Source organism: Schistocerca americana, chromosome 9 (genome assembly GCF_021461395.2).
Source record: "Schistocerca americana isolate TAMUIC-IGC-003095 chromosome 9, iqSchAmer2.1, whole genome shotgun sequence".
In the NCBI taxonomy this organism is placed as follows: Eukaryota; Metazoa; Arthropoda; class Insecta; order Orthoptera; family Acrididae; genus Schistocerca; species Schistocerca americana.
Genome location: NC_060127.1, coordinates 59019521 through 59155149, shown reverse-complemented (window position 1 = coordinate 59155149; position 135629 = coordinate 59019521). Strand labels below are relative to the sequence as shown.

Sequence of the window (135629 nt, the reverse complement as noted above, 5' to 3'; positions counted from 1 at the left end):
TCTCTATAAGTGTGCCGCTTATGCCAACATTCCTGCCCACTTTTATTACTTTTTTGTTGCTATGTTTTAATGGGCAGTAGGTAGAATCGCAAAATAGACATCTCGAACTATGCGGCAGATGGTTAAATAGCATGGAGAACAGCCGGGCGGGCAAGAGCCGTATAGTATTGAAACAGAGAGAGAGAGAGAGAGAGACTACGGGGATTCACCCATCACGCTAGGTGCCAAGAAGCCAACCTTTTACCATTTATATTTACTGTTTGAATATTAATATACAGCTCCAAACGTGATGGTGACGATACTTGCACTGAGAACTTATTAATAATAATTTCAATATCACTGAACTCATCAGGAAATGATAACTACAAATTTTAATAATTGTCGGTGTTTATTGATGGAAAGGATGGACCAGCCACAAGTGTGCATTGACAGAGCAGGCGCCAAACTGATAAGATAGCTCACTAGTAGTCTACGATCGGTTTCCGAGGAGGTAATACATGAATCCGTGTATAAAGTCTGCCTTCATGTAAATACCGAACAGTTTTCTGAAAAATTGCCTCGGATAACGTGCTCATGCGATGTTGTGGCGAGACGGCAACACGCGAACTAGTGCGTGAAGTACAACTCCGCGTAAAGACGGAATTAATTGTTAAAGTTGACTCGGAAAACACATTTGTGCGATCTCATGTGGATTTTACGATCGTGTGAAGCATTTTGTGACTTCTGCGGTGCTACGTAACTAACGGTAAATGACCGGGAACCTTGTTATGAATATTAACGACAGACTGGCTCCTGAAATTTTTTCTATTAGTGAAATAAAACAAAATTAGTTGGCATCGTAACATTGTATGACTCTTACTATGCTTAGCACTTAAACCTAACCACATGGCACGTTATTATGAGCTGTTTATTGCACAAGTGAATATAAGACATAGAATAAAATTTCGACCTTTGATCAGATAGCAGTTGGCTAGGTTACCAAACTTTACGCAGTGATTCTCTTACGTAACTAATCCATTAGCATCTCAGGTGTTATGGATAATGGTTTGCAACAGTTGTCAACTTCCATAGCCGAATGGCCAGTCTGACTTTACAAGCCAAGCATTGTTGGCACCTGCTGTTTTTCCACCTGCGATGCACACAGCTTGCCTTGTTTACTTTGGAGACTTACACTCCACCTGATTGTGAGCAGGAACATTGCCAAGCGCTTTAAGAGAGCAACGCTTCGATTCACCTTTAACAATAAATATGCATGACCAACAGCGCTGGAAGTAGTAGAGGCAAAGATACCACCATCAGACATACTGGGAATTAACCTTTGCATTCTTAGTAGTGTCATATATTCACGGCTGGCGACCGACGGAGAAGAAACCAATTTGGGCACCGTCTACGATATGCGAGATAAACAAGTTTACTACAAGTTAGTTACGGGTTGCCTTGTCTGCTGTGATAATGTTACCTCTGACGACTAAAGGGGGAAAAATACGCTTAAACAGCGGTTAATCGCAATAGAAAGCATTAAACGCTAATAATAGTGTTATCTTTTCATCCCTGTGCTGCCAACATAAACAACTTAGAGGTAGATATCCTCGGGGTAGTGAAGGAACTTAAATCACTTAATGTAAAACAAGTCTTCCGGTACAGACTGTTTACCAGTTAGGTCCTTTTCTGAGTATGCTGATGCAATAGCTCCAGACTCAACAATCATATCCAACAGCTCGATCCACGAAAGATCCTTACCCAAGGACTACAAAGTTGCAGAAGTCACACTAATGTTCAACGAAGGTAGCAGGAGTAAAACACTAAATTACACGCCCATTAATTAACGTCTATATGCAGCAGGATTTTGGAACATATGTTGTTTTCGAACATTATAAATTACCTCGAAGAGAACGGTCTTTTGGCACCTAGTCAACACCCATTTAGAAAACAGCACAACTAGCTCTTTACTTACAGGGAGTGTTGAGTGTTATTCAGAAGGGATTTCAAATTTTGAAATTGATTCCGTATTTGTAGGTGTTCAGAAGGCTTTTGACGTTGTACCACGCAAGTGGTTTGTAGTGAAATTTCGTGCTTGTGGAATATCATCTCAGTTATGTGACTGGATTCGTGATTTCCTGTCAGAGAGATCACAGTTCGTAGTAATTGACGGAGAGTCATCGAGTAAGACAAAAGTGATTTCTTGCGTTCCCCAAGGTAGTGTTATAGCCCCTTTGCTGTCCCTTATCTGTATAAACGATTTGGGAGACCATCTGAGCAGCCGTCTTAGATTATTTGCAGATGATACTTTCGTTTATCGACTACTTACGTCATCAGAAGATCAAAACAAATTTCAAAACGGTTTATAAAAGATATCTGTGTATATGGAGATGGTATCTGTTCTTTCGGACATGTCCGAAAGAACAGATACCATCTTCATGTATAGTTAAGGCTAACCGGTCATTGACCTTTTTCTTCTGTGCGGATGCACACGCGTTGCGTGCGGGACTCGGTCAGATTGTCTGCCGAGAGTAATGAGTGTAATGGGCAGGGGCTCTACGAATGTAGTGCGTGGACATTAAGTTGGGAATATGGGTCCCACGGGGAGCTTGCAGTCGCACTGTCCTCTGTGCCCTCGGTGCCTCAGATGGATAGAGCGTCTGCCATGTAAGCAGGGGATCCCGGGTTCGAGTCCCATCCGGGGCACACATTTTCAACTGTCTCCGTTGATGTATATCGAAGCCTGTCGACAGCGTAGGGTCTCGATTTAATTATCATTTCTAGTTAACTCTATCGTGCGAAAATTGGCAATTGACCCTACATAATGAAAAGTGTGAGATCATCCACATGAATGCTAAAAGGAACCCGTTAAACTTCGGTTACCGCGATAAATCAGTCAAATCTGTAGGCCGTAAATTCAACTAAATAGCTAGGAATAACAATTAGGTACATCTTAAATTGGAAAGAACACATAGAAAATCTTGTGGGGAACGCGAACCAAAGACTTATATTTATTGGCAGTACACTTAGAAAATGCAACAGGTCTACTAAAGAGACTGCCTACACTAAGCTTGTCCGTCCTCTTTCGGAGTATTACCGGGCTGTCTTGGATCCTTACCGGATGGGATTAATGGAGTACATCGAGAAAGTTCAGAGAATGTCAGCGATTTTTGTATTATCGCGAAATAAGGGAGACAGTGTCACTCACATGATACAAGATTTCGGGTGGACATCATTGAAAGAAAGGCTTTTTTCGTTACCGCGGAATCTTCTCAGGGAATTTCAATCACCAACTTTCTCCTCAGTATGCGAAAATATTTTGTTGACCCCGACCTACAAAGGGAGAAAGGATCATTGTAATAAAATCAGGGCAACCAGAGCTGGTACGGAAAGATATATGTGTTTGTTTTTTCAGCGCGCTGTTCGAGAGTAGAATAACGGTAAGTTCTTCTGAAGGCGGTTCGATGAACCGTCTGCCAGGCATTTAAGTGTGATTTACGGAGCATCCATGTAGATGCAGCTGTGGATGGATATGTGAAGTGGTAGACTACATTTCGAACAAGTGGTTTTATAACCCTCATATGGTAGTGTTACTTAAATCTCAAAATAAAAATGAATAGCCATAAGCAACTGAAGAATTATTATGAGATGTAGTTAACGATTTTCGATTTACAGGCGCGCTGCAGCGTAGCGCATATCCTATCAGGGTCGGTTTAAGGCACAAACGACATAAGCCCCCACTTGGGATGCCAAAACGAGAGCCGACAAACGGTAAATCGCATGTGTGGAAAAATGTTCTCGATCCAGCCCTGTCTCCTGCAAACGTACAGCATGTGGCGACACGGATCCGAGTAGCACTGGGAGCTGTAAGGTGCTAGGCCACAGTAACAATAAATGTTCAGTTTAATCAACCACACTTTATTTATTAACACAATTCAAGGATGAACAGCGCCAGTAAAGTTCGGCCAGCAATGAACTTAAATGTTTAAGGTCAAATTCCGAGGGCGCACCACTGAGCAGAAAGCACTATACAGTTAAAAAAATTAATCTCAGTTCCAAGGAATCGGGAATCGCCAACGGCTCAATTTGCAAATCCGGTGATGTGAGCTGTGTGCTCGATTGTAGATAGATCAGGTGATCCAGCAGGCCAAGACAACGTGTCGGCACTCTGTATAGCACGTTGGGTTACAACAGCGGCGTGTGGGCGAGCGTTATCCCATTGGAAAACACTCCCTGGAAAGCTGTTCGTGAATGGCAGCACAACAGGACGACTCACCAGATTGATGTACAATTCAGCAGACATTGTGCATGGGATAAGCACGACCGCAAGTTGAACAGACATCATCTTTCAGATGTACAGGGTGTTTCAAAAATGACCGGTATATTTGAAACGGCAATAAAAACTAAACGAGCAGCGATAGAAATACACCTTTTGTTGCAATATGCTTGGGACAGCAGTACATTTTCAGGCACACAAACTTTCGAAATTACAGTAGTTACAATTTTCAACAACAGATGGCGCTGCGGTCTGGGAAACTCTATAGTACGATATTTTCCACATATCCACCATGCGTAGCAATAATATGGCGTAGTCTCTGAATGAAATTACCCGAAACCTTTGACAACGTGTCTGGCGGAATGGCTTCACATGCAGATGAGATGTACTGCTTCAGCTGTTCTATTGTTTCTGGATTCTGGCGGTACACCTGGTCTTTCAAGTGTCCCCACAGAAAGAAGTCACAAGGGTTCATGTCTGGCGAATAGGGAGGCCAATCCACGCCGCCTCCTGTATGTTTCGGATAGCCTAAAGCAATCACACGATCATCGAAATATTCATTCAGGAAATTAAAGACGTCGGCCGTGCGATGTGGCCGGGCACCATCTTGCATAAACCACGAGGTGTTCGCAGTGTCGTCTAAGGCAGTTTGTACCGCCACAAATTCACGAAGAATGTCCAGATAGCGTGATGCAGTAATCGTTTCGGATCTGAAAAATGGGCCAATGATTCCTTTGGAAGAAATGGCGGCCCACACCAGTACTTTTTGAGGATGCAGGGACGATGGGACTGCAACATGGGGCTTTTCGGTTCCCCATACGCGCCAGTTCTGTTTGTTGACGAAGCCGTCCAGGTAAAAATAAGCTTCGTCAGTAAACCAAATGCTGCCCACATGCATATCGCCGTCATCAATCCTGTGCACTATATCGTTAGCGAATGTCTCTCGTGCAGCAATGGTAGCGGCGCTGAGGGGTTGCCGCGTTTGAATTTTGTATGGATAGAGGTGTAAACTCTGGCGCATGAGACGATACGTGGACGTTGGCGTCATTTGGACCGCAGCTGCAACACGGCGAACGGAAACCCGAGGCCGCTGTTGGATCACCTGCTGCACTAGCTGCGCGTTGCCCTCTGTGGTTGCCGTACGCGGTCGCCCTACCTTTCCAGCACGTTCATCCGTCACGTTCCCAGTCCGTTGAAATTTTTCAAACAGATCCTTTATTGTATCGCTTTTCGGTCCTTTGGTTACATTAAACCTCCGTTGAAAACTTCGTCTTGTTGCAACAACACTGTGTTCTAGGTGGTGGAATTCCAACACCAGAAAAATCCTCTGTCCTAAGGAATAAACCATGTTGTCTACAGCACACTTGCACATTGTGAACAGCACACGCTTACAGCAGAAAGACGACGTACAGAATGGCGCACCCACAGACTGCGTTGTCTTCTATATCTTTCACATCACTTGCGGCGCCATCTGTTGTTCAAAATTGTAACTACTGTAATTTCGAAAGTTTGTCCGCCTGAAAATGTACTGTTGTCCCTAGCATATTGCAACAAACGGTGTATTTCTATCGCTGCTCGTTTAGTTTTTATTGCCGTTTCAAATATACCGGTCATTTTTGAAACACCCTGTACCTAAAAACAAGCCTATCAGTTTCCGTTTATGTCGCATAACTCGTTTATGGTATTGTGATTTTTTTCCGTCATTGTATTTTAGACCATCAAAGATAAGAGTCTATGTACAGAGTAAAAGGAAGCATTAGAAAAGAAAGAAGAAAAATTTATCTGTCCTAATTAGCAGCCGATCGGTGTGGCCGAGCGGTTCTAGGAGCTTCAGTCTGGAAACGCACGACCGCTACGGTCCCAGGTTCGAATCCTGCCTCGGGCATGGATGTGTGTGATGTCCTTAAGTTTGTTAGGTTTAAGTAGTTCTAAGTTCTAGAGAACTGATGGCGTCATATGTTAAGCCCCATAGTTCTCAGAGCCATTTGAATCCAATTAGCAATATTTTCATGATTGTGTTGGAGGGTAGGTGGCCGGTGATGCTGTGTGATTAACACGTCAGGCCGTGGACGATAGGAAGACCAGTTGGACTACCATATAGTGCTATTATTCTAGCTAACAATGGGGCTCAATATGTCCAGTGAATTACTGGTTTCTCATGGAAGTCACCCACCGCATTCTCGTTCATCTCGATGGTGGTTCAATTACTGTTGTGTTCTATAATTCTGCAGGTGCTTGTGCCTGGGGAATGTTGGATAAATTTTGGGCCTTGCACTTCTGATGTTTACGCTGTCGCCTCTTGCATAGGGCTGTGACACTTTGAATACATTTTAGTGTGGCCAATATACGGGATGTGATCTTTTATGTTCTGTGTAAACTGATGATCTGGGTCGGCTGCCATTTATTGTGTACTGATGCACCGCGTTTCACTTAGGGGTCTAAATTCTGATACATTAACACATATTCTGTATGGCCAGTGTATGGGCCGTGAAATTAGAAAAACAGCTGTTCTGAACAAATTACTGATTCAGCCAGTTGCTATTTATTATTTTATGTTGTGTACTAAGTCCCACTATTCTAGGAAGTGACATACACTACTGGCCACTAAAATTGCTACACTACGAATACGACGTGATACAGACGCGAAATTTGACCGACCGGAAGAAGATGCTGTGATATGCAAATCATTAGCTTTTCGGAGCATTCACACAAGGTTGGCGCCGGTGGCGACACCTACAACGTGCTGTCATGAGTAACGTTACCAACAGATTTCTCATACACAAACTGCAGTTGACCGGCGTTGCCTGGTGAAACGTTGTGGTGATGCAACGTGTAAGGAGGAGAAATGCGTACCATCACGTTTCTGACTTTGATAAAGGTCAGATTGTAGCCAATCGCGATTGCGGTTTATCGTATCGCGAGGGTAACACGGAACGCCGTGTTGGATCCCAAAGGCCTCGTATCACTAGCAGTCGAGATGACAGGCAACTTATCCGCATGGCTGTAACGGATCGTGCAGTCACGTCTTGATCCCTGAGTCAACTGATGGGGACGTTTGCAAGACAACAACCATTTGCACGAACAGTTCGACGACGTTTGTTGCAGCATGGACTATCAGCTCGGACACCATGGCTGCGGTTACCCTTGACGCTGCATCACAGACAGGAGCACCAGCGATGGTGTACTCAACGACGAACCTGGGTGCACGAATGGCAAAACGTCGTTTTTTCGGATGAATTCAGGTTCTGTTTACAGCATCATGATGACCGCATCCGTGTTTGGCGACATCGCGGTGAACGCACATTGGAAGCGTGTATTCGTCATCGCCATACTGGCGTATAACCCGGCGTGATGGTATAGGGTGCCATTGGTTACACGTCTCGGTCACCTCTTGTTCGCATTGACCGCATTTTGAACAGTGGACGTTACATTTCAGATGTGTTACGACCCGTGGCTCTACTCATCATTCGATCCCTACGAAACCCTACATTTCAGCGGGATAATGCACGACCGCATATTGCAGGTCCTGTACGGGTCTTTCTGGATACAAAAAATGTTCGACTGCTGTTCTGGCCAGCACTTTCTCCAGATCTCTTACCAATTGAAAACGTCTGGTGAATGGTGGCCGAGCAACTGGCTTGTCACAAGACGCCAGTGACTACTGTTGATGAACTGTGGTATCGTGTTGAAGCTGCATGGGCAGCTGTACCTGTACACGCCATCAAAACTGTGTTTGACAATGCCCAGACGTATCAAGGCCGTTATTACGGCCAGAGGTGGTTGTTCTGGGTACTGATTTCTCAGGATCTATGCACCCAAATTGCGTGAAAATGTAATCACATGTCAGTTCTAGTATAATATATTTGTCGAGTGAATACCCGTTGATCATCTGCATTTCTTCTTGGTGTAGCAGTTTCAATGGCCTGTAGTGTAAGTTCTAGTATGAATGTGCTATGCTAATGTTACATATATATACGTGTGTTGCAGTCTTAAATCCGTTGTTACGGCCAAGATAGTTTCTTGTTCTAAAAACGAATCTGGCTAAGTTGAAAACAGTACAATTCTGTGTAACGCTGACCACATATCTGTCACTGGTTCTGCGTTTCAAACATAGTCAACGTACCAGGGTTTGTTACCTTTCCTCTAGCAATATTCGCTGACCAGCCCACTTTAGTTTAGTGAGACGTGTAGTGAACTTGATGTTTTGTTTGTGTAACCATCCGGAGCAGTGTTAACTTAATGTTGTTTGAAACGTTTGGAACGCTGTTGAATGCTGGACGCGACTGTGCTCGTGTTTGAAAAGGAAAACAAAACCTTTGTTAAGTAGATTTATTTGTAACAATTATTTGATTGACTCAATTTCCTCCTTTCTTGTAAATACCAGTGGCGCAGAAAAGGAATTAGTTCATGTCAGATAACGTAAGTAACGTTCCTTTTGGCAAAATGATGCATATGTATTGTGATTAATTTATTTACGGAGACACGTCAAATGGGATAAGCTTATATAGCGCCTCTTCACTTGCTAGACTGGTTCACTCAGAATAACGTGCAAAGATAATTCCAGTTTGTCCTAGACGGGATACAGCTCTGAGCGTTCTTTGACTGAATGTTTCGTTATGTCCTGGAACACGAGTAGAGGCATTTTGTGTTTAATCCCTTTAAGGAGTAGTGACGTCGTGTTTGTACGTAATCCGTTCGGTAGATGTTCAAAAATGTTCAAATGTGTGTGAAATCTTATGGGACTTAACTGCTAAGGTCATCAGTCCCTAAGCTTACACACTACTTAACCTAAATTATCCTAAGGACAAACACACACACCCATGCCCGAGGGAGGACTCGAAACTCCGCAGGGATCAGCCGCGTTCGGTAGAGGGTGCTAAATGAGAGAATTACTCACTAATTGTTCTACCAAAGACGTATTCAAGAATGTGTGTGAAATCTTAAGGGACTTAACTGCTAAGGTCTTCAGTACTAAGCATACACACACCCCATTCCCGAGGGAGGACTCGAACCTCCGCCGGGACCAGCTGCACAGTCCATGACTGCAGCGCCTAAGACCGCTCGGCTAACCCCGCGCGGCAAAGACGATTTATTTTGATGTATGTTCCCTGCTTCAGTGTGAATTTCAGAGGTAGGATGCCTTATCACTTTTGTTCAATCATTTTGGAGGACTGTTGGTGAGGGTGTACATTTAAAGTACCCCGAGCCCTATGTGAACTGACTTTGTTCGTGTGTCTGACTCACCAAGTGGAACGGACGTGGAACTACATCCCAAAAACTGACGTCATCTGTACGACACAATACATGCACGTTTGCATTCTTGCATTCAACATTTTGGCTGTTACACCAGTTATTAATGCACCAGCATTTAACATATGCAATGAGTTACCTCGCGCTTACATTAATCTGTGATATTGCACTGTTAATCAGTTAAGTATGTTTCCTAGACAAACCTATTCCCTACATTTCATTGCTCTACATCAATTATTTCCTAGTGTTGGGACTTCTTTTCCGTGAGTGTATGTCACAAATTGAGAAACGCTTAACTATTCACGTGTTCGTACAAGACTCTCGCCAGAGGAAGGAAGGAAAGACCAAATTTACGTCACTCAAATATTTCCCAAATAATTACTTTTATAAACAGTACAAAATAAAATTTGCATTCTATGTCGTTAACACACTGCTATTCAGATGAATAGTTCCTTTATAGAAAGAAAATTATAAAACGAAAACAACAAAATAATATATCACTCGAGAGTTGCGATCCAGTATCAACAAGGCTTGTGTCTGATAGTGTCTTTGCATAACAGACGTGAGATGAAAGACTAGAGGTTTCGCTCTTTGGCACAGGCGCGACTAATTGAGTATAAAAATTCAAACGAGATTCTTGGCCTTCAGTCGTAACTAAAATAGGAATGTTATCAATAATTGCTGCCTTTTAGGGTGTAGAAATATAAACGGCTTCGATCATTATGTGCCACTGTGGCCGAGCGGTTCTAGGGGCTTGAGTCCGGAACCTCGTGACCGCTGCGGTCGCAGGTTCGAAACCTGCCTCGGGCATGGATGTGTGTGATGTCCTTAGGTTACTTAGGTTTAAGTAGTTCTAAGCTCTAGGGGACTGGTGACCTCAGATGTTAAGTCCCATAGTGCTCACAGACATTTGAACCAATTTTTGATCATTATGTAACACTTCACAAACAAACTATTATCTTCACAACAAAAGTAAACCTCAAGCTGCATTAGAATGGACAATATCATCCCAACCAGCTCTTCGCACTTACGTCCACTCACCTTAGTGAACACGTAACCAAACTGTCACTTTCCAGCCTGACCTACGCTTTGGGCTATGTTATACAGGATGTTTCCCTAACAGCATGCAAAAATTTAACAGATCACAGAGGATGCGCCACCGAACAATTTGAGGCAGGGAATCTGGGGTCGGAGAAGCCAGAGGAAATAGAAATAAAACCGTGTCACTGTGTACTTTTTTATTTACATTGTAGTTAATTGAAAATACCACCACTGGCACAATGAACATATCATTTGTACTGTATCTTATAAAACATGCTGAAACTGGCGGCCATCAACCTCAATGCAACCATTACATTTGCGAACAAGATTCTGACGCACCCTAACAAATATCCCTGGTGTGTTTTGGTTCAAGATGGTTCAAATGGCTCTAAGCACTATGGGACTTAACATCTGAGGTCATCAGTCCCCTAGACTTAGAACTACTTAAACCTAACTAAGGACAGCACACATATCCATGCTCGAAGCAGGATTAGAACTTGAGACCGTAGCAGTAGCATGAGTCCGGACTGAAGCGCCTAGAACCTCTCGGCCAAACTGGCCGGCGGTGTGTTTTGAATCACATCACAGGTAGCTACTACAATTCTGGCAACTAATTCTGTCCCTATATCCACTGGAGCCTCACACACAAGTGACTTAAGATATCGCCATATGAAATAATCAAGGGAATCCAAGGCAAGTGATCTTGCAAGCCACGGAATAGGACCTGCCCTTACAACCCAGCTACCAGAAAATGCAGCATAGAGGTGGTTGCGAACATCCACACTGAAGTGAGGCGGTGCACCGTCATGTTGTATCCATGTCCTCTCACGAGCAGCCAGGGCTACGTTCTCCAACAACTCAGGTAGAACTCTTTACACGTTCGTGGTACAGGTGGCCATTCAGACGGACAGGCGGAAGATGTGACCCAATAATATTGTCGCCTACAGTGTTGGCCCAGATTCTTTCTTTCACTTGTGCCATTTCCCGCAGTTAGGCAGGGTCGGCATGCGCAATCGGATTTGGCAATGTTAGTTTAAGGCGTGGGCGGATGCTGTTCCTGCCGCCACCCCGTACCCCCTGGATCAGAATTAGTGTACCCAAACTGTCTGCGACTAGTGTAATCCACGGAATAGTGCGAAAGTGTTCAAATGTTACGAGCCGGGTAGCTGAGGCGGGATGTGGGGACCAGCCCCGTATTCACCTAGGGGGATGTGGAAAACCGCCTAAAAACCACATCCAGGCAGGCCGGCACACCGGCCGTCGTCGTTAATCCGCCGAGCGGATTACGTCCGGGGCCGGCGCGCCTACCCGAGTCCAGCAAGATCGCGTTAGCGCTCTCGGCTAAGCTGGCGGCTCAGTCCCGGCCCAGATATCCACAGCAAAACGTACTAGGTGGTGTGACTACTACAGCGTGAGGGTTTTTCTCATTCCACGCACGGCTGTTCCTGCTCTTCGAAATACCATCACGATCAAATTGGGCCTCGTCAGTTAACAGCACGATTTGGAGGCAATCTGGTCGATCAATCCATCGTTAGAGCAACTACTGACACAGCGCGACCCTCGATGAAAATTCAGTCACAAGTATTGCATTGACTCGTTGTGGGTGATACGGATGTCATTGTTGTTCGTGGAGCACTTGCCACACGTTAATATTTGCAGTTGCCATTTCACGTGCAATACGACGACTACCTGTAGGCCCGTTTCACACTGAGACACTGGTGACGGTCGCCAGTGATGGTCACCGCTGACTGTGGTGAACACTCCTGAATCACTGGTGCCTGACACCGAAGGTATTGCCACCTGATTAGTTAGTGAAATGGACTCGTACAGGGGGGTAGCAACTAAATTTCGCTGGCCTTTTATTGTCCGAAAAATAAGGTATTAAATTTGAAAAAAGAACGTACAACTTACCAATTTTGTTTTTCATATCCAAACTCTTCTCATTGAAATCAGGCACAAACTTCGTTATAATTTGAAGTTAAAATCTTCTTGGTTATTAGGCCGCGTCATGTTTCTTCTAAAATGTTCGACGTTTCGACCCCTCTGGTCGGATCATCATCAGGATCTTTTGGTGTCCACTACTGCTAGAACAACAAAAGATCCTGAGGAAGGTCCCAGCAGAGGGGTCGAAACGTCGAACATTTTAGAAGAAACATGACGCGGCCTAATAACCCAGAAGATTTTAACTTCAGTGACAACGGCCACCACGAAAGCCTGCAGACTTACATTCGTTATAATTTCTTGCCACGCATTCGTTTTCATCACTTCGTTGCTATAATCATCGCTTTTCACATCCCAAATAACATGACGGCTTTCTACTTCACTTACAAAATCTTCCGCGTTAATCAAATCTAAACCCATGCTTACAGTGTGTACAGTATAATGCACAATGAATATTTCACGTCACTGTCTCAGAAATGACAGCCTCTCGGTTGGAAAATCTGCGGCGCTGTGTCTGTGATCAGTGTTCCAGTGTGAACACTCCAGTTCAAACTAATGCATGTCTGGCGGTGACTGCTGTAAACACAGTGACCTTGTCTGTCACATGTGGAGAGGGTGACTCACTGCTGGCTCACAGTGGCTCGGTGAGGCAGTGTAGTGTCCCGGTGTGAACGCTCCAGTTCAAACGAATGTATCTCCGTCGGTGACCGTCACTGGTGACCGTCACCAGTGCCCCAGTGTGAAACGGGCCTTAGTGGGTTCTGCTGCATCAAGTTCCAGCACTTCCTCTTCAAAATCGGGTGTGCGAGTGGTCCTCACATTGCCAGATCCCTCGTTTCTTCTTTCCCGTGAACTGTCTCCCGCATTCGTCGATCGAGAGAAATAAACAGTCGTCGTGACGGATGATGCCTGGTAGGAAACCATTAGCTGTACAGCCTTTCAGCAGTTAGAGTATTGTAACGTACTTTCCCATACACAAGGTGAAGGTGAGTGAGTTTTGCGAAACTGTACGGGTACTGCTCCATCGTATTGTACTGTACGTCTCTAAATAGTACTGAGTAATTAATGGACTTGTAGTTAGTTCATAGCACGTTCTGTCATGGGACAATGTGAATACGATGCAAAAGGGCTACATTATGGACAAATGGAACAAAAAAAACTTGTATCATGACTTCCTAGAAATCAGGCTCGTTGTTTCCTTGTAGGAAATAACGAATTTACACGCAAATAAACAGCACAATACGTGTGAAGTGCTACGCATGTTAGTTGTAAATAAACTGGAAAACAGTAATGCGGTAGACAAGTTTACTTACATACCTCCTTAAGCTGGCGTGTCCGACCCCATATTCCGTACCTCAAATTGTTCAGTGGAGCATCCTCTATGTGCTGTTACATTTTTGCACGGTCTTACGGAAAGACCCTATAGATCAGGCTCTCACCACAAAAGGTCTTTCCCATTGATGCCAGTACTGACAGTTTCACGCTATTTTACCCAAGTCTGAACTACCCAAAAATGCGGAAATAGTGAAATTTCTGAAAGTATTCTCTACGACGATGATACTGTTTTGACCTATCTTCTCAAGTCTCGCACTGAGTACCACCTTCTAAATTCCAGCACACAAACATTAGCCCACGAAAAAAAGTGAAAACTTATTACCGTAATAATTATTTTAGCTAATCTACCATGTATAGAGCTAGCTACCACTGTGAAATACTGAAATATACTGAAGAGACTATTATCAAAATGTATGAAGAGTAAATGGCAAGGACACTGTGCATATGGGACCATATATAAATTTAAGGAACTAGAGGTTGTGGATAGTTTCGGAGGGAGCATTGGGCAATGCCGGACTGTAACTGCATAAGGGAATATAACAGAAGATGAATGGCTATCTTCGATAGATGAAACGAGGAAAGTAACAGATGATCACATACGCAAAAAGGCAAATCCTAGTAGAAATCTACGGATAACGTAGAAGGTATGCATAAAAATACAGGAAATGAAAAAGGCGAAAGGGAATACAAATGTGTAAAAAATGGGACTGACAGAAAGCACAAAAGGCTAAACTGGTTTGGCTAGAGGATAATTCGAGACCGTAGAAGTATGTGTAACTAAGGAAAATATAGATGTCGCCAATAGAAAGAGGCTTTTGGAGAAAAAAGGTATACGATTGTTAAGAGCTCAGATGGCAAGCCAGTACCAGGCAACGAAAGGAAAACTGAAAGGAGCAAGGAGAAGACACAACATCTGTGTAAGGGAAACGGACTTGAGGACAACAACTTAAAAAGAGAAGAGGAAGTATACGAAGATCAGATGGGAAATATGATACTGCAGGAAGCATTTGACACAGCACTGAAAGACCTAATTAGAAACAAGGTCACTGGAATAGGCAAGACTCACACGGAACTATTGAGCGCCATGCGAAGGCCATTCGTATCAAAACTATTCCAGCAGGGCTGCAATATGTATCAGACAGGCGAAATGCTCTCAGAGGAGAATGTAACAATTCCAGTTTCACATCGAGCCGCTGCTGACAGGTGTGAGTATTCTCAAACTATCAGTTTAATAATTCATATTTGCAAAATATTTACGTTAATAATTTACAGGATAATGGGAAAACTGGTAATAGCCGACATTGGGGAAGATAATTTTGGGTTCTGGAGACGATATATCCTAGAACACAGTTTCAGGAAAAGCAAGTCAATGTTTATAGCATTTGTAGATTTAGAAAACGCTTCTGACAATATTGACTGGACTGTAGTCTTTGATGTTCTGAAGGTAACAGGGATAAAATCCAGCGAGCCCAATGTTATATATCACTTGCACAAAAGCCACACAGCAGTTATAACAGTGGAAGGCCAAGAAAGGGAAGAAGTGGTTTAGAAGGGAAGGACACAGGGTTGTAGCCTATCCCCGATGTTATTCAATCTGGACGTTTAGCAAGGAGTAAAGTAAACCAAAGAAAAATTTGGAGAAGGTATTGAAGTTCAGGGAGAAGAAATTAGACGTTAGCCGATGACATTGTAATTCTGTCAGAGACAGCAATGTACTTGCTAGAGCTTTAGATTGAAATGGACATGCCTTGAAAGTAAGACATAACAAGAACATCAACAAGAGCAAACATGATTAATGGAGTGTGATCGAATTAAACCAGACGTTGCTGAGAGAGTCAGAATAGGAAATGAGACACTAAAAGTAGTAGATGAGTTTTGCTATTTGCGCATTAAAATAACTGATGATGGATGAAAAGAGCAGGATATAAAATGCACACTCGCAGTAGGAAGAGTAGCTTTTCCTAGAAAGACGAATTTAACATGAAACATCAATTTAAAAGTTAAAAAGACTTGTGTAGCTTTGTATGGAAGGGAAACACGGAAGGTAAGCATTTTAGACAAGAAGGAAATATAAGTTTATGAAATGTGGTGCTATAGAAGGATGCTGAATATTACATTGATAGATCGAATAATAAATGAGAAGGTACTGAATCGAATTAGAGAAAAAATAAATGTATGCCGCAACTCAACTAAAAGAAGGGGTCAGTTGATAGGACACGTCCTGTGGTATCAAAAATTAGTCCATTTGGTAATGGAAGGAGGTGTATGTGTGTGTGGGGGGGGGGGAGGGGGGGGGAAGGTGACACTGTAAAGGGAGACTAATACTTACAACAAGAAGGTTTAAACGGATGTAGGTTAGAGTAGTTATACAGAGATGAACATGCTATCCACAGGATAGAGCAGCATGCAGAGCTGGACAGATTAGTCTTCAGACTTTTTCTTCCTCTTCTTCTTCTTCTTCTCCTCAGCGATCACAGACCCTGTAGACCACGCGCTGCATTGACTATCTGCCTCAACCTTCTGTCTCTGGCAGTCACTCTCCACCCTACGGAAATTTCTAATGCTGCGATGACCTTCTCTATGTCATCTTTCCACCTTGTACGAGGTCGGCCCAATGATCTTGTTGCCTGGAGAGTTCCTTCAAATGCGTTTTTGGTGATTCTATCTTCTGTCTTCAGACGCAAGACCATAATGACAACAACTACAACAACAATAATGAAGTGTTTTCAATATTTGTAAATTCCTGAGAGTACAAAATCTCTGCTTGTTGAAAAATAGCTGTCCATAAGGAAGCCGACCTTCTCGCTAACTTCAGATTTAGTCTGATGGACGTACTCGGTGAACCTGTTGTAGCGTAAATTTCGTTCTGTCTTCACAACAGGTCCTATGACCATTTATTTGACAGAGAGCTTCTTAAGATGATATTTAATACGATAGAGGAGCTACGTAGATTTATCTTCCCCTAAGTTTGCCTTTTCATCCATCAGAGGTGTCGGAAACGTAAAATAGTCTTTCATTGGTAAGTCCCGACAAATAAGGTAATCGCCACCAAGAAATACATGTGCTGGGACTCATGTTGCGAACATACATCCGTATTTTAGACGATATCATTTATAACTATTTAAGCATAACACGTAAATGGAGGAATACCGTACAATTGAGATAAGAAAGAGTGAAAATTAATATCACAACCAATTCCATGCTAATCGCTCAAGAAAATATTATTTGACATGTGGTCCATTGTCATACCTATGCAGATTGTCCGTCAGTACTTGCCCATATCACGATAATAATATCAACAAGGAAAAGGCTTTCCTGATGATACGCAGCTTTTTTATAGACCACGAACCAGTTTTCAACATCTCAGACCAACGTCAGGTGACAAATAAATATCACAGCTACAAATAAAATGAGATCCACAGTGCTGTGGACAACGGCACTCAGGTTTATGCCGTGTTCCTTGGTTTCAGTAAGGCAGTTGACATGGTCCCGCATTGCCGTTTAACCAAAAAAAAAAAAAAAAAAAATACGAGCTTACGGACTCTCGGAGCAGACCTGCGATTGGATTCAAGACTTTCTTGCAGATAGAACTCAACACGTCGCTCTTAACGGAATTAAATCGACAGATGTAAAGGTAATATCCGGGGTATCACAGGGAAGTGGGATAGGACCGTTGCTGTTTTCAATATAAATGAATGATATAGTATAAAGTGTCGGATGATCTTTAAGACTATTCGCAGATGATGCAGTTGTCTATATCAAAGTAGCAACGCCAGAAGATAGTAAGAATTTGCAAAACGACCTGCCGAGAATTGATGAGTGGTGCAGACTCTGGCAGTTGCCCCCGAACGAAAATAAATGTAACATATTGCACACACATAGGAAAAGAAATCCACTTCTGTACAGCTACACTGTTGATGACAAACACCTGGAGACAGCGTCTTCTGTAAAATACCTAGGCGTAACTATCCAGAGCTACCTTTAGTGGAGTGCCCACATAAAACAGATAGTGGGAAAAGCAGACACCAGACTCAGATTCATCGGAAGAATCTTAAGGAAGTGTAGCTCATCCACGAAAGAAGGCTTCTTGAGTATTGGTCATCTGTCTGGGATCCCTATCGGGTAAGACTGATAGAGGAGAGAGAGAAGATCCAACGAAGAGCGGCGCGTTTCGTCACGGGATCGTTTAGCTGGCGAGAGAGCGTTACGGAGACGCTAAACAAACTCCACTGGCAGACGTTACAAGAGAGGCGTTGTGCATCACGGGCAGATTTACTATTGAAATGTTAGGACAGCACTTTTCAGGAGGAGTCCTAGTCCGACAACGTATTACTCCCCCCACCTCCCCACACACATCACGCGTATTGACCACGAGGAGAAAATTTGAGAAATTAAAGCTAGTATAGAGGCTTACCGACAATCATTCTTCCCCCGCACTATTCGCGAGTGGAACAAGGTTGGAGGGATCAGATAGTGGTACCGAAAGTACCCTCCGCCACACACCATTAGGTGGCTTGCGTATTATGATGTAGATGTAGACGTGCGACGCTAGTGATACATGTAAACCTCCAAGGGCCGCCTTGTGATCCAATAAATGGCTGAATACCAGGGAGGTTTTTTCCCATTTGATATTACCTTCCTGTTCTCCCAAGCACCGATGGACAACTTGGTTTATGTGCAGTAATGACCTTTCATATTCCCCTCCCCATTTGCTGAATATGTATGTTCTTCCTGTAATTATGTTTAAATAGTTGTTAATGATATCTGAATTGCAGATTGTTTGTTGGCACAGAATGTCAAGTCAAACAACTTTCAGCCTTCTAAATTTCTAAATTGTTATTTGATTGGGCTACCAGTTTCGGCGATATATAACGACATCTTCAGGTCCCCTGACCGACGTTGTAGGAACATTCCAACCTCTGTTCCGGTCAAAATAGGCGCCAGCGTTTAGACATCAAACATGATATGCTGAAGTTTGAAGTGATCGTTGTATCGAGTAGAAATCTTCAGATACCAGTCTTAGAATTCTGGCGTCTATTTTGACCGGAAAGGAGACTGGAATCTTCCTACACGTCGGTCATGTGGCCTGTAGATGGCGTAACATATCACCGAAACTGGTAACCCAATAAAATAACAATCTGGAAATTTAGACGGCTGAAAGATGTTTGACTTGACATTCTGTACTGAACAGCCGAGGTCTCGCAACCGTCTCTGAAAAGATGGACAGACAGAGATTGTTTGTTGGAAAGTTGTGCCTAAGCACACGTATTTTGAGGCAGCTATACCTTGTTGGTTGACATTATGTTCTACGTTTTCTGCACCCGTAGTGTGACGAGTAGCAAGCTCATGTTTCTGAGAGCCAGATCCCACCCCTTTGAGTCGAAGTGTATGAACCAATTATAGAGGCAAAATAAAATTACAATGAGCTGTGCAACAAGACCTTAATCCCATGTGCTATGTTGGAGAATATATGCTTCACCGTGGCTTGTTAAACGTTCAGTCCTCAATATCTCCACTTTCCTGATAGACTGAACTGCCAAGATAAAAACTAAATGGTCCATATAGCTTCCTCAGTCCAGAATTGAGTCATTTTTAGTGAAAAGTTTACATTTGTAGTAAAATGCAACAAAGTAAAACTAAAATACTACGTTTGAAATAGATCTGTGATTCCCTTAAATTTTAGGACACGTTCGAACTGAATACCATTTATGTTAGAAAATAAGTGACATACTGGATTGCTGCCTAAGTTGTAAGTTGTTTTTCCTTAAGTTTAATAAACATAACAGATACACATAAGAATAATATATTCTTCTTCATTATTTATAACAGTGCGCCAACACTGGGTTAACGTTTCGATTTTGTGGCTGTAGAAATCGGGTGGTTTTGAGACGAAAAGCTCATCGAGTCGTGTTCGGAGCGCATTTTCATCCGCAAAGGAAGTTCCTTGAACGTTAATCGATAGAGAGCGTAAAAGCTGAAAATCTGAAGACGCAAGACTAAGGGAGTAAGGTGGGTGCAGAATGATTTCCCAATCAATCTCCCGTGTAGCGTCTTTTGTAACGCAGTCTTCTGGTCGTTGTTCTTGGATTGCGCCTGTAAGACGTCTCAGTTGTTGACAACAAATGTGCAATGATGGTTACACCTCGGGGAAGGAAATTGTAGCATACCACATGCCGTGGTTCCACCAATTGCTTAACATTATTTTTTGTGGATGATCGCAGATCTTTGGACGGGGTGTTGCTTATTTGTTTGGGCTCAACCATACCCTTCTTTTCCTTATGTTACGATAAAGGCACAATTTCTCGTCTCTAGTAACGATGCAGGATAGCAATGGTAGAAGCTGATCACGAGCCAGTTGACAACGAGCAAGCAAGATGCACATAAGGCCACCGGATGATTTTTGTTACCCACTGTCTCCAAAATGGGTAACGGCCTTGCCGCAGTGGATACACCGGTTCCCGTAAGATCACCGAAGTTAAGCGCTGTCGTGTGTGGCCGGCACTGGGATGGGTGACCATCCGGGCCACCATGCACTGTTGCCATTTTTCGGGGTGCACTCAGCCTCGTGATGCCAATTGAGAAGCTACTCAACCGAATAGTAGTGGCTCCGGTCAAAGAAAACCATCATAATGACTGGGAGAGCGGTGTGCTGACCACACGCCCCTCCTATTCGCATCCTCAACTGAGGATGACACGGCGGTCGGATGGTCCCGATGGGCCACTTGTGACCTGATGATGGAGTGCTGCTACTGTCTCGAAATTGCAAAATGACAAAATTTCAACTCAAATAACAACAGCGAACTACAAATAAAAAATCACAATCGATAAACAAGCGTGTACCAACCATGATGCGTTACCTACGCACCCGAATTTTGAACATCCATCACTGCATGCAAATGTCGCGTGGTAGTGGAATGATCACATTTCATCACATCTGCCACTTCTCGAGTACACTGACGTGCATCATTTTGGATTACTGCTTTTAAACGATCTTCATAAAATCCCGAAGGTCTTTCTGAGCGCGGAGGGTTACTAATGTCACACCGGTCCTCCTTAAAACGAGGTTCTTGCCGTGCTCTTTCCAAAGACGTCATCCCCATATATGGGGTAGACGTTTCTGGCTGTCACCCCTCTATCTAACTCATACAGAAGAATAGGTAGGAAATGTTCCGGTTTGTCCACTTGGCACTCCATTTTCCAGCGTCCACAGCTCCACCCACTGTCTCCAAATTACAAAATGACAAAATTTCAACTCATATAACAACAACGAACTACAAATAAAAAAGACCGCTACGGTCGCAGGTTCGAATCCTGCCTCGGGCATGGATGTTTGTGATGTCCTTAGGTTAGTTAGGTTTAACTAGTTCTAAGTTCTAGGGGACTAATGACCTCAGCAGTTGAGTCCCATAGTGCTCAGAGCCATTTGAACCATTTTTTTACAAATAAAAAATCACAATCGATAAACAAGCGTATACCAACCATAATACCAACATGCAAAACAATAGCGCTAGGATATTTTTGCACCAACCTAATATGTTCAATATCCAGGATACTCATTGTTAAAACAGCTAAAAACTGGAAAAGATGCCACTGTAATGTGAAAGTATAGGCAGTTGCCAAACGTAGAGCCAGTGTTTACAACTGCTCTTTTAATTGAGAACAATATTATCAGATTTATTCTCATGTAGGGGAGAGGTGATCGAAAATATCGGAAATAATTAATAGCATTGAAAAGGTTTTAATTAAAATTTTCGATACACATAAACTCTCGTCAGAATAACTCCCGCAGCAAAGCAACGTTTCAGGGAAATCAAAGAGTTTTAACGCGGTTGTTTTTGTTTATAAATTCCACTATATAACCCACGTGCGGGACTGTCAGTGTCTTGTTTTGTTTTCTGCGTCCTGAATAACTCTACGTAGCTACGGCGTGTGATATATGCTACGGAAGGGATCAGGGCACGTTTGTTAAATTGCAAGAAAATCTTTTATAGTTAATTTATACGGGACAGACTTTTGCCTTAAGGTCATGGACTAAGAATATCTGAGGAATTGCGTGCGCGAGAAAAAGTAGCGCTCAGTATTGAATTCTATAACATACCGAATAACCGATAATAGTATCTGTGGACTACACGAAGGGACGTTAAATTGAATATATGAACGGAATTGGACAATAAGCTTTGTGCAAGTAAAAGCGTACGGAGTTTGAATGTCTGTAACGAAGAATAGTAATGGACCATAGTCCTTGCTCTAATATCTTTGAGTGACGAACTAAAAAAATCACGGACATTTTAGTTGCCGTAATTGCTGAGAGTAATTTTAGAATCAACCCTCTTTTTCTCTCTATACAAACGCAGTCATTCATAGTCATTTACTTATTATTTAATGTTGTTAATAAAAAACTAAAGTGATTTCCATAATAGCGTGTGCATTAGTCAACGATAATCATATACAAGCTGCAAACTGTATCTCTGGATGCCGGAAGATTCAATTATGAAATATTACTAAGCGTAAATTGTGACTTAAAACCTATTTAACATTTCATTTCCAATCGGACAGGAATAATAAAAAATCAGAAACAGCGTGGATAAGTAGTAACGCCGGAAATAGGAAGTTGAAGTAATAACTAACATCAAAAATGGTTCAAATGGCTCTGAGCACTATGGGACTTAACATCTGAGGTCATCAGTCCCCTAGAACTTAGAACTACTTAAACCTAACGGACTGAAGCGCCTAGAACCGCTCGGCCACCGCGGCCGATAACTACACTGCTGGCCATTAAAATTGCTACACCAAGAAGAAATGCAGATGATAAACGGGTATTCATTAGACAAATATATTATACTAAAACTGACATGTGATTACGTTTTCACGGCCGGCCGGGATAGCTGAGCGGTTCTAGGTGCTAAAGTCTGGAACCGCGCGACTGCTACGGTCGCAGGTTCGAATCCTGACTCGGGCATGGGTGTGTGTGATGTCCTTAGGTTAGTGCTCTGAAAAGCTAATCATTTGCATATCTCAGCATCTTCTTCCTCTCTGTTAAATTTCGCGTCTGTAGCACGTCAACTTCGTGCTTTAGCAATTTTAATGGCCAGTAGTGTAGCATGCAAAGACGTTATTAACTATCTTGTCTTCGGTGACGTAGCAAAAAATGAAGGGTGATCGACTGTGCAAAAATTCAACATTAATTATTGTTATGAAATTCCGAAATTTAGTCGCCGTTACAGTGAAGATGTTTGTGGCTGCTCCATCTGATGTGTAGATATAACGAAAAGTCGGGCATATACAGCAGATGCCGGCCGGAGTAGCCGAGCGGTTCTAGGCGCTACAGTCTGGAACCACGCGACCACTGCGGTCGCAGGTTCGAATCCTGCCTCGGGCATGGATGTGTGTGATGTCCTTAGGTTAGTTGGGTTTAAGTAGTTCTAAGTTCTAGGGGACTGTTGACCTCAGCAGTTAAGTCCCATAGTGCTCAGAGCCATTTGAACCATTGATACAGTAGATAACAACATCAACATCTTACGTCAGAGAAGGCGACGACAGCAGATCATCGGAAGGCGGCTACATGCTACATCGGAAAATAATACATCACTTTTTTAAAGATGAAGTCACTATATTGTTGTGAAGAGACGATCACTTATACAACAGAGTAGTGTATGTTAGCGTATTACGACATATTCTAAACAAAAGAGATGGTGGCACAGTGGAGCTGCGTCGCAGGCAGCAGCAGCTGCTCATTTAGCACTGATGCCAGCGGTCGTGGTGATCCAGTCGAGCACGGAGGTGACCCTGGTGTAGGCTGCCGGCGCCCCGGCTGTGCCGCAACCCCCGTCCGGAACAAAGCTGGTCACGCCGATCGCCTTGTAACCTTCTCCGCTCTTGATAACCAGAGCGCTGCCGTAGTCACCCTGCAATGTAGACACTTATTATACTACAGACATCTAATACACTTATGCTGCACATACTGAGCAAGATGAACATGAAATGGGAGATATGATACTGCGTGAAGAGTTTGACAGAGCACTGCAAGACCTAAGTCGAAACAAGGCCCCGGGAGTAGACAACATTCCATTAGAACTACTGACAGCCTTGGGAGAGCCAGTCCTGACAAAACTCTACCATCTGGTGAGCAAAATATATGAGACAGGCGAAATTCCCTCAGACTTCAAGAAGAATATAATAATTCCAATCCCAAAGAAAGCAGGTGTTGACAGATGTGAATATTACCGAACTATCAGTTTAATAAGTTACGGCTGCAAAATACTAACGCGGATTCTTTACAGACGAATGGAAAAACTGGTAGAAGCCGACCTCGGAGAAGATCAGTTTGGATTCCGTAGAAATGTTGGAACACGTGAGGCAATACTGACCCTAGAAGAAAGAATAAGGAAAGGCAAACCTGCGTTTCTAGCATTTGTAGACTTAGAGACAGCTTTTGACAATGTTGACTGGAATACTCTCTTTCAAATTCTGAAAGTGGCAGGGGTAAAATATAGGGAGAGAAAGGCTATTCACAATTTGTACAGAAAGCAGTTGGCAGTCGAGGGGCATGAAAGGGAAGCAGTGGTTGGGAAGGGAGTGAGACAGAGTTGTAGCCTCTCCCCGATGCTATTCAATTTGTATATTGAGCAAGCAGTAAAGAAAACAAAAGAAAAGTTCGGAGTAGGCCTTAAAATCTATGGAGAAGAAATAAAAACTTTGAGGTTCGCCGATGACATTGTAATTCTGTCAGAGACAGCAAAGGACTTGGAAGAGCAGTTGAACGGAATGGACAGTGTCTTGAAAGGAGAGTATAAGATGAACATCAACAAAAGCAAACCGAGGATAATGGAATGTAGTCGAATTAAGTCGGGTGATGCTGAGGGAATTAGATTAGGAAATGAGATACTTAAAGTAGTAAAGGAGTCTTGCTATTTGGGGGGCAAAATAACTGATGACGGTCGAAGCAGAAAGGATATAAATTGTAGACTTGCAATGGCAAGGAAAGCGTTTCTGAAGAAGAGAAATTTGTTAACATCGAGTATAGATTTAAGTCTCAGGAAGCCCTTTCTGAAAGTATTTGTATGGAGTGTAGCCATGTATGGAAGTCAAACGTGGACGATGAATACTTTAGACAAGAAGAGAATACAAGCTTTCGAAATGTGGTGCTACAGAATAATGCTGAAGATTAGATTGGTAGATCACATAACTAATGAGGAAGTATTGAATAGAGTTGGAGAGAAGAGGAGTTTGTGGCACAACTTGACTAGAAGAAGGGGTCGGTTGGTAGGGCATATTCTGAGGCATCAAGGGATCACCAATTTAGTATTGGAGGGCATCGTGGAGGGTAAAAATCGTAGAGGGAGACCAAGAGATGAATACACTAAGCAGATTCAGAAGGATATTGGCTGCAGTAGGTACTGGGAGATGAAGAAGCTTGCACAGGATAGAGTAGCATGGAGAGCTGCATCAAACCAGTCTCAGGACTGAAGACAACAACAACAACAACAGCTGAGAAAGGTTACGAACTACACTCATGCTCATAAATTAAGGATAATTGCAGAATGTGGTGCTACACAACGTGGCACTACACACAACTGTCGCTAATAGCATAGGCACATAGGTAATACACACGACACAGATCTGTAAGTCCACAGTATTAGTGATAAATTGAGAAAACGGTCCCGAAACACATGTGCTACAAAACGCCACTGTTTCCTGCGCATGTACCCCGACATCAGTACGGGATATGATCACCATTCCCATGTACACAGGCCGCACAACGGGTTGGCATACTCGGGATCAGGTGATCGAGCAGCTGCTAGGGTATAGCCTCCCACCATTGCACCAGTGCCTGTCGGAGCTCCTGAAGCGTCCTAGGGATTTGAAGACGTGCAGCGATACGTCGACCGAGAGCATCCCAGACGTGCTCGATGGACTTTAGGTCTGGAGAACAGGCAGGCCACTCCATTCGCCTGATATCTTTTGTTTCAATGTACTCTTTCACGACAGCAACTCGGAGGGGCCGTACAAATCAAAAATGTTCAAATGTGAGTGACATCTTATGGGACTTAACTGCTAAGGTCATCAGTCCCTGAGCTTACACACTATTTAACCTAAATTATCCTAAGGCAAACACACACACACATGCCCGAGGGAGGACTCGAACCTCCGCCGGGACTAGCCGCACAGTCCATGACTGCAGCGCCTTACACCGCTCGGCTAATCCCGCGCGGCGGAGGGGCCGTACGTTATCATCCATCAGGAGGAAGGTGGGACTCACTGCACCCCTGAAAAGGCGGACATACTGGTGCAAAATGACGTCCCGATACACATGACCTGTTACAGTTCCTCTGTCAAAGACATGCAGGGGTGTAAGTGCACCAAACATAATCCCACCCCACACCACCAAACCACGACGTCTATACAGGTCTCTTTCAAGGACATTAAGGGGTTGATATCTGGATCCTGGTTCACGCCAATTGAAAACCCAGCAAGAATCTCTGTTCAGACTATACCTGAGCTCGTCCGTGAACATAACCTGGGACCACTGTTCCAATGACCATGTACTTTGTTCTTGACAGCAAGCTTTACGTGCTCTCCTGTGACTGGGGGTCAGTGGAATGCACCTTGCACGTCTCTGGGCGAATAAACCATGTCTGTTCAGTCGTCTGTAGACTGTGTGTCTGGAGATGACTGTTCCAGTGGCTGCGGTGAGGTCCCGAGCAAGGCTACCTGCAGTACTCCGTGGCCGTCTGCTGGCACTGATGGTGAGATATCGTTCTTCTTGTGATGTTGTACAGTGTGGACGTCCCGTACTGTAGCGCCTGGACACGTTTCCTGTCTGCTGGAATCGTTGCCATAATCTTGATACCACACTTTGTGGCACACTTACGGCATCTTTGTCAATGAGTGCACCTCTTAAGATTTCCCTACATTTCTGTTACACTATTTAGTCAGTCAAATAAGCCTGCGACCATTCACACTGTCTATTATTCTGTGCTCTTGATGATTCATATTATTGAACCATAATATGAATCCCGTACGAGCGGTATTCAAATATGGGACGTATAAGTGATGTGTAAGCAATATATTTTGTGGACAATCTGACGTTTGCTAGTATTGTAGCAATGAATCATAGCTTCCCGTTAACTTTGCCTACAACTTACAGACACATTGCAACACAAATTTCTACGTCTATACTCTCCAAACCACTGTCAAAGGCGTGGCAGTGAATACGTTCCGCTGTAGCAATGTTTGGGCTTTCCCTTTTTCATTGACGAATGGCGTGCGAGAAGAAGGAATGAATAATAAATGCCTGTGTGCGCCCTGCAGTTACTCTAATCTTGTCATTGCGATTCCTGTGGGAGTGGACGGTTGTAGTATAGTCCTGGAGTCGCCACATAAGTTGGTTTTGCAAACTTTCTAAGTAGGCAGTCACTGTATAGTTTGCGTCTATCTTCAAGAGTATAACAGTTAAGTTCCTTCAGCATCTCTGCGACACTCTCCCGCGGGTCAAACAAACCTGTGACCATTCGTGCTGCCCTTCCATGTCTATTTGTTATGGGTCCCACATATTTGAGCAATATTCTAGAATCTCCATCGTAGACAGATTGCATCTCCACAGTACTTTACCAATGAACTGCAGTCTACCACCTACCTAAGCTACGACTTAGCCTGCATGGTCGTTCAGTTTCATATTCCTACGATTTGTTACACCCAAGGATTAGTATGAGTTGACAGACTTCAACTCTGACTCATTGATATTGTAGTTACGTGATATTACTTTTTTGTTCAGTCCCGTGCACAGTTTCACATTTCTGAAGTGAGTTTACAATCTTTTCACAACTTTGAAATCTTATCGAGGTATGACTGATTACTTGAGCACCTTTGTTCACAGCATGCTTCGTTATAGATCACAGCACCATCTGGTAAAAGTCATTAACGTCGTTAATATTCAACACGAACAGCCAGGGTCCCAACACTATTCCGTGGGGCACATCCGAAGTTACTTCTATATCTGCAGACGACTCTCTATCCAAGATAACATGCTGTGTTTTGCCCACCAAGGTATCATCAATCCAGTCACAAACCTTGCTTGGTAACCCGGATGATGGTACTTTTGATAATAATTGCAGATGTGAAACTGGCTCATATAGTTTTCGGAAGTCAAGTTTACTGCATCTACCCGACTGTATTATCTATGGTTTACAATACGTCATGTGACAAAACTGCGCCCTGGGATTCACATGATCTGTGTTTTCAGTATCCGTGCTGGATGGCATGGAGGAAGTCACTCTTTTCGAGATATCCCCCTTCATTTGAGCTCAGAACATGTTCTAAGATGCTACAAAAAGTCGAGTTCAGCGATATCAGATGATGGTTATGAATCGCTTCTACTACCCTTTTTGTAGACAGGTGTGACCTGTGCTTTCTTCCAACTACTGGACTCAGTTCTTTATTCGAGTGATCTGCTGTAGATTATGGGTATCAGAGCGGCTAACTCTGCCACATATTCGCTAAAGAATCTGATAGGGATTTCACCAGGCTCTGGAGCTTTGTTCAGTTTTAACGAATTCATCTGTTCCTCAACACCACTGATACGATTATCTATCTCACTTATGTGTTCAATGGTACGAGAATTAAGTTAGGGCAATACTCCTGGGCTTTCCTCTGTAAAGGAACATTTGAAAACAGAGCTAAGCAATTCTGCTTTCGCTTTGGTATTCTGAATTTCAGTTCCAGTATCTTCCAAGAGCAACTGGACACTAGCTTTGGTGCCAGCAACAACCTTAACGTACGACCAGAATTTCTTTGGGTTTTGTGAAAGATAATTTGACAATATTCTGCTACGGTAGTCATTTAAGGCTTGACGCATTGTTCTCTTGGCTGCCAAATGTGTTTCGTTCTGCCTCTCCCTCCACCTTTGGCCACTTTGTTTTACACCTATTAAGCAGTAGCCTCTGTTTCTTTAGAAGTTTGTTTACAGTGGCAGGGTACCATTAAGGTTTCCTCCCTTTCACAAACTGTTTCACTAGGTACATATCCATCCAGTGCATGGTCAACTATTCTTTAAAACTTAAGCCATAGTTCATCTATGTCCTTCTGTCCTGTGCTGAGAGTTTAACCCCACTACTGCCTTTAATTTAGTTTATCGAACATAAAAATCTTCCTACATGTATTATTTGCCCTTTGTACTTTGCTAATCATTGTTGCTACATCTCCCTGATGGTCACTGATACCAGTTTCAATCCTCAAAAAGATCAGGTCTATTTATTGACGTAAGACACATTATATTTCCACCGGGAATGGGATGCCGAACTACCTGTTCTAGGTAGTTTTCAGAAAAGACCGCCCGCATCTCGTGGTCGTGCGGTAGCGTTCTCGCTTCCCACGCCCGGATTCCCGGGTTCGATTCCCGGCGGGGTCAGTGATTTTCTCTGCCTCGTGATGACTGTGTGTTGTGTGCTGTCCTTAGGTTAGTTAGGTTTAAGTAGTTCTAAGTTCTAGGGGACTGATGACCATAGATGTTAAGTCCAATAGTGCTCAGAGCCAGCCAGAAAAGACATTCAAAACGTTTCGCCGGATGTATTGTCATGCCCACCACTGTCAGTATCATCGTTGATTGTTGGATGATTAAAGCCTCCTCCGATGATTACAGTGTGGTTGGGGAACTTACATACTACCGATGTGAGGTTTTCCCTAAAGTTTTCGGTTGCATGAGGAAGTGAGCTGGGGGCCGGCAGAAGAATCGAATTACAATTTTATGCCCCCACCTGATACTGACTCTTGCTCAATCAATATCGCATGTAACTTCAATTCCTATCTCGATGGATTTCATTTCCTTGGCTACTTGTATGGGGCTCCCAAGCACGCCACTTATGCAGTGGCTCAATTTGTGTAGGGGTTGGAAGGATGTCTTATAGATGACGTCGCCAGCTATATCTGCATGTAGCGAGTGGCAAATGCTGCAAGCAGCAGTAGATATCAGAAGAAGCTTACGGTTGCCAATCGCACGTCATCACAGCCAACAGTAATGAGATTTCTTTAATTTTGTAAACCGACAAGGCCAGTTAATTTACTTTCTCCAGTAGCTGACATTACTCAGTAGCTGACATTAGCCATTAGCATTACAGGGACATAGAAGGAGACGGAGAGGGGTGGGGAGGCTATTCAGCAGTATCATGCTTCTGTATTTCCGCACATACACACTGAAATCGACCATATGCGTAGCAGAAAGGTGTCACTACTTTCAGTGCAGAATGACCTGGACTTTATTCCAGTAACCTTGCAAATTTTTCTGAGGTGGGAAGGTCTATAACAGGGTTTGTTATTCACTCTCACAAGCGAAATGGTTTCAAATTACAATTCGTGCAGTACCAAGACCTATCCACTGAGTCGTTCATGCTGCAGCTTGGCTTTCGTTATAAATGATAATGCTTTGTTATCTGTTATCTGTTGGTTAAATAATAACAGAAATTATTAAATACATACTGTACTGTACTGTATTGCGCAGGTCGCACCAGTGTTTAAGAAGGGTAGTAGGAGTATTCCATCTAACTACAGACCTATATCATTGACGTCGGTTTGCAGTAGGGTTTTGGAGCATATACTGTATTCAAACATTATGAATCACCTCGAAGGGAACGATCTGTTGATACGTAATCAGCATGGTTTCAGAAAACATCGTTCTTGTGCAACGCAGCTAGCTCTTTATTCGCACGAAGTAATGGCCGTTATCGACAGGGGATCTCAAGTTGATTCCGTATTTCTAGATTTCCGGAAAGCTTTTGACACCGTTCCTCACAAGGGACTTCTAATCAAGCTGCGGGCCTATGGGGTATCGTCTCAGTTGTGCGACTGGATTCGTGATTTCCTGTCAGGAAGGTCGCAGTTCGTAGTAATAGACGGCAAATCATCGAGTAAAACTGAAGTGATATCAGGTGTTCCCCAGGGAAACGTCCTGCGACCTCTGCTGATTCTGATCTATATAAATGACCTGGGTGACAATCTGAGCAGTTCTCTTAGGTTGTTCGCAGATGATGCTGTAATTTACCGTCTAGTAAGGTCATCCGAAGACCAGTATCAGTTGCAAAGAGATTTAGAAAAGATTGCTGTATGGTGTGGCAGGTGTCAGTTGACGCTAAATAACGAAAAGTGTGAGGTGATCCACATGAGTTTCAAAAGAAATCCGTTGGAATTCGATTACTCGATAAATAGTACAATTCTCAAGGCTGTCAATTCAACTAAGTACTTGGGTGTTAAAATTACGAACAACTTCAGTTGGAAAGACCACATAGATAATATTGTGGGGAAGGCGAGCCAAAGGTTGCGTTTCATTGGCAGGACACTTAGAAGATGCAACAAGTCCACTAAAGAGACAGCTTACGCTACACTCGTTCGTCCTCTGTTAGAATATTGCTGCGCGGTGTGGGATCCTTACCAGGTGGGATTGACGGAGGACATCGAAAGGATGCAAAAAAGGGCAGCTCGTTTTGTATTATCACGTAGTAGGGGAGAGAGTGTGGCAGATATGATACGCGAATTGGGATGGAAGTCATTAAAGCAAAGAAGTTTTTCGTCGCGGCGAGATCTACTTACGAAATTTCAGTCACCAACTTTCTCTTCCGAATGCGAAAATATTTTGTTGAGCCCAACCTACACAGGTAGGAATGATCATAAAAATAAAATAAGAGAAATCAGAACTCGCACAGAAATGTTTAGGTGTTCGTTTTTCCCGCGCGCTGTTCGGGAGTGGAATGGTAGAGAGATAGTATGATTGTGGTTCGACGAATCCTCTGCCAAGAACTTAAATGTGAATTGCAGAGTAGTCATGTAGATGCAGATGTACTGCTAGCACCTCCTTCCGTGTGACATAGTACTTTTCCTTCCACTATGTCAAGATGCTGCTGGCGAATATTATTGTCCTTTCCACTATCTTTCTCTGTTCTTCATCTACTTGGTACGGCTTGCACCAACACCATATTTTGATATGTGACACACCATGTTAAATACCTTGTCGGCTTTGGGTGGGCTATGATCTCCAAATTGTTCAACCTTCTCTTCCTCTTTCGAAACCTGTATTTGTATTCTTTGCCGGCCGCGGTGGCCGAGCGGTTCTAGGCGCTCAGTCCGGAACCGCGCAACTGCTACGGTCGCAGGTTCGAATCCTGCCTCGGGCATGGATGTGTGTGATGTCCTTAGGTTAGTTAGGTTTAAGTAGTTGTAGGGGACTGACGACCTCAGATGTTAAGTCCCATAGTGCTGAGAGCCATTTGTATTCTTTACCTCAATGTCAAATTTTTTTTCCTTCAGTAATCATTTAGTATTTCATAGTTCAGGGTTTGTCAATTTTCAAAATGGTGGTAGCAATAGTTAATACCCGAGAAACTCTTCAATTGCTTTTGGTATGTAGATATGGGTGAGTTATTAACTGGTTGTAGCTTCTCTGGGTTGAGCCTAATCTCTTCTCACATAAAGACATGTCCTCAAAATTTGATTTACCGTCGCCGATAATCATATTTGCTTAAATATATATTACCCCCAGCTTATCAGAATATTTCTTATTATCCGTTCTTGGCTCAAATGGCTCTGAGCACTATGGGACTTAACTTTTAAGGTCATTAGTCCCCTATGACTTAGAACTACTTAAACCTAACTAACCTAAGGACATCACACACATCCATGCCCGAGGCAGGATTCGAACCTGCGACCGCAGCGGTCGCGCGGCTCCAGACTGTAGCGCCTAGAACCACTCGGCCACCCAGGCTGGCTTATCCTTTCTTCCACTGCCTCACTCACCATAATGAGATCTTACATAATCTGTATTCGCCTTAGCAAATCTTCATATAATTCGCTGTCTAACACCCCTGTAAAAGAGGGGATCACTTCTGGTGACACCTGATGTATAAAAATGTGGTATACTATACACATTCTTTATCCAACGCGACTTTGCTGGTCTGTCAGGTCGAAACTACTAACTATCTGGCACTTTTGAATATTTGTAATGGTTCATTGAGAGTGGCTGGTCTGCGACTTTGACACTCAAACCTCAGCTAGGCTTTTCATGCATCTGATACAAGGTGTACGTCACCATTCTTTTTGTCTACAGAAAACAGAGGACTATTGCACTGGTGTCATTCTCTTTCCCTCCCAATTCTTAGTTTCCATTTGCGAAATGTAGTTCCACCTTCTAGCTTTCCATCCCATCTGCACCAGTTATTATTGGCACCTTATAACCTTGATACTGTGAACGACCGATCCACTAATTTTGAAACCACAGACTGACAAATATGATTCATAGGACCCTTTTTTTCAGTAGGCTCTCACACAATGTCTCGGATACTGAGTATGCTTCATCCCATGAAGCCTACATGTCAATATCTATTTCTACAGCTTCTACACTCCTGGAAATTGAAATAAGAACACCGTGAATTCAATGTCCCAGGAAGGGGAAACTTTATTGACACATTCCTGGGGTCAGATACATCACATGATCACACTGACAGAACCACAGGCACATAGCACAGGCAACAGAGCATGCACAATGTCGGCACTAGTACAGTGTATATCCACCTTTCGCAGCAATGCAGGCTGCTATTCTCCCATGGAGACGATCGTAGAGATGCTGGATGTAGTCCTGTGGAACGGCTTGCCATGCCATTTCCACCTGGCGCCTCAGTTGGACCAGCGTTCGTGCTGGACGTGCAGACCGCGTGAGACGACGCTTCATCCAGTCCCAAACATGCTCAATGGGGGACAGATCCGGAGATCTTGCTGGCCAGGGTAGTTGACTTACACCTTCTAGAGCACGTTGGGTGGCACGGGATATATGCGGACGTGCATTGTCCTGTTGAAACAGCAAGTTCCCTTGCCGGTCTAGGAATGGTAGAACGATGGGTTCGATGACGGTTTGGATGTACCGTGCACTATTCAGTGTCCCCTCGACGATCACCAGTGGTGTATGGCCAGTGTAGGAGATCGCTCCCCACACCATGATGCCGGGTGTTGGCCCTGTGTGCCTCGGTCGTATGCAGTCCTGATTGTGGCGCTCACCTGCACGGCGCCAAACACGCATACGACCATCATTGGCACCAAGGCAGAAGCGACTCTCATCGCTGAAGACGACACGTCTCCATTCGTCCCTCCATTCACGCCTGTCGCGACACCACTGGAGGCGGGCTGCACGATGATGGGGCGTGAGCGGAAGACGGCGTAACGGTGTGCGGGACCGTAGCCCAGCTTCATGGAGACGGTTGCGAATGGTCCTCGTCGATACCCCAGGAGCAACAGTGTCCCTAATTTGCTGGGAAGTGGCGGTGCGGTCCCCTACGGCACTGCGTAGGATCCTACGGTCTTGGCGTGCATCCGTGCGTCGCTGCGGTCCGGTCCCAGGTCGACGGGCACGTGCACCTTCCGCCGACCACTGGCGACAACATCGATGTACTGTGGAGACCTCACGCCCCACGTGTTGAGCAATTCCGCGGTACGTCCACCCGGCCTCCCGCATGCCCACTATACGCCCTCGCTCAAAGTCTGTCAACTGCACATACGGTTCACGTCCACGCTGTCGCGGCATGCTACCAGTGTTAAAGACTGCGATGGAGCTCCGTATGCCACGGCAAACTGGCTGACACTGACGGTTGCGGTGCACAAATGCTGCGCAGCTAGCGCCATTTGACAGCCAACACCGCGGTTCCTGGTGTGTCCGCTGTGCCGTGCGTGTGATCATTGCTTGTACAGCCCTCTCGCAGTGTCCGGGGCAAGTATGGTGGGTCTGACACACCGGTGACAATGTGTTCTTTTTTCCATTTCCAGGAGTGTATATGAGACGCTTGATCTTGTTCCACTAAGTTTCTTTCTTCTGTTAGATTCTCTAGTTCGTCCTTCAGGCTTTCAGTTACGATCCGTGCTTTTGGAGGAGCCTTAAAGTACTTCCATGGCGTGGCTTGCCTAGAACCATTTCCTGTTTCCCTGCTTATCATCTCTCCCTTTTGCTTTCTCCTTCAGTTGCCGCTCTCCTATTCATACCCAGGAAAGATTGCTACAGAGCTGCTGTACCTGCTGCGGCCTTTGTGACCTCAGAAACTTCCCCTCACACAGCTGCCAGTGCCTTCTTTGCATCCTCTATGCGATGCTTAGTGCTGCATGTCGTCGATCATCTAGCTAGCACTCCAGCCAGTCACCTCAGCACGCGTAACCTCACTAGTTCAGGACCACATTATTTCTGTTACAGTCGTATCTTTCCAAGGTTCCTCTTTACTCTACTCGTTTTCAAATCACCCTTGTGTTCTCTCTCTTTTCGACTATCGTGCTGTCTGACATATCTCCATAACGTGCTGGTACTCTGCTCATTACACATCTTATGAAGGTTTTGTCTGCTTTGCTGATTACTCATCTTATTAAGGTTTTGTTTGCTACTGGTGTGGCCAAATATCTGCTTAATTCTAGTGACTTTCCTACTATGCCTACCATCGATCCATTGACCTTCCTAAAATATTCTCACAGTCTCAACTCATCCCTGACCAATATTTATCCAAAGAAGTGGTTTCATACTCGTCGTGTGTCATCCTTGTAAATTCAGGGAATATTCCTAGTTGACCGCTCAATTGTTCGGCCTCATCACAGCGAAATCTGTGTCTTTTATATTGGCTCATTTGTTGCATATCTCTACTTTAATCCTGTATAAAAATACTTCTGGATGCAGTCTTCGTCTCAGTATGAAACTTTTACAACCCCTGTCGAAAGCATTGCACTCTTCTAACCGATTTGTTACTATGTAGTACACTCCTTTATACTGACGTTTGTAGTTTGTCTCTGGAAAATTTTCCATTCCGTTATACCTAAGTTATTGTTCGCAGTGGCTACAGTATCATATGCATCAATTTTGCCAACTTCGTCATGACCTTTGTGAGCTTTGTCTCGCTAATTTCGCTAACTTCGCCTATTTTTTTCTGTGATGGTTTTTGCCTCACTTTCTACAGATGCTAGTTGGTGGCCGATCTTGCTCCCGACGCGTTGCTTTGCCTGTTGTTGATTGTCGTTCGAATTTTCTGATTCGCTCATTCCATTTAATGAGGATCTCTGCTTATTGGGCCTTTACTTCTCTTATTTAGGCACCTTTCCCTTTCTGTCTTTCCCTTCCTATCATCTGTGTTTATATCTATCCTTTTCTCTGTTACAGTGGTGTTTTCGTTTATCTTTTCAGGGCTGAGGTTATCGTACCCGTTAGTGCATTTGCAGCTACTAAGAGTATCTGCCTCTGATACTTGCCTGGGCTTCTTCCTGTTCCGTCTTCCGTTTACTTTGTAAGTTTTGTTGATTAGTGTACTGCTGTCTTGCACATCCACTATCTCCTCCATTAAATCAGACTCCGTTGTCCTTGTTCCTGACATTTCTAATATTCTTGAATCGTTCCCTTCCATCTTCCTTCAAATGGTTCAAATGTCTCTGAGCACTATGCGACTTAACATCTGAGGTCATCACTCCCCTAGACTTAGAACTACTTAAACCTAACTAACCTAAGGACATCACACACATCTATGCCCGAAGCAGGATTCGAACCTGCGACCGTAGCAGTCGCGCGCTTCCGGACTGAAGTGCCAGGTTCCAATCCTGCCTCGGGCATGGGTGTGTGTGATGTCCTTTGTCTAGTTAGGTTTAAGTAGTTCTAAGTCTAGGGGAGTGATGACCTCAGATTTTAAGTCCCATAGTGCTCAGAGGCATTTGAACCATTCTGAACCGTCCTGACATGTCTTTTCTTGACTTCGGCCATCTTTGACTCGATACACTGCATTTCCCTTCCTGACATTGTACACTAATTTATTCACAGCACTCTTGCAAAATACATTTCTACTCCTACTGAACATTGCCTACAGAAGCAATGTTACATCCACTATAATGCTTTGGCTATACTTAGAAGTTTATTTGTCTCAGAATAAAGTTCGATTCACTGCTGTGGCTGATGTGATGTTGATCGTCTCGTACCACTGCAGACTGAGTTATTGTGTGTGGTCACGGTGTTTGTGCTTTCACTTGTTCGTCAGACCTTCTGCACATGTCAGAAACTATTGTCATTCTTGCTTGCAGTACATACTCTACTGTTACCATGCATAGTTCAACACAGTTCCTTTCCGTGATAGTCGGAGCTGAAGATTGTGTTGTGTCACAGTACGCCAATAGTATGCTCTCCGTTTGTAATTTGAGCTACTACCTGGCGCCTGGATAACAGGTTACGTCTGACATATAGAATGGCTGTTTACCTATTTGTTCGTGAGGTATACGTAATTAATAGGCACCAACTCGGTAATTACACATCATCACTATCTGTTATAAAACGTAACACGATGTATGTAAACTTGGCATAGTGGTTCTCAGCAATGAAAGTTCCTAACTATGCCCCATATCTACATATTTGCAGACTCACACTGAGGAATTGTCACTCTGGAGAAGTCACTATTTTATCAGTCATAATTCTTTCATGGGCACCAGCTTCGACTTGTAGTACACTCTCCTATACGTCATTAATTGACGAGAATTCTTGGAAGTAACTTCAGTTCTATTCTCACTTCATAGAAAACAACCTTTCCTTCTGCTTAACCTTGATATATGTAATTATTAATGAAGAACCACTCAATGTCTTACGACATATCTGGCTCTCGACCGTACCTTTAACTTTTACTGCGACCGATCCCCAACAATACAGTCTAATGAACACTTCTACCTAACACTTCTAGCTCCCGTCACTGACCTACTCACATATCCACTCAGAACATACTGAAATGATTCCGTAATGACTCGGCAATGCTGTAGCTACCATCTCATTGGCCAGAAGTAATTAAGCCAAAGTGAACGAATGTAGAAGACACAGTACGCCTACATAGTGTGGAATGCCTGTGGTGAAGGTTTCAGTGTGAACATTTGATGCCAGGTGGGAGACACAAGAATTTGCTTGCTTGCGTGTGTGTGTGTGTGTGTGTGTGTGTGTGTGTGTGTGTGTGTGTGTGTAGAGACAAAGAGGCAAACCGTCGCCTTCACACCTGTTGCCAAGAACTTCTCCTGCCTCGGGCGCTGTATGTCGCGAATGTCACCATCACTTCAGAGAGCGTAATGAAGTGCACCAAAGAAGTCTAATGAATAGTCTGTGATGACTAACAGCCAGGAAAGTGGTCCTGAGATGATGATGAATGCAGTGGACATTTTATTTTTTCTTTCTAAATTGAACTCCTTGACGGATTAATACTGATTGCATAAGAATAGGCTTTCTAAGTGCTCACTGCAATAAGTTTCTACATGACCCAAAATACATCTATTTTGTAGAAATAAAACGATTGTATTAGTATCTGTTTATGTTCTTCAAGCTGGTGCACCTAGTCCTTTTATGTCTTAATGACTGACAATGCCAAATTCATATATATATATATAACTTTATAATTAATTGCATTATCCCGAAATAGGGGAGAGAGTGCCACTGATATAATACACAAACTGAGGCGGCAGTCATTAGAAACAAAGGCGTTTTTCGCTGCGGCAAGACCTTCACATGACATTCCAGTCACCAACTTACTCCTTAGAGCGTGAAAATATTTTGTTGGCTCCCACCTGCATAGGGAAAAGTTATCGTGACAATAAAATAAGAGAAATCAGAGCTCGCACGAAAAGATTTAAGTGTTCGTTGATCCCGCACGCCATTCGAGAGTGGAACGGTCGAAAAGTATTTTAAAGGTGGTTTGATGAACCCTCTGCCAGGCACTCAGTTGCGAATAGCACAGTAATCATGTAAATGTAGGTGCAGGTACAGAAGTGGATATTTATATGTTCCAAAAGGTCTGGCTATACATAATACTGTCACCACCTAAATCACTTGCCAGTGTGGATATCAACATAACCATCGATCAGAAGTCTTAGGGAAGAAATGGATATAACGATTTCACCCTCCTGCAGCTTCTGAGACATTGACATCTGCTGACAGTAACATATTGATAACAAGTGGAAAACTCAGGAGACAAGATGTCAGTCATAGCTAGATTACTTGGTATGTTGACTGGCTATCAGTGAATGCAAGCAGACCGTGTGATAGAGCTACCAATAACAAATTCTGTTAATTCGATGAAATAAACAGTAAAAACATTAATTAATTAATTGTAAATAGCACTTACTATTTCGCTACAAACCCAGAGTCTGAACAGCCACCCATTAAGAAGTTGTTAAGGGCTAAGTGGTGAAGAAGAATCAGATTTTCTACTCACAGGACACATGCCAGTGTACTCGTTTCCGGCACACAGCGTACTTCCAATAATGCGACCCGGCTCATAGTACTGCGTACACGCTGAGTTGGGAATAACCGTCACCTCAGTCCATTGAAGAACCTCTGGGCAGCAGGTCGCTGTAACGAGAAGAATTTAGTTATGTCGTCTTCGTATCTCTTTACCAATGTGAACATTCAGTTAGAGCACCCTCCACCACCAACATAAAATAAAAAAATAATATCAATTCTAAGCCATTTCCACAGTAGGGATCTCTGAATAATGAACAGCGAAAAACAGAAAAATAATCTTTGCAATAATTTGCGAGTGCCGTTGTATTGAAACTTCCTGGCAGATTAAAACTGTGTGCACCGACCAAGACTCGAACTCGGGACCTTTGCCTTTCGCGGGCAAGTGCTCTACCGAGTTCGAGTCTCGGTCGGTGCACACAGTTTTAATCTGCCAGGAAGTTTCATATCAGCGCACACTCCGCTGCAGAGTGAAAATCTCATTCTGGAAGCCGTTGTATTATTTACCAAACTCCATTTGCCCGAATATTTCATTATGATTTAGACTGAATCAGTTTCCATGTCACGAAAAATCACAAGTTGATGTACAAGGTTACATATTGGCTGTTGTCCGATAAATGATTAGCACAGAGAAACATACTAAACTTTATTATCAGGTACATATATATTAGTCTTCAGAGAAATATTTGATATTGGTGACACTTACCTAAATTGAAGAAAGAGATTAAAATTTTAATACTTTTGATTCTATAGTGAAAGAACTGGAAGCGAGGTGTAGCAAAGCTAATGCAGTAAGTGCTCAGCTACGATCTACTCTCTTCTGCATGAAGGAAGTCAGTACCAAGACTAAGTTATCTGTGCACCGTTCAGTCTTTCGACCAACTTTGTTGTATGGGAGTGAAAGCTGGGTGGATTCAGGTTACCTTATCAATAAGGTTGAGGTTACGGATATGAATGTATCAAGGATGATTGCAGGTACTAGTAGATGGGAACAATGGCAGGTGGGTGTCCACAACGAGGAAATCAAAGAAGAACTGGGAATTAACTCTATAGATGTAGCAGTCAAGGCGAACAGGCTTAGATGGTGGGGTCATGTTACACGCATGGGAGAAGCAAGGTTACCCAAGAGACTCATGGGTTCAGCAGTAGATGGTAGGAGGAGTCGGGGCAGACCAAGAAGGTACCTGGATTCGGTTAAGAATGATTTTGAAGTAATAGGCTTAACATCAGAAGAGGCACCAATGTTAGCACTGAATAGGGGATCATGGAGGAATTTTATAAGGGGGACTATGCTCCAGACTGAACGCTGAAAGGCATAATCAGTCTTAAATGATGATGATGATGATGATGATGACGACGATGATTCTACACTTAATTTGTTTTAACCGAAAATTCATCAGTGATGTAAAAGAAGCCGTTCAAAACAAGCAGTTGTTTATTAACTTGAAATAGTCTTTCATAACTCTTGACGTCCGCTGATGTTTGTCATGGATTATTGTGACTGTGTGATGTTCTCCTTGCATGCCTAAGTAGAGCTTTGTTGAAGTATATAAAAGTAAATAATTTTTATGTACTGTGTTTTTGAATATTACCTTATTATTTATAGCCAATCTTATTAATAATTAGGTGTGCTGGTAAATCCATTTCTCTGTTTGTATGTAGAGAAACGATTAAAAATCATAACGACTGAATACCAATGATTACTTTGTCCATTTGGACCCCGCTCCCATCACCAAGAAGGAAAGTGGACCCCATAATTGTGGACTAAAGGCGCTGCAGAAAAAGTAAACTTACGAAAATGTTCTAGAATAATTGGTGGAGATCACGGGATAAACCTGATAGAGACTTGTGTGTTAGGATGAATGGACAAGTAAAAAAGACCACCTTCAAAAGGAAAAAAGAAATGTGGGAGGACAAATGCGAGTAAATCGATCGATGCGTAGGGGGCACAGAAGTGATGGCAGAATGGAAAATGATTGCAGGGCTGAGAAAGGAAGTGAAAGAAAGAGGAAACCTGATGATTATGAGTCTGGTAGAGTGGGAGAAGCGTTTTAAAAGCCTTCTAACAGAAGAAAGGACAGAATACAAGGAAGTAAAGTGGAAGATATGGGAGAACCAAAAGGGTGAAAAGGCAGAGAGTATAACTACGAAAGAGGTGCAGAAGACAGCTATACAAATGAAAACTGGGAAAAACAATGGCCTGATTGTACACCAATAGAATTAGCAAGGTGTGGCGCAAGTATTCTGTATGAATACCCAAGCAAGTTCTTTAATAAATGTGTGTATCGTAGGAAGGAAATTCCATCAGAGTGGAACTTATGGTACAGTACATAAAAAATGTGTAGAAATTATCATGGCATAAACATCGCAATCCAAATTCTCATGCTGTATGGATAGATTTTACAAGCAAGAATGGAGAAGTTTACAAATAAGGTGGAAGAACTATGTGGGTTTGCAAAAACTGAGTGATGTGTAGATAACATTTTTACGATAAGATACATCATTGAGAAGAGATTGGAGAGAAGTTTAGGTAGTCATTTGGTCTGCATAGATCTTGAGAAAGTATATGGCACTTTGTCACTAAAGCCATTGTTAGAGGTGTCCAACGCAGTTGGCAGCGCACCGCGGCGGTTTCACCATGCGAGCCGAGTTGACGCGAATTAAGCCGAGTTGGACCGAAGCCCCGTGCAGACATGCTCTGCACCTCGCGTTACACGCACGCGGTTTTCCGTGCGTGAGAGGCCATGCTCTGGAGCTTCCTCGCCCTTCAGCGGCAACTACACTCCTGGAAATGGAAAAAAGAACACATTGACACCGGTGTGTCAGACCCACCATACTTGCTCCGGACACTGCGAGAGGGCTGTACAAGCAATGATCACACACACGGCACAGCGGACACACCAGGAACCGCGGTGTTGGCCGTCGAATGGCGCTAGCTGCGCAGCATTTGTGCACCGCCGCCGTCAGTGTCAGCCAGTTTGCCGTGGCATACGGAGCTCCATCGCAGTCTTTAACACTGGTAGCATGCCGCGACAGCGTGGACGTGAACCGTATGTGCAGTTGACGGACTTTGAGCGAGGGCGTATAGTGGGCATGCGGGAGGCCGGGTGGACGTACCGCCGAATTGCTCAACACGTGGGGCGTGAGGTCTCCACAGTACATCGATGTTGTCGCCAGTGGTCGGCGGAAGGTGCACGTGCCCGTCGATCTGGGACCGGACCGCAGCGACGCACGGATGCACGCCAAGACCGTAGGATCCTACGCAGTGCCGTAGGGGACCGCACCGCCACTTCCCAGCAAATTAGGGACACTGTTGCTCCTGGGGTATCGGCGAGGACCATTCGCAACGGTCTCCATGCAGCTGGGCTACGGTCCCGCACACCGTTAGGCCGTCTTCCGCTCACGCCCCAACATCGTGCAGCCCGCCTCCGGTGGTGTCGCGACAGGCGTGAATGGAGGGACGAATGAAGACGTGTCGTCTTCAGCGATGAGAGTCGCTTCTGCCTTGGTGCCAATGATGGTCGTATGCGTGTTTGGCGCCGTGCAGGTGAGCGCCACAATCAGGACTGCATACGACCGAGGCACACAGGGCCAACACCCGGCATCATGGTGTGGGGAGCGATCTCCTACACTGGCCGTACACCACTGGTGATCGTCGAGGGGACACTGAATAGTGCACGGTACATCCAAACCGTCATCGAACCCATCGTTCTACCATTCCTAGACCGGCAAGGGAACTTGCTGTTCCAACAGGACAATGCACGTCCGCATGTATCCCGTGCCATCCAACGTGCTCTAGAAGGTGTAAGTCAACTACCCTGGCCAGCAAGATCTCCGGATCTGTCCCCCATTGAGCATGTTTGGGACTGGATGAAGCGTCGTCTCACGCGGTCTGCTCGTCTAGCACGAACGCTGGTCCAACTGAGGCGCCAGGTGGAAATGGCATGGCAAGCCGTTCCACAGGACTACATCCAGCATCTCTACGATCGTCTCCATGGGAGAATAGCAGCCTGCATTGCTGCGAAAGGTGGATATACACTGTACTAGTGCCGACATTGTGCATGCTCTGTTGCCTGTGTCTATGTGCCTGTGGTTCTGTCAGTGTGATCATGTGATGTATCTGACCCCAGGAAAGTGTCAATAAAGTTTCCCCTTCCTGGGACAATGAATTCACGGTGTTCTTATTTCAATTTCCAGGAGTGTAGCTGCGGGTTGCCGGTCACACGCCACCCGCCGCCTCACATCAAATGCCATCTTACCCGACCCGGGCGCCCCTCTGTGGGTCCATTTATCAACTCTCATTTTCTTGTTTGAAGCTCTGGTATTTATTTTGCGTTCAGGTACTGGATTTTCCGAGCTTGAAATTTATGAACGTTGTGTAAGCGCTCTAAAATAAAGTCATAATTGGAAAAAGTTTAACATTTGCGTTATACTGTTCGCTTTGCGTTAAATAGAGAGGTGAAGGGTCCGTTAACAACTCCAATCCTATGTACTGCATGTCAGGTGTACGGTATCGGGCGCAACACGTCAGGGAAGGATTTCCTTCTATCAAGAAAGAGAGTTCTGGCATAAATTAATTTCTAGCATTCAGTAAGTCACGATAACTGGCTTACACTAGGGTCACAAAAGTCACGGGATAGCGACATGAACACGTACAAACGGCCTTAGTTTCGCGTAAACAACGTGTAGAAGGGCAATATATTGGCGGGGCTTTCATACACTATGTGATCAAAATCATCCGGACACCTGGCTGAAAATGACTTACAAGTTCGTAGTGCCCTCCATTCAGTATGGTGTTGGCCCACCCTAAGCCTTGATGACAGCTTCCACCCTCGCAGGTATACGTCCAATCAGGTGCTGGAAGGTTTCTTGGGGAATGGCAGCCCATTCTACACAGAGTGCTGCACTGAGGAGAGGTATCAATGTCGGTCGGTGACGCCTCGCACGAAGTCGGCGTTCCATCTCTGCAGGGCAGTCCATTACAGGGATATTATTGTCGTGCAACCACTCTGCCACATGTCGTGAATTATGACAGTCCATTACAGGGATGTTGTCGTGAAAACACTCCGCCACATGTCATGCATTATGAACAGGTGCTAGATCGTGTTGAAAGATGCATTCGCCATCCCGCAATTGCTCTTTAGCAGCGGGAAGCAAGAGGGTGCTTAAAACATCAGTGTAGGCCTGTGTTGTGATAGTGCCACGCAAAACAACAAGTGATGCAAGCCCTCTCCATGAAAAACACGACCACACCATAACACCATCGCCTTTGAATTTTACTGTTGGCACTACACATGCTGGCAGATGACGTTCGCCGGGCATTCGCCATACCCACACCCTGCCATCGGACCGCCACATTGTGTACCGTGATTCGTCACTCCACACAACGTTTTTCCACTGTTCAATCGTCCAATGTTTACACTGCTAACACCAAGCAAGGCGTCGTTTGCCATTTACCGGCATGATGTGTGGCTTATGAGCAGTTCCTCGACCATGAAATCCAAGTTTTCTCAACTCCCGCCTGTCGCAGTACTTGAAGTGGATCCTGATGCAGTTTGGAAATCCTGTGTGATGACCTGCATAGATGTCTGCCTATTACACACTACGACCCTCTTCAAATGTCGGCGGTCTCTGCCAGTCAACAGACGAGGTCGGCCTGTACGCTTTTGCACTGAACGTGTCCCTCCACGTTTCCACTTCACTGTCACATCGTAAACAGTGTACCTAAGGATGTTTAGGAGTGTGGACATCACGCGTACAGACGTGTGACGCAAGTGAAACCCCATCACCTGACCGCGTTCGGAGTCCGTGAGTTCCGTGGAGCGCCCCATTGTGCTCTCTCACGATGTCTAATGACTACTGAAGTCACTGATATGGAGTAACTGGCAGTAGGTGGCCGCACAATGCACCAAATATGAAAAATGTGTGTTCCGGGTGTTTCTGCAGATACTTTTGATCACATAGTGTATGTATTCAGGTGATTCAAGTGATCTGATGTCCGATGTGATTATAGCTGCACGATGGGAATTAACAGATTTTGCACTCGGAATGATAGTTACAGCTAGACGCATGAGACATTCGATTTGGATAATCGTTCGGGAATTCAGTATTCCGAGATCCACAGTGTCAAGAGTCGGCCAGTAATACCACATTTTAGACACGACGTCTCACCACGGACAACACAGTGGTCGATGACGGCCTTTTACTTAACTACCGAGAGCAGCGGAGTTTGAAACGCTGGGAGGAACAACCGCAGAAACCAAAGTGGGACTATGACGAACGTATCCGTTACGACAGTGCGGCGAAATTAGGCGTTAATGGGCTATGGCAGCAGACGACCCACGTCAGTGCCTTTGCTAACAGAACGCCAACGGCTGTAGCGCCTCTCCTCGGCTCGTGATCAGAACGGTTGGACCCTAGGCTACTGGAAAACCGCTGCCTCGCCAGATGAGTCGCGATTTGAGGTAGTAACAGCTGGCGGTAGGGTCCGAGTGTGGCGCACATACCACGAAGCTACAGACCCAAGTTGTCGATATCTCTCTGTGCAAGTTGATAGTGGCTCCATAATGGATTGGGCTGTGTTTACATGGAATGGACTGGGTTCTCTGGTTCAACTGGACCGATCATTGACTGGAAATGGTTATGTTCGGTTACCTGGAGATCATTTCGAGCCACTCATATTCCCAAACGACAATGAAATTTTGATGGATAACTATTCACCGTCACACCAGGCCACAAATGTGTATGTTTGAGTCATAACTCACATGCTCCAAAATAATGAAATTTGAGATGACGACATATTCTCATATAGCTTTATACATAGAACATATTTTACGAAACAGCTATTCACATTTGGCACAAGATCCTCGAGAAAACAAGTGTTAAACTTCATGGTTAGTTTGAAAAGTCTCATGATCCGCGGGATCTTGTGAGTTTTATCCCGTACCTCATCTTGACCAATCATCGATTAGCTCACTCAGCGCCATTTTCTTGTGTAGTAGTAAATATTGGCGCCAGTGGAGTGTGTTTTCCGTTCTGTTCAGTTATTTTGGGGAATATAATTCAATATAGTGGTTGGAATAAAACGAATTTGAGACACAAGTCATGGAAGAAAACGTTTCACCCGTTGGAGAAAGAGGAAGGCCAAGGAAACGTTCACAGCATCCAGAAATGACCTTGGAGTGCTTAAATCTGTGTTTAAATCTGGAGTAAATGCACTTACACATCCCGAACCCATCCAACCAAAGAATTCAATCTCTTTAGAGATAAGGAGGGATGTTGAAAAACTTGTGACTGCCCATTACGGGGAAAACTGGAGAGAAATTGAGGAGCTCAAGTTCTATAAGCATGTCATTGATGAGAATACATTGGATCAAACTGATCATGAGTGTATGTGTGACATGGCTCAAGAGGAACTTAATGTTGTGATGTAGACATAGACGAGTAAAATTATTTTCAGTTTTAGGAGTGAATCTCCTTCAAATCTTCAGTTTTATTTTAGTAGCTTATTTTCCTTTGGGATATGATAGTTTCTTTCTTCTCAAAGAATGGTTAACAAGTTTGAATTATTTTCATGATTATAATACTCTACTTTTCTTTGTGATCAATAATTAGTTCTCATGAATGGAAAATTTGTAAATTTCTTTGATCATTAAACTGAAGAAATGTGCACGGTAGACATTTCTATTATGAAATTGCAAACGGTATTCCAAACTAGAGAATATCTTTTGTAAACTAACACAAGCAAAGTCCATAAAAGACGATTAATTGATATTTATCACGATTAACATTGAAATGTAATATTATATGTACACTGTAGAAGAGAACGTGGCTTGCAGTCGGAAGCAAAAAGTGTTGCCTATCGAGTCGCAACACGGTAGTTCCCGCGAAACCAACATCGTCCAAACAGCTCAGTACCGAAACTTACAAGATCCAAAATAGGGATTGTCAAAATTTACATGTTCCATAGCTCAAACAAAACTCACATGATCCATAATATAACCTTAAATAATTGTAATTTCTCAATAAGCAAACATAATCTGAAATATGCATAATGATTTATATCCATTGTTGTTGCACATACTGATGTCAATATATGGGACATGCGCACGACGCATGTCATTTGTGAAAACTTATGTTTTTGGAGCATGTGAGTTATGCTTCTAACCTACTCAAATGTTCATGATTGGTTAGAAGAACATTCTGGACAGCTCTAGCAACTGATTTGGCCACCCAGACCGTCCGAAATGGGACGTAATCGAGAGGTCAGTTCGTGCTCAAATTCTTGCACCATCAACACTTTCACAGTTACTGGTGGCTATAGCGGCAGCATGGCGCAGTATTTCTGCAGGGGACGTCCACCGACTTGTTGAGTCCACGCCACGTCGAGTTCCTGCTGTACGCCGGTCAAAGGGAGCTCCGACACGATATTTGGAGGCTTCCCATGAATTTAGTCACCTCGATGTATGTGATGAACTGAATCGTGCGACATATCCATTCAATAATGAAGATTCAGAAGGCGGTTTTAGGAGTACTGTATATTACAATTAATAGCAAGAAAAATTAAACGGCTGAATGTTACTGGATATTTGCTTGAACGTAGTCAGTTCGCTCAGTGAGCGAGTTATGATGCGTTGATGTTAACTTCTTAAGAGAGCATGTACTTGAGCAAAGGGTAGAGTCAGCAAAATATTTTTCAACAGGCGGTTCAAAAAGGTCGGTGCGCTCCACGAACTCGGCACCAGGGGTGTGTCCATTTCGTCCTAGCATCAGTTGCCAACAACTGGCGCAATTTACGGTCGCACTGTAAGGAAAACGATCGAGTAAACAGCATCACGTGTTGCTACTACGCGATAATGCACTTTGTTGATGTCACAAACAAAACTATCGGAAGTTATCAACCACTCATTTATTTCTCTGATCGTATCCTCAAATGTTTACCTTTCCCTCTCCTTATCAAACAACCATCAAGGAAATTAAATTCGGTACAAAAATGCAGTTCAAAATTGGTTTGACGACAGCACGACAGCACGGAATGAAATAGTGAATTGACTAACAGAAGCCGAACGAATATTCCATCTTTCAGTAGGAGCTGGAACTTGTACACAGATTTCGTAAAGATCAGGAAGATGTTGTTAGGGGAAGAACGAGAAAAGAAAAGAAGTATCCGAGTACTCAGTTGTAAATGCAAATCTAAATGATAGACTAGTCAAATGCGCTCTAAACACCGCGAGCCAAACTTCCATATTAAATAAGGACATTACGAGACGTGTCATGAAGGCATGGCCAGTATTCTGAACTCAGAAGACAATAATCAGAGGTCCCATGAAAGGCAAAACTACCGAAATAAGTGAACAAGTACGAATTGATTTCCAGTACCAACGACTTGCCTTTTATGCAGAATTCATAGTTTAGGTTCTACTGCCACAAAAATTTCACATGGGGCATGCTTTTCAAGGATTTCAAGAGTGTTCTGGATGAATTACTGCATGAAACGGCCCCATTAGTGTCCAGATTAGTTTTGATGAATCAGCCACGCCTGGATAGAGTTACAGAAATTGAGGACTTCCCTCCCAGTCGATGCAAACGTCAATAAGAAGTAATAAAAGTCATATTGAATAAGAGAACAGAAGAAAAGATTTGGAGGGAAAAGTAAGGAAATTAACACTCAATACGGGGTACATAGTTTTCGTACAATGAAGGCTTACACGACCGGATGTTTCAGCTGCCGAGAATTCTTCCGGGTTGTATGGCCGTGGTCCATGGAACTCTTGTATCCCTGGCGTTTCGTCCAAAGGTACGTTGGACATCTTCGGAGGTGCTTCTGTTTGTGATGAGTCTTGCCGACTGACGAGTCGGACGTTGAAGAACGGCCTAAATACCTTGCAAAGTGGGGGTGGTCTGAATTTCACGTGACAGCAGAGATAAACCTTGTCAAGAATAAAATATAACTCTAGAATGCGATTTTCACTCAACAGCGGAGTGTGCGCTGATGTGAAACTTCCTGGCAGATTAAAACTCTCTGTTGGACCGAGACTCGAACTCGGGACCTTTGCCTTTGGCGGGCATGTGCTCTACCGTCTGAGCTACCCAAGCACGACTCACGGCCCGTCCTCACAACTTTAATTCCGCCAATACCTCGTCTCCTACCTTCACAGAAGCTCTCCTGCGAAACTTGCAGTACTGGCACTCCTGGAAGAAAGGATATTGCGGAGACAAGGCTTTGCCACAGCCTGGGGGATGTTTACAGAATGAGATTTTCACTCTGCAGCGAAAGGTAGTTGCCGAGGTACTGGCAGAAGTAAAGCTGTGAGGACGGGCTGTGAGTCGTGCTTGGGTAGCTCAGCTGGTAGAGCACTTGCCCGCGAAAGGCAACGGTCCCGAGTTCGAGTCTCGGTCCGGCAAACAGTTAAAATATAATTATCGGTCATAGTGCGTCAAAGACAAAAACCTCATCGACTCTGTAGCGCAACTGTCCATATATCGCTGAGTTTCATGGCTTCTTCTTTTCTGTTAAAATTATCCCCATGTTTATATATTTTGATGGCTTCTCTATATAGCCGTGGATAATACTTCGTCACAGTACATAAAACTCCAGTTTTCGAAAATTTCACTTATGTGGCAGCTTGAAACATAGTCTTTCGGAAGGTTACAATTTCCGACAGGTACTTTCATAAGGATTCCAATCATCGTCCACAACAGAAAAGAGGTGTAATTAAGAGGTTAGTGGACAGAGCTAAAAGGATTTGTGCACCGGAAAACCTGGACACCGAGTTAAAACATCTAAACCAGGCTTTTGAGAAGAATGGGTACTCTAGTAACGAAATAAAAAATATTGCTACCGAATAACAGGAGGCCTAAGGACAACGATAGGACACAGCGATGGAAGAACACTGTTCCCCTACCCTTCATCAAGAAAGTAACGGATCAAATCGGCAAGATTTTAAAGAAACATAACGTTCGACCGATTTTCAGACCAACTTAGAAAATAGGCCAAGCACTTCGTTCCGTTAAGGTTAAACGTCCCCCTCTCTCTGCAAGTGGTGTATACAAGATTCCGTGTACATGTGGTAGGGTCTACATTGGAACTACAAAGAGAAGTGTGAATACACGGTTGAAGGAACATAACTTTGCCGACTAGGGAAAACAGACAAGTCAGCCATGGCGGAACATATTCTTCAGTCGGGTGATCACGCAGTGAAATTTTCGGAAACTGAAGTTTTATGTACTATGACGAAATATTATCCACGGCTGTATAGATAAGCCATCGAAATATATAAACATGGAGATAATTTTAACAGAAAAGAAGAAGCCATGAAACTCAGGGATATATGGACAGTGGCGCTACAGAGTCGATGAGAAGTTTTTATCTTTGACGTTCTGTGATCGATAGTTATATTTTATTCTTGACAAGGTTTATCTCTGCTATCACGTGAAATCCAGACCACGCCCACTTTGCACGGTATTTAGGCCGTTCTTCGACGTCCGACTGGTCAGTCGGCAAGACTCAGCCCAACCAGGAGCACCTCTGAAGATGTTCAACGTAGCTTTGGACGAAACGTCAGAGATAGAAGAGTTCAATGGACCACGGCCATACAACCCGGAAGAATTCTCGGCAGCTGTACATAGTTTTCGTGAGATACAGAAGAAGAGCCGCTACCTGAAAAAGAAATTCTCCTGTACAGATTACGAAAAAAAATTAGCAAAACAAAAAAGGAGATGTGCGCCGTAAATGGAAGTTCGTAGGCTTCTTTCTGCATCTGAAAGATGATGTGTTTAAAATTTCGCGCCATTCGCTAAAGAGTGGCGCTAATAGTGCCGTTATTAACACCTCACTTAGTTTGAACGACGTCGTGTAGCAGGGCAGCAAGTAGTTGTTCCTTCAGTTGGCTAACAGTGACACGACGAACTGTTATAAATCCGTCACTCCAAGGACAGTTCGGTGCCAGACGCCCTGTAGCGTGGCTTCCACCGATCCCAAACCACCGCCAGTTGCGACTTCAGTGCTGTCCAGCGAGAACTCATTGGAGGGTGGGGTGGAGGTCTGTTGTGTTTTCTGGTGATATCTGGTTCTGCCTCTGTGGCAGTGATAACCTGCGATGGTTAGGAGGAGGTCAGTTGAGGGCCTGTAACCAACCTGTCTGCGTGCCACCTGGAGCGATGGTCGGTGGTGTGATTTCGTGTGGCTCCAGGAGCACTCTCATGGTCCCCACCCTCCACGTTAACTGAAAATTTGTATGTCCTTCTGGTGACTGGACGTGTTGTGCTGCCATACATGAACAGCATTTTATGGTATCTTTTCCAGCAAGATAATGCTCCTCCGCACACCGCTGTTGTAAACCAACATGCTCTACAGAGTGTGGCCTACTCGATCACCAGATCTGTCTATAATCGAGCACATGTGGGACATCATTGGACGTCATCTCCAGCGTCATCCACAAACGGCGTTAACCGTCCCTGTATTGACCGACCAAGTGGAACAGGCAAGAAATTCCATCCCCCAGACAAGCAACTGTACAACTCAATCCATGCATGCTTGAATTCGACGTTCTGTCGGTTACACCGCTTATTAGTGTACCAGCATTTCACATTTCCCATGGCTTATCTCGCATTTACATTAAACTGTGATCTTCCAGTGTTAACGACATAACTATATTAGCTAGACAAATGTATTACCGAAATGTCATTACTCTGCATTAATTATTTTTTGGTGTTGCGACTTTTTCCGTCAATATATTCTGCGGACCCTATCAAGTGCATAGAATTGTACACGGTAATTTATGGAGATGGAACCTTGAAATGCCGTAAATGCGTAGGGTGTCATTACATTTAACATGTTAAAACATTTAAAGGAATAAAAGAGTATTAAAGCAGATGTGACATCGAGTCTGTGTTCTGTCAGCAATAGAGAAGCTCCTAGTGGTCCCAGGGAAGCATATAATTGAAACTGCATGAGATACACGAATTTGTCACAAGAAGTCAAGACGATGGGAACGAAAATACAAAGAAGGGAAACGTAGGCCGATTGTTGGCTGCAAGTGCGCAAAGAAAGAAATGGGTATTGAGGATTGACTGCTATGATAAATGATGTCATAAGAAGGCAAAGGACGGTGCCGAGTTGGGAGAAGTGATGTTTTGTGAGCTGTGAGATATGATGCTTGATGAGTATTGACGAACGCAAAGGACGCCTCCATCTGTTTATAATTTTGTGTAGAGGATATTTAGGTGAACACGCTGATTTAAATGAGTGCTTTATGTGCTAATTAGAAAGAGATGAGAAAGTTCTACGGATTACCAGGTATTGTTAATATAATATGAGATGTGCGAGATACTTACCCGTGTAATGGAATCAAAATCAAAATAAATATTAAAGGTGGACGAACTAGAAGGATGAAATCTTGGCTCGATCAATACATACGAAGAAAGGTGATGGAATAGGGTGAAACATAAAGCAAGGAATGAAAAAAGTAAGGTAAGAGGAACAGGTAAATTAAAATTGGGGGTAGCAACAGATAATGGTGCAGGATAGTTTTTCTGTGTTTCTTTTATTTATTTATTTATTTATTTTTGAACGAATTGTAAGTGTGCTTTTGTTACAGATTTGGGTTTTCCAACCTTGAAGAATGCACACTGAACTGGGAAACAGGGATACTGATTTTCACAAATGAGCTAATAAATGATGATATAAAATGAACGAAGGATGTCAGAAAAAAGAAAAGCAGTAATTTTAGGTGGCCACTACAGACTAGAGGTGACAGAAATCTCAGTCAGGTCTAATGTATCACGCAAACCAAAAGATTAGTGAACCCACGTCCCAATTTCCACCCAGACGGAATTCAATGTAATGCCTAATGAATGCGAATTTTCACATTTATGTAAAAATAGAAATGAAGAATATATATAATTTTGAAATTTAAACAGTTGACTTCACTTTTATGCTGATAACTTTGAATTTGTGAGACATAAGCAGTTTTATTGCTGTTAAAGAAATAATTTGGACCGAAGAAGCATACATTTCATTGACATAATTATTAACTTCTGTAAACCTAACAAGTTTAATTGTTGTTAAGGAAATAACACAGAGGAAAGAAGTATAAATTTCATCGATGTAATTATCGACTTTTGCAATGAATTTAAAGAGAAATGGTATGCGAGTTGCATATGTGAATGATCTTCGCGAGCGTAAAGATGGTAACAATATCTATCTGTCTTATGTCAATTGTGTGACTGATTATTATTCGTAATTTGTTTCCAGGTTGAACAAGCCACGCAAGAACTGTAAATACGAGGAAAATAGCAGACGAGAGGTCATACAATTTACTGGATGGTCGTTGAAGCACAAGGTAGTGCAGGACGAACACACCTTGAAACTGGGTCACGCTTGGTCAGCAGACACGTAACTGCAGTGCTAGGCTGCCATTTGGAACTGCTATCCCAGTAGATGAAAGAGATCGCCGACTGTCAGTTGCGAGCAACACCGGAAACCCCGACCACTTGCCGACGCCCGAGGAAGGTGGAGAGCGCAGCTGACACGAGGACAAGGCTGTGGCCAAAGGGTGGGTCCAGCCCCCCCTCCCCAGTTACCTGAATGAAGTTACCTGGTTGCCCTGTCTTGAAATTGAAAGACATTTTGACTTTGAATCAAAGGACGACAAAATGATACGCACTATCGACAGTCAGCAAGGCCATCGACATATTTAAACTGCCTATACTTCCATGGTACTGTCCGTTATAACCCATTACTATTTTAGCCAGCACCAATTGTTGGTATTGTTTGACCTCGTTCGTTGTTTTGTTAATCAGTTTAGCTTTTACTTGAGATGTGGCGCGGTGGTTAGCATCCTGGAGTAGCATTCGGGCGACCGACGGTTCAAACCCACGTCCGGCCATCCTGATTTAGGTTTTCAGTGATTTCGCTAAATCGCTGCAGGCAGATTCCGGAATTGTTTCTTTGAAAGGGCACAGCCGACTTCCTTCCCCACCCTTCGCTACTCTGAGCTTGTGATCCGTCTCTAATGACCTTACTGTCGACGGGACGTTAAACACTGATCTCCCCCTTATCCTCATCCTCAGTTCTTAATTGCAGTTGAGTTTAATGTAAGTGCTACCGTGTTTTCGTGCTGTGTGCTCTTGTGATAGTTTCCATTTATTGATAAGTTTGTAACAAGGAAGAAGAGGAAAATCGATTTTGATTCATCCGCTAACCTTATGGTAAGTTAAAAACAAGTATGCACTACCATAATAGTCTAATTATTTATCTACAGCAGTTTAATGTTAGTAATGGATTCGTTATTTGGAGGCTGGTAGAAATTTGGGATTGCAATATTTCAGTACTTCACAAGGCATCGGAGCCGTAAATATCATTACAACAACAGTAAATTGAAATCAGTGCACAAAAGTACACTTGGATTTGTCCATGTCGCCCAAAAATCGTGTTGTATACAAGGTAGCATTACTTTAAAACATTTGCTCAGTATTCTGTCATTAGTTGCGAAAATGGCAAAATGTCGCCCAATGTGGTCAGCTGGATGGTACTTAACTACAAAAGCCAGTTCCATTACGGAGTGATGGGGAGCGTTTTGGGGAGAGCAGAAGGGATATGTGATTACAGACCATTCTATAGTCCGTTCGCTTTTAAAAGACGTTTTCAGCGGAATGTTTGAATTCGTCCTAGCGGACTGCGTTCTGAATCCCTCCCTGTCACTTACGTGCAAAATCTACACTACTGGCCATTAAAATAGCTACACCACGAAGATGACGTGCTAAAGACTCGAAATATGACCAACAGGAAGAGGATGCTGTGATATGCAAATGATTAGCTTTTCAGAGCATTCACACAACGTTGGCGCCGGTGGCGACACCTACAACGTGCTGACATGAGGAAAGGTTCCAACCGATTTCTCATACACAAACAGCAGCTGACCGGCGTTGCCTGGTGAAACGTTGTTGTGATGCCTCGTGTAAGGAGGATAAATGCAGAGCATCACGTTTCCGACTTTGATAAAGGTCGGAATGTAGCCTATCGCGATTGCGGTTTATCATATCGCGACATAGCTGCTCGCGTTGATCGAGATCCAATGACTGTTGGCAGAATATGGAATCGGTGGGTTCAGGAGGGTAATACGGAACGCCGTGCTGGATACCAACGGCCTCGTATCAGTAGCAGTCGAGATGACAGGCATCATATCCGCATGGCTGTAACGGATCGTGCAGCCACGTCTCGATCCCTGAGTCAACAGATGGGGACGTTTGTAAGACAACAAACATTTGCACGAACAGTTCGACGTCGTTTGCAGCAGCATTGACTATCAGCTCGGAGACCATAGCTGCGGTTACCGTTGACGCTGCCATCACAGACAGGAGCGCCTGCGATGGTGTACTCAACGACGAACCTGGGTGCACGAATGGCAAAACGTCATTTTTTCGGATGAATCCATCATGATGGTCGCATCCGTAATTGGCAACATCGCGGTGAACGCACATTGGAAGCGTGTATTCGTCATCGCCATACTGGCGTATCACCCGGCGTGATGGTATCTATCGAACATGCGTGGGATAGATTGAAAAGGGCTGTTTATAGACGAAGTAACCCACCAACCATTCTGATTGATCTACGCCGAAACGCCGTCCAAGAGTGGGACAATCTGGACCAACAGTGCCTTGATGAACTTGTGGTTAATATGTCACGACGAATACAGACATGCATCAATGCAAGGGGACGTGCTACTATGTATTAGAAGTTGTGGTGTGTGCAGGAGTCTGGACCACCACCTCTGAAGATCTCACTGTATAGTGGTACGACATGCAATGCGTGGTTTTCGTGGACAATAAAAAGGGCATAAATGATGTTTATGTTGATCTCTATTCCAAATTTCTGTACACGTTCCGGAGCTCTCGGAACCGAGGTGATGCAAAACTTTTTTTGATGTGTGTAGTTTCAATGCCTCTCTTAAATATGTAGAGCTCGAAGAATTTACAAATGCTGCATTAAGGACAATCTTGTCTTTGCAACAACAAAATCTGTAGAAAATGGTGGGAACTGCTTTTGGCGATCCCTAGTGGGTATTCCGTCAAGTGATTCTAAAATCACTAGTAATTCTAGCCTAGTAATTTGCTGTATTTCAATAGGTGCCTCAAAGTGAACAAAGGAAGCACACTTACCACTGGTATTGGTCAGTCCCCAGCCGCTGACCACAGCAGTTTGTCCAGCGAAGGTTTCATTGACCTCGAGAAAAGAAGGTAACGCCACCACGTTGATGAAACCTTGAGAACAAAATATTACAAATCATATGTTTGGATTCTCTGAATATGAAATACAGTGCATTAGTAACGACATTGAATGAAATGTTACAAATCTGCGATTTAGATGTTAGCTTGACACTATGTCCTAACCAACAATACCATGCGATACAAATACGCGTCGTCATCAGAATAACAGTGGCAGACACTTCAAGGTACACTATTCTGCCAAATCATAGTCACGCAGAGCCATTAAGTAATGAACTTTGACTCTACAACCCCCTATGTACCACTCCTAACCTGACATTTTTAGTGTTTACATGTTTGTTTACCTTTCCTTTCATTTTACTGTTGACCATCTTAGTGCTGAAAGAAAGGCAATGATTACGAATTTAATTAAGCTTGCGAAATAACATTCCAAAGTTTCTTTTGGTTTCTAATAAGAACGACATGTACCAAGGCAAGCTTTGAAAATGCTGAAGTGGAACAGAGTGCAAGAAACTGATACAGTTTTGACCAACAAGGTGCAGCTCTTGATCCACAGATGATAAATGCTATAGGCAGACTCTCTCATAGAATCATGTGAAGTAATAAAAAACTAAGTAAGTATATCTATGTGATTATGTGTTTTAAGATTTGAAAGGAATGAACTTTCGTGTCTGTTATGAATATGACTCTTAAAAGTAAATTAGAAAAATGGTTGTCTTAAAAGCAATGAATTTGCGTAATACATCCCGAAGAGAAATTCAAGTACAGAAATGGTAAAAAGAAAAAGAAACACTGGACCGTGTTTAAGAATATTAATATCGGAAAATAGGAACCTTGTAACTTACGTCAAAGTGTTTTTTGAACTGAAACAAGAGAATTATTGATATTAATTACAAACATTAGTTATTTATTACAAGAATATTATTCCAGTTGAGCATTTTAACGTCTGATAAATTTGTAATCCCATTTGTTTGTGTTACCAAAGACGAGAGTTTAATCTTGCTATTTAACCAAAAAGCTGAATCATGTATTGCTGAGGAAAAGGTGAGATTAAAGGGTAAAGGAATTGAGCAGGAAATTTTTTTTTCTGTATTCCAGTCATCAGTACGATGATAAGTAGACAAGAAGAGGGAATGAAGGATAGAAATTTTAAGAGAGAATTACTTTTTAGATGAGCGGAAATAAAAAGGTATTATCCTTGTTCGCTTAATATGAATACAATTTAGTGGTAAGTAAAATTTACACGCGTATAATAGGTGTTACTGAATTACGTTCCAAAAATATGGGAGATTAGAGAGGGTGAAATTGAGAACATTCTGGAATAAGGAACCAATAGCCATAGCGTTAGGATAATGTTTCTGTAGCACTAAGAAGTTTCTACGCATTTGGTAGACAAAATGAAACGCCAGAATACTGTAATTTGGGTAACGTTTATTGAGAGTAGAGTACAATCATATAATGTGAGCTGGATCTGTGGTTACACTACTGAAGAATAAGTGTCCATTGTCACATCATTGCACAATATCCAATGACCGACACATTTTATCTTAGTCTCCATTAGATTCCGCACCCTCTTCTGGTGGTATCAAAAGGTTTAAAGATACATTCAGTAATCTCAGGGAATGTTAGTACGGGTGATGAGTACACAAAGGACTCGACATAACCCCACAGGAAAAAGTCAAGAGGGGTGAGGTCACGGGAGCAAACATGCTACCGGGTCGCGAATTCTCTTCCAATTATTACTCTCTGCCTGAGTCTGTCTGCGAAATATGCCCTAGCTGGACGTTCGAAGTGCGATGGAGCGACATCATTCTGAAACCATCAACTGGTGCACATGTGCAGGGGACGTTCTCCATAAGTTTAGGCAAGGCATTCACCAGATAGTTTAAATGCTATGCACTTCTAAAAGCGTCTAGTCACATGGGTGATCCAATAAGGGCATCTCCAAGAATACCGGCACAAATATTACTGACAATCTCACTTGATAACTTTTCATACAGGTAGTGCGTGTTTTTCAAGTGTGTAGTAGTGGCTGTAGAATTTTTTTCCACATTTCCATCTAGGGTTCCAGATATAAAAACGTTCCCAATGTCTTAATATAGAGTATCATAAATTTTTAGTATGTTATTCTATAACTCCCTGTATAAAGAAGAAAATTAAGTGAGAACTAAGCTCGTACTTTTAGTGTAAAAATGAATTACAGGGAAAATTAAATAATGCATTGTAGGTAACTGAACGTTTACAAGCACGAAAGTATGAAGCTACACTACGTGGTCAAACGTATACGCACACCTGGCTGAAAATGACTTACAAGTTCGCGGCGCCCTCCATCGGTAATGCTGGAATTCAGTATGGTGTTGGCCCACCCTTAGCCTTGATGACAGCTTCCACTCTCGAAGGCATATGTTCAGCCAGGCGCTGGAATGTTTCTTGGGGAATGGCAGCCCATTCTTCAAGGAGTACTGCACTGAGGAGAGGTATCGATGTCGGTCGGTGAGGCCTGGCGCGAAGTCGGAGTTCCAAAACATCCCAGAGGTGTTCTACAGTATTCAGGTCAGGACTCTGTGCAGGCCAGTCCATTACAGGGATGTTATTGCCGTGTAACCACTCCGCTACAGGCCGTGCATTATAAACAGGTGCTCGATCGTGTTGAAAGATGCAATCACCATCCCCGAATTGCTCCTCAACAGTAGGAAGCAAGAAGGTGTTTAAAACATCAATGTATGCCTGTGCTGTGATAGTGCCACGCAAAACAAGGGGTGCAAGGCCCCTCCACGAAAAACACGACCGTACCATAACACCACTGCCTCCGAAATTTTACTGTTGGGACCACACACGCTGGCACATGACGTTCACCGGACATTCGCCATACCCACACCATGCCATCGGATCGCCACATTGTGTACCGTGATTCGTCACTCCACACAACGTTTTTCCACTGTTCAATCGTCCAAAGTTTACGCTCCTTAAACCAAGCGAGGCGTCGTTTGGTATTTATCGGCGTGATGTGTGGCTTATCAGCAGCCGCTCGAACATGAAATCCAAGTTTTCTCACCTCCCGCCTAACTGTCATAGCACGCAGTGTATCCTGATGCAGTTTGGAATTACAGTGACATAGTCTGGATAGATGTCTGCCTATTACACATTACGACCCTCTTCAACTGTCGTTGGTGTCTGTCAGTCAACAGACGAGGTCGGCGTGTACGCTTTAGTGCTGTACGTGTCCCTCCACGTTTCCACTTCACAATCGGAAACAGTGGACCTAGGGATGTTTAGGAGTGTGGAAATGTCACGTACAAACATACGACACTAGTGACACCAATCACCTGACCACGTTCGAAGTCCGTGAGTTCCGCGGAGCGCCCCATTCTGCTCTCTCACGATATATACTGACTACTGGGGTCGCTGATATGGAGTACCTGGCCCTAGGTGGCAGCACAATGCACCTAATGTGAAAAACGTATGTTTTTGGGGGTGTCCGGATACTTTTAATCACATAGTACAGGAAATAGAATATGAAGTTAAGCAAGTGTTAGAACATGGGTAATAATTTATCTTGCAGGTAATACAGCTGGCTGTGAGGAGAGTAGAGATCATGAAAGTAACTAAGGCAGGAGATAATGTCATTTTAAAGTTATTTAAGGATGAACTTGGAAGTAATGAGGGAAGATCTGTTGCAAACCACAGACAGACATATTTAAGAAACACATGGAGGACAAGAGATGTTTAAACAACTGAACATATATTATGTTCAGGAAATAAGGAGAGAAAAGTAAATGGTTAAATACAATTTAAGGAATGGAAGTAGGTGTCAGCAGTGACATCCATACAGTAATTTGTAGGAGGGAGGGGAGCTAGACATGTGACATAGTATATTTTTTATATTCTGGAGATTGAATTGCGACATGTAAGTGGACATAAAAGGAGTTTCAGTTTCAATCCTGTTAAAAACATGGGTAATGCCTAGTTCTTAAATCATTTTCTGGAAAGGAAACATCTGACTACACTATATTTTTTTCCATTGCCTGAGAGCTGGGGATGGCTGTGACAACCCTTGCACCAAGGCATGGGCAGTCATGGTTACAGTCTTACTGGTTTATGGGGAATGGATATGGCTACGTAAATGTCTTTACTGTCTTGGGAGCACCGTTTAACTCAAGCAGACAGTGTGTGTACGAGAATGTGTGAAAGGGGTACAAAAAGTATATTCTGAGATAATAATCACAGATTAGACATATCTAATTTTGTATGTGTTGGTATCGTTGGTCCTTCCAAGCCCTGTTCGGACAGAGTTAATTTTGAATGTGTGATAGAGTGATGAAAATGTATACATTGGGTAGCTGATTCTTGAAGGACGCAGTCTCCAGTCACCTTTTGACCTGATGTCTGTGGTAGTTACATAATTTTTTCTCTTTCCTATCGTTTTACTATCTACCATCTTAGTACTACTAAAAAGAGAAGAAGTATGAATATGAGTCAGGACATGGAATAATATTCTAAAGTTTCTTTTTGTTTCTAATATGAATGACGCATGTTAAGATGAGCTTTGAAAATGCTTAAACGAAGCAGAGTCCAAGAAATAGTTACGATATCTCCAAACAGTCAGTTTTCGCCCCATGGAAACTATTAAGTATTGCTCTGAGTTGTGGAGCACTGCTGGGTCAACTTCAAAATGGTTACAATCTCTTATATCTAGTTCAACCCACTAATAAAGTGGGTATGATGATGATGATGATGTTTTGTTTGTGGGGCCCTCAGCTGCGCGGTCATCAGCGCCAGAGTATGGAGGGTATCATGTTACACCTCAGGCAGTTGGGAGAGTTGTATACAAGACCACCCCAACTCCCCCCTCCCCAAGCCAGCCCAAGCACTTGTCTGTTTTACATTGAAGGTCAGCCTCCCCTCTCCAGGTCTGTCCAAGCACCTAAGGCACTGTTGGTTCTGGTACAAATTAGTTCGAGTCTCGGTCCGCACACAGTTTTAATCTGCCAGGAAGTTCCACATCAGCGCACACTCCGCTGCAGAGTGAAAATTTCATTCTGGAAATTAGCTATTACTGGTTCAGTCGACTTATAAGGCTTCCAGGACTGGTATGTGATCCCTTCAAGGTCACCCATAACTCCCCTGGCCCCCCTCCTCAGTGGACAAATAGTATTCAAGCTCCTGCGCCCCCCCCCCTCATCGTTTATAATTAGAGGATATTTGTGGAATTCGTCATTAGAGGTCTGTGGAACATAATGGAAGTATCATCATGAAGCACTGAGCACTGGCGGAGTCCACCCCAAAAACAGAATAAGAAGACATGTAAAGTAAAACTAGTCCCATGCTCTCATAATTAATTGTTATTTTATAATTTTGAGTTAATTTATTCCAATTTTACCAATTTTACAAATACCCACATCTCTGTCTTTAGATATGTGTAAATACGATTATAACCAATTACTGCTGCACATTATTTAAAAGATTATATCGATACCCCAAAATAAACAATTTCTGCAGTGCAAATTAACAACAAACACACTTTTGGTGAGACATGAAATGTTTAAGAAGTTTCGCTGATATTCCATGTTAAACAACGTTTACAAGTCATTATCACCAACAAATACAGTGTTGTTAACACTTTAAATGTTAAACAAATAAACTCTTGATACATAGCAAATCAACGTCATCCCAGCGTTACTAGCGTAACTGGTGCCATAGCATATGTCTTAATACGAGTATGTCATCCTATTGGCAGAAATGATGTAATTTAATGGCATAATGACGTATTCTGCATAATTTCGGTAAATATTAACAAAATTTACGACGTAAGACACTTTGACAATACAGTGAGGGATGCAGGCGTGGCTGAGGTATTATACCATAATGATGTGTACCTGTGTGATCTACCTTCATAGCTAGCTGGAGCGAGAATGACGCACTGTGAAGCTATCTAAAGGATACTGACCACCTACGAAACTCTCCGATCGCAACAGGCAGCGCCCGGTACACAGAGAGACGACTATGTGATAGTTAAAACGATACAGTAGCCAGCAACCCATCCAACACAAAACCTGTGATTGACGCAAGCAAGGTCTTGAGAAGGGAGGCGGTGTACCATCAGTGAAAGTGTTCAGCAGCGGAGTGATACGCAAGCTGTATTAATCAAGCTCTAATATTCTTTTTTACATATCTCTCTACTTCTCGGAGAACAAAGATAATCTCATCTGGAAAGCTGGAAATGCTTTGATGTTCATTACATTAATTCCTCGATTTTAATTTCGTTGACACTCATTGATAATAGTTTTGCTGACTCAAGTTTTATGTTATTTTGCGGGTTACGACGTTGCTGGCATCTGTCAGTAACGAGCACATTGGAAACTATTTGACAGCTGTAAATCTTTTGTTGCTTAAGGGAGAAGTGAAAATGCTGCAACTCACGCCTTAGCTGCAGATAGTTAAGTTAGTAGATCGCTTTCTCTAAATCATTCACGCACCACTATGTCAGATAGACCTATTATCAGTAGGGTTGATCAAAGCGCGAGTGTTCCAGTGAGGCTTTGTGAACTCAAATGGGAATCCATGTATAGAAGATAACGTTCTTGGCGAATTAATACCTATTGGGAAAATTCAGAGAACTGTCATTTGCAGCTAACTATGGAACTACTCTACTACCGCCAACGTATGGATCGTGGAAGGACCATGAAGATGAAAGACCCTAGAGTTTGCACAGAAGCATAGAGAGAGTCTGTTTCCCCTATTTGAAAGTGGCACAAGGTACCCTCAACTCACGTATCGTGGAAGGACCATGAAGATTAAAGACCCTAGGGTTTGCACAGAAGCATACAGAGAGTCTGTTTCCCCTATTTGAAAGTGGCACAAGGTACCCTCCAACATGCACCATATGGTGCCTTGCGGAATATCTATTGGGAGTAGATGTGATCTAAGGATTTATGAGTCATAACTGGAAGTTGTCATAATCAAGTGACCAACTTATAAGAATGAGACGTGGTAATTAGGGAAAGCAGGAAAAGGTGTGGATGGGGCCTAATCAGTTACCGTTGTTTGCACAGTAAACACATACACTTTATTTAAGGAAAAAAATTTTTTTAAACAATAATTTTTTTAAAAATTGACTGCAACACAAGCTACACTGATGGCTGAAGGCCTTATTAAGAAAGAATTCAAAATTATTTGTCGGCTGAAGGCCACAGCAATAATTCAGAACAATTAGTGGCTGAAGGCCTGAATTACAAGTGAGAAAGACAACAACACGTTGAAAATAGGAAAATAATTCTTAAAACAATCATTAAAAAAATCAACTGTAACACAAGTTACACTGATGGCTGTAGGCCTTATTAAGAAGAATTCAAATTATTTGTCGGCTGAAGACCAAAAGCAATAGGAATAATTTAAACAAAATATTATTTTTAAACAATTGACAGAATCATACCAAATAAAAAAAAGAGGGAGTGATCCGCAGACAGTGCTCCAAGGATCGACCTGAGAAAAGTCACTACAGCTAAATCCACCTAATGAGTGATAACCAGTAAAACGATGGAGTATTTCAAGCGAGGACGAAGTGCCAGACAGCACTGCACCTTCAGAATCCGGTATTTAAAACGTCGAAAGGCAGAAGGAACCACTACAACCAAGGTAAACAAAAGAAACCACAGTCCACACCGCAATCAAGGAGGCTGTCGAACTATACATCATGCCGGACAGCATCGGCAAGACGAGGAAAAGTAAACTGCCGCTAAAATACGCTGACCTCCAGGGCAGGTAACTGGGACGTTAGCGGCCACTAGGCAGTAAAATACCGCTGGTTGCCGTTCACGAAATAATAACACAAAATTCAAAACTAATAACAGGCAGTAGAAGACGGCTAATAGATTCCGCCAACTCGACACGCTCCACTTGCTGCTGTTCGTCTCACGCAAAGCACGAACAAACGGCGTGATCACAAAAATGGAGGTTTCACTACTGGATCAATGTTCACTCAACTCAACGTGCCGGGTCCGGTGGACAACGACGTTGTGACCCTCGCGACTACAGCCCCTCGACCCGGAGTGGCCGTGCGGTTCTAGGCGCTACAGTCTGGAACCGACACGGTCGCAGGTTCGAATTCTGCCTCAGGCATGGATGTGTGTGATGTCCTTAGGTTAGTTAGGTTTAATTAGTTCTAAGTTCTAGGCGACTGATGACCTCAGAAGTTAAGTCGCATAGTGCTCAGAGCCATTTTGAACCAGCAATACATGCAGGGTGTTTCGAAACTTTCCTTTCAATTTAATACAACAGGTAGAGAATATCCAAACAAATGTATTTAATTCTGGTACATACAGTCCCTGACGGCAATTTCTGAAGCTAGAGACAGAAGGCAGTTCTGCATGCTAATTAGAGCACCCGCATTCACATGAACGAGTGACCAATGGCCTGTGTGCATGCAGTACATAGACAGATCACTGATTGTCGTGTCTGTTCGGAGATTTCTGTCATGTCTTCAATGGTACCAGCAGCGACAGCAATTCAAGAGACGAGGTCTTCTGTTTACTTAAAGGTTTCATACACCAGATGCTTCACATTCTCCCAGAAGAAGAAATCCAGACACGTGAGGTCGGGTGAACTGTGTGGCCAGGCCACACGGTTACCTACACGAATCCAACGATTTAGAAAGGTGGCTCTCACAATCTCATATCAGTACTGAAGTGAGCGCCATCCCATCGTACTCCAGCAGTTCTGGTAACACATGTCCCACCGAGACGCGATATCTCCATCCACTGAGGTGGACTGGAAGAATGTATGGTCCTGTCAACCTAACACAGAGAATGCTGGCCCGAAAATGAACAGCGAACCACTGTTGATGACCACACGAGCTTCTGACATAAACATGTTTAAATACTCGACTGGTTTCTCATCTCTGTGGTAAAATAGACGTCCATGAAAGAGCAACAACATAGTGCTCGCGAAAATCAGATTCATAGCTTTTCGAAGGAACATACAGTTGAGGAAAGTTGCGCAATAATTGTACCCCACAGCAGTGCATATACAATCACAGTAAGAGCATGAGGCTTAGGGGAAAATCTCGTAATCTAATGTATTTTTACGTAATGCACCCCGGAAAACGCACCACAAAATCGGAATCGTTCTCCAAAACATTTTATGTAAGTGATAAATAATTATAGATTAGTTGGGCGCACAAAAGTAGGTTACAGTACACTTGTTCGCCCACTGCTTGAATACTGCTAATTGGTGTGGGATCCGTACCAAAAAAAAATGTTCAAATATGTGTGAAATCTTATGGGACTTAACTGCTAAGGTCATCAGTCCCTAAGCTTACACACTACTTAACCTAAATTATCCTACGGACTAACACACTCACCCACTCGCCCGAGGGAGGACTCGAACCTCCACCGGGACTAGCCGCACAGCCCATGACTGTGGCGCCTCAGACCGCTCGGCTAATCCCGCGCTGATCCGTAGCAGGTAGAGTTGATAGAAGAGATAGAGAAGATCCAACGGAGAGCAGCGCTCTTCGTTACAGGATCATTTAGTAATCCCGAAAGCGTTACGGAGATGATAGATAAACTTCAGTGGAAGACTCTGCAAGAGAGACGCTCAGTAGCTCGGTAAGGGCTTTTGTTGAAGTTCCCAGAACATACCTTCACCGAGGAGTCAAGCAGTATATTGCTCCCTCCTACGTATATCTCGCGAAGAGACTATGAGGATAAAATCAGAAAGATTAAAGCCCACACAGAGGCATACCGACAATCTTTCTTTCTACGAGACTGGAATAGAAGGGAGGACCGATAGATGTAGTCAAGGTACCCTCCGCCACACACCAGCAGGTGGCTTGCGGAGTATGGATGCAGATGTAGATTTAGATAAGTTAACATATGTTTACGGTGGCTTGTTGCCGAAGCGTAGCATAGTGAGATTGCAGCGAAGGGCGCCAATTACATGGTTTGTAAGGGGGGGGGGGGGGGGGTAGGCGGGGTGAGAGGTCTAGACCTCTAGACCTGGGGTCGGGATTGTAACGAGCATTTTTAATACCTTAGTAAACGAATGGCCACTAATAAGTGGCAATAAAAAAGTCCTAGTGCCGTGATACGGACTTTTAAAACTTTTTGAGATGAAAACACCTCGATCCACGTCCATTAGTGAAACTTGCTAAGAGTGCCATACGTGATGTATTTCTACATAACACACCGCAAAAAACGCACTTGAAAATCCGGGTCACTCCACGAATGTATTACGCAAGAGATAGACTAGACTGAGGTGCCAAAGTCATGCGATACCTCCTAATATCTCGTCTGACCTCCTTTTGCTCGGCTTAGTGCAGCAACTCGACGTGGCACGCACTGGACAAGTCGCTGGAATTCCCCTCCGGACATACTGAGCCGCTCGTACCTCCATGGCCGGCCGTTAATGTGAAAGTGTTACCGGTGTAGTGTTTTGTGCACGAACTGACTTGTAGATTATGTCCCACGAATGTTGGACGGGATTTATGTCGGGCGATCTGGGTTGCCAAATCAGTCGCTCGAACTGTCCAGAATGTTCTTCAAACCAATCGCTGACCAACGCGGCCGGTCGACATAGCACGCTGTCATCCATAGAAAGTTCGTCGTTGTCTGGGAACATGGAGTCCATGAATGGCTGAAAATGGACTCCAAATAGCCGAACATAACTATTTCCAGTTCACGGTCGGTTCAGTCAGACCAGAGATCATGTTCTATTCCACGTAAACACAGACCACAGCATTATTGAGCCACCACCAACTTGCACAGTGCCTTGTTGACACTTTGGGTCCATGGCTTCGTGGGGTTTTCGTTACAGTCGAAACCTACCAGCAGCTTTCCCCAACTGATATCTGGACTCATCTGACCAGGCCACGGTTTTACAGCCATCTAACGTCCAAATGATATATTCACTAGCCTCGGGGAGGCCCTGCAGGCGACTCGTGCTATTAGCAAAAGCACACGCGTTGCTCGTCTGCTGCAATAGCCCATAAATGCAATACTTCACCGCACTGTCCTAACAAATACGTTCCTCATACGTCCCAGATTAATTTCCACGGTTATTTCAAGCAGTGTTACGTGTTTGTTAGCACTGACAAATCTACGCAAACGCTGCTGCTCTAGGTCGTTAAATGAGCGCCGCCGACCACTGCGGAGTTGATGCTGAGAGGTAATACCTGAATTTGGTACTCTCGGGACACTTATGACGCTGTGCATCTCGGAATACTGAATTCCCTAACGATTTCCGAAATCGAATTTCCCAAGAGTCTAGCTCAAAGTACCACTCCACATTCAAAGTCTGTTAATTCCCGTCGTGTGCCTATAATCACGTTGGAAATCCTTTCACATGGATCACCGTGTGAGTTAACGAGCATTGCGCTGTCATTTAAATACACGGCCGAAAGGTTCAGCCTTCAGGAATTGTGAAACGAACCCTGTCGTCCAGGACCAGATGCCACAGAGGGCGCAGATTCACCACGAGATGGGGAAACTCACAGGCGTCTATTTTCTATTGACGCCTAAACGCTGCAGCGTGCAAGTGAGACAGACAAGAACCTATGTCATAGGAAAACCCAGTAGAAGGCGTTTGTGGCCAGGGAGGTGTAGCAGTGTTAAATACGGCAGGCCTAAGAGCGGCCAAAAAAGGGGAACATTTATAAAAACTATTTAATTCTGTAGTAATGCAGGGAATCAAGCCACAGTAATTTTAATCTGCCATCCTGCATAAATTTCCATGGTGATCCCAATAAAACTTGGATATTGATCATATCTATAATAGTTTAGGATTTACTGTGAAAGTGAAATTAACAAGTTTTGTAACAAAGAACTGAATGCTAAAATCTGAACGCTTTGGTCGATCTTAACGATTGGCATTTCAAATACAAGCGCATCATTAAAATGACAAACGTTGCAAATATCAACTCTGTAATTTTATTTGTTTAAGAGATATAGTAAATTTAAATTATCAGTATTTTCAGTTAAGCAACAGATCATTATTTCCTCCACACAAAACGCGTTGAACGATGACAGCATTACACCTTATTGAATCATTAGGCAGCAGAATTTTGATGTAAAATTCAGTGCACAATAGTTGCATTTGGTCTTTATTTATTTATCAGAAAGCACAATGGTGCAAGGCCACTGGCCGTGACATTCAAAGTTAGAAAGGAAATTGTTTTTGTTCTATGTAAAATAATTTAACTTTTATTATGTAATGGATATTATTGTTAATTTATTTAGAGCGTGAAAGCGGTCAAACTTTGGTTATTTAAATATGTTAAAATGTAAAGCAATGTAGAATAAACTGTAGCCAATTACATGGGCGACTTCACGAAAGGGAACTGCGCTAGTCAGTTGACCTAACATGTTCGGCGCGCGGGAAACGTGGTCGGAGACGGACAGAGAGCAGTTCTGGTCGAGACACCAAAGAGGACAGTTCGGCTGGAGACACCGAAGGGTGCGGTACGGACGTGAAAGCGGACGGTCGGCCTTTAGGCAGCCAGGAAGTGAAACGACTTAGAAAATTTCGCGTTGTGTGGTATGGCGGGATTTAGTCTCTGAGCGGTGATCAGCCGCGCACCTGCTGTGAACTCAAACTTTGCGCATAGTTAACGAGGTGGAGTAATGAACTTGGATTTCGCGAAGAGATTGTGAATGATCTAACTGTGTCAAATGGTTATGCGCTCGAGTGTAACAGTAACTCTAAATACGACCACTTCCGCAATTAGTTTTCTTTGCGAATAAACATTATCCTAACCAGTTCGCAACTGTGTGGCCTCCATCATTTATGGGTCGTTAGTTCCCGATATTACTGTTACTGTTATTATGTGTCATATTAACTTCTTACAATTTCGCAGACATTCCATCAGCCAGACAATTCAGCCAAAGGTTCACAAGTGTCTAGTTTATGGTGTGTGATGCGACACGTGCGGTCCAAACCTTAGACGAGTTTGGGCCAAGACATTTCGACGAAGAGGAACCGCATGTGTGTCCGAACATCTTTGGGATGATAGGTCGCAATCTGAGTACAGCTAACAGTTCCGCCAATGCATTGCCCTTTCATACATTATCTACGTGATTCGACTGCCATATGTAAACGTGCATATCGCTATTCCATGACTTTTATCACCCCATTGTAGACCGATAATGTGGCTAATTGTAGGTGCTCTTACGTCTTATGACAGCAATCTGACATTAACGTAGCTTGGTGGAAGTGCCACACATTTCCACATATACAAATGATTGAAGCGGTTTCACAGCTCTACAATAACTTCATTATTTGAGATATTTTCATAGTGCTTTGCACACACATACAAAAACTCAAAAAGTTTTTTTAGGCATTCACAAATGTTCGATATGTGCCCCTTTAGTGATTCGGCAGACATCAAGCCGATAATCAAGTTCCTCCCACACTCGGCGCAGCATGTCCCCATCAATGAGTTCGAAAGCATCGTTGATGCGAGCTCGCAGTTCTGGCACGTTTCTTGGTAGAAGAGGTTTAAACATCGAATCTTTCACATAACCCCACAGAAAGAAATCGCATGGGGTTAAGTCGGGAGAGCGTGGAGGCCATGACATGAATTGCTGATCATGATCTCCACCACCACCGATCCATCGGTTTTCCAATCTCCTGTTTAAGAAATGCCGAACATCATGATGGAAGGGCGGTGGAGCACCATCCTGTTGAAAGATGAAGTCGGCGCTGTCGGTCTCCAGTTGTGGCACGAGCCAATTTTCCAGCATGTCCAGATACACGTGTCCTGTAACGTTTTTTTCGCAGAAGAAAAAGGGGCTGTAAACTTTAAACCGTGAGATTGCACAAAACACGTTAACTTTTGGTGAATTGCGAATTTGCTGCACAAATGCGTGAGGATTCTCTACCGCCCAGATTCGCGCATTGTGTCTGTTCACTTCACCATTAAGAAAAAATGTTGCTTCATCACTGAAAACAAGTTTCGCACTGAATGCATCGTCTTCCTTGAGCTGTTGCTACCGAAAATTCAAAGCGTTTGACTTTCTCATCGGGTGTCAGGGCTTGTAGCAATTGTAAACGGTAAGGCTTCTGCTTTAGCCTTTTCCGTAAGATTTTCCAAACCGTCGGCTGTGGTACGTTTAGCTCCCTGCTTGCTTTATTCGTCGACTTCCGCGGGCTACGCGTGAAACTTGCCCGCACGCGTTCAACCGTTTCTTCGCTCACTGCAGGCCGACCCGTTGATTTCCCCTTACAGAGGCATCCAGAAGCTTTAAATTGCGCATACGATCGCCGAATGGAGTTAGCAGTTGGTGGATCTTTGTTGAACTTCGTCCTGAAGTGTCGTTGCACTGTTATGACTGACTGATGTGAGTGCATTTCAAGCACGACATACGCTTTCTCGGCTCCTGTCGCCATTTTGTCTCACTGCGCTCTCGAACGCTCTGGCGGCAGAAACCTGAAGTGCTGCTTCAGCCGAACAAAACTTATAAGTTTTTCTACGTATCTGTAGTGTGTCGTGACCATATGTCAATGAATGGAGCTGCAGTGAATTTATGAAATCGCTTCAATCATTTCTAATAGCCCTGTACTGTTATCTACTCTAACATTACTCTTAGGTCATTAAAGTCATGGGATAGCGATATGTACATATACAGATGGCAGCAGTATCGCGTACAGAAGGTATAAATGGGCAGTGCATTGTCGGAAGTATCACTTGCACTCTGGTGATTCACGCGAAAACATTTCTGACGTGATGATAACCGCACGACTGCAATTAACAGACTTTGAGCGCGGAATGGTAACTGGAGCTAGGCGCATGGGGCATCTCATTTCGAAAATATTAGTGAATTCAGAATTCCCAGATTCACAGTGTCAGTAGTGTGCCGAGAACACCAAATTTCACGCATTACCTCTCACCATGAACAAAGCAGTGGCCGACAGCCTTCACTTAACTACCGAGAACTGCAGAGCTTGTGTTTTCAGTGCTCAAATGGTGCAAATGGCTCTGAGCACTATGGGACTTAACATCTGAGGTCATCAGTCCCCTAGAACTTAGAACTACTTAAACCTAACTAACCTAAGGACATCACACACATCCATGCCCGAGGCAGCATTCAAACCTGCGACCGTAGCGGTCTACATCTACATCTACATCTACATTTATACTCCGCAAGCCACCCAACGGTGTGTGGCGGAGGGCACTTTACGTGCCACTGTCATTACCTCCCTTTCCTGTCCCAGTCGCGTATGGTTCGCGGGAAGAACGACTGTCTGAAAGCCTCCGTGCGCGCTCTAATCTCTCTAATTTTACATTCGTGATCTCCTCGGGAGGTATAAGTAGGGGGAAGCAATATATTCGATACCTCATCCAGAAACGCACCCTCTCGAAGCCTGGCGAGCAAGCTACACCGCGATGCAGAGCGCCTCTCGTGCAGAGTCTGCCACTTGAGTTTATTAAACATCTCCGTAACGCTATCACGGTTACCAAATAACCCTGTGACGAAACGCGCCGCTCTTCTTTGGATCTTCTCTATATCCTCTGTCAAACCGATCTGGTACGGATCCCACACTGATGAGCAATACTCAAATATAGGTCGAACGAGTGTTTTGTAAGCCACCTCCTTTGTTGATGGACTACATTTTCTAAGCACTCTCCCAATGAATCTCAACCTGGTACCCGCCTTACCAACAATTAATTTTATATGATCATTCCACTTCAAATCGTTCCGCACGCATACTCCCAGATATTTTACAGAAGTAACTGCTACCAGTGTTTGTTCCGCTATCATATAATCATACAATAAAGGATCCTTCTTTCTATGTATTCGCAATACATTACATTTGTCTATGTTAAGGGTCAGTTGCCACTCCCTGCACCAAGTGCCTATCCGCGGCAGATCTTCCTGCATTTCGCTACAATTTTCTAATGCCGCAACTTCTCTGTATACTACAGCATCATTCGCGAAAAGCCGCATGGAACTTCCGACACTGTGTACTAGGTCATTTATATATATTGTGAAAAGCAATGGCCCCATAACACTCCCCTGTGGCACGCCAGAGGTTACTTTAACGTCTGTAGACGTCTCTCCATTGACATCGCGTGGTTCCTGACTGAAGCGCCTAGAACCGCTCAGCCACACCGGCCGGCCGACGTTTTCAGTGCTAAAGGCAAGCAACACTACGTGAAATAATCACATAAATCAATGCGCGGCTACGACGAAAGCGAAATTTGGCGTTAATGGGCTGTGACAGCAGACGACCGACGCGAATGCCTTTGCTAACACCACGACATCACGTGCCGTGCCCCTCTTGAGCTTGTGACCGTGTCTGTTGGAATGTAGGCCACTAGAAAACGGTGGCCTGGTCACAAGAGTCCCGATTTCAGTTGGTAAGAGCAGATGGTAGGGTTCGAGTGTGGCGCGGACTCTACGAAGCTATGGACCCAAGTTGTCAACAAGTCACTGTGCAAGCTGGTGATGGCTCCACAGTGGTGTGGCCTGTGTTTACATGAAATAGACTGAGTCCTCTGGTCAAATTGTGCCGGTCATTGACTGGAAATGCCATTTTCAGCTAATCATGAACTTCGTGTCCCCAACAATGAGGGAATTTATATGACTGACAATGTGGCATGTTACCAGACCACAACTGTTCACGATTGGTTTGAAGAACATTCTCAACAATTCGAGGGAATGATTTGGCCACCTATATAGCCTGACATGAATCCCACAGAAAATTTATGGGATATAATGGAGGTCAGTTCGTGGACAAAATCCTGCACCGGCTGCACTTTCGCGATTATGGACGGCTATAGGGGCAGCTCGGCTCGATATTTCTGGAGGTGACTTCCAACGACTTGTCGAGACGATGCCAAGTCGAGCTGCTGCATTACGCCAGACAAAAGAATGTCCGACACGATAGTAGAAGGTATCACGTGACTTCTGCCCCCCTCAGAGTAGAGTAGCAAGGCGGCAGAAGCCAACCAACCACGTAACGCCATTTTATCAGTATTCTCAATATGTACTCTAATTGTAGGAGTCGTAACCTGAAGTGACATCATGATCATACATTGTGGATTGTAATGCTTCAGAAATAGTTGCAGGCACCCTCAATAACCTGCTTTCTGTACCATGATACTCCCATTCGGTGTTAAGTGTTCCTAGAGAGTAGGGAGGTGCTAACGCTATGAAATCTAAATACATTAATATTTTTTACCTTTAGAGATTTATAGCTCTTTTTTTCGCTCTCAGAATTACTGTCGTCTCCAACAACGATTTTCAATAGATTTTTACATATTCTTAACATCAATAGCTCACATACAGAACCAGTCCCAACAAAAGAAGGGAGAGCTGAAACATGGAAGGACTGTATGTATATACACTAGGGAGACGTACTTGAGGACGGAGCGTGAGTCGTGCTTAGGTAGCTCAGATGGTAGAGCACTTTACCGTGAAAGTCAAAAGTCCCGAGTTCGAGTCTCGGTCCGGCACACAGTTTTAATCTGGAAGGAAGTTTCAGATCAGCGCACACTCGGCTGCAGAGTGAAACTCTCATTCTGTTACAGATACCATTACCACCTTGGGTAGGAACAGCATTGCACACGTCCTAACCTACCACACGAGATTATTATTAAGTGTGAGCAGCTATTGATGGCATGATATGACTCTCTACCAAGGAAATAGCTTCAAATTTAATGAAAACCTTATAAAAAAGTGTCTTATCTACTAGATTCTTCATATTCGATGTAACATGTAAAATAATATGTATACAGTATAAGGCACCGAATCCATCATTGTAAAAAAAAGAATTCCCAAGAAAATCTTGCCTTATATGTACAGAGTTAATGCTATAATCCAATTGTAGTAACCTAGCGCAGTGTGTGTTTGCAGCAGTTTGTCTCAGGCATCCCCCACAGACTATGGTAGGTGAGGATAGGGTATGAAGGTGGATCCAACTGTGTTATATACTGAATATTGTTCGAGTGGATCTACCCACATGTGAACTGGGATAATGTAGAGATGGATCCACCAGGGTTATGCTTGATGTGTTGTTCAGAGTGGACCCACTCATGTTTTATCTGGTGCAATGTCCACAAATGGACCCACCACCCTTGTGACACGGGTATTTTTCATGCTGATTCCACACTTGTATTATATGGGATACATAACGTCCAGAGGTGAATCCACCAGCGTTATGTGTGTGATAAGGTCTGGGGGCCCCACAACGAAGTAATACACACACACACACACATGTGTGTAGAAAATACCGCAACTGGCCTAGGTGTTTCGATTGTATCTACAAGCAAATGTAGAATATGCAACCAGGAGAGATCTCATGATCACATGACCATAAATGTCACCATCTTGGATGTTTAAACTGTTTTAGCACTGCACACACTCCTTTCCCAGGCTCCCATCACGTGACAATTTTCGTTCAATCACAACCCCCCCCCTCCCCCAACACCGCTCTCTCTCTCTATATATAAAGTAAGAATCGTATGTTATTATTGCGCTACTCACTGTTCAGAGGAGCTTCCGCGGGCAGGAACAGAATAGCCACGTTATCGCTGAGATAGGCCGTCGTGTTGTAGTTTGGGTGCACCACCGCCCAGGTGGCTACTTCGATCCAAGCGGTTCTCTCTTCCTGAGTCCTATGGATGCCTCCCAGACGGACGGTCCATGACGTGTGGCTGCAAAAGTAAGTTCCTTTTTCCAGTTGCGAAGCAGACTAGTGACAATATTAATTTTTGTGTTTGGTTTTGATGGTAATCAGTACTAGTGAAAGATGTACATATTAGGGTAAATGGTTATGAAAGGTGTATATATTAGGAAAAATGGCTGTAAAAAGTGTACATATCATCAGAAATCACAGTTAGTCTGGTATGTTTGGCACTTGGCGTATCTTTGAACATAAATGTCAAGAGAAATCACAGTTGTTAGGAACGTTTACCACTATGAGCATCTTTGCATGCCTTGAACACATGAGTGACATATTCTTTGACTTCCATAGGTTGTATTATTGAGTAGATCTCAGGCGAGCGAAGGAGTTACAAGCAGTTGTTGGCCTGAGAGCGAGAGTAAGTGCTACGTCATGGCAGAATGCGTAGAATGGACGGCGAATGTGCCACCTGAAGAATGGATTTTTATTTGAGATGATGTAACTGAGATCTGGAGATAGAGGATGATTTGATATGATACCACACCTGGTCATTACAGTACAAGACTAAAACTTAAGGTCGATGATAGGAGTTACTTTTTTGTCTCTCCATTTCTTAGGAGCGTTGTCGCGCAGACGAAGAGGTGCGTTTTGATTCTGTACGATCGTCAGTCCCGTGAGGGAGCTGACCGAGAATTTCTTGCAGTCTGCACAAGTGCACAGGTGTGTGTTGGGTTTTCTCTGTGTGTGAGTCTTATGATTTTCCACCAGGCGTCTGAAGCTATGAAGCTGATTATGCAAATGCTACATTTTGTACACAATGTTGGTATAATCCGTGTGGCAATGTACTCAAGGTAAGTGTAGCAGCTTAATGAAAACGTCTCTAGGTTAGAATTTGGTTTTGACTATCGCCAAGAAAAAATAAAGTTATGTAATTTATTTTTTATTTAACTTCTCATGATCTAGGTTCACAGTCATGTAGAAGTTTCGAGGGAACATCATATTCTTCGTTGACTGAAGAAACTATTTATTTCACCATTGAAATTTCAGTCTTTGGGCCTTTTCAAGTAGTACTGCAAAAAGTTTGTTTCAGCACATGTCGGACTTAAAAATCCTCAGACATTTTCACTTGTCATCGTCAAAAATAGGCGTTTTGGTTGCAGAAATACAGTAATGAGACGAGTGCGAAGCTCTGTACGTCGTTAAATGAAGTAAATTATGTGAAATGTTACCAGTGTTAACATCATTCACGTAAATTGTTACAAATCGATGTTCTAGCGCACTGTTTACAGGAGACAAATCTCAATGACGTTTCTGCAAATTCGTCAACAAATGGAGCATGTTTTTACGAACGTATAATGACGAACTCAGTAATGTGAAATAATGATGCCTCTGATGTTACTGTTTGAACAACTTGTAGGTGACTGCACATGAGCAGTCTGACTTTATCTAGTTGAAATTACTGATGTATGTTTGTGATGGGTTCATACAGACGTTTCAAACATGTGTGATTGTGTTAATGACAGTGGATATCCGTGTGAAGTGTGAAATGTTGGAAGAATTAGGCTTAGACTCTGAGATTATTCTGTGGTCACTAGGATTACTATTCGTTCCACGTGAAGTCTGACAATAAATTCATAGCGTACAAATACGCCTATCCATCTGCGATACAGAGAGAGACATGTGTATCTCCGATCTGCAGTTCTGTTTAAAATAAGCACGGACTGAATCATGACAGTTTGCTACAGGCGATGACTATACATGAAATGCAAGTTGAATAATCATCAGTAACAACACATAATTATGCATCGCATGTTATTCTTATAATGACGCACAAAAAATCATGGACAAGCGAGTAAAAAAAATCATATTATGTGCGCACTGCAACTGGATGTAGACAAGCCAGCAATTTGAAAACAGAATTCTGTTTCCAACTTAGATACCAATGCATAGATTACCAGTGTTTAAATAAAATTGAACCAGTAGGTTTGTGGCAAGAACTGTGACAACAAGATGTTGCTAAACAAAATGTAAGTTTGTGGCAAGAACTGTGACAACACGATGTTGCTAAACAACAAGTAAAGGAACGACCTCTAAAACTATGTTGTGGAAACAGCCGATAATTACTGTAATGAACTATAATGTAGGGTTCATCTTGGGTATTAATAAACCAGCTGTATTTAGTCCTTTATGTTTAGATCACTACTGGTTTCATGGCACTAAAAGCTACTTCAGATGAATAACTGTATAACAATAAAACCAGAAGGAATAACAACCCTGAGACATTCACTGGTATAATAATTTCCTAAAATTATTTTAAGATTCTTAAAAATTAAAAAAAAACTATTAAGAACTTCTACACGAGAAAATGAGAATATTTCAGTTATGTGAGTACAAATATTATAAATATCTCATGTAAGAGATTTTAGTAGTTTTTTTATAAATTATTAAAAATTTCAAAACATTTTTAGAAAGTTATTATACCAGTTAATGTTTCAGGGTTGTTATTCCTTCTGGGTTTATTGTTATCCAGATGTTCACCTAAAAATAAAGGACTAAATACAGTTGAAGTTGTTCATTAATACCCAAGATGATTACTCACAGCTGCGGTTGCCCTACCTACAGGGTTGTCTGCAATGTAAGGGCATCAATTACTTTTTATGTTCGAGATGGAGCGTTACATTTGTGATGATTCAATTCATATCAGTCAGAGAGCATGAACAGTAACGATTGATGAGTGGTTTCATTGTATGTGTTGTGCAATCCATCAACCTCAAACACCGGCTGTGCACGTCACTGTTGTATTGAAGTGTAGCCACGTGAATTTCAAATGGATTTTATTTATCTGTAGGTGGTTTTACCGATAGATAGTTGTAGTTTTAAGCCTCGTCGGTTTTTATTTGTAACAGACTTCACTTGAGTTACAATGTCGCGTCGTCCTCCATGTCCAAAGCTAAATTTTCCACTGCAAATTCTACAGCATTCTCATCATGTACGTGACGAAAAGAAAGTCTTGCAGCAATTTACAGTTTACTCTGCACTTTCACTTTCCATAACAAATATTTTTTTTTCATCATTCTTCTGACGTGTTTCATGCGGCCTTCCAATAATTCCTCTTCTGTGCCAACCTTTTCATCTCGGAGTAAAAACTGCAACCTACATCCTCAATTATTTGCTGGTGTATTCCAATCTCAGTCGTCTCCTGCATTTTTTACCATCTACAGCTCCCTCTAGTACCATAGAAGTTATTACCTCACGTCGTAACAGATGTCCTACCATCCTGTCCCTCCTTCTTGTCAGTGTTTTCAATACGTTCCTTTCCTCGTCGATTCTGCGCACTGTAGCACAACATCTCTTACGCCTCTATTCTTTTCTGTTCCTGTTTTCCCATAGTCCATGTTTCACTACCATACAATACTCTCCGACAAATGTACATTCGCAGAATTTTCTTCCCCAAATTAAGGGCTATATTTGATGCAGACTTGTCTTGGCTAGGAATTCTCTTTCTGCCAGTGCCAGCCTCCTTTTTATGCCCTTCTTGCTCAGTCCTTCATGGGTTTCATGGGTTATTTTGCTGCCTAGGTACCAGAGTTCCTTTACTTCCTCTACTTCTTGATCACCAATTATAATGTTCAGTTTCTCAGTGTTCCCATTTCTCCTAATTCTCATTACTTTCGTTTTTCTTCAGTTTACCCTCAATCCATTTTCTGTACTCATGACAGTGTTCATTGCATCCAGAAGATCTTGCAATTCTTTTTCACTCTCACTAAGGACAGCAATGTCATCAGCGAATCTTATCACTTGTATCCTCTCACATCGAATTTTAATCCCACTCTTGAAACTTTGTTTTATTTCCCTCATTGCTTTTTCGATGTATAGATAGAACAGCAGGAGAGAAAGATTACACCCCTGTTCCAGTCTTATTGCTTCCTCTTAGTTCTTGTACATATTGTACTCTACACGTGTTTCCCCATAGCTTTTCTCAGAGTGTGGAGCAATTTGCGCCATTTCACATTATCGAACGCTTTTCGCACGTCGACAATTTTTCTTCAGTCTTGTTTCCATTATCAGCCGCAACGTCGGAGCTACTTCTCTGATGCCGTTACCTTTCCTAAAGACAAACTAATCGTTATCCGACACATCCTAAATTTCCTTTCCCATTCTTTTGTAAATTATTGTTCTCAGCAACTTGGTTGCATGAGCTGTTAAGCCGATCATGCGACAATGTCGCACTCGTAACTGTATGGATTATTTTTTACCGAAAGTCTGATGGTAACTTGCTAGTCTCATAGATTCTACACACCAACGTGTATACTCATTCTGTTACCACTTCCCCAATGATTTTTTAAATTGTGGAGAATGTTATCCATCCCTTGTGCCTTGTTTGATCTCTAGGCTTCCTAAGCTCTTTGAAATTGTGATTGTAATACTGGATCCGCTATTTCTGCCCTGTCAATTCCTATTTCTTCTTCTATCACGTCATCAGTCAAGTCTTCCTGCTCAGAGAGGCCTTCATTGTACGAGGGCGAGTCAAATGAAAACCTTAAATTTGTCATAACAAATCGAAATTTCGCGCCGTTATCCGTGCTACAAACAGCGTGCAGAATGGCCTGTAGGTGGCAACATAATGCAGATGCACACATACCGTCGCAGTATCAGTATAAAGATGGCCGCCCCACTTGCGACTTGCACCAGGGAAGAACAGCGTTCTTTTATTCCGATTTTGCGTAGTGAAGATATGAAACCTACTGAAATTCATCGACAAATGAAGGTTTGGTACGGTCACGCATGGTTGTCACAGCAGCAAGTCTACGAATGGAGTAAGAAGTTCGCAAATGGTGTAACTTCAGTGGAAGATGCTCCTCGTCCAGGTCAGTTACAACGAGTTGTGACTTTACAGAACATTGCAGCAGTTGAAGCCATAGTGAAGGAAAACCGCCGAGTGACACTGAATGACATTGCAGCATGTGTACAGATTAGTCATGGGTCAGCACACCACATTGTGCATGATGTGCTCCAGTTTCACAAAGTGTCTGCAACATACCACGGCACGTGACTCCTGAAATGAGAGAACGACGTGTTGATGCTTGTGAAGAACTTCTTCGGCGCTTTGAACGAGAAGGTGATGGCTTCCTTGCAAGAATCGTTACTGGGGACGAAACCTGGGTTCACTTCCACCAGCCGGAAACGAAGAGAGCGAGCAAGGAATGGCGCCATTCATCATCACCAAAACCAAAGACCTTTCGAACAGAACCATCAACAGGGAAGGTTATGCTGACTCTCTTTTGGGAGGGGAAAGGCGCCATTTTGGAGCATTACATGCCTGGAGGGACCACTGTCACCAGTGCATCATACACACATCTCCTAAAAAATCGCCGGCCGGTGTGGCCGAGCGGTTCTAGGCGCTACAGTCTGGAACTGCGCAACCGCTACGGTCGCAGGTTCGAATCCTGCCTTGGGCATGGATGTGTGTGATGTGCTTAGGTTAGTTAGGTTTAAGTAGTTCTAAGTTATAGGGGACTGATGACCTCAGATGTTAAGTCCCATAGTGCTCCGAGCCATTTGAACCTAAAAAATCATCTGCGGCCTACAATCAAACCAAAGCGACGTGGATTGCTGTCAGCAGGTGTCCTTTTGCAACATGACAACGCAAGGCCCCACACTGCCCGTACAACAGTTGCAACAATCACAGACCTGCATTTTGAGTGTCTTCCTCATCCACCATACTCACCAGACCTTGCTCCAACTGATTCCGATATGTTTGGACCACTCAAAGACGCAATGGGAGGAAAGAAGTTCCGTTCTGATGAAGAGGTACGCCACGCGGTGCATTAGCGGTTGCGCGGACTACCAAAAGAATTTCTTTCTAAAGGAATTTATGCACTGGAGGACTTGCATTGATCGTGGGGGAGATTATGTTGAAAAGTGATACAGCTTTGTACCACTTCTGCACAGTATATACACTCCTGGAAAAGAAAAAAGAACACATTGACACCGGTGTGTCAGACCCACCATACTTGCTCCGGACACTGCGAGAGGGCTGTACAAGCAATGATCACACGCACGGCACAGCGGACACACCAGGAACCGCGGTGTTGGCCGTCGAATGGCGCTAGCTGCGCAGCATTTGTGCACCGCCGCCGTCAGTGTCAGCCAGTTTGCCGTGGCATACGGAGCTCCATCGCAGTCTTTAACACTGGTAGCATGCCGCGACAGCGTGGACGTGAACCGTATGTGCAGTTGACGGACTTTGAGCGAGGGCGTATAGTGGGCATGCGGGAGGCCGGGTGGACGTACCGCCGAATTGCTCAACACGTGGGGCGTGAGGTCTCCACAGTACATCGATGTTGTCGCCAGTGGTCGGCGGAAGGTGCACGTGCCCGTCGACCTGGGACCGGACCGCAGCGACGTACGGATGCACGCCAAGACCGTAGGATCCTACGCAGTGCCGTAGGGGACCGCACCGCCACTTCCCAGCAAATTAGGGACACTGTTGCTCCTGGGGTATCGGCAAGGACCATTCGCAACCGTCTCCATGAAGCTGGGCTACGGTCCCGCACACCGTTAGACCGTCTTCCGCTCACGCCCCAACATCGTGCAGCCCGCCTCCAGTGGTGTCGCGACAGGCGTGAATGGAGGGACGAATGGAGACGTGTCGTCTTCAGCGATGAGAGTCGCTTCTGCCTTGGTGCCAATGATGGTCGTATGCGTGTTTGACGCCGTGCAGGTGAGCGCCACAATCAGGACTCCATACGACCGAGGCACACAGGGCGAACACCCGGCATCATGGTGTGGGTAGCGATCTCCTACACTGGCCGTACACCACTGGTGATCGTCGAGGGGACACTGAATAGTGCACGGTACATCCAAACCGTCATCGAACCCATCGTTCTACCATTCCTAGACCGGCAAGGGAACTTGCTGTTCCAACAGGACAATGCACGTCCGCATGTATCCCGTGCCACCCAACGTGCTCTAGAAGGTGTAAGTCAACTACCCTGGCCAGCAAGATCTCCGGATCTGTCCCCCATTGAGCATGTTTGGGACTGGATGAAGCGTCGTCTCACGCGGTCTGTAAGTCCAGCACGAATGCTGGTCCAACTGAGGCGCCAGGTGGAAATGGCATGGCAAGCCGTTCCACAGGACTACATCCAGCATCTCTACGATCGTCTCCATGGGAGAATAGCAGCCTGCATTGCTGCGAAAGGTGGATATACACTGTACTAGTGCCGACATTGTGCATGCTCTGTTGCCTGTGTCTATGTGCCTGTGGTTCTGTCAGTGTGATCATGTGATGTATCTGACCCCAGGAATGTGTCAATAAAGTTTCCCCTTCCTGGGACAATGAATTCACGGTGTTCTTATTTCAATTTCCAGGAGTGTAATATTTAAAAAATATGTAAGGTTTTCATTTGACTGACCCTCGCACTTTTTCCACCTATCCACTCTCTCTTCTGCATTTATCAGTGGAGTTGCCATTGCAGCTCTTGATGTTACCGCCAATCATATAAAACAAAGGTGGAATGTTGAAATATGAGATTTATCACAATAGTGGAAACAACAGTTTGTTAAACTGCAACACGTGACACCCTGACTACTATACAGCTGCAGTAACGCCCCCACTCCCCCTGTGAGCCACGTTCCCGTGTGCACACGCTGCACAGCTGGCCCCGCAGCAGGTGCTGCGACTCACTAGTCGATGCAGCGCGCCCTGGTCAGGACGGCGGTCCGGGTGATGAGCGCCCCGCCGCAGATGGACGACCCGTCGCAGAGGACGAGGGCCTGGTGCGGGAACTGGCCCACCCCCGCGTCGTAGCCGTCCACGACGCGGGCGTTTCTCCTTTCGGGTGGGCTCCGCGCGTCTGAAACAAGGCGAGACGCCGTGCGTCGATTTCGTTCGCTTCTCTGCTCTTTTCATCAGTCTACGACATGTTTAAAATAGTTTGCAACCGATTTACTGCTATACAGGAGGCCCGGGCAACACTTCCGGTTCTGCAGCGCGCTCGCGGTCTCCGACCGCAGTCGAGCCGGCTGAGTTCTGCGGCTTCCCTCACCACTGCTCTATTCCGAACAGGTATGTGAGTGAGACGGCTATAAGGTGTATGCTTGTCACGGTCCGCGCGGCTTCCCCCGTCGGAGGTTCGAGTCCTCCCTCGGGCGTAGGTGTGTGTGTGTGTGTGTGTGTGTGTGTGTGTGTGTGTGTGTGTGTGTGTGTGTTGTCCATAGCGTAAGTTAGTTTAAGTAGTGTGTAAGCTTAGGGACCGATGACCTAAGCAGTTTGGTCCCATAAGATCTTACCACAAATTTACAAATTTTACAAATGTTTCACTCAGAACCTGATGATTAATTCAACTTCATGCGGATGGGCAGTGAAACGTGTAATAACGTGTCCAACGTTATTTCGCCCTCACATTGAGAAAGAAACAAGCATGCGAAAATTTATACATATTTATACATATTTGATACATTATAAATGATTCTGAAAGCCTTCGACTGTGAAAAACAATAGGTTTGTTTATAAATAACTCATCTGCTTCCAGTCGCGATTTTCTTTATTTTATTTATCGCACGACGCGTTTCGTGGAATGATCCCATTTTCAAGCGGTTTTTTTGTGTTTCTTATGCCATTCCTATGTGATGTTGTCGATGTGTGAGATTCTGCTTCATTTCATTGGCTTTACTGCAATATATAAGAAAACACCCAATTTTTAGTTGGCTGTCGATCTAACTTCACAAAAAGATCGACAACCAACTAAAAATCGCGTGTTTCCTTGTATACTGCAGTCAAGTCGGGGAACCAGAGAACTTCGATATCTTTTGTTTCATTCCACTCCGCTTGTATGTCACTGTATGTGTAAAATATTGATTTTGTTCATAACCTCTTGGTGGGTAATACATGGCTGATGAAGATGTGTTACCTTTATTATTTTGGTAATTATCAGTATTATTTAGTTTTCATACTTGCTCGTAGTTTTTTTGATAGTAGTGGAAACCCACAATACAGTGAGATAAATCGTATGAAAACAATTTTTCACTAAACATATGCTGCGAACCGTAAAGACAAACAACGTCCGCCATCTTGTCAAACATTTTGTCAATCAAAATTTCTCTCAAATACGTCAAGCAACATCTACCGTTGACAAACACGTCAAACTGCACCGTGAACTGTCAAATATTTGGCAAGCATAGTTAAGTTTGACAAAATGTTTGATCGTTTACGGGAGCCTTTAGACGGAAGTCTGTTTGTCCACCATAGCCAAAACTTTCATGTAGTAAAATATGGTTGTAGTCTAAGATAGCAGCCTCTTTTGCTTACAACATAAAACTGAAACTATCCGTACTTTTCTCCACCATTTAGTTTGATTATACACCCATGCACATAAATTAAGGATAATGCTGATACATGGTGAAACAACGCTCTGGTGGGCGGTTTGCGAGTTTAAATCACCTCGAGGTATGGCCATGCGGTGCATTTGACCTGCTGTCGTCGCACGGTGGCGCTGGCAGCAGTCCACGCAGAGGTGGCCCGTGTCAGACTACGGTGCAGCGAGTAAGTGTGCAGACGTTTTCAGACGTTTCAATTGTGTGTTGAAAATGATTCAAAGAACACATATTGATGACGTTATGAGGGGTAGAATACTAGGACGAATGGAGGCTGGTCAAACACAGCAGGTCGTAGCACGGGCTCTCAGTGTGCCACAAAGTGTGATCTCAAGATTATGGCAACGATTCCAGCAGACAGGAAACGTGTCCAGGCGCTACAGTACGGGACGTCCACAGTGTACAACACCACAAGAAGACCGATATCTCACCATCAGTGCCTGCAGACGGCTACGAAGTACTGCAGGTAGCCTTGCTCGGGACCTTACCGCAGCCACTGGAACAGGTGTCTCCAGACACACAGTCTACAGACGACTCAGCAGGCCTGGTTTATTTGCCCGGAGACCTGCAAGGTGCGTTCCACTGACTCCTGGTCACAGGAGAGCCCGTAAAGCCTGGTGTGAAGAACACAGTACATTGTCATTGGGTCGCGGGTTACGTTCACGGACGAGTCCAGGTACAGTCTGAACAGAGATCCTCGCCGGGTTTTCATCTGGCGTGAACCAGCAACCAGATACCAATCCCTTAATGTCCTTGAATGGGACCTGAATGGTGGTCGTGGTGTGATGGTGTGGGGTGGAACATTGATTGGTGCACGTACACCCCCACATGCCCTTGACAGAGGAACTGTAACAGGTCAGGTGCATCAGGACGTCACTTTGCACCAGTATGTCCGCCTTTTCAGGGGTGTAGTGTGTCCCACCCTCCTCCTGATGGATGATAACGCACGGCCCCACCGAGCGTCCAACGCGGAGGATTACCTTGAAACAGAAGATATCAGGCGAATCTAGTGGCTTGCCTGTTCTCCAGACCTAAACTCCATCGAGCACGTCTGGGATGCTCTCGGTCGACGTATCGCTGCACGTCTTTAAACCCCTAGGACACTTCAGCAGCTCCGACAGGCACTGGTGCAAGAATGGGAGGCTCTACCCCAGCAGCTGCTCGACCACCTGATCCAGAGTATGCCAACCCATTGTGCGGCCTGTGTACGTGTGCATAGTGAACGTATCCCACATTGATGTCGGGGTACATGGGCAGGAAACAGTGGCGTTTTGTAGCACTTGTGTTTCGGGACGGTTTTTCCAACTTATAACCAACACCGTAGACTTACAGGTCTGTGTGGTGTGTGTTCCCTATTAGCGCCAGTTTTGTGTAGTGCCACATTGTGTGGAACCACATTCTGCAAGTATCCTTAATTTATGAGCATGAGTGTACTTGCTTATACTCGCTCTGTCAGATCTTACAGTGTGGTCCTTCTTGTCACTTTCGATTTACCTTTTAGAAATTATATCCAGCATTACCAACAAATATAAAGCGACAAAGCACGTCATATTCGTAGTCACATAACATGGTCAGTTTTGGGTACACCTTCCAGCAACTAATTCCGACAGGTTTGAGGTGAGGCCATTGCTCAGTTCATTTTCTCACACTTACACTACTGCTTGCGAAAAGTGGAACACTGAGAAGCGAAGGTCTGCAACATGCCATGATAAAACAGCAGAATCATAGCAAGTGATTTAAATGGCGGACAGGTAGCGTGCACGTAAACCCAGCAGCGACTGTGGACAGGCGTAGTCATCGTACAGGGTGTGGAAACGTGTACTCATGTGCCGCTATGCCTCACCAACATCACAGGGTGGGCTATGGGGATGCTGACTGCGTTTCAACGCGGCATAATGTTAGTTCTCCAGGTGGTGGGTCTCTCATTCTGTCACTTTCCGGCAGGTACAGGGCATGGTGCTTGAACAGTGAGGTGTAGTTGGAATCAGTGGAGAGAAGAGGACCATACACAGTGCCGTCAGAGTCCTCGACGACATGCACTGATCGGCCAAAACATTACGCCACTGCCCACCGCGGCGCTGGATGGCACCTGGTGGCGTTGCGGTCACGTGACGTGGTAACAACAGTATGTAAGCGGGTCAGACACGGAAGGTGGATAACTCTATTGGAGATATGGGCTGCAAACGGGGAAATCCACTGAGATAAGCTACTTCGACAAGGGCAGATTATTGTTACGCAGGGCCTGTGAACATGTATCTCAAAAACGGCGAAGCTGATCGAATGTTCACGTGCTGCTGTCGTTAGCATTTAAGCAAAGAGACGGAAGAACAGTGAAACTACCACTATATGCGAAATGGTCGGACGTCCACGACTCCTCACAGATTGTGGGGTTCAGAGAAAATAAGATACATGGTGATCTGTGGCGTCTCTGCTGTAGCATAGACACCATTTCTGTCCATACATCCACATGAACGTTTTTGCCTCTTATCCTCTTGGGAATCGTTTTCTGCAGTTTTTCACCATTAAACAAAATCACCCTGCATAACGTACACTACAGTTTGCAAAAAGTGGAACACTCGGAAGCAAAGGTTTGGAACATGCCTGAAATCTTGGTTTCGCCGGACAGAATGGATGAGGTTGTGGAAAGGGTCAAAGGTCAATTACTGTTAGTTATACAAGACACACACAACGTTATTCCTTAAACCAACGCAGTCTTTTTAAAACAACAAAGATCAATTCACGACCCAAGTAACTTCTCCAGAATAAGTTTAAATGATTGCTTTTAAAAGACCAGGATTTAGAGTAACGGGTGAAGGCTTTACTTAAGTAAAATTACAATATCTTCCGGCTAATGGCTATATTAAGGAAACTTCAAGTTAATTTTTCGGTTGAAAGACCAATTAAAAAAATTTCTTTACATAATAAAAGAGAGACTTTAAGAATAAGCCTTTACACAGTGCAACAGAAAAACATCTTAAGTAATTTGTCTGCTGAAGGCCCAAGCAATTACTCAAGAATAATTAAAGACAACCTGAAGATAAACATCTACATAACACGGCTGAAGGCCGCTTCAAGAATTCAAAATAATTAAAGAGAAATGTTACAGACAAGGATTTACATATTAAAGCCTAAATACAGAGCAACAAGAATTGTAAATGAAACACGGCTGAAGGCCTAATCTTAAAGTTGTTATGAATTTCGGCTGGTGGCCATATATTAAACATAAAACAGACAATATTAAAAGACGGCTGAAGGCCTGGTACAGTACCTGTGACAAAATAAAATGACAATCACAAACAACAAATAGTGGTGCTCAGAAGTGTTCCAAGGGTCGGCCTGGGGAGGAAACTCTAACCACAGTTTAGGTGAGACAGACAGCCAAGTCTAACAGTAAACAATCGGGTTGCAGCACGACCTACAGACGACTGACGAACGAACCAACCGCCTAATCAATTCCCTTCCACCCGAACAGCAGCACGACAACCAATGGTACCAGTGAAGACAAGGATCGCAGCAGGATTATGTCTTAATAATTGGCATATAAAGACAGTCAAGGCAGAATAAACACTCATAGAGGAAAGGAGAACAACACCAAACTGTCGATCTACACGGCTTGCTGGACAGCATCAACACTGTGAGGAAACCACACTGCCACAAAACTGCGCTAACGACCAGGGCAGGTAACCGGAACGTTAACGGCCACAAGGCAGAAGATACCGCTGATGCACTTCGCTAATAGATTATAATCATTTCAAAGGTTAAACACCATACAGAAAGCCGACTGCAAAATTTTTCCGACTCCAAAACACCATCGTTTTGCTGTTTGCGGGGACAGCCCAGGATGCAACAACTGGCAGTTAACGAAGAGATGTCACAACTGTTGAGCTTTCATGACATGTTCACCGATTACTCAACTCATGTATGCAGGTGTGGTGGGCGATGAACTTAGCAGTTCCCGCAGCTAGTGCCACACAACTCCGGCCGCGCGTGCACGCCGCCGCCAGCGGCCCCGGCCTGACCTCACGCCACAGAGACTTCCTCGCTGCTCTGCCGCAACCGACCAACTGCCACACACACCATGACGAGGAAATATAACTGCCACACAAAGGAAGTTATAGCAGCACCAGTACTAATAACCGCCGCTGCTGGCACTGACAGAGGCAAGTGAGCAACTCGTACAGATGGTAACTGAGGGAGGAATAAGACGCCACTCGATGGCGATAAGTTGCCCAAAAAGAAATACGGCATCAACGCTCTCCGACCGCGGCTCAGTGCCGTGATACGAGGATGTGCAGATCAGCGGAATTACAATAAATGATTCACATGGCAGAGAGGTGGCGTGCACATGGGCACAACAACGCCATCTTTTGTGTGGCTGGACAGGCCAGCGTTACGCATCGCTCAGTCGGTGCGGATCGTCAGACGAAGTGGAAGTGTGTAAGGAAGTGGCGCTACACCACGGTGACAAAACAGGGTGTAACATCCGCATGTCAGTGTGTCCAAATGGTGCAGAATGGTCTCCAGGAGGTATGTCCAACGTTCCTCGACATTTCGGCTCGTACAGGGCACCCTGCTTCAACAATGAGGCGGATGTGGAACCAATGGCAGCAAGAGGGCCGTACACAGCTCCCAGAGGGTACTGGACGACACAGTGTGATCACAGCGCGAGATGACCGCCATCTTGTCCACTTGGTCGTAATGGACAGCACAGCTTCATCCACAGTTTTGGAGCGACGTTGGAGCACTACAACACCGTCTTCTGTATGCTCGACTGGTGGCACGTATCCCATTGTGGCGGTTTCCATTCACCAGAACCCATCAACGCTGCAGGTGGCAATGGACATGTGACAGCCGACTCTGGCGTGCTGGGTGGACAAAATGTAGCATTTTCGTACAAGTTCTGCTTCAAATTGTTCTACAGGGATAGCCACATATCTCCAACGCCACCGTGGTGAACACATGAGGACAAACTGTATGATCAAAGCAGCATAGAGGAGAAAGTGTGGCGCCATTACCTATAACGTGATATCGCTCCTACATCTCGAGGGCAATCTGGACAGTTATCGCTAGATCAGTTAGGCCTTACAGCCCGCGCCACTACCCCTCCTGCAGGCTGTTTCAAAAGTCATATTTCAGCAAGACAACGCACGTCCGCATTTGGCGAGGAATGTGCAAGCCTTCTTTGAACCCTGACGGGTGCCACTGCTCCCCTGGCGTGCATGTAAGCCTGACATGTCGCTTTCTGAACATCTCTGGGGACTGGTCGGTCGCCAAGTTGCTCGTTGAACTACTCCTGCAGTCACAGTTGATTCTTTGTGGGTGCACGTGAAAGCTGCGTGACAGAGTAATCCCCAGCTGTGTATTCACGCCCTCTTTTATTCCACGCCACGAGCTCTGGGGGCTCTGACTGTAGCACACTGTGGCACTACTTTGCACTGAATTTCCACAGTGACAGTGCACGTACACGTCTTTTATGCAAATCATTTGTGTTAGTGTCATCTCACTAATCGGTGGAATGAATTTCTCGATCTTGGTGTTTCACTTTTTGAAAATATTAATTTATTTTTCTTTAAAGGGGAATTTTGAAGCAACTGAAGCACCTCATGAGAATCACAGCAGAAAACTTCCAATCTGATGTCAAGTTTCCAGAACGAGATTTTCACTCTGTAGCGGAGTGCCACGTCACCACAGTAACCTTTCTTTCAGGAGTGATGTTCCTGCAACGTTCGCAGGAGAGCTTCTGTAAAGTTTGGAAGGTAGGAAACGAGGTACTGGCGGAAGCAAAGCTGTGAGGACGCGGCGTGAGTCGTGCTTGGGTAGCTCAGTTGGTAGAGCACTTGCCCGCGAAAGTCAAAGGTCCCGAGTTCGAGTCTCGGTCTGGCACACAGTTTTAATATGCCGGGAAATTTGATGTCAAGTTTTACCAAAAATTTGACATTTTAAATAATACTAGATTGAATGTATTGCTCTAACTAAATATGTTCACACATTTGCACTCCTCTACTCAGACGCTATCGTTTGACATATGTAACAACAACATTCTGTTCAGTTTTCATTGCAGAAATTTATAGTTATTTTTGTTTTTGTACTTTTTAGCCCCTCTGTTCTGAAGTAAACAATGTTAAATCAACATACACACAACAAAAAAGCTTTGGATCACCCCAATTCCCAGAACTCCTGCAGATAGACGTTAACTGTGGATATTGTATAACAGACACAATCCCTTTGACTGTTCAGAGATGTCACTAAACCTGAACAAAAATGAAAACAGCCATTCATGCGCAGCGCCTCTTAGACGGAGGGGGTCCGAGAGCCGATCAGTTCAAGTGATTCCACCGGGAAGGTGGTATACGGCTCGTGTTGTCTGTAGTCGAACCATGCCTAGACGGTCAATACCGAGGTTCGCTCGCATTCGGGAGGACGACGGTTCAATCCCGTCTCCGGCCATCCTGATTTTGGTTTTCCGTGATTTCCCTAAATCGCTTCAGGCAAATGCCGGGATGGTTCCATTGAAAGGGCACGGCCGATTTCCTTCCCCATCCTTCCATCACCCGAGCTTGCGCTCCGTCTCTAATGACCTCGTTGTCGACGGGACGTTAAACACTAATCTCCTCCTCCTCCTCCGAGGTTCGATCGCGTCCGCATTGTTACTTTGTGCCACTAGTAGCTCTCAATAAGAGAAGTGTCTAGGCGTCTCGGAGTGAACCAAAGCGATGATGTTCGGACACTGAAGAGATACAGACAGATATGAACTGTCGATGAGATGGTTCAAATGGATCAAATGGCTCTGAGCACTATGGGACTTAACTTCTGAGGTCATGAATCCCCTAGAACTTAGAACTACTTAAACCTAACTGACCTAAGGACATCACACACATCCATGCCCGAGGCACGATTCGAACCTGCGACCGTAGCGGTCGCGCGGTTCCAGACTGAAGCGCCTAGAACACATCAGCCACACCGGCCGGCTGTCGATGAGATGCCTCGCTCAGGCCGCCCAAGGGCTACTATTGCAGAGAATGACCTCTATCTACCGATTATGGCTCGGAGGAACCCTGACAGCAACGCCACCATGTTGAGTAACGCTTTTCGTGCAGCCACAGGGCGTCGTGTTACGACTCAAACCGTGCGCAATAGGCTGCATGATCCGCAACTTCACTCCCAACGTCCATGGCGACTTCCATCTTTGCAACCACGACACCATGCAGCGCGGTGCACATGGGCCCAACAACATGCCAAATGGACAGCTCAGGATTGGCATCACGTTCTCTTCACCGATGCGTGTCGCATATGCCCTCAACCAGACGTGTTTGGAGGCAACCTGGTCAGACTCAACGCCTTAGACACACTGTCCAGCGAGTGCAGCAAGGTGGAGATTCCCTGCTGTTTTGGGGTGGCATTATGTGGAGTCGACGTACGCTGCTGGTGGTCATGGAAGGCGCTGTAGCGGCTGTACGATACGTGAATGCCATCCTCCGACCGATAGTGCAACCATATCGGCATTCGTCTTCATGGACCATTATTTTCGCCCCCACAGTACACATCTTGTGAAAGACTTCCTTCAGGATAACGACATCAGTCGACTAAAGTGGCCAGCTTGTTCTCCAGACATGATCCCTATCGGACATGTCTGGGATAGATTGAAAATAGCTGTTTATGAACGACGTGACCCACCAACCACTTTGAGGGATCTACGCTGAATCACCGTTGAGGTATGGGACAATCTGGACCAACAGTGCCTTGATGAACTTGTGGATAATATGCCACGACGAATACGGGCATGTATCAATGCAAGTGGACGTGCTACTATTCATTAGAAGTACCGGTGTGTACAGCAATGTGGACCACCACCTCTGAATGTCTCGCTGTATGGTGATACTACATGGAATGTGTGCTTTTCATGAGCAAAAACAAAGGGCGGAAAGGATGTTTATGTTGATCTCTATTCCAATTTTCTGTACAGGTTCCGGAAGTCTCGGAACCAAGGTGACACAAAACTTTTTGAGGTGTTTATAATAAACATGACTTGCATGTGAAAAGTATTTTCAGTCTCTGACGGACTCCGATTTTTATTTGTATGCACTGCATATAGCTGGAATAGTATAAACCGGGCGTACTACACACATTAATCTTCATTGAAAGACGATATTGCATACACCACTGAAGAAGAGAAAAATATCAGATCAAACTTTTTTCGAGGTTTTTAACAATCCAGTCACGTCACAAAAATGGAATAAGTAAAGGAGCTCTTTCCCAGTTGCTTAACTCCCCTTCCCCCCACACCTCCCGCTCCCCTCGGAATGATATCGGAAACTAACCATGCTAGTTGTGTTCCGCAAGAACGGTAGTACTTCATAATGTTCGAATACAGTGTACGTTCCAAAACGCTACAGCAAATCGACGTTACTGATATGGGTATTGGTGTGAATTGAGCAATTTTCCAGTCTTTAGGCACGGATCTTTCTGTGAGCTAGCTGTTGAGTATGTTAAACATGGAGCTATTGTATCGGCATACTCTCAGAGGAAGCTGACCGGTATACATTCTGGACCGGAGGCCTTCGCTTTATTAAGCTATTTAAGCTGCTTTGTTACGCCGAGGAAATCTACTTTTATGTTTCTCATCTTGGTGCCGGCCGCTGTGGCCGAGCGTTTCTAGGCCCTTCAGTTTGGAACCGCGTGACCGCAACGGTCGCAGGTTCGAATCCTACCTCAGGCGTGGATGTGTGTAATGTCCTTAGGTTAGCCAGGTTTAAGTAGTTCTAAGAGTAGGGGACAGCTGACCTTAAACGTTATGTCCCATAGTGCTCAGAGCCATTTGAACCATTTTTTTCTCTTCTTGGCAGTACTTCTTGATTGGAATTCAGGAATATGTACTTCGTCTTCTTTGGTGAAGAAGTTTCAAAAAACAGTGTTTAATATCTCTGCTTTAGTGACACTGTCATCAGTGACTTCACCGTTGTTATCGCGCAGTGAAGGTATTGATTGCGTCTTGCCACTGGTGTGCTTTATGTATGACCAGAATCTGTTTGGTCTTCCTGCCAGATTTCGAGACAGAATTTCGTTGTGGAATTGTAGGAAACAAAAGTACATTTTCACGATGCTTCTTTCTTCGCTTGTTCTTGTCCTTTGACACATTGTTTCCTAAGCGACGTTCCTAGGCACCTTTCAATACTGGTATTGGCTTTGAATGACTCTCCTGAATGTCTATTTTCATTGTATTCGTGACGTCTGGCATCTTCAGCATGCAAACGACTGTTAATCGTAGCACAGTTAAAGTCATTATCTGGAAAATTCCACAAACCTGTCACTACTGAATCCCATTCGTCTACAAGCCAATAAAGAATACTCACTGCTATATCTCCATCTTCGATTTCGTCACTAATGTTTGCTGCATGCATTGCAGTTTCGTATATTAGTCCTACACAATTTTTCGTAGATTCACATTTCTTAATTTTTGGCGGATGTAACACCCGTCTCAGTTACACAGTGCAAATTGTCGTATCCCTTGCGTCGCAAATTTTTTTATATTCTTGCTGTCCCGGCGTGACGACAAGCGCCGGCCCGACGATGGAAGAGCAGAGAGGGCTGTGAGACGACGCCAGCCAATAGCACGCTGACTAGGGCGTCACCACGACAGGACAGGCCTCTACACGAAGAGAATATAAGCGTTGCGCCTCATAGCCCGTATACTACCGCCACAGCAGTGACTTATGAACTTAATTGTTTTACTTGCACTGAAATTGTATATACCGAAGGGCATAGATTATTTGCATGTCGGCATTTGCTTGCGACACACTTTTGTGAATACGCGAAGTTAAGTATTGTCAGTTTAACTTTTTCCATTAGTATAATCTGCTTGTTGTCTAGCCACTTGAGAAGACAGCTTCCTAGGCACCTTATATTAGACGAGTGCACAAAATACTATACATCCCATACTGTTTTTGGACTTGTCAAATTCCGCGTTTGCATTTGTTGCTCATTGCACATGGATAAGCAGAGTTTTTGCTTGCCCTCACGACTGATCCATCTTCAACAGATTCTGTCCCACCAGACCGAAATACAGGGCGAGTCAAAAGTCCTTGGACACCTTCATAAGTTGGAAGATTAAAGGGAAAATTGAAATGTGATTATGGCAACATAGGTTTGGCGTGGGGCCGCAGCTTTTGAGTGAATGTAATTCATGGCCGCGATCTTGAAATCCGCCAATTTGGATTCACGTCATTTTTTTATGGGAAAGGGGGTGTATGACACATCAAATAACACTCGCTTGAGCTCTGGAATTGTGTGGTGTAATTTGTTTTTTGTCTATCTTGTAAAGTTTAGAAGTTATTAATGTGGTTGCGGCGACTACAGTTGTGCATTGCATGGGATGGACAACAGGTAGAACATGTCTTGTAGCAGTCGGTATGAAGGTAATTTCCCAAATTTGAACATTAATAACCTCTAAACTACACAAGATAGACAAAAACAAATTACACCACTAAATTGCAGAGCTCGTGAGTGTCATTTAATGGGTCATACACACACCCCTCCCATAAAAAAACTTACTTGAATCCAAAATGGCGGATTTCAAGATGGCGGCCATAAATAACATTCACTCCAAAAGTTACGGCCCCACGTCAAATCTATGTTCCCATCATCACATTTCAACTTTCCCTCTTATCTTCCAACTTATGAAGGTGTCCAAGGACTTTTGACTCGCCCTGTATAGCCCACGAATCACAATATAATAGAATCGTTGTAATTTGATACGACCAGGGAGCGCAATTCTCTCCATTCAGTTTCTCAACGCTGCGTCTCTTCTACTTAAACTCTCCTCCCGCACAGGCCATGAAGGCCCAAAGGTACCGACAGGCTGCCATGTCATCCTCAGCCCACAGGCATCACTGGATGCGGATATGGAGGGGCATGTGGCCAGCACACCGCTCTCCTAGCTGTATGTCAGTTTCCGAGATCGGAGCCGCTACTCCTCAGTTGAGTAGCTCCTCAATTTGCCTCACAAGGGCTGAATGCACCCCGCTTGCCAACAGCGCTCGGCATACCGGATGGTCGCCCATCCAAGTGCTAGCCCAGCCCGACAGTGCTTAACTTCGGTGATCTGACGGGAACCGGTGTTACCACTGCGGCAAGGCTGTTGGCTCGTCTCTTCTACTACATCCCCATATATTTCACTAATCGTCTTACTGTTATCAAGACAGTATATTTGATCAGGCGAACCTCCACAGCTGAGGATCATATATAATAAAAATTTTCTTCAATTGCCAGTAATTTTCTTAATTTATTCCACGACCTGTTTCGAAGCCTAAATCTTCATCTTCATTTGCTGCCAATGTGAACAAGAGGAGGGGCTAGCAACATACAAGTGTTGTGGGACTGACATACAAAAGCGAAAGCTACATTTGTAGTTAGTGGTGTGTATTTGTGTGTTAAAATGGGGACCTATAAACGACAGAGAGGCTTCGTCCCGCCTTAACCCTCAGTGGTTCACAACCCCACAACAGGCCACAGCAGTCCACCCACCCCACCGCCGCCCCACACCGAACCCAGGGTTATTGTGCGGTTCGGCCCCCAGTGGACCTCTCCGGGAACGTCTCAAGTGTAACCCCAAACGTTTGCGTGGTAGAGTAATTATAGCGTACGCGTACGTGGAGACAGTGTCTGCGCAGCAGTCGCCGACATAATGCAACTGAGGCCGAATAGGGTTCAAATGGCTCTGGGCGCGATGGAAGTTAACTTCTGAGGTCATCAGTCCCCTAGAACTTTAGGCGCTTCAGTCTGGGACCGCGCGACCGCTACAGTCGCAGGTTGGAATCCTGCCTCGGGCATGGATGTGTGTGTGATGTCCTTAGGTTAGTTAGGTTTCAGTAGTTCTGAGTCTAGGGGACTGATGACCTCAGATGTTAAGTCCTGTAGTGCTTAGAGCCATTTGAACCATAAGATGAAGCTTTAAGCTTTGAAACCGGTCTCGAAATAAATTCAGAAAATTGCTGGCTACTGAAGCGGATTTCTATTCTGTAAGACTATTGTTAAGAGAACACGTTTTATTTTCCGTGACCGAGCGAGGTGGCGCTGTGGTTAGCACAGTGGACTCGCATCGGGAACACGACAGTTTAAACCCGCGTCCGGCCATCCTGATTTCCGTGACTTTCCTAAATCGCTTAAGGTAAATGCCAGGATGGTTCCTTCGAAAGGGCACGGCCGACTTCCTTTCCCCTACCTCCCTAATCCGATGGCACCAATGACCTCGCCGATTGGTCCCCGCCCCAAATCAACCGACCAACTTTTTGCGTGAGATTCTTGCACACAGCTCGGCGTCAATTAACGTTTCGCAAACGCATCGCGCATTACTCAATCGGTATTGGTAAAAAGATCCAGATTATAGCAGTTATGTGAATATGAAGATAGGACAGGACAGTATAGCGTGTAGAGTTGCATTGCATCAGTTCTTGAACTGAAGACGACAACATTAACAGTAAGGCAAGGATGCTGTCTGTCTTCTTTGCTATTCAAACTATGTAGTGAAGAAACAAGAAATGAAACAGTAGAAAGTTTCATAAGTTAGACTAAGGTTGGAGGTGAAAGACAGCAACGATAAGACACCCTTAGTAGTTTCCTGTTCTCTGTGAAAGTGAGCAAGAATTATATCACCTGTTGAATACAGAGTCCGCCATAAAAGTTATACACGCTTTAAGGAAAGAAAAGTATTACTTACGTTTTTATTTCACATTTAAGAATTGAACACACATGTTGTACGGCCTTCAGTTTAGCACATGGTCACTTTAAACGTTCAAAATGTTCACCTTGGGCGGCTGGCTATACACATAACAGAACAACGAGCGGTCTCCGCAGCTACGTGAGTCAGTTACAGTGGAGATCGCTGCACATGGCGCTGTAACCTCCTGGCGAAGTTCCTCCAGCGTGCGTGGCTTACGTCGATAGACGTTATGTTTCACAATTCCCCACAAGTAAAAGTTCATAGGTGTTAGATCTCACGAATGTGGAGGGAACTCAATTCGCTCTGTTCGTCCAGTCCAATGCCCCAGTAAATTGTCATCCAGGAAAGCTCGTACTGCTAGGTGGTAGTGTGATGGCGCGCTGTCCTGTTGGTAGAAGACCTCTTCATCAGCTCCATAAAGCACACGTATACCTAGCAAAATTGATGATTTCCAGGTACGCTTCTCCAGTGACAATAGCATCAAAGAAAAAGGTTCCTTCTAAGCCTCTAGATGATAGTCCATACCAAACATGAACCCCTGGTAGATAGACCGCTTTATCTACATAAACATACGGATTTTTCGGTTCCCAGTACACACTGTTATGCCAATTCACGGTTAAATTAAGTTTAAATTGTGCCTCGTCAGTCCACACTACCTTCGTCACAATTGTTCGTCATCAGTTACCATTTGCTGATACCATTCGCAAAACTGCATTAGGCGATCAGGATCATCATTAATCGCTTGCAGTAATCGTGGAATGTAAACTTTCCGCTTTGTAAACTTTCATAATTTTTGGTACACTTGTACTGCTAACCCCCACTTCATGTGCACATTGCGTAGCAGACTTCTGTTGAGAATTAGCAAACGTTTCCACATCGAGATCCAAGGAACCACGACTTGTAGCTGGACGCTGCCTTCCTCATCTTCCTTCTTTGAATATCACAAATCATTCCAAGCAATTCAAACTTGTCAATAATGCGTTTAACTGTTAGGCGGCTTGGCGGTTCTGTTTCAAACTCCCGCCTCCACTGACGTTGCACTTCAATGGCATTACCAAACTTAGAAAACCACTTCACAATACATTTTCGTTCCTCGAATGTCAAGCGTGTTCCAGCCATCTTGTTTTTTCAATACCGAGATGAAAGTACTAACATCTGTTGAGCCAAAGACCATACTACAACACACTCGTAACTCAAATCGAATGACAATATCGATATCTCGATAGAGCCTGACAAAGAGTGTATACATTTTTCTGGCGGACTCTAGAATTAACGTCTTACAAGCACAAAATATGGATTCAGGGTTAACCAAAAAAAGGTGAAGATATTTGAGGCACAGAAGAAATGAGACAGGCAACAAAGCTAACATGAAATTTAGGGACTACGCAGTTTATTAGTTAAAAGGCTTCCCCTACCCTGGAAGCAAACTAAAGGACGACGGATGAAAATGAGGGGACTAACACAGCAAAGAGAGCACTGCTCCATCGAAGAATTCTTATAGTACGACGGTCACATCAAAAGAAATACACACTATTTTTGTAAAATACAGTTTTCATTGTGCATGTGTGAAAGTTTTACAGTGTGTATATACGTCCTTCCCGCTTGTTTTCAAACTTAGTTCAACGTGTTCCCGTGAGGGGCGCCGTCACAACATGTCTTCAATATGGCTGCTACACTTGACGTTCGTCATAAGCTACGTGCTGTCATAGAATTCCTGTGCTGTGAAAACGAGACAGTGGGAAACATCCACAAGAGGTTGAAAAAGGTGTATGGAGATGCTGATGTCGATCGCAGTACAGTTACTCGGTGGACAAGCAGGTTACGTGATGAAAGCGGGCACGGCAACATTGAGTATTGTCCTCGCAGTGGCAGGCCTCGTACTGCACACACTCCAGACAATGTGCAGAGAGTTAACGAATTGGTGACTGCTCACAGACGCATCACAGTGAACGAATTGTCATGCTACGTTGGGATAGAGGAAGGAAGTGTTTGCAGAATACTGAAACTGTTGGCGTTAAAAAAGGTTTGTGCCAGGTGGATTCCCACGATGTTGATATTGGCTCACAAAGAAACAAGAAAAACGGTATCCAGCGAACTTTTGAAACAGTACGAGAATAGTGGAGATGAATTTCTTGGAAGAATTGTGACAGGTGATGAAACATGGCTCCATAATTTTTCACCAGAGACGTAGAGGCAATCAATGGAGTGGCATCATGCAAATTCACCCTAGAAAAAAAATTCAAAACCACACCTTCTGCTCGAAAAGTTATTGCTACAATGTTTTTCGATTCCGAAGGACTCTTGCTTGTGGACATCATGACAAGTGGAACCACCATAAATTCTGATGCATATGTGACGACACTGAAGAAACTTCAAGCTCGACTGAGTCGTGTTCGACAACATCGGCAAAAGCAGGATGTTTTCCTGTTGCACGACAATGCACGGTCACATGTCAGTCAAAAAACCATGGAAGCGATCACAAAACTCGGATGGACAACACTGAAACACCCGCTTTACAGTCCTGACCTGGCTCCATGTGACTATCATCTCTTTGGGAAACTGAAAGACTCTCTTCGTGGAACAAGGTTTGAAGATGATGACTCCCTTGTGCAAGCTGCCAAACAGTGGCTGCAACAGGTTGGTACAGAATTTTACGTTGCGAGAATACAGGTGCTGGTTCCAAGCTGATATATGGCAGTTGAGAGGGATGGAAATTATGTGGAGAAATGAAAATATTGTTCATAAAGGATGTATCTACATACTGTATAAAACTTTCAGACATGTAGAATAAAAGATGGATTTAAAAAGAAAAGAGTGTGCATTCCTTTTGGAGTGACCCTCGTATTAAAAATGGATCATAAGTAGTGGATACGTAGGGCTCAAGCACGGGAGTTTACGTGATTAATAGACTGTGGCGAAACAGGAAAAACGGAGAATTGAAACGTGGTGTTATCCAAAGTGAATAAAGTCCCATATTGGGGGAATGAATGTTGGGGACCAGATGCAGGAATCTTTTTAGAAAAGGTCGCAGTGAATGTGGTTTGCCGTTGTCTTCCTCCGATCTGTTATGAAGTATCAGCCAAGTATCTGTTCCCTGTGGATGACTGTGATGACAGCTTGTCCAGTGTAGTGTCGGACTAATGTCGCTGTGGATCAAGGGAAGGGAGAGGCTGAATCGCGTTGCTGGCGCGCACCCTACTCTTCTAGAACAGTTTCAAGGGTGCAGCTGAGCTTAACGTCCCTATTCGATGGGCAAATCACTGGCAACAGAATCACACGCCCTCACTTCACTAGACAGTAGGGAAAGGTTTGGTATTAAATCTGAGGCACTGACGCAGAGGGTGGTGGTCAAGAACTTTACACCACCAACTCTCCTACCCTTGACGGACAAACAGTGGCAGTCCATATGTTTCACCACCACGTTTCGAACGAGGGTACGTCAGAGGCGAGTACCACGGCACAAGCATCCGTTAGCGACTTCGGTTACAGAGACGGGTGATATTACACAACGATGTGGAAAATTAAGTTGACGGATTAGGTAAAAATTGTGAGAATTCTTCATGGAGAGGAATAGGTAAAAAACACTGAAAGAAAGAAGGGACAAGACGGCAGGACACACGCCAAGTTATTCTCTAATGTTTCTATAGGAAAATTCTGAGTGCAAAAATGGTGTATAAAGACAGATTGCAATACATGTAGTAATTTTTCATACAGAGTGTTTCCGTAAGAGCGTGCAAAATGCTTCAGGACATAGATAATGCTGAACGGTTTGAGGTAGGGAACCTGGGCTCGGAGAAGCCAGCTTAACGAGATATGGAAGAAAACTTGTCTACCGCTTTGTCTAGCATTACTGGTTTCCAGCTAATTTACAACTAACATGCGCATAACCTTACGCGTACTGTGCTGTTTATTTACATGTACATTCTTTATTATCTGCAAGGAAACGAGGACGACCAGTCTGATTACTAGGAAGTCATGATGCTTTATTTCCTGGTCACTGGATTGCAATGGGAGGTCCTGTTCCATGGTCTGTGAGGTCACCTGACCTGAATACCCTTGATTATTTCTTGTGGGAATACCTAAAGTCACTTGTGTATGAGACCCCATTGGATACGGAGGTGGAATTAGTTGCCACAATTGTGGCTGCCTGTATAGTAATTTGAAACACACCAGAAATGTTTGTCAGGGTGCGTCAGAATCTTGTTCGCGATGTCATGCGTGCGTGAGGTTGATCGCTGTCAGTTTCAGCAAGTTTTGTAAGATACACTACAAATGACACGTTCATTGTGTCAATGGCGGTATTTGCCGGTGGCTGTAACTAATTTAAATAAAAAATACAAAAATAAAAATAAATAACATTAAAAAAAGGGGGACAGCCATGATGTGAATAATTACAAAGGAATTTCTATACTCGCTGTCATATTTAAGATATTACTATCTTGTGTTCTTGAAAGGGCACAGCAGCTGCTTAAACCAAAAATCTCAGATTTCCAAGCTGGTTTCAGGCCGAACAGATCGTGCCCAGATCAAATTTTAAACCTAAAATTAACCACAAGAATGAGGAAGATGCTAGGCAAGCCTACAGTACATGTCTTTGTCGACTTCAAAAATGCCTATGACTCAATCCACAGACCCACACTATTTACGATTCTTGAAGAAAAAGGACTGGATCGGAAAATACAGAAAATCATTCAGCAAACATTAACAAGTACAACATCCAAAGCGAAATTTATGGGAAAACTTTCAAAACCATTCGAGATAAAACTGTGTTTAGACAAGGTGTTGTTGTTCAATGTAGTCCTAGTCAGAGTCATGGAAGAATGAGAAAAGAAACTTGACGAAGAAAATTGCTGGAAACCAATTTCATAAGGATATAGAAAAAATAACCAACGAATTCTCAACTTGGCCTTTGCGGACGATCTCACAATAACGGCAGATTCTTGTGAGATGAGTATAAAACAGATAGAACCTCTAGAAGAATACGCAGAGAATGTTGGCCTGCAGATATCATTTAAAAAGACAATGTTTAAATCATCAAATTTAGAAATTTTCAAATTACAAACCAGATATGGAGAAATTAACACAATATCACACTTTAAATATCTAGGAGATTATCTCTGTAAAATACGCACAACAAGAAATAATACAAGCAGCTCGTAAAGGTTTAGGATTAGTGCAAAACTTCTATAATAAAAAATGCTTATCTTTAAATGCCAAAATTAGAAATTACAAAACAGTAACAATGTTATACGTCTGCGAAACCTTGGCACTAAGCAGGAAAACTGATATAGAAAATCTAAAGAAAGAAGAAAGAAAAATAATTAGGAAAATTTTGGGACCAAGATGGACCGAGAATGGGTATAGGCTACAGAAAACGTCCGAAATTGCAGAATATTCTAGCATAGAATCAGACATGAGGAAAAGACGCCTCAAATGAGGCTTCCCGAACACAGTCAAACAAAAAGAATAGTAAAATACCGAGATTCCCTCGCTAATGGAGAAGAATGGATCCAAAATGTTAAAAAAGACTTGGAATTAGCCAAATTTACCAAAGAAGAAATAGATGTAAGGAACAGTTTTAGAAATGGTTCAAATGGCTCTGAGCACTATGGGACTTAACATCTATGGTCATCAGTCCCCTAGAACTTAGAACTACTTAAACCTAACTAACCTAAGGACAGCACACAACACCCAGCCATCACGAGGCAGAGAAAATCCCTGACCCCGCCGGGAATCGAACCCGGGAACCCGGGCGTTGGAAGCGAGAACGCTACCGCACGACCACGAGATGCGGGCAACAGTTTTAGAATAAAAGTAGAAAACTGGGAGATTAAACCAGAGACAAAAGCCCGAAGAACCAGAACAGAATGGAGGGAAGAAAGAAGCGCTAAATTCTTGCAAACAATGAAAAACTGGTGGGCGAATAAAAAGAACCAGAAGAACAGAAAATGAACCGTATTTACTTAGCGTCTTCCACTCTGGGAGCTTTGCAACTAATAATAATAAAAATGAAATACACACTAATGTGGTTTTATTCCTTTTAACTCCTTAAGTTGGCTACTCCGATCCAAGGTTCCCTACCTCAGATTGTTCAGCGGAACATCCCCTATGCCCAGTTCAGTTTCTGCACGCTCTTACGGTAACACCCCATAGATGTCATCATATATATTACATTTTAACTACAAATTGGTCTTTATTTTTCACTCACTAGATTCGTTTCGGAATAACGCCATTACAAAAAAAAAGTATTTCTTATGTTCCTTTAAAATAATCGCTTGAGCTCTAGTAACTATTTACTCCGAATAATTTAATACGTTGGCCACAGGAAAGCACTCTGTCTTCAGGCGACGAGTGACCTACCGGGACCATCCGACCGCCGTGTCATCCTCAGAGGAGGATGCGGATAGGAGGGGCATGGGGTCAGCACACCGCTCTCCCGGTCGTTATGATGGTATTCTTGACCGAACGAGACAGTGGGAAACATCCACAAGAGGTTGAAAAAGGTGTACGGAGATGCTGATGTCGATCGCAGTACAGTTAGTCGGTGGACAAGCAGGTCACGTGATGAAAGCGGGCACAGCAATATTGAGGATTGTCCTCGCAGTGGCAGGCCTCGTACTGCACACACTCCAGACAATGTGCAGGGAGTTAACGAATTGGTGACTGCTCACAGACGCATCACAGTGAACGAATTGTCATGCTACTATTCGGTCGAGTAGCTCCTAAATTGGCATCACGAGCCTGATTACACCCCGAAAAATGGCAACAGCGCATGGCAGACTAGATGGTCACCCATCCAAGTTCCGACCACGTCCGACAGCGCTTAACTTTGGTGATCTCACGGGAACCGGTGTATCCACTGCGGCAAGGCCGTTGCCAATGTGTTGGCCATAAATGAATAAATTCACGGAGGAGGGTAAATCGTTACAGGCCGTTAGAAAGTAGTGAGAAAATAAGAGAGATGAAATTGCAGTTAGAGTAACGGTTGGCAATGAATACAAAAGGTATAAACTTTCTAGTAAACTAATTATCATTTTGGTACGTTTCACTGTGAAATTTGATCTTTGCCATAGCAGCACTCACCCGTAGTTCTCGGCTTCGCAGCAGCTAGCACGAGCGCAGAGAGGAGCAAGTACACGACGTTCACAGCCATTGCTGCAGCCGTCAGCGCCGCTGTCAGTAGAGTGATGAACTCGGTGCTGGTAGGTGCTTCTACCTGCTTCTGCCGTATTTGACGATACAGCTCACCACACGGTATCCGATTACAGCAACATGAAGTCTCGATAAGGTCCAGCTATCATTCATTTCAAAGCACCAGTACTCGTAAACTAATCGAGATAAAGAATCTTGTTTACCTATTAAACGTTTATCAGCTCTCGAAATCATTTTCCTGTGTTTTTTGTTACAGACTTGACTTGAACTGCATCAAAATGGCCAGGTGAAGACAGACCAGGTGAAAGTACAATGTGTCACCTGATAAGCAGAATTCAAATCTGTGACAATAGAAGCGAGAAACCATCGAGGAAGGTACCACAAGCATAAACTAGCTTGGTGAGGTGATTCCAAATATTCAAAAGGACAGGCAACTTCAAAGAATTTCATTACAGTAGACACCCTCCCCCCCCCCCCCCCCCCCCTGAAATGTTTAAGACGGCCTCTCTTCCTGATGCCTTAAAGTTTGAGTTTTTGATTTTGTTTACGTACGCTGTGCGAGCACTTTGAAATATAGCTGTTTCACTACGTATGACAGTTTTAATAAAATAATTTGACTTCCTATTTATTCTGTTTTATATAGGGGCACGTTAATGTGCTTTTGATTTCATGTGGTTGCAATGGTTTGCTTATTTGTATAATCATTTATAAGTTTTCGTATTTCGTAAACGTGTCTTTCGCCGATCATGCGCGCTAGCTGGGTACCTCTTGCCACACTAAATGCGGTGTCTGAGTCTTGTTCCGTCACAGTAAGTGATCAAAAGTATCCGGACACCTGGCTGAAAATGACTTCCACGTTCGTGGCGCCCCCCATTGGTAATGTTGGAATTCAGTATGGTGATGGCCCACACTTAGCCTTGATGACAACTTCCACTCTCGGAGGCATACTTTCAATCAGGTGCTGCAAGGTTTCTAGGGGAATGGCAGCCCATTCTTCACGAAGTGCTGCAATGAGGAGAGGTATCGATGTCGGTTGTTGAGGCCTGGCACGTAGTCGGCGTTCCAAAACATCCCTGTGCAGGCCAGTCTATTACAGGGATGTTATTGTCGTGTAACTACTCCGCCATAGGCCGTGAACTGTGAAAAGGTGCTCGATCGTGTTGAAAGAAGCAATCGTCATCCCCGAATTGCTCTTCAACAGTGGGATGCAAAAAGGTGCTTAAAACATCAATGTAGGCCTGTGCTGTGATGGTGCCACGCAAAACAACAAGGGATGCAAGCCCCTCCATGAAAAACACGACCACACCATAACACCAGCGTCTCCGAATTTTACTGTTGGCAATACACACGCTGGCAGACGACGTTCACCATGCATTCGCCATACCCACACACTGCCATCGGATCGCCACACTGTGTACTGTGATTTGTCGCTCCACACAACTTCTTTCCACTGTTCAATCGTCCAATGTTTACGCTCCTTACCCCAAGCGAGGCGTCGTTTGGCATTTAACAGCGTGATGTGTGGCTTATCAGCAGCCGCTCGACCACGAAATCTAAGTTTTCTCATCTGCCGCCTGTCATAGTACTTGCAGTGGATCCCGATGCAGTTTGGAATTCCTGTGTGATGGTCTGCATAGATGTATACCTATTACACATTACGACCCTCTTCAACTGTCGGCGGTCTCTGTCACTCAACAGACGAGGTCGGCCTGTACGCTTTTGAGCTGTGCGTGTCGCTTCACGTTTCCACTTCACTATCAGATCGGTCTCAGTGGGCCTGTTTAGGAGTATGGAAATCTCGCATACAGACGTAGTACACAAGTGACACCCAATCGCCTGACCACGTTCGAAGTCTGTAAGTTCCGCGGAGCGCCCCATTCTGCTCTCTCACGACGTCTAATGACTACTGAGGTCGCTGATATGGAGTACTTGGCAGTAGGTGGCAGCACAATGCACCTGATATGAAAAACGCTTGTTTTTGGGGGTGCCCGTTTGATCGCATAGTGTATTTGTGTGCGCGCCAAACGAACATCGTGCTACGTGGTGTGTGTGACTCATAACGCGTTTATTTTGTAAGTATTGTCCTATTTTGCACTGCTATGGCGCAAGTAGCTGGTGTGTTCAAGGTAACACACGATAGCCGACGAATTTTTTCCGACACCTTACTTTACATTCATAACAATAAAATGGTTGTTTTCTTTTCTTTTGTTCAGATCAGCCTTGCATTTTATTTCTTACGACAGATGGATTACATATCCCATTAGTGTTGAGTTCATTTTCCATTTTATATGGCTTGAGGACGGGTGGGTTTTATATACTGTTCAAATAGTTCAAATGACTCTGAGCACTATGAGACTTAACATCTGAGGTCGTCAGTCCCCTAGAACTTAGAACTACTTAAACCTAACTAAGGACATCACACACATCCATGCCAGAGGCAGGATTCGAACCTGCGACCGTAGCGGTCGCGCGGTTCCAGACTGAAGCGTCTAGAACCGCTCAGCCACACCGGCCGGCTTATATACTGTTGTTTTTACATATGTTTATACTACTTTTTCATTTTATCTACGTCCTCGTGGAAGATAGGACCATGCAGTTTCGCTTGTTTGTTGTTATATGACTGGTTTCTTGTTTTTATACACAATGTGATAAGGCCCCAAAAGGGTGCAACGTGTCATTTATAAAAAAAATAAGTTCGCAATAGCAGCCTGCCACGACGGAATGGAATAATTATTACAAAAAAGCTCTCGACGATAGTTGGCTGTCTTGAGTCGGCTTTTCGTTGCGAGATTGTGTTATTATTAGAAAACGTGACAAAGAACCGCGAGTCACAAAAACACTTGGATTCGGACCGCAGTTTGACTCTAATGCTTTCTGTATCATTAATGTCGATAGTTGACTGGTTAGTACCGGCGGGGAGAGCAAGGTGGTCAAGGAATGCACAGAGCGGGTGGAGGGGAGTTGTCTGCCCGCCACATCTCGACTTCTCCAAGCTTTTCCTTCTCCACTTGCCTCCTCAGCACTGTACACCACACAGCCATTTTCTCCTAAGAAACTGCGGACAGAGATTACGGAAACTATAAATCACCTAGCACGGATGTTCTAAGGCCACCTCTGGCCTGCCTGCGTCAAAATAATATCTGTCGGCTTATCGAAGGAACTCTTTCGCTCGGTTCCCTTTTCTTTTTTAAGCGAAATGGTTGCCTTTTGCCGGCCGGAGTGGCCGAGCGGTTCTAGGCGCTACAGTCTGGAACCGGGCGACCGCTACGGTCGCAGGTTCGAATCCTGTCTCGGGCATGGATGTGTGTGATGTCCTTAGGTTGGTTAGGTTTAAGTAGTTCTAAGCTCTAGGGGACTGATGACCTCAGGAGTTAATCCCCATAGTGCTCAGAGGCATTTGAACCATTATTTTTCTTCCATTTTCAACGAGTATCAAACCTCCCAATCTACAGCGATTAACCTTAAGATGAATGCATCTCTCGTACAAAAACAAACACCATCTAAAATCATACTCCAAGGGACTCTTACATACGTGGCCAACAACATTTAAAAATCATACAGACTTTCCAGTCGCTCTACTCTAGCTTCGCTTTGACAAGTTACCACAGCCGTTTGTTCACAATATATATCTGTTCGCTTCTTTCTATTTTACACATGCGCTTGTGTCAGCTCAGTCGATGCCATTTCGAGCCCAAAAAGGAAATAGTTTCGTATTACAGTCGCTCTCAAGGCAGCTTAGACCAGGGTTGGGTAAAATACCGTTTCGCAGAAGTCCGGAAGGCCTGCCCGCCGCTCTCCCCACTCTGCCAGCCAGCAGTAGCCCCACCATCTACACTACTGGCCATTAAAACTGCTACACCACGAATATGACCTGCTACAGACGCGAAATTTAACCGACACCAAGATGATGCAAATCATTAGCTTTTCAGAGCATTTACACAAGGTTGGCGCCGGTGGCGACACCTACAACTTGCTGACATGAGGAAAGTTTCCAACCGATTTCTCATACACAAACAGCAGTTCACCGGCGTTGCCTGGTGAAACGTTGTTGTGATACCTCGTGTAAGGAAGAAAAATGCGTACCATCACGTTTCCGACTCTGATAACGGTCTGATTGTAGCCTATCGCGACTGCGGTTTATCGTATCGCGACATTGCTGCTCGCGTTGGTCGAGATCCAATGACTGTTGGCAGAATTTGCAATCGGTGGGCTCAGCAGGGTAACACAGAACGCCGTGCTGGATCCCAACGGCCTCATATCACTAGCAGTCGAGATGACAGGCATCTTATCCGCATGGCTGTAACGGATCGTGCAGCCACGTCTCGATCCCTGAGTCAACAGATGAAGACGTCTGCAAGACAACAGAGATCTACACGAACAATTTGACGACTTTTGCAGCAGCATGGACTATCAGCTTGGAGACCATGGCTGCGGTTACCCTTCACGCTGCAACACAGACACGAGCGCCTGCGATGGTGTACTCAACGACGAACCTGGGTGCACGAACACCAAAATGTCACTATTTCGGATGAATCCAGGTTCTGTTTACAGCATCATGATGGTCGCATCCGTATTTGGCGACATTGCGGTGTACGCACATTGGGAGCGTGTATTCGTCATCGCCACACTGGCGTATCACCCGGCGTGATGGTATGGGGTGCCGTTGGTTACACATCTATTTCACCTCTTGTTTGCACTGACGGCACTTTGAACAGTGGACGTTACATTTTAGATGTGTTACGACCCGTGGCTCTACCCCACATTCGATCCCTGTGAAACCCTACATTTCAGCAGGATAATGCACGACCGCGTGTTGCAAGTCCTGTACGGGCCTTTCTCGATACAGATAATGTTCGACTGCTGCCCTGGCCAGCACATTCTCCAGATCTCTCACCAAATGGAAACGTCTGGTCATTGGTGGTCGAGCAGCTGGCTCGTCACAATACGCCAGTCACTACTCTGGTATCATGTGAAGCTGCATGGGCAGCTGTACGTGTACACGCCATCCAAGCTCTGTTTGACTCAATGCCCAGGCTTATCAAGGCCGTTATTACGGCCTGAGGTGGTTGTTCTGGGTACTGATTTCTCGGGATCTATGCACCCAAATTGCGCGAAAATGTAATCACATGTCAGTTCTAGTGTAATATATTTGTCCAATGAATATCCGTTTATCATCTGCATTTCTTCTTGGTGTCGCAATTTTAATGGCCAGTAGTGTACTCGCCTAGCCAGGCACGCCACTTCACAGCGGTCCGTTTACTTCCCGTCGTTTCTGTTCTCTGTGTAGACATCGCGTTCGGTGTTTGTGATAAAACACACCTAGTGGGTGGGAAATGGCTGAGGAGCAGTTAAAAGCGTTGAAACGAATGTCCTTTGAACCCACACTCGTTAATCCACAGTGGGAAGAAGAGTACTATTTTGTTGGAACGTAAATGGACCTCAGTGTTTGATTTGCAATGCAACGTCCTCTTCGATGAAGAAGTACAATGTGAAGCTACATTATCAGCTCCTTCACGAGAAAGATATAGTCGGTTTGAGTAATGAAGAAAGAAAAGCCAAACTTATCGAACTGAAGCAGAAAAAGGAGAAAGACGTACGTATGCATGTAGATAATTAGGACATTGATTCACATTATAATTAATCATCATGTGATTCTTGAGTTTCTCCCGGTGTATTTACCGAGGGAGGTGGCGCAGTGGTTAGACACTGGACTCGCATTCGGGAGGACGATGGTTCAATCCCGCGTCCGGTCATCCTGATTTAGGTTTTCCGTGATTTCCCTAAATCACTCCAAGCAAATGCCGGGATGGTTCCTCTGAAAGGGCACGGCCGACTTCCTTCCCTATCCTTCCTTAATCCGATAAGACCGATGACCTCGCTGTCTGGTCTCCTTCCCCAAAACAACCCCGGCGTATTTGATAATACACTCCTGGAAATGGAAAAAAGAACACATTGACACCGGTGTGTCAGACCCACCATACTTGCTCCGGACACTGCGAGAGGGCTGTACAAGCAATGATCACACACACGGCACAGCGGACACACCAGGAACCGCGGTGTTGGCCGTCGAATGGCGCTAGCTGCGCAGCATTTGTGCACCGCCGCCGTCAGTGTCAGCCAGTTTGCCGTGGCATACGGAGCTCCATCGCAGTCTTTAACACTGGTAGCATGCCGCGACAGCGTGGACGTGAACCGTATGTGCAGTTGACGGACTTTGAGCGAGGGCGTATAGTGGGCATGCGGGAGGCCGGGTGGACGTACCGCCGAATTGCTCAACACGTGGGGCGTGAGGTCTCCACAGTACATCGATGTTGTCGCCAGTGGTCGGCCGAAGGTGCACGTGCCCGTCGACCTGGGACCGGACCGCAGCGACGCACGGATGCACGCCAAGACCGTAGGATCCTACGCAGTGCCGTAGGGGACCGCACCGCCACTTCCCAGCAAATTGGGGACACTGTTGCTCCTGGGGTATCGGCGAGGACCATCCGCAACCGTCTCCGTGAAGCTGGGCTACGGTCCCGCACACCGTTAGGCCGTCTTCCGCTCACGCCCCAACATCGTGCAGCCCGCCTCCAGTGGTGTCGCGACAGGCGTGAATGGAGGGACGAATGGAGACGTGTCGTCTTCAGCGATGAGAGTCGCTTCTGCCTTGGTGCCAATGATGGTCGTATGCGTGTTTGGCGCCGTGCAGGTGAGCGCCACAATCAGGACTGCATACGACCGAGGCACACAGGGCCAACACCCGGCATCATGGTGTGGGGAGCGATCTCCTACACTGACCGTACACCACTGGTGATCTTCGAGAGGACACTGAATAGTGCACGGTACATCCAAAACGTCGTCGAACCCATCGTTCTACCATTCCTAGACCGGCAAGGGAACTTGCTGTTCCAACAGGACAATGCACGTCCGCATGTATCCCGTGCCACCCAACGTGCTCTAGAAGGTGTAAGTCAACTACCCTGGCCAGCAAGATCTACGGATCTGTCCCCCATTGAGCAAGTTTGGGACTGGATGAAGCGTCGTCTCACGCGATCTGCATGTCCAGCACGAATGCTGGTCCAACTGAGGCGCCAGGTGGAAATGGCATGGCAAGCCGTTCCACAGGACTACATCCAGCATCTCTACGATCGTCTCCATGGGAGAATAGCAGCCTGGATTGCTGCGAAAGTTGGATATACACTGTACTAGTGCCGACATTGTGCATGCTCTGTTGCCTGTGTCTATGTGCCTGTGGTTCTGTCAGTGTGATCGTGTGATGTATCTGACCCCAGGAATGTGTCAATAAAGTTTCCCCTTCCTGGGACAATGAATTCACGGTGTTCTTATTTCAATTTCCAGGAGTGTATGTTATGTGCAATTTCCGCCACTTTCACCTTCTCCTGCACGTATTTACAGGAGGAAACCCTCATCATCTCGTGCAGCTCTTGAAATAGCTAAAACAGCACGGCCCTACGGCGATGGAGAATTTGTGAAAGACTGTTTTTTTGCTTCTGCAACAATTTTGTGCCCAGAAAGTCTTCCTGTTTTTGAAACCGTTCCTCTTTCGCGGAGAATGGTTTGCAGGCGCATTGAATTAACGCCACACGATGTGGAAACTCACCTGAGAGACGGAATCAAAGATTCAGTTTTCTTTCCAATAGCGTTGGCTGGGTTGAGTGGTGCTTAAGTAAATAAATTAGTGAAATCAAAGTGAACTAGAAATTAGAATATAAATGGAAAACTTGGTTTAGTTTGGAGAGTAACATACTGGCACACAGCGGGCACAACAGCAGAGCAGAAGAGACAATGACCGTGAAGTCAGCAAGTTCCACATAGCGGGCGCTGTCGATTCAGCCGTCAGGGCATCGCCCGACCGGCTCACGTGTTTCTCAGTTGTCGCATGTGAGCAAAGGCCCTCGCCTACATTCCAAGAGCCAATGACCGACGTTAAGAAGATTCTTCGAGAAGCTTTTCAACATGACGGAAGAGGCAATGATCGGCTCACGTGTTTTTCAGTCGTCACATGCGATCAGAGGCCCCCGCCTACATTCCAAGAGCCAATGACCGAGGTCAAGAAGATTCTTCGAGAAGCTTTTCAACGTGACAGAAGAGGCAATGGCCGTGAAGGTGTTCACCTCCAGTGAACTGAATAAATACGCGAGACGCGGTGGGCCCGACAAATCAAGACGGGGACGAAGACGAAGACGGAGACGGGGACGGAGACGAAGACGAGAGACGAAGGAAGAAAAGATGAGTAGCAGTAGTTTTCAGTCAGTTTTGGTGCTGAAGACCGTCATGCAAGAAGAGACTGCATCATGCACAGACGCACCAATTCCGCCGCTGTAATGGAATAGCAAGCAGCAGCCGCGGCGCCAGAAGACAGAAGTTAAAAGGTATTTGAAGTCTGATTTTTACGTACCCGGGTAACTCGTGAAGACGGGAAGGAGACGGCCTCACCTCAGCAGTCACCTGTGAGCTGGGATGAAGACCTGACAGCCGAAGACTGGCAAGCGGGAGTCCGTGGTTCGAGTTCGGGACACTGGCCTTGCCCCGCCACGCCGCTCCGCTGGTCGACGCACAACACACGCGGCCGCTTAGAGAAGAGAAACACTGGGACGCCACACCCAAGGTATCATCCGATGCACGACTTCGCTCGCAATAATTAAACGGGCCAGCTCGCGCTGCGCGTCTCCAGTCAACTGGGCGACACGAGATACACACCGCTACGCGTAATCAGACGCCGCCGCCGCCGCCGCCGCTGCCGTCGCCGCTGCCGCAGCAGAAGACTTCACAAACGACACAGCTGCCGCTCTCCGAACCAGAACATCCCGTAAGATACAGTTGTACAAATCTTCAATAAAAGTTCTCTTATATAAAATTGATGTTTCATTCGACCCCATACCCGAGCCAAGGAAGAACCCACCCTGCCCACATGTTGTTAAGAGAGTAAAGTTAATTTATTTAATATTTTCACCCTGACAGAATGCTTTAGAATGGTCATCCTGACAATTGACAGCATCAAAAGAGAAAACCCAGTTACATTGAGTGACAGAAGTGTCACATTTAGTAACACAACTGTTACAGCTGAAAGCACTGATGTATGTGATGTTCTAGGCGCTACAGTCTGGAACTTCGCGACCCTACGGTTCAGGTTCGAATCCTGCCTCGGGCATGGATGTGTGTGATGTCCTTAGGTTAGTTAAGTTTAAGTAGCTTTAAGTTCTAGGGGACTGATGACCTCAGAAGTTGTCCCATAGTGCTCTGAGCCATTTGAACCGTTTTAATGTGACGTTGCTTGACTTGCAGTCTTTTTGTGAGGAGTTGATGCTCAGTTTAATGTGACTGAAGAACTGCTCGATTTAGTGGCAATGCATTACACAACAACGGCGACGATATATTTTCGTGCGTAGAAATATAATAGAGAAATACGGGGCATGTTTGGGAAAAAATTGTTGGATTGCAACAGATCGGGCTCCTGCAATGATGGGTCGTAAGTCTGGTGTCGTTGCTTCGATACCGAAAAAAGCTGAAAGCCGTCGGTGTCCAGAAGGAACTAACAGCAATACACTGCATTCTTCACCGTGTTAATTTGCTAGCAAAATGTGCCAGACAAGTTGGCGTCATGGATGTGGTCATAAAACATTTAACATTCTCAGATCGCACGGTTGGGGACACAGACAATTCAAATAGTTCCTGGAAGATCTCGAGTGTGAGTGAATACGGCGATGTTACACATTTTTGTGAAGTAGGCTGGTTGAGTGGAGGTGTTTTAGAACAATTTTTTAACTTACGTAAAGATATAGCGTCATTCATGGATGAGAAACGAAAACCGGTGAAAGAATTGGCCGACCCACAGTGGGTTTTAGACCCTGCGTTTTAAGTGATGTAACCAAGCATCTGAATAGCTTGAATGTAGCTTTGCAAGATATAAATAAGGTAATTAGCGAAGTGTCTCACTCTATTTTGGAATTCAAGAAAGAATTCCTTTTTGGGACAAAGAAACTGTCAGAAATACGTCGTGCACAGTTCCAGTGCGTTGCACCAGTTGTTAGTGAAAACAATTTGGAACAGGAGAGGCTCAAAGAACATTTTGATGGCTTTGTAACGGTGTTACAGTCTCTCAAAGGCATTTTCGACAGTAGATTATGAGGAGTTATCGACTGGAACGCGATGTCAACCTTTTTCCGACTCCTTTTGTAGTTAACGTTAAAAATGTGCCTTCTCAAAGTCAGTTGCAACTCATTGGCTTTCAATGCAATCGTGCGCTGAAAGGAGACGTTTCGCACTGCAGAAACCTCTACAAGCCGGCCAGGGTGGCCGAGCGGTTCTAGGAGCTACAGTCTGGAACCGCGCGCCCGCTACGGTCGCGGGTTCGAATCCTGCCTCGGGCATGAATGCGTGTGACGTCCTTAGCTTAGTTAGGTTTAACTAGTTCTAAGTTCTAGGGGACTGATGACCTCAGCAGTTAACTCCCATAGTGCTCAGAGCCATTTGAACCAAACCTCTACAAATATTTCCCACGTGAACAGTTTCCATTGTTATTTAAAATAGCTGCTCGTGTGTATAGTTTTTTTGGAACAAAATACTTGTGCGGAAGTGTTTTCTCCGTAATGAAACTGAAAAAAGTCGAAGCTTAAGAGCAGTGTTACTGATGAAACTTCCTGGCAGATTAAAACTGTGTGCCCGACCGAGACTCGAACTCGGGACCTTTGCCTTTCGCGGGCAAGTGCTCTACCAACTGAGCTACCGAAGCACGACTCACGCCCGGTACTCACAGCTTTACTTCTGCCAGTACCTCGTCTCCTACCTTCCTTCCGAGTTCGAGTCTCGGTCGGGCACACAGTTTTAATCTGCCAGGAAGTTTCATATCAGCACACACTCCGCTGCAGAGTGAAAATCTCATTCTGGAAACATCCCCCAGGCTGTGGCTAAGCCATGTCTCCGCAATATCCTTTCTTTCAGGAGTGCTAGTTCTGCAAGGTTCGCAGGAGAGCTTCTGTAAAGTTTGGAAGGTAGGAGACGAGGTACTGGCAGAAGTAAAGCTGTGAGTACCGGACGTGAGTCGTGCTTCGGTAGCTCAGTTGGTAGAGCACTTGCCCGCGAAAGGCAAAGGTCCCGAGTTCGAGTCTCGGTCGGGCACACAGTTTTAATCTGCCAGGAAGTTTCATATCAGCGCACACTCCGCTGCAGAGTGAAAATCTCATTCCAGTGTTACTGATGTTCATCTGACTAGTGCAGTGCGCCTAATGACCAGCAGTTTCACACCAAATATCGAGATGCTGGTTCAAATTCATTGTAAGTGTGGCGTCACCGCCAGACACCACACTTGCTAGGTGGTAGCTTTAAATCGGCCGCGGTCCATTAGTACATGTCGGACCCGCGTGTCGCCACTGTCAGGGATCGCAGACCGAGCGCCACCACAAGGCAGGTCTCGAGATACGGACTAGCACTCGTCCCAGTTGTACGGACGACGTAGCTAGCGACTACACTGACGAAGCCTCGCTCCTTTGCCGAGCCGATAGTTAGAATAGCCTTCAGCTAAGTCAATGGCTACGACCTAGCAAGGCGCCATTAGTAACATTGCATGTATCTAAAGAGTCTCACTTGTATCGCCACAATCTCCAGATGTACCAAAAGGATGGATTAAAGTTAAGTATTCCAGAAGCTACGTACTTTTCTTTATAGCATTCATTACGTATCCTGTTTCAGACCTCACGCCATCCTGCTTAGCTTAGCGCGTGCCTTTCGGCTTCCTCTCATTGTGTCTAGGCTGTCTTGTCTAGACACAACAGTAAGAACATCCAGGATGAAGTAAATTAATGCCTATGTCCTATTCGTTCGTAGTACCCCTCCTCTGAGCGACACACGTCTGTATAAATATAACGTAACATCTACAATGCAAATGTGTCAATTTCTTAATCTCTTACGTCTGTATCCTATTTGTGGCCATGAAAGTACAACGTGTTACATTGGTTCGAAACTGTTTTTCTTCCATGCATGGCCAATCGCTGCATGGCACAGGATACGCAAACTTCGGGTAATGACCATACAATGTAAGCTTCCACGGCCGGTATTGCCTTCACTTAAAACTTCCGGGCTGATAGGCCGTGGTCGAAGTATAAAACTCTCCCCTGACGTTTCGTCTCCGACTGCTTGAGACATCCTCGGAGGTAAAGCGGCGAACTGCGAGGAGAACTCGAGGAAGCGCTGATTATATAGGCAGTACAGAGGGCGCCACTGTCGATCACGTGGCGTCGGCTATGAGATTGTCTCTGGTAATGCCAACTTTCTCGATTGAAAGTAATCGATCGTCACGCTTACGGTGCAACGCTGACATCCAAATTTTATCCAGTTTAACACCTTCGTCTTTCCTGTTAAAATTATTACGGTGTTTATCAATCTCGATAGCCTCTCTATACAAGCGCGCATAATAATGCGAGGTTTTTGATATGACGCTCGTCTCGCTGAATTTTATTTCATGATCATCTTCCTGGTAAACATGTTCCGCTACGGCCGATTTATCCGTGTAACCCAGGCGGCAATTCCTCTTATCTTCAACAAGACGGGTGTTCACACTTCTCTTTGTGGTACCGATATAAATCTGTCCGTAACTACAAGGAAATGTACAGGGTGATCAAAATTTGAAAACTTAATAAACCACGGAATAATGTAGATAGAGAGGTAAAAATTGACACACATGCTCGGAATGACATGGGGTTTTATTAGAACCAAAAAAAAACAAAGTTCACAAAATGTCTGACAGATGGCGCTGGACTGCAAAACGTCAGTAACTGCTACCGTGACGAGTGAGAGGTACGCCGATATGTTACAGAATCGCATCATCCCCAGCCTGGCTCATAAACACCTGCTGGAACATACGATGTTTATGCAGGATGGCGCTCCACCCCATATTACTAGACGCGTGAAAGATCTCTTGCGCGCGTCGTTTGGTGATGATCGTGTGCTCAGCCGCCACTTTCGTCATGCTTGGCCTCCCAGGTCCCAGACCTAAGTCCGTGCGATTATTGGCTTTGGGGTTACCTGAAGTCGCGAGTGTGTCGTGATCGACCGACATCTCTAGGGATGCTGGAAGACAATATCCGATGCCAATGCCTCACCATAACTCCGGACATGCTATACAGTGCTGTTCACAACATTATTCCTCGACTACAGCTATTGTTGAGGAATGATGGTGGACATATTGAGCATTTCCTGTAAAGAACATCACCTTTGCTTTGTCTTACTTTGCTCTGCTAATTATTGCTATTCTGATCTGATGAAGCGCCATCTGTCGGACATTTTTGAACTTCTGTATTTTTTTGGTTCTAATAAAACCCCATGTCATTCCAAGCATGTGTGTCAATTTGTACCTCTCTATCTACATTTTTCCGTGACTTAGTCAGTTTTCAAATTTATACTGACTTTTTGATCACCCGGTATATACTCCCGGTGTAGCCAAAGGGTGCCGTGCATCTTTTGCCAATCTTAAATATTCTTTTATTTTCCTGGGGGGTCTGAAAATAGTTTCCACCCTATACTTGCTTAAAACTTTCCCAATGCGATCTGTGACCTTATTAATAAACGGAAGAGAAACTTTGCCCTTGGGCGACTGTTGTTCTTCGTTGCTCCTGATTCTCTGCCTAGAGCGAAGTGCTCGAGCTATATCCTTGCTAGAATAGCAATTCTTCACGATAGTTGACCGTAGATGTTCAATCTCATCTTTTAAATAAACAGGTCCACAAATTTTGTACGCCCTGTCTACCGAGGTTTTCATTACACCTCTTTTTTGTCTAGGGTGGTGGTTTGAATCTTTATGTAGATAACGATCAGTATGTGTGGCCTTTCTATACACCTTATGGCCCAACGTTCCGTCCCGTCGTTTAATCACACACACATCCAGGAAATTCAATTGCCCATTCCTCTCCGTTTCCATAGTAAATTGGATTTTCGGATTAATGCTGTTTAAAAGTGTCAGAAAGGCATCCAAATCCTCTGCTCCGTGTGTCCATACTACGAACGTATCATCGACAAAGCGATACCATCTGGCTGGTCTTTTACGGGCAGTCTGCAACGCCCGTTGTTCAAAAGTCTCCATACATAAGTTAGCCACAGCAGGACTAAGAGGACTGCCCATAGCCAGCCCGTCAATCTGTTCATAAAAGTTATTATTGTATTGAAAGTAGGTTGTGGTGAGGCAGTGTCGTTATAATGCCATAATATCGGTAGGAAAAATATACGCTATGCATAAGATAGCTTCGTTTTTCGGAATCATGGTAAATAACGACACAACGTCCAAACCGGCGAGGATATCATCCGGGCCCACGCTCGTTTCCTTTAACTTGTCAATGAAATGAGCTGAATTTTTAATATGACTGTCCGTCCTACCAACACAAGGCTGCAGCACTGAGGCAAGGTGTCTAGCTAACTCGTGTGTTGGTCCTCCTATAGCACTGACAATTGGCCTCAACGGAATCTCAGGTTTATGCACTTTGGGTAAGCGATAAAGTCTAGGTGGGTACGCTTCTGTCTTACAAAGCAGCTTCTTATTGTCGGAGGCGAATGAAGACGCTTTCACCAGTCGATTGGCCATTCTTAAAATCTTCATAGTCGGATCTTTCTGGAGTTTCTTGTAATTGGAGGGAACCAAAATATCATTGATTTTTCCATGATAGTCCTCACTGTTCAGTGTGACGGTGGCATTATCCTGATCTGCATTAAGAACAATAATGTTTTCATCTGCATTTATATCCCTCAGCGCCTGCCTTTACACTTACGTCCCACAGACGCATGTTGTGCCACATATGATAAGCCTCCCGATAACCGTGTACCGGTGCCGTGTTCAAGGACGACACATACGCGTGAAACGATGTAGGACGTATGTGTGTTCCACCAGCACTACGAACGTTAGCTTGTTCGTACTCAGCACGAAGCGCTCTCACAGCGGCATGATGATGATGATGATGATGATGTTTGGTTTGTGGTGCGCTCAACTCCGCGCTTATCAGCGCCTGTACAAATTCCCAAGCTTTGCTCAGTCCAAACTCGCCACATTCATGAGCGATGATGAAATGAGGAGGACAACACAAACACCCGGCCGCCGCCCCAGTGCAGTGTGCATACGCAAGCGGCCAGCCACATTGCCCCGTTCTGCTATCCACACTACGTGCCCTCACAGCTGCTCAGCGTTGCTTAGATCATCATTTAGTATCAATTTATTTTATGCACCACTGATACGCTTATTCAATAAGAAGAACATCACTTCATATAAGAAATACATCCTACACAAGGTGTACAGTTTTAACTTAATTTTAGCAGCATTGTACTTACACTGCATCCCCACTCCAGAACACTCCGTCACCAAATTTACGTTTATCGGAGCAACCTTGTAAACTTAGGGTACAATTTATGGAGTGATTCTCCTCTAGAATGTTTATTCCAAAGACTAGGTATTGTACATACAAGGCTGAAAGTAGCTTGCTTCTTAACAGTAGTTGTCGCATAGTAGTTAATGAAATTAGTTGTGGTGGTTAAATCCTTATCAAATAATTCTTTATTGTTGCCCACTGACACCGCCAGTCACTGTTCCTGCCGCTAACATAGTCAGTGTTGTTACGAACGATGATTGAGGTGACGGCAAGGTGAGTCTCACACAAACTTTCAAATTCATCTTATTATTACAGCTTCATAATGTGTAGGCATCGGTCTGATTGATTAGCAGTAAAATCGTAGAGAACATTGCAACCTCCCAACAGAAAAAAATATGTATAACATTCACATTCAGTGTAACCTCCCAACAGAAAAAATATATATAATTACACTTTTAACATTCACATTTAGTGTAACTTCCCAACAGTTTATTATTCCGTAACCTTGCAATAATACCGTGACTAACCTCCCAATAAAAAAATATCACTCATATATACCCTTTCAGTAATTAACTGACTGAATCTAAACTGGCAAATTTGCACGTCAGCAATGCCGCGCCATGGCCCTGAAAATTCATTCTGAATAAATTGAAAAATCTTACCTCAATCAAGTCACCAGATAACGCGTATATATCTGCTCCTATACTAAATTTTTCTGGAACAGCCCAGTGCTTTAAATTCAGATGAATGATTGTCGAAGGTTAATTTTATAAGAAAGATTATTATTAAAAGATTTTTAAAACATTTACATGGGCCTTGATATGACAATACCACAAATTTAGTTGTAACAAATTAGATATGCTCGCGGCTGCTTTTACCTTATACTACATCGCTCAGTTACCACCATCGCTCCCCACGACTGGCTCAGCCAACTCCATACACCCGACTGCTAACTACTACACTCCTGGAAATGGAAAAAAGAACACATTGACACCGGTGTGTCAGACACACCATACTTGCTCCGGACACTGCGAGAGGGCTGTACAAGCAATGATCACACGCACGGCACAGCGGACACACCAGGAACCGCGGTGTTGGCCGTCGAATGGCGCTAGCTGCGCAGCATTTGTGCACCGCCGCCGTCCGTGTCAGCCAGTTTGCCGTCGCATACGGAGCTCCATCGCAGTCTTTAACACTGGTAGCATGCCGCGACAGCGTGGACGTGAACCGTATGTGCAGTTGACGGACTTTGAGCGAGGGCGTATAGTGGGCATGCGGGAGGCCGGGTGGACGTACCGCCGAATTGCTCAACACGTGGGGCGTGAGGTCTCCACAGTACATCGATGTTGTCGCCAGTGGTCGGCGGAAGGTGCACGTGCCCGTCGACCTGGGACCGGACCGCAGCGACGCACGGATGCACGCCAAGACCGTAGGATCCTACGCAGTGCCGTAGGGGACCGCACCGCCACTTCCCAGCAAATTAGGGACACTGTTGCTCCTGGGGTATCGGCGAGGACCATTCGCAACCGTCTCCATGAAGCTGGGCTACGGTCCCGCACACCGTTAGGCCGTCGTCCGCTCACGCCCCAACATCGTGCAGCCCGCCTCCAGTGGTGTCGCGACAGGCGTGAATGGAGGGACGAATGGAGACGTGTCGTCTTCAGCGATGAGAGTCGCTTCTGCCTTGGTGCCAATGATGGTCGTATGCGTGTTTGGCGCCGTGCAGGTGAGCGCCACAATCAGGACTGCATACGACCGAGGCACACAGGGCCAACACCCGGCATCATGGTGTGGGGAGCAATCTCCTACACTGGCCGTACACCACTGGTGATCGTCGAGGGGACACTGAATAGTGCACGGTACATCCAAACCGTCATCGAACCCATCGTTCTACCATTCCAAGACCGGCAAGGGAACTTGCTGTTCCAACAGGACAATGCACGTCCGCATGTATCCCGTGCCACCCAACGTACTCTAGAAGGTGTAAGTCAACTACCCTGGCCAGCAAGATCTCCGGATCTGTCCCCCATTGAGCATGTTTGGGACTGGATGAAGCGTCGTCTCACGCGGTCTGCACGTCCAGCACGAACGCTGGTCCAACTGAGGCGCCAGGTGGAAATGGCATGGCAAGCCGTTCCACAGGACTACATCCAGCATCTCTACGATCGTCTCCATGGGAGAATAGCAGCCTGCATTGCTGCGAAAGGTGGATATACACTGTACTAGTGCCGACATTGTGCATGCTCTGTTGCCTGTGTCTATGTGCCTGTGGTTCTGCCAGTGTGATCATGTGATGTATCTGACCCCAGGAATGTGTCAATAAAGTTTCCCCTTCCTGGGACAATGAATTCACGGTGTTCTTATTTCAATTTCCAGGAGTGTAGTACAAATTTCACTTCTGTACTAATAACTTCAGAGAAGACTTTCATGATATTGGCTTCCCGTTGTTTTCCTCTTATTGATTCTCTACGTATTCCTTTCACGTTTGTGGAGGAGGAGATTAGTGTTTAACGTCTCGTCGACAACGAGGTCATTAGAGACGGAGCACAAGCTCGCATCAGGGAAAGATTGGGAAGGAAATCGGCCGTTCTCTTTCAGAGGAACCATCCCGGCATTTTCCTGAAACTATTTAGGGAAATCACTGAAAACCTAAATCAGGATGGCCGGAAACGGGATTGAACCGTCGTCCTCCAGAATGCGAGTCCAGTGTGCTAACCACTGCGCCATCTCCCTCGGTTCACCTTTGTGCTTTCCCTTTCTTAGCTTTGTGCAAAATATAATTTGAATTCATCGTATTCTTGCAGTACGTCTCTTTTCTCCAAAGATTTCCTATACATTGTATCTATGTATTCCCCGGTCATGTTTGCTTCCACAGCCTCGTCTAGCCGCTCCAACTTAGATATTTTGCACTCTACCAGTCTGCTTCTATAGACGTTGATACTCTCTTTCGCCCCGTGTATTTTATGGATTTTTGTATTTTCTCTTCTCGCCAACTAAATTCAGTATGTGTTATCAACTGATTTCTGCTGCGTCTCGTGTTTTTGCCTATTTGATCCTCTTCCGGCTTCAGTAATTCGCCTCACAAACCTACCCATTCATCTCCTGTGATGCTCCTTTCAGTCATTGCTTAATACTATTTCCGAAACTTGAAGCGATCTTAGAGGATTTTCCTGCTACAAGCAACGAATGGACTCACATTCCTAAGCTACACTGTCGCTCCACAACATCGGTACCCAGAGAGAGCTCGAAGATAACAAACGAACGAACAAGTACACCACGTACTCACTATACTCGTACATCTGGGCACCCACCGGTTTTTATGTCGGCAGAGGAAACACATTTTTCCCATACATACAATATCTGATCAAAAGTATCCGTACACGCCTAAAAACATACTAGGCGCATTGTGCTGCCAACTACTGCCAGGTACTCCATATCAGCGACCTTATAAATCAGTAGACATCGCGCGAGAGCAGAATGGGGCGCTCCGCGGAACTTCGAAAGTGCTCAGGTGATTGGGTGTCACTTGTGTCATATATCTCTACGCGAGATTTCCACACTCCTAAACATCCCCAGGTCCACTGTTTCCGATGTGACAGTGAAGTGGAAACGTGAAGGGACACGTACAGTACAAAAGCGTACAGGTCGACCTCGTCTGTTAACTCACAGAGATTGTCGACAGCTGACGATGGTCGTAATGTGTAATAGGCATACAGACCATCACACAGGAATTCCAAACTGCATCAGGATCCTTTAGGTACTATGACAATTAGGCGGGAGGTGAGAAAAGTTAGATTTCGTGGTCGAGCCGCTGTTTATGAGCCACACATCACGCCGGTAAATGCCAAACGACGCTTCGCTTGGTGTAAGGAGCGCAAACATTGGACGACTGAACAGTGGACATCCGTTGTTTAGAGTAACGAATCACGGTACACAACGTGGCTATCCGATGGCAGGATGTGGGTACGGCGAATACCCGGTAAACGTCATCTGCAAGCGTGTGTAGTGCCAACAGTAAAATTCAGAATTTTTCATCAAAGGGGCTTGCACCCCTTTGTTGTTTTGCATGGTACTATCACAGCATAGCCCTACACTCATGTTTTAAGCACCTTCTTGGTTCCTACTGTTGAAGAGCAATTCGGTGATGGCGATTGCATCTTTCAACACGATCCAGCACCTGTTCATAACGCACGGCCTGTGGCGGAACGATTACACGACAATAACATCACTGTTATGGACTGGCCTGCACAAAGTCCTGACGTGAATCCAACAGAACACCTTTTGGATGTTTTGGAATGCCGACTTCGTGCCAGGCCTCACCGACCGACATCGATACCTCTCCTCAGTGCAGCACTCTGTGAAGAATGGGCTGCCATTCCCCAAGAAACCTTCCAGCACCTGATTGAATGTATGCCTGAGGGAATGGAAGCTGTCATAGAGGCTAAGGGTGAACCAACACCATATTGAATTTCAACATTACCGATGGAGGGCGCCACGAACTTGTAAGTCATTTGCAGCCAAGTGTCCGGATACTTTTGATCATATAGTGTATGACGTAGAAGTTTCGAGAACATTGCTATCTGCTGACTAGTTTTTGCTGTTGGCTTCTACACTGCACTTTTAGTACGTGGTCAATGTTATTACACATAAACAAAGTAAGCGTGTAATTATAGTAAAACTCGTTTTAGCGTTACCATACATTAATTTTTCTCACAATGTACGTTATTTTCCGTTGGTCTCATTGTCAGTTCTAATCTCTGAATTACTAGTTTACTACGATTAAAAGTATGGATAACATTTGTCACGTTTTGTGTTTTTGAACCACTACCGCTAGCTGTAACATAGACTTTCAAATCGATTTATCTGGAAACTTCATTTTGTATTCTCTAATGTACAACACGAATGACAATGCTTAGCATAAGACTGACGAGTTCTTCTGCAATCTTAGTTTTGCTCGTCTTTAAAATTAACAAAATTGCCTGACCTTCCAGTTACAAATCTTACCATTCGGAATTCATAACCATTTTCGCAGGTTTGTGAAACTTTTTGAAACGGGCAAATGAATGTCTTATAGATGTTCCCTGATTAGTGCCATGTGTTTTACATGACCGAAAAATCACATACAACTTATAACGTACTGCTTTAACTGCATCAGAATAAACCAACGATGGGTATAATGACAGCCAGGTCAGTTTAACTGTTCTCTGTATGCCTTTTACGTCATTCTTGAAATTATAATTTTTATCACATTGCAATAGATTCAGTAAAATCTTTGGGGAATTTTTAGTCTCGTTTCATTTCAACTTAACTAACCATCAGTGGACTGTAATGCTTTTCCTCCAAATGCTTGTAACCGAAAAAGACACTGGCTACATACCCAGTGCTGAAATTACTGGATTTTTAGTACAGATATTTGGAGCTGGCTCAACGCCTTCGTGCGATATTTCTCGATTTTCCCTCACTTCCGTTTTCGGTTTTCATTCGTTTGTGAGGTACAGAAGACTTACGAATATCGATCATTTTTTCACTCCATTCACTCACCCCACAATGCACAAAATTCGTAGTAAACCAAATTCGTGGACCACTGTTAACTCACGCCCGGATTCCCGGGTTCGATTCCCGGCGGGGTCAGGGATTTTCTCTGCCTCGTGATGGCTGGGTGTTGTGTGATGTCCTTAGGTTAGTTAGGTTTAAGTAGTTCTAAGTTCTAGGGGACTGATGACCATAGATGTTAAGTCCCATAGTGCTCAGAGCCATTTGAACCACTGCACGCCGTTGACAATGGAACAATTGAGAAAGAGCTTCATTCACGGCCAACAACATTCTCGCCTTTAACTGATCAGCTAGGCTTCGTGACAACTTGTTATAGAGATGTTCATGCTCAAATGTGGCGATTAGTTACCGTAGTAGGGAAAAATACATCTACAATTTTTTTCACATTTCATGTTTACTAGTTAAAATTATATAATGTAATTTTAAATTATACTGACGTTTATAGAGTGGTACATGCATAATAGTTCAACATAAAATACTTCGTTTCGCTACAATTTCTAAAATGTTGTGAGCGTGTTATTTTGGGCTACTCGGAAGGGCAAAATGACACACATTTTCTATAACCAGGGTTATTCCTTTATTTTTGCTATTAAATTGTTAGTGTAAGCATAAATCATAGCATAAATACATATTATACCTTATTCATTAGAACTGTAATCCTAATAAATTAACAATGTGTTTTAGTAAAACACACCAAAATTTATGGCAAATTATTTTCAGGAAACTTGAATCATACAACTTTAGTCATAGAAAATAATATTTCTTGTTCTAGTTACTGTTTCCATTCCTAACAGGCTTTTTATAAAGAGATACTCTGCGTTTCAACAGTCAATATGTGATGCAGCAATGCAGAAGGGATGTAGTCCTATGTCATTTTGCACTCTTAAGCACAAACGTAATCTTTGGTCTTAATCTCAAAAAGTATCAAACACACAACCACAGTGTCCTTACGGAATTTAAGACTTACAAGGTCTCCCACTCGTAGTAAATTTTCCACACAGGTAATCAACACTGCACAGTTTTAACAGGTTCCTAAAATAAATATAGACTTCGTTGACTTTGGTAATGGTTCCTGCATTTCACCCTACCAAATGGTAGCGGGAAAATATTAATGGCTTGTAGGCAAAGTGTAGCTTCCACAAGCAATCAATTAAACCAAAGAATATGATCCTGTCACCTGCCAAATTTTAAAGGAGGCTACTTCGTCATTTTGCCCTTTTATGTCGTTTTGCGCCACTCTTCCCTAATTATGAAATTAATTAAACGAAGGCTGTTGTGCAACAGTTCCTCAATGAATATCTACCTATAAGTACAGCTACCGATCAGGGTCACACAGTAAAAGTGATATCCCAATCACCATATGAAAGTAAATACTCCCTAGTTTTAATATTTCCTACAGTCTGTAGAAAGTGACATACACTGTTGTAGTTTGTCGTGTTTGATCCACCAACTCTCCAAGTTTGGTTCCCCTGCAGTTGGCAGGTCTGCTTGACCTTGAGACTGCACCAGTGCTGTTTTTTTCCTCTGTTCCCTCAGTTCTGCCCAGGCGTGGGTGCAGTGCAGAGCAACTCAGCAACAATGTGTACTCCGCAACAGAAAGCTCAGTGTGTTATTAGACTTGCGAAAACTGAGTCAATTATAACATTTCAACGTAATTTTAGATGCGAGTATGGCGGTGAACCACCTACAGCAAAAACTGTCGGTCGTTGGCAAAAGTCTTTCAAGGAAACCGGTAGTGTTTTAAAAGCAAAATCACCAGGTTGACTGAGAACTTCCGAAGATGTTGTTGAGCAGATCCATGTTTCATGTGTTCGGAGCCCGAAGAAGTCATTGGCCAGACGTAGTCTACAATTAGGAGTGCCTAATGGTACTGTGTATGATGTGCTTAAAGGAATTAAGTTGTGCACCTACAAATTGCAACTGTTACCTGAAATAAAACGTACTGATAAAATCGATAGGTGTGAGTCTGCTGTTGACTTTCTACAAAGGATTGATGATGATGTCAATTTTTTAGAAAAAGATTCTCTTTTCTGATGAGGCTACGTTTCATGTTAGTGGAACAGTTAATCATCATAACTGCAGAATTTGGGGGGCAGAGGATCCACATGAAGTTATTCAGTATCGACGTGACTCTCCCAAAGTGAATCTCTGGTGCGGTTTGATGGAAGATCGTGTGATTGAATGTCATTATTTTTGTTGAAAAAACAAGAAATGGGGACATTTACTGTGACGTGTTGACAGAGTACAGCCGGCCGAAGTGGCCGTGCGGTTAAAGGCGCTGCAGTCTGGAACCGCAAGACCGCTGCGGTCGCAGGTTCGAATCCTGCCTCGGGCATGGATGTTTGTGATGTCCTTAGGTTAGTTAGGTTTAACTAGTTCTAAGTTCTAGGGGACTAATGACCTCAGCAGTTGAGTCCCATAGTGCTCAGAGCCATTTGAACCATTTGACAGAGTACATCTTTCCCCAAATGGACGATATTGAGGCGGAAAAGGGGCTTGTGTTTTTCTAACATTATGGCGCCCCACCTCATTACAGTAACCATGTGCGTGCGGCTTGACACTCGCTTTCCAGGAAGGCGGAAAGGCAGGGCTGGCCCAATACCGTGGCCACCACGAAGCCCAACCTTAACCTCACTGGCCTTTTCTTTTGGGCCACATAAAAAATGTTGTATACAGTGAAAAGATCAGAGACATCATTTTTGGGAAAGAATCGGCGCGGTGGTTGGTACAGTTACACCGGAGACGTTGGTGAATACGTAGCGAGGAGTGGAATATCGTCTCGACGTGTGCAGGGCAACAAATGCATCCCACGTTGACGTCTGCTAACATTAAACAAAACATTCATGATATGTACTAATTGATATAATTTTTCGTTAATGTCCACACTAAATTTATACTTAAATCTAGTGCCTTCTTTTTCAAACACCCTGTATAACGAAATACTGTGCTACTTTGGATTAGCGCCGCAAAGTTGTCAGACATGATTCAATTTCTTTCTTTAATTTCCAAACTTTTGTTGAGTGTGTTCTGTCGTGCAACTGTTTTGCTACACAACTAGCAATTTGAGGTTCTGGCTGCGTGAGTACATAGGACCTGAGAGGATGATTTTTTCGTTGCCTGGTAAGGCCACATTTCAGTGACGTAATTGTTACCGAGGGTATTTTTCTAAATTCTCCCACATACACCTATCGCAATGTCGTCAGTCAGTCAATCGGCTGCTTCATTCTGTTCCTCTAGTGTTTCATAGACTTTTCTGATATGTTATCTTTCATTTCTTATCAGCTACATATTGTTCACATGCTCTAAAATCCAAAATATTCAGGCTATAGAAATGTAACTAATTTTGCAATTTTCGCCATATAAACGTCGTACTATTTTAAGTTTTTAAGGATTATTTCACCTTTATTATATTTCATTATTTTATGTTCGTGTTTGACGTCCATTTGTGACACAATAATTTTTAATGTTCGCAGTGTTTGCCTATAACAAAAATGTAACAATGTTGTCCAGGAATGTGTTAGCACATACTCTTGTTAACCAGTACCATATATCGACACTGAAACAAAAATGTCAACTTTGTATCGATGATCTACCAATTGCAAAGTCCCTTTGTTTCATCTTTTTATATTTATGTTTGAAAGTAAAGGAAAATAATAAATTGTGCGCTCCAGTTGGTTCAGACAGTAGATGTTACCTCAGTTTCGAGAACAGCTGCATGCTGATTCTCACACTGCAATATTTCTAAGATCATTATACAACAGTTTCCGTAAATGAGATTTCTTAGAGTGAAACATAGTGATTTTAAATGAAGTGTACTCACTTTTAAATTTAATTTCCAACCTTCAACAAAGTTTTTCATTACTGTACTTCAACTTATCCTTTAACTCACGAGGCGTCGTCTCTTAGACCCCGTAACAATTTTCGAAATCGCTATCAAAGGGCAGTTCTGGTGGGACGCTTTCATACCCTTCCTGCCCTCCTGAAATCGCCAATCTTACAATATTTTGCTGTTTACATTATCGCCTTCTTTGTTCATTGTTAATAAGTGTTATCGACATGTGTTGGGGTCTCCTAGACCGCACCTTGGAAACTTGGTTTGTTCTGTATAGTACAAAATGTAGTCGTCGGAACGTGTCAGTTTTTAACGATTCTACGTTTGATGTAATTGTTAGTCGGTTGATGGAGGAAGATGCCAGTGATATAGATAAAGAAATAGCCAGTGATAACGTTTCTGTTACCGGAAAATCATTTAGATGAAAAGCTTCAGGACAATTACAATGGGGACTTTCCGATTTCTGTGACAAAATGCCTCACGTATTAATTAATATCGGATGTGCTCTGAGTCGTGACAAAGGAAGACATAGAACCGAGCACTGAATGTCAATTTTGAAGACACTCTTCTTGTACCCGTGGAGAGCAATTTTAACGCGCAAATTTAAAACCTGGAATATAGTTTAATGTGAACAGTTAATTGCTACAGAGATAGTATAATATCTCAAAACGTAAAGTTCAGCTCTCTAACAGTTCTTTTGTGTATATTATTTAAAATGGGATTTTGTGTGATGAGAAGTAAAATACTGCAGAATTTATTTAGTGCAATAAAGTCAACGTGAAGTATTTAAACAACACTTTAAAATGTTACATAACTATAATTAAAAAACTTAACAAAAGTTTGCGTCTTAATCCTCTGTTTAAACACTGAGGTCCCAGGGACGCCACTTCGTAGTAAACGTAACACAAAAGTAATCTCGTGTGTTGCGGCTTATAACTCAGCTGTCATGTTTTATATCAGTTATGCATTATTTTATCGATATTGTCAGGTAATTTTCGTTATAACTGTTCCAGGGGTTTTAGGTCATAAAAATCCAGGTCTCCCTGTTACAGGTCCTTTTTATCTGTGTAACTAAACGACTTCCCGCTAGTGCAGCTGTCGCCACTGTCTCGCCCTTGCAGGCGCCTTCATATACGCTGTACACTTATATCGCCTTTACTAGTAGTATTTTCATCAGTCTCTAAACATATAGAAATACATACTTCACCACAATTTTCTTTGAAAAGTACTACACATTGCTTTCCATTTCTTTAGTTCGTTTCAGATAAATCTTCTAGAAAACCGTGACAAATTACATACTGGACATGGTCCCTCTTGGTGATTGTTCTTTATCATGACAGCGCCACATAAAGCACCATTAAAGTTGTTTTCCGGTAACAGCTTCACTAGGGAGGGGCACACGTTACATTTTCTCCCTTTTATGGTGAGACAGTGGTCATGTAAGAGTGAATATTTTCTTTCTGCCATTTCCAGCTGTATAAAAACTTCAGCATCAGTTCGCTCGCTCATTTCAGCAACAGAAAAAGACAACTCACTCAAAACTACAACAATCACACGTTCGAAACCGATCGCAAACTGACAAGTGTCAGGAAAGAAAGAAAGAGAATTTCAAATTTTTATACTTTGTTCGAATGCTTCCCAGGTAATCACTTTCACGAAGAACACAAAATAAAATGTTCATTCTAAGTTGTTAATGCACTGCAGTATTTCTTTACAGAACAAAATTATAAAACGAAAACAACGAAATAGGCAATTTAGTACGGGACACATATGATCCAATCTCACTTCCACTTTTATCTGATAGGTCTTTTCGTAGACCAGGCGGGACGTGAGGTTGTCTAGAGACTTCGCGTTGTATCATAGGTACGACCAATTGAGTACCATTTCAAGCGAGCCAGCTCTTTCGCATTTTCAGGAGTTAGCTTCACGAAGAGTTCCATGCTCAGTACCACATTACCAATTCTAAGCTTAAAAAAATCACCCCACGAATAAGAGGAAAAATGTAGGACTCTAACTGCCATACTGGCTAATGTATCGTGCGTGTTGCTGACTACCACAGCAAAATACGTGGAGCGTCGTAATGACAATGTTACCAATATGGATGAAGTGTTTTGAATTTTTGTTAATTCCTAAGAGTACGAAATCCACACTGTTTGAAGAATAGCAGAACGTTGGGGTGCTGACGATCTCGTTAACTTCGTGCTCATTCCGCTGGACGTGCGTCGTAAACCAGTTGGGGCGTAAGGCTGGTCCTGTCTTCACCGCAGACGCTAAAACTACTTAGTTGAGAGCCTTCTTTATAAGTTGATATTCATCCCACAAGAGGTACCACATACATCTGTTTTCTTTTAAATTTGGGTTTTCGTTCACCACAGGTGTCGCAAACGTAAAGTTGTCTTTCACTGGTCACTCTCAGCCAATGACGTAATCGCTATATGCTGTGCTCAGAGTTATGTTGACAACATACTTTTTGAACATAACAAATAAGTCGAAAAATACCGTATATATGACGTAAGAAACAGTGAAAATTAGTATCACAACCATTTCCATAGTAATCGCTCAAGCAAAAGAATAGTTGATAGGAAGCGTATGCAGACGTTCCGTCAGTGCTTGTCGTATCATTACAATAATGTCCAGAAGGAAAGACTTTCCTGATATTCAGGAAGAATTATTTGTCTAAATCACAAACTAGATACTAACTTCTCAGGCCATCGCCAGGTGACAGCTCAATGTCACAGCCGCAAATAGAATAACGTGCAACTTAGAGATATAAGGTTGGTGTGGAAGTTTGTTGAGTTTTTCTTTTGCATTTTGGTGTACCAGTTGCTATGGGTTTCTTTATGGACTGTCATTTTTTTATTTGTTATTCATGGCTGCTGTTTGAGCTTCCATACTGTGGACGCTAGAAAATGCAAGTGGAAGAAATAGAAACATTTCCGACATTTTCTTCTGTACGACGTCCGTAGAGGGGTGACACCAGCGGAGGCTGCTAGTGTGGTGTCACCGCCGGACACCACACTTGCTAGGTGGTAGTTTTAAATCGGCCGCGGTGCATTTAGTACAGGTCGGACCCGCGTGTCGCCACTGTGTGATCGCAGACCGAGCGCCACCACAAGGCAGGTTTCAAGATACGGAATAGCACTCGCCCCAGTTGTACGACGACTTTGCTAACGACTACACGGACGAAGCATCGCTCATTAGCCGAGCAGATAGTTAGAATAGCCTTCAGCTAAGTCCATGGCTACGACCTAGCAAGGCGCCATTAGCCTTACATAGTTTGATAGTTATCGTATGAAATGTCTCATCAAGAACGATGTATACATGAAGGATTAAAAGTTAAGTATTAAAGCAGCTACGTACTTTTCTTGCTACCATTCATTACGTATCCTGTTTCAGACCTTTCTTTAGCCAACGTGAGATTACGCGTGCCTTTCGGCTGCTTCAGTGTGGCGTAGCTGTCTTGTTACGCCACAACAGCTAGAAACATTTACAACGCGTATGAGGTTAATGCTATTGGACAGAGCAAAACAAGAAAGTGGCTTTATAGATTTAAGGGGGATCGTTTTGACATTTGTGGCTCTCCACGTTCTTCAAAACCTTCGAGGTTTGATGAAGATCGCTTAAACGCATTAATCCACAATAATCCCTGTCAATGTACTCGACAACTTGCATCATGCCACCACTGTACGAAATCTGCATGCAATGTGGAAGGTTAAAAAACAGGGTTTATGAGTACTGCATCCTCTAAGACGATATCACAGAAATCAGTGGGTGGCCATGTTCGCATCTTTAGCTGCTCGTCATCAACTGTCTCATGAACAACACCGACTATTCCAATCCTGTGCCGTTACTGGTGACGATAAATGGTGTCTTTATGCTAACATAAGGGAAAGAAGTGAGTGGTTAGACCCAGAAAAAGAAACAACTCCTTGTACAAAGAGCTGCACACGTTCGCAAATGTGTTATGCTTCTGTTGGAACATCGACCGTGTGATGTCCTACGAATTGCTTCCCCGAAGGGTAACGATAACTTCTCACATTTACTGTCAACAACTGAGACGTCTTGCTGAGGCAATCCAAGAACAACGACCAGGAAGACTGCTTGAAGTCAACGATAACGCCCGCTCGCATCCTGCTTGACTGAAAAAACACTGCACAGAAATTGCGTCGGGCAGTCATTCCACACTCATCTTGCATCTTCAGATTTTCACCTTCTCCGTTCTCTATCAAACAGCCTTCAAGGAATTCCCTTTCCAGATGAAAATGCGACGAGTTCTTCACCTCAGCACTACGTCATTTCTACAGTCACGGAGTACTTACCGCAACGTTGGCCCACTATTGTAAGTAGCGAAGGAGAATGTATTATTGATGGCTAAAGTCTCTGTTATTTGTATCTGCCGTATTAATTCAACTTATGGAAAACCGCTAGTATGTATTTCTACATGTTTAGAGACTAATGAAAATATTATTCGTAAAGACGATGTAAGTGTACTGTGTATACCAAGGCGCCTGCAAGAGTGAACCAGCCTAATATACAATACTTGCCTTTAAATATGGTACACCAAGGAGAAACGCAGATGATAAACGGGTATTCATTGAACAAATACATTATACTAGAACCGATATGTGATTACATTTGCACGCAATTTGGGTGCATACATCCTGAGAAATCAGTACCCAGAACAACTACCTCTGGCCGTAATAACGGCCTTGATACGCCTGGGCATTGAGTCAAACAGAGGTTGGATGTCGTGTACAGGTCCAGCTGCCCATGAAGCTTCAACACGATACCTCAGTTCATCAAGAGTAGTGACTGGTGTATTGTTACGAGCCAGTCGCTCGGCCACCATTGACCAGACGTTTCCAATTGGTGAGAGATCTGGAGAATGTGCTGGTCAGGGCAGCAGTCGCACATTTTCTGGATCCAGAAATGCCCGTGCAGGACCTGCAACATGCGGTCGAACATTATCCTGCTGAAATGTAGGGTTTCGCAGGGATCGAACGAAGGGTAGAGCCACGGGTCGTAACACATCTTAAATGTAACGTCCACTGTTCAAAGTGCAGTCAATGCGAACATGAGGTGACCGAGACGTGTAACCAATGGCACCCCATACCATCACGTCGGGTGATACGTCAGTACGGCGATGACGAATACACGCTTCCAATGTGCGTTCACCGCGATGTCGCCAAACACGCATGCGACCATCATGATGCTGTAAACAGAACCTGGATTCACCCGAAATCATGTCGTTTTGCCATTCGTGGACCCACGTTCGTCGTTGAGTACACCATCGCAGGCGCTCCTGTCCCTGATGCAGCGTCAAGGGTAACCGACGCCATGGTCTCTGAGCTGATAGTCCATGCTGCTGTAAACGTCGTCGAACTGTTCGTGCAGATGGTCGTAGTATTGCGAACGTCCCCATCTGCTGACTCAGGGATCGAGACGTGGCTGCACGATCCGTTACAGCCATGCGGATAAGATGCCTGTCATCTCGACTGCTAGTGATACGAAACCGTTGGGATCTAGCACGGCGATCCGTATTACCCTCCTGAACCCACCGATTCCATATTCTGCTAACAGTCATTGGATCTCGACCAATGCGAGCAGCAATGTCGCGATACGGTAAACAGCAATCGCGATAGGCTACAATCCGACCTTTATCAAAGTCGGAAACGTGATGTTACGCATTTCTCCTCCTTACACGAGGCATCACAACAACGTTTCACCAGGCAACGCCTGTGAACTGCTGCTTGCGTATGAGAAATCGGTTGGAAACGTTTCTCATGTCAGCACGTTGTAGGTGTCGCCACCCGCGCCAACCTTGTGTGAATGCTGTGAAAAGCTAATGATTTGCGTATCACAGCATCTTCTTCCTGTAGCACGTCTTCTTCGTGGTGTAGCAATTTTAATGGCCAGTAGTGTATTCTAAATTTAGCATATCTACGTCCAAGGACCGTTTTACGATCCAGTAAATAGTAGTGGGCGAATATGAGGATAGTTTTCGATATTAGTGTGGTGTTCTGTGAAACACCGACTGATGACTTGGTTTCACTGTGCCTACTGCCCGCCCTCTTATCTCCCACACCCCTTGCAGAATATGTATGTCATTTTGCAATTAATTGTTTTGTTTGAATAGTTAACAATGAAATGGTCGGAAATATGGATTGTTTATGGGCCTGAGCACACGTATTTCGAGGTGGCGATTACGTTGGCTGAAGTTATACTGTTTAGTTTCTACGTATTTTGAACTCATTATGGTGAAGAGTAGGAAGCACATGTGTCAGCCCCCATTCCTGGCCATAGGGGTCGATGTCTGAGAAAAAAATTATGAAGAAAAATTAAATTACACTGAGGAGTGAAACGAGATGTTCATCCAAAGCGCAATGTTCATATTTTCACCATGGCCCGTTAAATACTGAGTCCTCAATATCTCCGTTTTCCTGGCAGATTGAACTGCCGTAATATTAGCAAAATAGTCCGCACAGTCTCCTCGCTCTTGAGCGTAGATGTTCTGAATGAAAAGTTTATAATGATGACCAGTTCTTTGTTCTGGGCCAAAATAAGACAAACGCTAAATTTAAAAAATTGCAGTGATTCATCAAAATTTTATTAAGCGTTCAAAGTGGGTGCTGTACATGTTAGAAAATAACTGAAATGTGTGCCGTGTTCAGGAAACTCAGTGTGCAAACGCCTAAAAACTATGCCACTGCAATGTAGAATGTAGAGGCGGCAAC

At 44.2% G+C, this 135629-nt stretch overlaps 1 protein-coding gene, 1 non-coding gene and 2 pseudogenes across 2 annotated transcripts; all 4 read right to left on the bottom strand.

Moving 5' to 3' along the window:
• Positions 1–23536: 23536 nt before the first annotated feature.
• On the bottom strand, positions 23537–104164 carry LOC124550629 (brachyurin-like). The gene is made up of 6 exons (XM_047125352.1): positions 104095–104164; positions 82609–82777; positions 74780–74949; positions 56232–56333; positions 39046–39182; positions 23537–23727 (listed from the first exon to the last, which is right to left on the bottom strand). Exons 1-6 carry the CDS (start codon positions 104162–104164, stop codon positions 23554–23556), a joined length of 822 nt encoding a protein of 273 aa, XP_046981308.1. The 3' UTR covers positions 23537–23553.
• Positions 32484–32567, bottom strand: Trnas-gga. The gene is given in 2 exon segments: positions 32484–32518; positions 32528–32567. It is a non-coding gene; the product is annotated as a tRNA-Ser (tRNA).
• On the bottom strand, positions 95318–95435 carry LOC124551638 (annotated as a pseudogene).
• LOC124551410 lies at positions 103772–103889 on the bottom strand (annotated as a pseudogene).
• Positions 104165–135629: the final 31465 nt, after the last annotated feature.

Excerpts from the sequence above, each read along its gene's own strand:
- LOC124550629 (XM_047125352.1), bottom strand. The coding sequence starts at position 104,164 with ATGGCTGTGAACGTCGTGTACTTGCTCCTCTCTGCGCTCGTGCTAGCT. Across the intron at positions 82,778-104,094 it reads TGCGAAGCCGAGAACTACGG|ACGCGCGGAGCCCACCCGAA; the intron begins GTGAGTGCTGCT and ends GCCTTGTTTCAG. Across the intron at positions 74,950-82,608 it reads AGGGCGCGCTGCATCGACTA|CCACACGTCATGGACCGTCC; the intron begins GTGAGTCGCAGC and ends TTACTTTTGCAG.